Below are 142,278 nucleotides of genomic sequence, written 5' to 3' on the forward strand. Positions count from 1 at the left end.
ATTTCCTGGGACTTCCCTGGTGGCGCAGTGGTTAAGAGTCCACCTGCCAATGCAGGGGACACAGGTTCGAGACCTGGTCGGGGAAGATCCCACATGCCATGGAGCAACTGAGCCCGTGAGCCACAACTACTGAGCCTGTACTCTAGAGCCCGCAAGCCACAACTATTGAGCCCGTGCACCACAACTACTGAAGCTCGTGCGCCTAGAGCCCATGCTCTGCAACAAGAGAAGCCACCACAATGAGAAGCCTGCGCACCGCAACGAAGAGTAGCCCCCGCTTACTGCAAGTAGAGAAAGCCCACGCGCAATGACGAAGACCCAATGCAGTCAAAAATAAATAAATAAATGTATAAGAAAAAAATAAAAAAACCTATTTCTTGAGACTTGAATCACAACAACACACTACATCATGGTGAACACTTTTATGATTCCAGAATTCTTTTTCTTTTATTTTTCTGTCTTTTTTTTTTTAAAAATCGCTTGTACCCCAAAATGAGTTCTCCAAATGACTCATCAATTGCTTTTCCTTCCATCAACTGCTATACCTAATGACAGGGCACTTGTTAGATCTGTCACCTGCCGTCTCATACAGATCGAGTGCCCAGCTTTTTAGCATCTCATGCTTTTCTTTTTTTTAATTGAGAGATAATTGACATATGACATTATATTGGTTTCAAGTGTACAACATAATGATTGGATATTTACATGTATTGTGAAATAAACAATAAGTCTAGTTAATATCCATCACCACCCATGGTGTTTTTGATCCCAAATGATACAATAGTAATACTTGTGTTTTTTTATCCCCCCAAAAAACTAGTGTTTATTGGGTAGCTACCCCACTCCAGGCACTGTCCTACCAGCGTCACAAGAACTGAGGCTGCTCTCCTCCGTGACACTCTGAGGCTGCCCCGTCATGGTCTTTATTGTACAGAGGAGGGAATGAGGGGTGAACACAGGCAGGGGGCTCCAGAGGCTGCAGCACTAACCACAATGCTCACACGGCCCTTTCTAAATACTTCTAAATCTTTCCAGGCAGCCCGCAAAGTGCCCTTGCTCCCAGAGGTAACTGACCAGGAGACGGAGTGAGTGTTTGAGCATAAACTCATTGTCACACCTTGAAAGGCAACTCAGAGTCCTTCTTCTGGGAGATAACAGCACCCAGGTCCCTCCCTTCTCAGCAACTTTACCACCAGCTCCAGGGAGTCATATGATTATTTTATAACCTACAGGATATAGATGGTTAACCATCTGTATTTGGGCAAATAGGCGTTCCTTTTACATAGGAAGTGGTAATTCAGCGATTTGCTTTTGGTTAATTCTGGTCTCTCACTGCTTTTTTCTTAATGACCATTAGAAAGTGCATCTGGTTAAGAGAATCACACTGGTGCTGTGCGTTCCTGGGGTGTCATGAGGGGCGTGTAACCGAACTGGGCACTTTGGATCACGGCGTTTCTCAAGGTGAGCCCCGCTAAGCCCCCTCGACTCCTTTTAAAAGTGTCTTTTCTTCTCTGATACCCACGTCTGAGGAATATTAGACATGCAAGTGCTTTACTCTTAAGAATTCCGGAATGCTGGCATGCTGTCTGTGTTTACACTTAGTGAAACATTCTCACTTTCACACATACAGTGTCCTAATAGTTTTAGGAATCGTACTGTGTGTTCGAGAAGCTCGCTTTCCCTCTAAATGTACAGGAAGCGATTTCACTCTAATTGCCTCGAACTGGAGCTTGGGCGATGGTTCGGGCATTGCTTCATAGGGGAAAAGTCCAGGGGGCACCTGTCTGGAGAGCAATTCTTTATTTAAATAAGTACGTAAAGAGTTTGCAGCGCTAACACCTGAGCTAGAATAATGTTTTGGCGGCCACGCAATAGGTGATTTATGCACCGAAAGATGACGAGTGAGGGTCTCGAATAGCTGGAGATGGACTGGGAAGGAGCTTTTCAGGCAGTCATTTAAGAGAAATTGATTGGGTGGAAATTTTTATGAGACTCAGTGAAATACAGGAAAAGCTCTGATAATGGCTGCAAATGCCACAGTGATTGTGGAGTGAGTGTCTCATGACCATAGAAGAATGCGCAGTGGTCTTTAAAAGAGTCTGCCGTAGGTTCCATCCAAAGCCTGTGGAGTTGCAGAAAATAGCTATTGCAGAGATCAGTAAAGAAACAAATGCAAGGTCTGAATTAATGAATCACTAATTCTGGAAATGATTAGAGATATGAAATATAATTTCTGTAATGAAAAAGAAAATGTAAAAGTGAGCTTTTAAAGAAGCAAAGGGAACCAAAAGAAAAAAAATGCAAACTTATATACCAATCACTGGAAAAAACCCTCTGGCTTCTTTCTTAACCACTCTTATTCAAAAGCAGAAGGAAGCCAGACTAGGGTTTCAGCTCCACTGATGTTCATCTAAAAAAGGCTAAAACACCCATGGTTCAAATGAATTAAGAGAACCTACATTTATTGAGTACTTACTTCTGTAGTTTGTGAGATTCTGATATACATATCGTTTAAAAATAAACATATTATTTAAGATCTTGTGGGAATTTTATAGTCCTTCAGTAAGACCTGCTGGAGACAAGGTGAATTAGGTCTCTAATTCACTGCCCTAGAGGAACTGCAGTCTTCCCATCTATAAATGGGTATAAGTCTACCTTAGAGGGTTTTTGTGAGGCTATAAGGGATGATAGATGTAAAGCAGTGATCCCAATGCCCAGTGTGTAGTTAGAACTTAATTTCAAGCGTGCACACCCGCTTTCCACACACTCAACAAACATACACACGCATACACGCATGCAATGCATACACCCGTATATAATATACCTACATATGACTGACTATACGTGTGCACACAACATATATACATGCACACACATCACACACACGTCACACGCACGCAATGCATAACACGACATACATACGTACACCCATACACACAATGCGACACACATACATGCACACACACATGTATGCATGTGCATACATGTACTCAACATATGTACACACACATTTAGTTCTTGTTCCTTGTCTTGTGGGCCGTCACTATTTATGAAAATAAACACAGATTTAAAATCTTCTGCTTTAACTTTAACAAACTATTAAACTTGTTATTAACTTTGTTTAAATCAAAAATTTAACAGTTTCCTTGCTGATAATATTTTGTGAAAATTATTCATGTTTTCCCTGTATTTAATTTTGTGGGTAGATTCTGCCCTTGGCCAAATGCACAAAGAGGTTGAAGTTGGTCTGTTACCCACCCCCTTCTGCTTTTTCAGCCACCTCTTCTCTTCTCTTCTCTTGGGGATCTTACTTCCTTTTTGCTGCCACCCACTCCTGGTCCGAACAGAGAGCAGACCAGTAATTGACAGACAGACCCTGCGAGGCTGTCCTTGGTCAACTGATACCAGTGAAGACGCTGGCTGCTAATGACCTAAACTGTTTTCTGCCTGTCCCTGGTCCTCTGCATGTGACCAGAGGGCTTCCAAAGCCCTCAAAGACCAGAGCAGAAGAGTAGCTCCTGTGAAGTGGAGACCCGGGGGGCGGCCTCTGGTGGATTTGAGAGCAGCTGAGTAGGGAGAAGGGGCACTGCCTGGAGTTTTTTTTTTTTAATTTTTTTTTGTTTTAATTAATTTATTTTATTTATTTATTTTTGGCTGCGTTGGGTCTTCGTTGCTGCACACGGGCTTTCTCTATTTGCAGTGAGCGGAGGCTACTCTTCCTTGTGGTGCAGGGGCTTCTCATTGTGGTGGCTTCTCTTGTGGAGCATGGGATCCAAGCACATGGGCTTCAGTAGTTGTGGCACACGGGCTCCAGTAGTTGTGGCTCTCAGGCTCAGTAGTTGTGGCTCGTGGGCTCAGTAGTTTTGGCTTGTGGGCTCTAGAGCACAGGCTCAGTAGTTGTGGCTCACGGGCTTAGCTGCTCTGCGGCATGTGGGATCTTCCTGGACTAGGGCTCGAACCCATGTCCCCTGCATCGGCAGGCGGACTCTCAACCACTGCGCCACCAGGGAAGCCCTATTCTTTTCATTTTTGAATGAAGTAGTCAATTAGCTGTTAGTTTCTGAGATGCCTTCTTTTGCATATTGTACCTAATGAAAATGGTACTAGGAAGCCACAGTGTTTAACTGCAAAAAAAAAAAGTAAATTAGCATTTAAAACACTATGTTAAGAATGTTCATCTAATTAAGTAACATTAAGTTTTCCTTGAAGTAACACTTTTTTTTTTCCTGGGTCGTAACAAAATCTTTGAAATGTGACAGTTGGGAGGCAGACGCTCTCACCACGTGCATACGTTGAATCTTGGGGCTTCAGCACGTTTACTTTTCATTTAAAACAGTAATATATTTGTGGTTTCAAATCTTAAATGCAAATGTCATATGAAGGTTCAACTTATCACTGTGTGTCTCTATAAACGGACGAAAAGCCATTCAAAGATATATCTTTTAGGGGCTTCCCTGGTGGTGCAGTGGTTGGGAGTCTGCCTGCCGATGCAGGGGACGCGGGTTCGTGCCCCGGTCCGGGAGGGTCCCACGTGCCGCGGAGCGGCTGGGCCCGTGAACCATGGCCGCTGGGCCTGTGCGTCCAGAGCCTGTGCTCCGCGGCGGGAGGGGCCGCAGCAGTGAGGGGCCCGCGTACCACCAAAAAAAAAAAAAAAAAAAAAAAAGATATATCTTTTAATAATAGATGAATTCTAAGTATGTCCACGATGAGAAAAGAATCCGTCAGGAGTTAGCGCAAGGCCTGTGCACTTTTCCTTTCATGCAATCTGAGTGGTGGATACACTCCTAGTTGGAGGCCGGCGTGGAGACCAGCTTCCTGCCTAAAGATAGGGGATCTGTTCGCCTTAGTGATATCCCTCACCACCAGGCAGTGCCAGCGCTGGACAGAGCCTGGAGCTGCTGGCCACCGGCCGGCATGTGGGCCTGGCGTTTATACTTGTCTTGGAAGGAAGCAAGGAAGGAAGGAAGGAAGGAAGGGATAGCTCCTCTAGGTCAGCTTTTTCCAAAGTGTTTTCCAAAGAACACCAACTCTAAACTTCCTGTGGGTGGGCAGGTTGGGAAGGTGTGGTTACTCAGCAAGGCTCCGAGCCATGGTAATAAACCGTGACATAAATACCCAAGAGGAGGATGCAGGTGGTAGCGTTGCCCAATCTCACTCAACCCCAGAGCAATCTTTCCCCTGCTCTTCCTTTCTCCCTCTCTCCCGCTGTTCTTTGTACCCAGAGCATCTCCCAGGAACTCACTTTTAAATGCTGATCTAAATTCCAATGATCTAAGTTGCTGGACGCTGGAATTCCAGGTGAAGCCCCAGTTCTCACCCACAAACGTGCATTAGAGTAACCCGGAGACAGTGTGAAAGGAGATGGTCCATGATCACAGCGGACATGCACAGGCCTCCAGAGCTTACCTCACCCCCAACTTTACTGATGACTCAGAAGACACAGGCAAGCACAGGCACAGGGTGACATCGCTTTCCTGGAGGGGCCCCGAACCATCAGATACAGCTTACTAAACGTGGGTTTTGGTTTCAGATCAGTATGAAGTGTTATGAGCAGCACACGTGAAAACGCTGCTCTCAGGACTCTGCAGGTTTGACTGCTCATCGCACAGTTGGAGGCTGCCTCTTTCCTGTGCCCCGCACCCTCCCGTGGACGGGGCTCCAGTGGCCCCCATGCTCCACATGGTGTTGTCTGCCTCAAAGCTTCTCCGTCAGGGCCTCCACAGGCAAATGCACTTAGCTTGGTTCCAAGGAGGCCGGTCAAGGTTAGTCCTGCCCCCGTGTCTCCAGCTGGAAGGGAGAGCTGCACCTGTTCAACCCTTTCCTCACCAGAGAGCTCATCACCAAAGGCTCTGATTCAGCAGGTCTGACCCACGTCACACCCACCTCGTGCTCTGTAAGGACTCACCACTGTGCCTGCCAGAGAGTTTGCCGTCCCCCAAGGCAGCTCGTGTCATTCTTACTAAACGGTTCAAGTGTTCTTTCTAATGTTTGGTCAAATCTGTGGATACCGTCTCCACTCACTGGGCACATTCTGACCCTGTGCGGGGACGGGTAAGCCTAGACCCTCTTTCAAATGACAACCTTGCGGGTAGTTGATGACCTCATTCCTCCCTGGCCCTCCCTCCGTTCAGGTGGAACATCTCCAGTTCTGGCACATGGGGGTCTGTCTTCACCATCATAGCCACTTGGCTTCAGTTGATTCCAGCTGGTCATTTTTTCCATAGCTCAACTCAAAATTACTATGTAAGTCTGATCAGCGTAGACTTGATGAAACTATCACGTACCTCATTCTAAGCCTTGCAATAATTTGGCCTAAAAATAAAACATCCATTACTTTTAACAGGCTACATTTATTGAGCATTATTTTAGTTTTCTATTGCTTCCATAACAAATTACCACACATATATTTAACTCTCAGTTCATTAGAGAAGGTACGAAATATCTATTTTTACAATGTCTTAATATCACAATTTTCATAACAGAAAGTCCGCAGATTCTTTCTCCAAAAAGTTGACTATTGCTGCTGGAGATTTGAGGTAAGTTACTTGAGGAAAAAAGAAAGGTTCTTTCCATGTTGTGGTGCCCCTGATGCCAATCTGTCACCAGCACAATTTCCTCCGAACGACTCACATGATTTTTGTAATGAACATGGTGGTCTGGGGCAGGGTGAGTTACTTGCAGTGACTGCGAGTGCCTTGAGTACGTGTCAGCCTGAGAGCAGGCTCTTTTGAGAACACTGATTCTCAACCACAGAAGCATTATGTTCGTCATCATGCAGATTTCTAGATGGTTGACACCCAACAGTTATGTAACACTATCCCCGAAAGATGCAGAACTTACAAATTTGGGTTATGGTGATTTATTCTGCCATTCTAATCAGAAATAAGAGTAAATCAAAGGAGATTAAAATCATGTCTCAGGAATAGACATAATTCAGACCGAACTTCTAAGGTCTCTGCTTGGAGCGCACCCCCCGGCGGCATGGCCTGAATATCTGGTTTCTTGTGGTACCAGCTTAGACCCTCCTGCCGACACTCAGGACAAAGACTTTCCTGACCCTGGCCTTCTCCTCACCAGAGGGAGCCCCTTGTTTTTCTGTGCACCCCACTATTGTTGCTAGTATTGCACGTTTTATAATGATTTGCTTACCTGACAGCTTCTTGAAGCTGGAGCTGACGTTCAGTGCATCTCTGCATCCTCTGTTTCTCCTCAGTAGATACTCATGAACATCGGTTGAACTGGATTCAATTTGAATTCAGAAAACATTATCTACCACAGTGTGGTTAAAAAGTATCTCCCCTAAGTGGGGTTCCAGCTGGGCCAAGCATGCTGGGTCATCCCCTACCGCATTATAACTGGGCTGCCATTCCCACCGTTGCCAACCCCACCTCCATATGGTATGAAGGCCTGACACCCCAGCACCCCGCAGCTGCGTCTCACCAGCACCCATGTTGCCTCCCCAGGTCTGGACTCCGTCTGGGCTCGGTCCCTGCACAGCTCCCCAGCAGCGTGGTCTCCATGGCAGCCCTGTGTCCCCGCTTCCGTGGTATCCCCTCCTGCTCTGCTCCCAGCCCCCTTCCCACGCACCTGTAGCCCACCCCTCCCTCAGTCTGTACCTTTTCCTCCTTCTGGAGTCCTTGAAAGTCCTTCTTCCCACGCACCTTCCACAACCTGCTCAGTCCCAAGTGAGGACAAGTCCCCCGCATCAGCGCATTTGTGTGAAGCTGTGTGCACGTTATTTTTATTAGCTTTTTCAGGCATAATTTATAAGAATAAACGTCACCAATTTGAAGTACACCCTTCAGTGGGTTTTGACAACAGTCACCGTCCTGACAGGGAGCATCTCCCGCACCACAAAAAGTCCCCGAGCCTGGCCCAGCCTGTCTCTTCTTCCGACCCCTCACCCACGGCCCAGCCGGTCTCTTCTTCCGACCCCTCACCCACGGCAATCACTGACTTGGTTCCTGCCACTATTGTTTTGCCTTTTCTAGAATTTCATATAAATGGAATAATGCAGTACATGGGTCTTATATGTTTGAATGCTTTACCCAGAAAAATGCTTTTGTAATTCACGTGTGTGGAGCGGGCGTCAGTAGCCAGTCTTCATCTTCCGGCTGCGTTCTAGTGTGTGGAGGGGGAGCAATCTACATATCTGTTCCCCAGCTGATGGGCACTGGGGTTCTTTCCAGTTCGGGGCTGTTAAGAATAAACCTTTGAGTACAAGTCTTTCATTTTCATTCTCCTGGGTGAACACGCAGGGGTCACTTGTGGTTCACATGGTAAGTGTGTGTTTAACTTATGAGAGACTTTGACTTGTTTTCTCAGAGCGGGTCTCTGTGCTGCGTCCCCACCACTTTGGTGAGCACGCGAGGCTCCACGTCGTCTTCCACAGTCTTGTGTGCCTTTCTGATTTTAGCCAGTCTGGTGAGCATGAAACGACTTCTCATTGCAGTTTTAATTTGCATTTTCCTAATAATTAACGACATGGAGTGCCTTATCTTGTGCTTCTAAATACACCTATGTATTTTCTTTGGGGAATCGACTTAAAATTTTTGCCTGATTCTTCTTGAGTTGTTTGTCTTCTTGACACTGAATTGTAAGGGTTCTTTGAATATGCTGGCCACAATGATCAGATATAAATTTACAATTTTTTCCCCATGCAATGGTCTTTTTCATTTTCTGAAGCCTTTCGAAGGGCAGAAGTCTTAAATTCTGATCAGTTACAATTTATCACTTTTTTAACAGTTCATGCCTTGAGCAATTTCTACAAGAAAATCTCTTTCATTCCCAAGGGTGTGAAGATTTTCTCCTATGTCTTCTTCTAGATGTTTTATGGTTTTAGCTCTCACATACAGCTCTATAACCTATTCTGAATTATTTTTTTGCCTACGGTGTGATATAGGGGTTTGGATCAACTTTTATACATGAATATCCAGTTGTTCGGGCACCATTTACTGAAAAGACCGTTTTTCCCACTAAACCTTGGTAGTTTAGTTAAAAATCTGTATTTATTCTGTTCTGTTGATTTATGAATCTATCCTCTTGCCAATACCACAGTGTCATAATTGCTGTAGCTTACAGTAAGTCTTGAAATCAGGTATTGTGAGTCCTACAATTTTGTTCTCTTTTTCAAAGTTGTTTTGGCTATTCTAAATCCCTTGAATTTCTTAATAAACTTTAGATTTACCTTGTCAGTTTCTACAAAAACCCTTGCCACAATTTTGATTTGGGTTTTGTTGTATCTGTAGATCAGTTTGGAGAGAACTGACATTTTAACAATATTGAATTGTTTAATCTACATATGACATATCTTTCCACTAAGTTAGATGATTTAATTTCTCTCAGCAGTGTTTTGTAGTTTTCAGGATATGTATACATCTTGGTGGATGTATTCATAAGTATTTCATTTCATGTTTTCTGATGCTATTACGATTTTTTTTTTCAGTTTCAATTTCCAAATGTTGCCGGGGCATAGAATTACAATTGATTTGTGTCCATCATTGGTGTCCAGTCTGATGTTAATCCTAATCAGTGTATTATTATTATTATGATTATTTTTTTTTTTTTGCTGCACCGTGAGGCGTGTGGGATCTTAGTTCCCCAAGCAGGGATCGAACCCATGCCCCCTGCAGTGGAAGTGCGGATTCTTAACCACTGGACTGCCAGGGAAGTGCCCCAATCGATGTATTTTCATTTTACGTATTGTGTATTTCATCTATAGGCCCTTTCTTAGGTCTTTTTGTGTCTTTCATGACACTCCGCGTCACGTTTACGCCTTCCTCTACCTTCTCGATCACATGGAGTATATTTACAGTAGCTGTTGGCGCAAATTTTTGTGCTAATTCTATCATCTCTGTCATTTTTCCGTTTCACACTCTTCTGTTATTTTAAATGTCTGTGCTTTAGTCAGTTTGAGCTACTCTAACAAATTACCACAAATTGTTGTTTGTTGCGGAAACAACAAACATTTTAGTTCTCACGTTCTAGGGGTTGGGAAATCCAAGATCAAGGCCCCAGAGGATCCAGGTCTGGTGAAACCTTGCTTCCTGGTCTGCAGTCTTCTCACTGTGTCCCCACGGGGTGCCGAGCAGAGAAGGGACGCAAGCCCTGTGGTGTCTCTTCTTGTAAGGGCACGAATCCCATTGTGGGGGGAGGCCCCATCTCTACCTGCCATCACACTGGGGGTTCAGCTTCAGCATACACATTTTGGGGAGCTGCATTCAATCTACTGTGCTTTGGAAATTTTTGTTTGGGTGCCTGACATTATGAGTTTTACATGTTGAAGGCTGAATTTTGTTTATTTCTTTAAATAATTTTGGGCTTTATTCTGGAAGGTGGTTGTATTATTGGAATCAGATGGATCATTTGAGACTTCCTCTCAGGCTTTGCTCTGGACGGCAGGTCCAGAGCAGCATTTAGGTCAGATTATTTTAACCCCGTTACTCCTAAGATGGCGCCCTCCCGAGGACGCTCCCAGGGCCCTGGGATGGGGAAGGTCATGGTTGCCACTGATGCCGAAACCCCGCCTGTCTTTACTGGTGCCGAGTAGAAATGCGGAGACAGAGTTTTGGGTGAAGTAGAAAAGAGTGCTTTTATTGCTTTGCCGGGCAAAGGGGGCCACAGCGGGCTAGTGCCCTCCCTTGAGAGGAGGGAAGGCTCTGTACTCTCGGGTGGGAGATCGGGCGGCAGACGAGGGTCGAGCGGCACATCCTTCTTCACTTCAGCGAAGTCTCAGAACCATCAAAGCTGGCGTCAGGGGGTCCCGGGATGGGCTCTGGTGGTCCTTGAGGCTATCGTGCCATGACCTTCCTTCTGGAATGAAGAAGGCTCACAAAGGGAGGGGTTGTTAGGGAGTGTTTTCTCCAAGAAGTAAACACCAGGTGCATAGTTCAATTCTAACCAGAAAACGATCATTTTCAAATGGCAGTTAAGCAAGAAGAAAAAGAAAAAAAAAATATATATATATATATGTGGGGGAGAGTGGCTGGATGGGCTAAAAGAATAAAGTTTAACGTGAGGGAGGCTATCGACTGATTTCTGTTGCAACAGCGATCTGGCCATGGGAGAGCTATTTCCAGCCTGGGAGGACACTGTGAGCCCCGCTGCCCATCCTTTCTGGTGGTTCTTCCCCCAGTCGCGTGTCGCTTCCCGTTAGGGACACCACTCTGCTGGTCTCCTCGTTTTTCTGTGTGAAGGGCCTCCTCTCCCAGCCGCCCGTTCTCCCTGAATTCTGGTCCCAGTCTCCTCAACTCAGCAAGAGGGCCATTCTCTGGGTTACCCCCCTGCTCTGCACTTGGGAACTGCTCCCCTTGAGAGCTGGGGGCTTCGCAGAGCTCAGACCATTGCCCACTTCACTGGTCTCCTGTCGGGGACCATAGTCCTGTGATGTCTGTAAACTGTGATTTACTGCATTTTACAGGCTTTCTTGGTTGTTTAATGCGTAAGGTGCATTTGGTCTCTGTTAATCCATCATGGCTGGAAGCACAAGTCTTGAGTTTTGATTGATACGTTTAATCGGATAATCTGATCGACGGATCCACTTCCTCAATATGCTTTCGCAGCACAGAAGCTCTGTATTATGCATCTTCTGCATGCTCTGAAGTGCCCATTAGAACTCTACACTTGCAGGCAATTGCAAAAGTGCAGAGGGGAGCCCAGCCTCCCTGCAGTCCTGTGTGCACAGCAGGGACCAGAGCGGCAGCGAACACTCAGTGTCCAGGCATCCGGGAAGGAGTGGGTTCAGGCCACCTGATCTGTGATTGGGAAGCAACAGCGGGAGAATCAAATGATACAAGAAGTATGTTCAGAAAATCCTTCAGGGTGACCTCTGTGATCCACCGAATCCTTCCCCCAGATGTCAGTGTTGACTCTGGAGGTGGGGACTGACTTGGCGCAGGTAGATGGGTTATGGGACACATTTCTCCTTCCTGTCTGAGCCTCTGAGGCCCGCATTTCTGCTGTTCCTTCGTCTTCTTGACGTTGCTGGGCCACATGGCACGGGGGGAGCTGAAGGAGGAGAGTGAGTGTGCATTTCACAGGAGTATCAGGATTCCAGGACAGGGATTTTGCCGGGGGTGCGGCTGGATAATAAAGCAGGATGATGAACAACACCAAGCAAAGAAGGATGAGTGAGTATGGGGAGAGCAAAGAATCCTTCCTTCCTTCCTGTTTGTTTCAAATGATAGATTTCAGAGTCCTGCGTGCTGAGACTCCAGCTCCATCCTTTCTTAGTCTCCTGGTGAATTTCTTGAGCCTGGACCCCGTGTCACCCCTCTTGGCGTTCCCAGCATGTCACATGGTCCATCAAGGTTGTTTGGACTGTAGTCAGGCTGACCCGGCCAGGCTGGTCACACCGTTTCACAAACACGCAGCGCTCAGTATTCCTTTTCAACCAGAGCGGTCACCTGCAGGTGACCTGTTCTCCAAGGACCCAGAGTGGGCCTGTCCACAGAGCCTTCCCTAACCACGCCGACCTGAACCTTCCTTCCCAAACTCTGGTTTCTGAGGAGTATGATGTGTTTGCCCCAGTAGATTAGTGGTCGTTAGCTAGACTGTCCATGGGACGCATCTGTGGCTTTTCAGGATTATATATATAAAACCATAAATATATACCCAGCCTTTAATATTACATATAATATTTTCAGGCTAGGACTATAAATTATAAGTATCCTAGCAACATCTACACTTCTATAGGTTTTGTTCAGTGGACTCCTGTGAATGTAATTAATTTGAATTTTGCAGAAGGTTTTTCTGCAGATCAGATCTGTGGTTTTGCTGATATCGCCCTTTTTTATGCTCTAGATCAGGGATGGGCAAATCACAGCCCACGGTACCATGTCTGGTCCGCCCACTCATTTGTGTAGCTGTCTGTAGCTGCCTTCACACTGCACCCGCAGATCTGAGTAGCTGTGTCAGAGACGACAGGACCTGAAGATCCTAAAATACTTACCATCTGGCCTTTTACAGAAGGAGGTTGCTGACACCAGCTCTAAATGAATATTTCTGTGTAAAATAGTGCGCTGTGCACTCTTGGTGTTGAAATGGGAAGAAATCTATTTCCTTAATTCTCTGGCTCTCTGAGAATACTTAGCTGTAATGCATTTTGCTTTCTTTCCTCCTTAGATTCACTTCTCTCCTATTCTCTCCGCTGTGAGCCAGAGGAGTTGAAAATCCACTCCCCTTCTAGTCCAGGCCCGGACACTCTGCCCAGATCAAGCACCACCATGAGAGAGGTGAGCATCTTTTTTTTTTTTTTTTTTCAGAGTGGCTAAACCATTTTATTTTCCCACCAGTGACATGATATAATTTTTCTACGTACTCGCCAGCATTTGATGTTGTCACTATACTTTTTTTTTTAACATCTCTATTGAGGTATAATTTGAGCATCTTTTTTATTTTGGTTGGGAGTATAATTTCGGTCAATCGTGCTCCTTGAAAATGACACTACTGCTAACTCTATCTTTGTTCACTTTCCAGGAACCCATGAATTCCACCAACATCTACGATGCCAATGAGGATTATTTTGGGTTGGCTAATAGTTCAGATTACTCACTCGATGTTGATAGCTTTCTATGTTCCTTGCAGGAGGTCAGAAAGTTCTCTGGGCTATTTGTGCCACTCGCTTACTCCTTGATATGTGTCTCTGGCCTCCTGGGCAATATTTTGGTGGTGGTCACCTTTGCTTTTTATAAGAAAGCCAAGTCTATGACAGACGTTTATCTCCTGAACATGGCCGTCGCAGACATCCTCTTCGTCCTTACCCTCCCGTTCTGGGCCGTCAACCACGCTACTGGCGAGTGGATATTCAGCAACGTCATGTGCAAACTGACCCGGGGCATCTACGCCATCAACTTTAACTGTGGGATGCTGCTCCTGACCTGCATCAGCCTGGACCGCTACATCGCCATCGTGCAGGCCACCAAGTCCTTCCGGCTCCGGTCCAGAGCCTTGGCCCACCACAGGATGATCTGTTTGGTCGTGTGGGTGGTGTCGATCTTCATCTCCAGCTCGACCTTCATGTTCAACCAGAAATACAAGCTGCAAGGCAGCGACGTCTGCGAGCCCAGGTACCACACCGTCTCCGAGCCAATCCGGTGGAAGCTGCTGGTGCTGGGACTGCAGCTCCTGTTCGGCTTCTTCATCCCGCTGGTGTTTATGATATTTTGCTACATGTTTATTGTCAAGACCTTAATTCAAGCTCAGAATTCCAAAAGGCACAGAGCCATCCGCGTGATCATAGCCGTGGTCCTTGTCTTTCTGGCTTGCCAGATCCCACATAACATGGTGCTTCTCGTGACCGCCGTCAACCTGGGCAGGACGGACCGCTCGTGCAGCAGCGAGAGGCTGCTGGGCTACACCAGGAACGTCACCGAGGTCCTGGCTTTCCTGCACTGCTGCCTCAACCCGGTGCTCTATGCCTTCGTCGGTCAGAAGTTTAGAAGCTACTTTCTGAAGATCACGAAGGACCTGTGGTGCGTGAAGAGGAGGCAGAAGTCGCTGGGCTTCTCGTGCTCCCGGCTGCACTCGGACACCCTCACCTCCCGGCAGAACAGCGAGACCGCGGACAACGACAGCCCGTCCTCCTTCACCATGTGACGCCCTCCAGGCTCGGCGCGGACGGGCTAACAGGCGGGACAAAAACGCATGGGGCGTGTGGACATGAAGCCAAAGCGAGGGGGGTCTTTCCTGCAAGGTCAGGGCTGCACACGCTCGGGGTGCCAGCAGGCACCGACGGGCAGCATCCCCCAAACTCATTTGACGGGGATGCTCTGTGCCCCCGTCCCTGCTGGCTGGCATTCTGCAAAACAGGCTTTGGGAAATGCTGAATGAAAATGAATTGCTGACAAACGTGAACACTTTCAGGAATATTCACGAAGCAGCCCTAGACCACAATTTCTTCTGGTCGTCGCAAAACATCCCACGGCTTAAAAACCCAAAACGGATGGGCTTCCCTGGTGGCGCAGCGGTTGAGCGTCCGCCTGCCGATGCAGGGGACGCGGGTTCGTGCCCCGGTCCGGGAAGATCCCACATGCCGCGGAGCGGCTGGGCCCGTGAGCCATGGCCGCTGAGCCTGCGCGTCCGGAGCCTGTGCTCCGCAACGGGAGAGGCCACAACAGTGAGAGGCCCGCGTACCGCAAAAAAAAAAAAAAAAAAAAAAGGAAAAAACAAACGAATGCCCTCGTGTAACTCATTTCAGGCAGAAGGTTAAACGTCTTTCCATCGCGATGGTTACTGTTGGTGTCATAATAGCAAATGGGCTGGCGTGAGCTTTATCTCATTTCCCTGTGAAAAAGTGTGAGTTTTTTCTCATTTCTCAAGCATGAGCTCATAAAAAAGCAGAAGAAAAACAAGCTCAGAGACAGAAGAGGTGGCTGCATGAGCACTAGAGACACTTGTCACGGTGGATAAGGCAGTTGAGGTTGTAACCGGCCGTCAGGAAGTGTAAGTTTGCTTCATTTCCCTCTGTGACTGGAAATTCTCCTCTAAAAATCCATTAGACTGCATGCACTTAGCATACAGAAGGGGCTTAATAATTATTTGTTTAACAGAACACAATAAAATTGGAGCTTATAGTGCAGTTTAAGAGTTAGTCGTTTAAATTTTTTTTTTTAATAAATAGAGTACTTTTTAAAAAAGAACCAGGAAACTTTACTGAGACAATAATGTAAGAACTTTTGTTCATTTCCATCATGGAGTTGAAGAAAGCTGTGTGGAGGGGACTCTGGCAGTGACGAGCTTCAAATTAGCTTCTCAGAGAGCTTGGATCACATTGGCTTCTGCTGCAGTAAAGTGGTTTTACCTAAAGTCTGAGCTTAACTATGGAATCAGTTTTTAACAAATCTCTTTGCGTTAAAAGTTCATAGAACTCAAGTTTTGAAAGTGCTTTGTAAATATATGAACCTAAGTGGAAAAGCATCAACCCATCTTACAAAAACACAAACACGGGAATTCCCTGGCTGTCCAGTGGTTAGCACTCTGTGCTTTCACTGCTGAGGAACCAGACTCGATCCCTGGTAGGGAAACTAAGATCCCACAAGCCTTGAGGTGTGACCAAACCAAACCAAACCAAACAAAACAAGCAAACAAAAAAACCCACCGATGCTTATTAGAAAAGTCCTGACATGAGCTGCAAAGATACTGACGTGTATTTAACGTGTTATCTGAAACTTGCTCTTGTTCTTACATGCTTCAGCTACAGCTCTACACGAAATTCAACATGATCTCTTAAGATCCAAAGCCTGTATTTTTAACACATGGTTTTGGCTTTGCAAAATACAACTGTTCTGTGGGTGAAGTAGGAGTTGTCTTCCAGTCTCAGGGCTCCGACTGGGAGACCCTGTGTTCAGGGGTCCCACGTCCTTCAAATCTGTTAGCGTGTGACTTCAGAAATCAAAGCAGAGGAGGCGTTACTCAGATGCTTCTTTCGGTTTGACCAGAGCACTGATGAGATGTGTGAAAGCGTGTTTCAAAACTGGCACAGAAACCTCATGCTGACTCGGCGAAGCTGGAATCAAGGTCTGCTGCATCTCCGTCTCCAGAGGAGTGAAACTTGCTTCTTTATGCAATAACCCTTTGCAGATTTCAGCCATAGTGAATAAAGGTGTTTCTAAAATGGGCTACCTATTTCATTTCATTAATGGCATCCTTTCTTCGTGCTGCCTTGGGCATCAGAACAGGTGCATCGACAACCGTTTGGTGCTGCAGAGGCTGACGCCCCCGGGGACCCGGGGCTGCCGGGGTCTCTGCTCCTACACTAAAGGGCTCCGGACTGTTCCTTAACGGTTCCCGGGTCTCCTTTTCATCTATTTCTCGTATCTTCTCTCACTGTCAGGCTCTGGCTGGACCTTAAGTGTGTGCCTTTCGTCCCTCCTCTGACTCTTTGCAAACATCGTTCCACTGTGTTTGGGGATCATCTGTCTACACTTGTCATGACTGTGTATTAATAGGGACAATGGGTTCGTGCCTGCCAGGCTGTTATTAATACATTAATCATATGCACATGTGTGATTTATTGCATATGCATGTGTGTGTGTTTATGTGTGACCACATCTGTGTGCTGACCAGAGGATAATTTTTCTTGGTCCCTGTTACAAAGCAGTAGAGGCGCGGTCTCGATCAATTATTTCTGGATAACTGAGATTTTACTGTATGTACATCTCAGCAAAGGTGAAAATTCAGGCACGGAGGTATTATCTTGCAAATTGTATGTTGATTTGCTTCTGAGGACAGATAGCCTAGCTTTTAAGTGAAGCCGGGAAAGTACAATATTTTTAAATCCTTTTAAGATTTCTGATAGTGTGTGCAAATTCCAGGCGTTCGGGAGGTATGAGAACACAGAATCTGGTCTAGATGAATACAGTGTGTATGCTTAGAGCCTACTGGTGTATCACTTTGGGAGGGCTGCCGTAACAAAATATCACAGACCAGGCTGCTCAAACAACTGACGTTTCTATCTCCCCGTCTGAGATCCAGGTGTGGGCAGGGCTGGTTTCGCCCCAGCCCTCTCCCCTTGGCTTGCAGACGGCCGTCTTCTCCCTGTGTCCTCACACAGTCGTCCCTCTGTGGGGGAAGTGTGTGACCTCCCCTTCTTACAGGGACACCAGTCACATGGGATTAGAGCTCACCCTGATGGTATTGTTTTAACTTATCAACTGTTTAAGGCCCTCTCTCCAAATACAGTCCCGTTCTGAAGAATAAGGGTCAGGACACCAACGTGTTAATTTGGGGGGACACAAGTCCAACTAGCCCATAACAACTAGGTTTCTAGAGGCAGAGCAGCTTTTCATATTCGAGTTAATTTCAAACACGTGATAATTCATTTCCGGGTGGTGTCCCCCTTTCTGGTAAGGTGGGTTCCCGGTAGTCATTCCCAGTTCAGGCTTTCAGTTTTCAGGTGCATATCCCCATAAAGTGAGGATGACGACGGACACTGTGGTGCTGGTCAGCCACACCTGCCTGGTCAGCCCGCACAGTAACTGAGCGCTGACGCTCCCACCGCGGATGGCCCTCCTCTGAGGATCTCTGCTGGCCGGTCTGCCACCCTCCATGCCCCCTTGGGGTCGGGGGTTCTCCCGCCTCCCTGCTTCACCCTCCAGCTCTTCAGTGCAGTGGGAATTTCCCCAAACTTGGGCCGCTTCTGTACTTGATGTCGAGAGCACCCTCTTCTCTCGGGGGCCTCAGGGTGGCGGGCAGCAGCTGTGGCCGCAGAAGGCAGCTGTGACGGTGCCGGGGGGGTGGGACCCCCTTCGCCCACCCATTTGTATGAACAGGGCACTCCTGGCTCGAGACTTCCGAGGCCTCTGTTATCTCATCCGATTCCTAGAGCAGCCCGTATCCTCCCTCACAACTGCGGGAAGACCGTTCGAATCGCTGCAGCCCTCACGGAGTTCAGGTCCTCGGATGTGGAGCTCACTGCCCTGTGGGAGCCAGAGGTACCTATGCTGTCTTTGTGCTCAGGGACTTTACGCGCGGGGAGGCTGCGGAAGCAGAGCTCAGAACGAGCAGCTGTGACTTATTTTCACGTTTTATGGTTCAGTATATGAACACCCGCCACACTCACTGCGAATTGCCAGATGCTGTCTTACGTTCTTGCTTGAGTTGCATTTGCTAATATACTAATTTTCCTGATGTTTTATTTAGGAAAATCTACAGGAGAGCTAGCAGTAGGAGCTGTATCTTTTCTAATCCCTTGGTTTATTTCTCTCTTGTATTAGAGTCCAGGTAGACAATCCAGGACACTAGCGGGATGCCGTTGTCCTCAACTTCAGTCTGTCTTCATGGTGCAAGGGGGCTGCTGTAACTCCCTCTTTCACATTTTCACCCCAGGCTACAGAAAGAGGAAAAGGGGGAGGCAGGTGGCCTTTCCTTTAAGGGCACAATCTGAAAGCTGTGGGAATCACTTCTCCCAACCTATTGGCCTCAACTTAGTTGTGTGGTTACAACAAGGTGAAAGAAAGTTGGAGAAATGTCTCCCGCTGGGCGGCCACGTGTCCACACACGTGTAATAACAGTGAATACACCACAGTTCTGTCACCATGGACTGTTACTCTGTAGGAGGGGAGGGGAGATGGTGGGAAAATGAACTTCAAGGGAAGGAAGGGCAGCTGTACCACTCACTTCAAAAAAAAGAGCAAAGGTTGCAAATTTTAAAGAAACGTTCAAGTTGCAGTAGAAAGAACAGAGCACAAGAAGCGGGGATGGTCTTGGCCAGGGTCTCTGAGAAGAGGGATCGGTCCAGCCCCCTCTGCCCAGGAGTGGCCTCCCTCCCCACCTTCGTGATAACCTGGTCAGTCTGAATTGCCCAAGTACCGTGTTTGGAATCAGGGTTAATATTTTAATGAGAAAGTTTTATTTCTCTGCCTCATTTTGAAAGGTTAACTGGCTCCTTGAATTTAAGAATTTGAATTTACAAAGGACATCTGGGGGTCCTTTTTCTGAACCGAGCATGTAGGCGATGGCCCAGCACATCTCTCCACGCTAGTAGTGAACAAGTGCATCTATGAGACGCTGTAAAGGGGTCCTTACAAGGGTCCTTACTTCACCGGAGATGTGCTGCCCACTGGCCTCCTGGACGGGGCGCTGCCGCCCCCTGCTGGACGCAGGCTGCAGTCATGGGGCTCCAGGTGAGATGCCCCTGCATCTGGTCTGCCGGTGTGAGTGATGGGCGAGGAGGGGTGGCTGCACTGGAGACCCCCATCAAAGGCTGCTGACAGCCTCGCCTTTGGGGAAGGCTTTCCCAACGAGCTGTCCTCGGTCACCCGCAGACCTGACTTCCAAGGTCAGGTCTCTGCCACCACGCAGAGACCCTCCACTGACCCACCGCATCTGGGGAGCAGGGGCTGCGGGGTGGCGTTTCTGGAGACGTTCATGACCTTGGTGGCCATCTCCTCAGACCCAGGGGCCACCTGCCTCTCAGCAGCATCTCCAAACGTGTCCTGGCCGGGGGCGTTCTCTCCCGGGGCTCATCCTCTGTGCTGCAGTGGCGGCCCCTCCTGCTCTACCCGCCCCCGCGACGCGGAGCTGCTCCGACTGGACTCTCTCCCTCCCCACGTGCCCCCCACCCAGGCCGCCTCCCATCCCTGGATTTCCGCCCCCCACCCTCGCCCGCCACTTGCTGATGACAAGTCTGGAACTTTCCCCAAGGTTCTGGGCTCGCAGACAGACCTGTCTCTTGGATGTGCCCGCCAGATACCTCCACCGGGCCTCGAATTCCACACTGAACTTGACAAGTGCTCTGTCTTTCCCAGAGAGCTGATTTGCCCCGGCCTTTCTCTTCTTGATGACTGTTGCCTCTGCCCACCGTGTTTACCAAGCCCATTCCCTGGAAAGCCCCCGTTCCAGGCTATCTCCAGGCCCGCCGGCTCTGTCTCCCAGCACATCTCTGAATAGCGGGGCCCACTGCCCCTCAACCCACCACATCTTCTTTCACACAGACCATTGCAGTAGCACCATGGCCTGTCTTCTCACCCTCCCTTCTGCCTTCACACTGCAGCCCGAGTGGATTTGTAAACCCAAAGTGCATCGTCTCCGTTCCCTGCTTAACCCCTTTCGGTCACTGACCTTGCAGTTAGAAGACAATCCTGACTGCCCCCCCGCTGGGCCTGACATCCTGGACCCCATTGCCCCTACCCACCGCAGGCCCCTCTCACGCCCAGGGTCCCAGCCAGAGCTTGGCCCCCTTCCGCCCAAGGCCATGCCTTCCCTCCTTGGCACGGTCCTCTCCACCTGGATGGTCCTCTTTGGGCACAGATCACACTTGCTCATCCCGCCAGGTTTCCTTGAAAGGTGCCCTTCTTGGTGAGGCCTTCCTGACGTCTCTCCCTGACCCGGGTGGGTCCCCATGCATCCTCTTGGTGGCCTCCTAGCCTCTCACACTTTCCTTCCTCCATCTGTCCTATGTATTTCACTTCTTAGGGTCTGTGCCCAACTCTAGACGAGCCGGCGTTAGGGCAGGATCGTATCCGTCTCACCAGTGACGGCCAGTGTCTAGCACGTGGTTCCACACCCAAAGCGTGTTTGTCTAGTTAACACACAGAGGAAGACACAGACCTTAACACTTTCATACTCAAGTACCTTTTCTGCCCGACTCTCCCTGACCTCTGGGGCAGGGCTGCAGCTCTGATTCCACCGTGCTGTGTGAAAAGCACACATTCTTCTATTCAAACGGCAGGAGGTCCCCAGGGGCGGCCCTGTGGTCAGGGGGCCATTTTTCAAGTCCGTACCCTGTGCCTAGAAAGCCTGGCCTGTCGTCGGCACTTGGTTCCTAGCTTTGCTCTCCATAAATACTTTGGTCCCGCTTGAAATGCCAGCATTGCTGTTCCGATTTGTCTGGGCAAGAGGGTGCAAGTCGCAGGCCCCGTGAGACCCAAGCTGAGTGTGGAGGTGGGACAGCAGACCCAGAGGAGCAGACGCAGAGCCCTCTGTGTGGGAATTATGACGACCCTCCTGTTAAGTCACAGCTGGGCTGCCTGCACCCTCACCTGCTGACTTTCATACCCTGTGCGCCCACCCTCGGGGCTGAAGGAATCTGTCGATGTCTCACACCTGAGGAAGAGACACCGGCCGGACACTCGCCAGGAACTTCGGCCCAGAGGTCTCTCCAGGCTGGTGACGGCCACCATGGCGACCAGGCAGCTGGGCAGGACCAGGAGGGGAGCATCTGCCTGTCACCAGCGCCCAGGAAGCCCTTTCCCATCTGCAGACACTCAAGCTGCTGTCCAGTGTGAAAGGGCAAAGAGCCTGTGAGTCCTCTGGTCAGAATTCACTGGACGCCCCTTCCATCACTTGCCCACTGAGGACGCAGAGTCCCTTTGTCTGCCTCTCTGCTGGTGAATCTGTTCACTTTTCTCAGTCTCCTCCCATCACACACACACATCCACACCCCTTAAATGTCAGGTTGGGAATTTAATTTTCAAGTATTGCGACTGCTAAGTTACCATGGTCTCTAGGTAACTATGGTAACTTTCCAGGTAATTTTGCTACTGTGTTTTTATTGTTTTCTTCCTTTATCTTAACGGTGTTTACCTTTGTATTGGCAAAAGTAACAGCTAATGCATTTTTCTAGGCAGCCAGCTCTTAACATTTTAGGATGCTGCTGTTGGGAATCAAACTAAATGTTTTAGCCGTAGATTAAAGCTGTAATGCTTTTAATGTGTTGTGGGTAAAATGATATAATCACAGGAGAGTCCCAGGCTTGTTACTAAGAATAACAGGCTTGTTATTATGCAGCTGGACTGGAGTCTCAGAATCATAGAAGTATGATTGCATCAGAGTTCTAGTAAAAATGAGAAAAGTGAGTCATTAAAGACTTCGGGAACGTCTCCCACTCGACGTAGAAATTCACGTTTAGAAACAAAAACAATGCGTCTGAGTCTCCCCGAGCCGAGCTCGTGGCTGCCTGGAGGAATTATTTCCCTGAAACACATTTATTTTCTCTAGAACGGCCAGTGTGTTCACACCCCAGTTTCCTGTTCAGGATTAAAGAAGCTTTCTTTTGCCTGTAGTTTTAATTTGGGAATAATTGCTATTATGAAATATACCTTTGTTGAGTTTTAATTGACAAAAACCTGCAGTTCAGAACTGGTGATTGCATTTCATGCAGGTGCTGGATGGGGTTAGGATTTTGGTGAGACCTGGCCGCTTTTTTCTTGCTAAATGAAAAAAGGTGTCATACGAATGTATAGGTAACAGAGCAGTTCGAGCTTTTGTCCAGAGGTCAGAAACAAACCTACCTTCTGCGCTGAACATTCATGTTGAACAGGGCTGCACAAACATACAGCCGGATCCGATATAGGCTGAATCTAACCGAGAACCGTTCAGGTTCATGTTGAACAGAAACCAAATGCACGAGCTCTGGGGACTCTGGACTGTCTCCAGCACAGGCACAAGAAGATTGTAGAGAAAAGCCAGAGGCAGAGGGGTCTGAAGCGTGTCGGGGGAGAAATGAGGGCGTCGTAGGACAGGAGGACGCTCTGGATGAGAAGGGGACAGAGGCCCAGGTGAAGCCTGCAATTAAGAGCATGAAGAGATGTGAGTGAGAGAGACTGGGGGTGATGGAAACAGAAATAAAGTGATAAAAGCAAATCTTTTGAAGATCTGCACGGGCAGCCACCACTGAAATCGCTGCGTCTGCTAAATGGGAAGGCGGAGGAGAGCCCTCCTTCCCGAGGGACCGAGCAGGTGTGTGCGCAGATACAGGGATGTTTTAGAGGAATCGACTCCGATGTCTGTGAGGGTGACAAGCCTGCAGCTCACAGGGCTGCAAGCTCCGGCAGGCTTCTGTGTTCGGTCTGGGGGCAGAATTCCTCCTTCTCTGGGAAACCTCGGGGCTCTGTCTCTAAGGCCTTCTCCTGATTGGACGAGGCCCACCATGTTATGTGGGGGGGTCTCCTTTGCTCACGACACTGACCTCGTCCACAGGCACCTTCTCGCAACAGCTGGGCTTGTGTCTGATGAGTCGCTGGGCACCACTGTCTGGCCAAGCGGACGCAGACAATTAAACATCACACTTACCCAGGAGGGGAAACTGAAAACCGCGTTTGAAACTCCGTGAGGTGTAGCTCAGGGTCTACGATGGCGTAAACGCTCGCTGGGACCAGGAAGGACACACACCGGCCGAGACGCAGGGACTGGTAGGTGAAACCCACCCGAGGAGTGGGGCTCCAGCCCCACCGATGCCGGGGGAGTGTGCGCCCAGGGCTGGCGGATCCGCCACTTTTCAAGAAGAGCTGAAAATCTGAACTTTTAAAAAGGTAGAGTCTTGGGGTTTTTTTTAACTACGTATAATATAAAGTCAGTAAAAATAACTTGTGAGTCAATCAAAAGCCTTCTGTGGGCTGAACGCAGCCCTTGGGCAGCTGTTAAAGAATTCTGAGATGGAGAATGATTTAACCATCCAGACGCAGCAGCAGGCTGGAGAGCCACCTCCCAGGACCGTCAGATTGCTGCAGTGATGGCGCAGTGCACAGCCGGGTGACCGGGGCAGCGGCTGTGCAGGGCCCCTGAGGTCTGGGCCCGAAACCCCGTCCCTTCCTCCCTCTCTCTCCCCCCGTCCACTGCACACAGATCTGTGTCCTCCCCTCTCTGAATCTCCGTCTGCCAGGGCTGCCTGGGCGTCTAGGATCAACAGGAATCCTCTGGAACACAATCTCCTGCCGTGATCTCCCTTTACAGGATCAAGAAACTGCTGAGGATGTCACGTAAAATGTCACAGAACGAAGACAGTTGTCTGGTCTGTGCAAAGTGGCCCATTGGGCAAACCGTCCCATTTGAATGAAAATGTGGAAAGCATCCTGTGCTGCTTGTCAGGGGCTGGACCTCGGGTAGAAGATTCCATTGTGTTCCCTGACAGCCCAGCCTGGGGCCAGGAGCGGCCCTGGGAGGAGGGGGGGTCTGGGGGGTCGGGGGTCTCAGCTCCACCCAGCCCTTTGGCACACTCAGGTGCCTGTTCCCGCATGACTTCTGGTGACACCTCCGCGTCCGGGGAGCAGGCGCTGTCTGGAAGTGCGGCCCTCAGGGCTCACCAGGACGGACACTAGAGCACCCCGAGGTGTAGAAAGGAAGGCGGGGCCCTAAGGAGGTCGGCGCCCTCTGTTATTCTTTTTTTTTTTAACATCTTTATTGGAGTATAATTGCTTTACAGTGGTGTGTTAGTTTCTGCTTTATAACAAAGTGAATCAGTTATCCATATACATATGTTCCCATATCTCTTCCCTCTTGCATCTCCCTCCCTCCCCACTTCCCTATCCCACCCCTCCAGGTGGTCACAAAGCACCGAGCTGATCTCCCTGTGCCACGCAGCTGCTTCCCACTAGTTATCTACCTTACGTTTGGTAGTGTATATATGTCCATGCCACTCTCTCACTTCATCCCATCTGATGCTGTTCTTGATTAGAACATTTAAGAAAAAAGTTCCATGTTATTATATACTTTTCCAGTAAAATACGTGAAAGGGAGATCTTGTAGCAGTTTTGGTGACTATCACGTGCATTTGTAAGTTTTCATTTAAGATATTCTCCAAAAATCATCTTAGTTCCCTCTGTCTGTAGATGTGATGCTGTTTTATTCACTCTTTAGGGAAAGGAGGACTGAGCCTGACCCAACCAGGACCCCGAGCTCAGTGTGTCCAGACGTGTGGGACCAGGAGGTTTTATCACGCTGAGCATCTCAGCGGACCCCGCAATCTCACTGGGCACACACTTGCATCACCTCCTCGCTGCAGACGTGCGAACAGCGTGGCCATGCGGCTCTAGGGGGCAGTTGGAAGCCGTAAGTGGAGAAGCTGGAATTCCGGCCTGAGAATACCCGAGCTCTTCACGCACCATCTGCCGAAGCACATTACTTCCTGTTGGTTCTTCGGAAATCCGAGGTCTTGCCTTCCGTTATCCTCTGCTTACTACAGCTCACACTTCCAAGCATCCCACTAGGTTTCTTCTGGGTGCCTGGGTTTGACTGGCCTTTTGGTGGCCTTTAAGACAAGCTCTCTTTGCAGGATGTTTCCAGAAGTTTCCACAAGGGGCATGTGATACTTTTGGTTGACAACGAGCAGGGCTGACGGGGTTAAATGCTGGCATGGGATCACGGGTGCCTCACACCCTCCCGCACATCCCCCTTGCCAACCCTTAGTGGGAACTTCTTCCCCCGCCCCGAGGTCCGCGGGAGATTCTTCTCTTCTTAGCGCATTTCATTTTGTCCTTGTCTTCTTGTCGGGTGACCTGAGGTGCGGGAGTGAGATGCACATCATTCCCGGGGACTGATGGCCAGGACAGGGGGAGGGAGGGGGCCACAGCTGCAGACTCCTCGGGGAGCCCTCGGGAAGCCGCTGTGAGTCGGTCACAGCTTCGAGTCAGCCACGTGGGAGGGTTGACACCTCTCGACTGCTGCAAGTCAGGGCTGTCGTCTCTTCCCAGACAGCCTGGTACCAGCACACGGCTGCATAGAAGTGGGTCCAGTACTGGCCGGCAAAACTCGGCTCAGCACGCCCTGTGTGTGCGAGTGTAGACCATCTACACCCTCAGACCACCTGCCCGATTAGTGGAAAGCCTGTCGGATTACAGAGGAAGAGAAGATAAGAGCCCGGACCACGGAGGAGCGTCTGTAACCCCGCATGAGAGGGAGAGGCCACGGGGCCGGGCTGGCGTGTGCGGCAGAGAGAGGCGGGCAGAGACTGGGCTGTGCGTGCCGGGTGGAGGAGGGGAAGGGTGTGAAGTGGGACGGCGCCTCGCACGTCCCCGTTCTCCTTTTTTCTGATCACGGCCCACAGACTGCTGTCCTGCAGGGGCCGTTTCACTGAAGACCCCATGATATCGAGCGTGGATGGGTCAGGACATGGCCCTGGGTGGTCAGCCGTCCTCCCAGCCATCCTTCCAGGACAGGGTCGTCGCCCTCACTTTTCAGATGAAGATGTAACCTCCACAAGGTGATGTGCCTGAGGTCCCTTGGCCAAAGAGCAGCAGGGCTGAGCTCCAGCCGAGGCCGAAGGACTCCCAGCTGGACGGCAGCCTGTCTGGTCCTGACTTCAGAGCCGAGGGCACGCCCGGCGTCTGTGGCTGGGATTTGGGAGAGGAGTGGCGCGACTCTGCAACCAGGGGACGGCTTCTCTGATCATCCCCGGTGCACTTGTCCTCAGGCCTATGGTTTCAGTGAAAAAGAGCCTTAGAGACAGACACTGTGTGAGATCTCGGTGGGTTAGAGAACAGTGCGGCCACAAACGAACTCATGGTGGGCCTGGGTCTGGTGCTCCGGGATCCGGGCACAGGGATGTCTTCTTCTTAGTCTCTGACGTTATCAAGCATTTCCCGATTTTCAAAGAAGCATTTCTCTACTTCACGTCCATTAGGATGACTACTCTAAAAAACAAACAAACAAACAAAGAAAAAACAAACCCAGAAAACAACAAGGGTTGACGAGGGTGTGGAGAAATTGGAGCCCTTGCACTGTTGGTGGGAGTGGAACCCGGTGCAGCCGCTGTGGAGGCAGTGTGGAGGGTCCTCAAACAACTAAAGCTAGAATTAGCATATGACCCAGTATTCCTCTTCTGCGTATAGACTCAAGAGAACTGAAACCAGGGTCTTGAAGAGATATTTGCACACCCATGTTCATAGCAGCGTTAGCCACGAGAGCCAAGAAGAGGAAGAAACCCACGTGTCCACTGACACCCATGGATAAATGGAACGCAGTGCACTTGTGCAGTGGATGATTATTCAGCCTTCAAAAGGAAGGAAAGACTGACACAGGCTGCAGCATAGACGAAATCCGAGGACGTCATGTGCAGTGAAATAATCATTAAGAAAAAAGCCAAGTACTGTCTGCTTCTACGTATGTGAAGTTTCTGGAGGAGTCAAATCCATAGGGACAGGAAGGAGGGGGTGAGGGAGGAGCTGGGGGAGGGGCAGGGGAGCTAGTGTTTAATGGGGACAGAGTGTCAGTTTGGGCCGATAAAAACGTTCTGGAGATGGACGGTGTCGGTGTTGCACAATGGTGTGAAGGTACTTAGTGCCGCTGAACTGTACGCTTAAAAACGGGTAAGATCGTACATTTTACCCCAGTTTTATAAAAGAGACATTTTGGGGGTGACTGTTGTTTGTGGAGGGGGTGTTCCCGTGAGCACGGGCGGTGTGCTCGGGAAGCCTCTGAGAGGCATGTGATGCATTTCCCAGTTCCCGCCAAGGCCACGGCCAAACACGGTATCCATTCACCATCCCGACCCTTAGATAAATCAAAATCGTTGCCTGAATTCTTGGCAGAAGTTATTACGAAAATATAGAGGAAAAACTTTTCTCCATTAAATGTGCAAATTATATTTTCCTTTGTATTGTGTTTCCCTAGAAGATTCTTTACGATACAATTTTAAGTTTGCCTCTGGATCTAGTGTTTCAAAGTGAATTTTCTTTTTAAAAAACCTATTAAATAGTGGATAAAGTGAACTTTTTAGCTTTAAATCTGGTCGATTTGTTTATGTGTTTATTCCACAGTTATTAAGCGTCTACTGTGTGCCGGGCCCCGTGCAAGGAGCTGACTGGGTGGGGAGAGCAGACGTGAGGCCCACGGGAGGCCTTTGGGCTGGGTTGAGTCAGGCGCTATGCTGGGGTCTGGCTGGGGCATGTCAGAGGTAGGTCCCGGAGGCTGGACCTGAGTGGCGGGTAGGGATTCCCAGGACAGAGACTGGAGTGTCCCAGACAGCACACAGGCACCTGCAGGGTGTGTGCAGGGAGGGCTCAGTGGCCTCTGCTGGATTTTGGAAAGAAAAAGACGTAGATGACCAGGATTTTGAAACAGGGACGGCATTACCTGAATAGGGAGAGAAATGCACCACTCACACGAAGATCTGGGCTCCTGAATACGTCGGGATTAAGACAGTTCTGAGATTTGCAAGCCTGGCAGCCAGGGTTGGGTACCTGCTGTCTTACAAGAAGCGAGTCACACGGGAAAAGAAACCAAAATCTGCTACTGGGAGCACATAGCTGTGGTTCTGAGGCCCATCGTGTACTCTTTAATCACACTTTCATTTTGAGTCTTTTCCTTTTCTCAGAGAAAATAATTTGGAGAAGTCGAGAACCTTGTCACTCTACGTCTTTAAAGAAGACAACTGTCTGAGTGCAGAGCTGGTGTCTTTGACGGGAGTGACAGGACAGGGTGACCAAAACATCCTCAGAGATGGGTGTTCAGAGGGTCCTGAAGCTTCCACTACAAAGCATCGTCCTTTCCACAGAATCCTTGGAAAATATGCAGAAAAGAATTACTAGGAAGAAAGAATAGTAATAAAGCTTTGACCTAGCAGAACTGCTTGACACCCAGTCCACGAGTCTCTGTGTTGAGGGTGCACTGGCGAAAAACTGTGTCTGCAAAGGGCCCACAGACTGTTGGAGACATAAACAAAGATCAGGGAATAAACCTATCGCTTGGAAACAGCAAAGTAACACCCACTGAATATGGTCGTGTACAGGCTCTGTGCCCAACAGAGTTTTATGTATTATTTGGTCTCCACAATAATCCCGTACGGTCTGTTGTTATTATCCCCATTTTATGGAAGAGGAAAGCTCAGAGTGGTTCGGTGAATTGTCCCGGGTCACAAAGCAGGGAAGTGACCAAGCAGGATACTGACCCAAAGGCCCTGACCGTGGCCAGTAACCCAGGGACTCTCAGCCCTGGCTGCACAGTAATGGGATTAATGAGGGGCCTTTGAACCTACCCATGTCTCCCAGATCAACCGAGTCAGGCCACCCCGGGGTTAGCCGAGACATGGGGGGTTTCAGGAGCTCCTGGACCCCACAGCGAGTCCAGAAGAAGGTCAGTAAGAGCCCGAGAGGCAGTAATGCTGTGAGGAGACCTCCCCGTTTCACCAGGCAGAGCCGCTGGCCGTAGCATCGTGGAGGGAGCCAGGCAGGACCGACCGTGCGTGGGAAGCATTCGTGTCCAGTGTTCGCCAGCAGGCCTGTCTAGACAACCACATGAGCTGGCTTTGCCCCACCTAAGGGCGCCTGATGTCTGTAAATGGGTACATGCTTTCAGGGTGTGGAATTCACTTGTGTAGGGAGTAAAGAATCTAAATGTCATCAGCAGGAAAATGGTTAAGAAACAGCTTCTGGGAAGATGATTAGGTCATCAGTAATGCTTACGGGGAATTTATCATAATATGGAAAATATTTATATTAAATGTTGGATTTTTTTAAAAGGATCATTAAAAATTGTATATGCAGTAAGATCAAAGGAAGAAAAATGGAGACATTTCTTTTCTTTGAAAGGGAAGAAACACAGCCTAGAATGTTCCCATCAGAGAATTTTATTCGACCTCTTTGCATCTCATCTGGTCACGTTTCCCTTCTAAGCCCTTTGAAATTCTGTTCACTAAGGAGGAAATAAAACCCGAGAAAATAGCACAATGCTGCTGATGGGACCCTCACTCCCCTGGGGACACTGGGCACATTATACTGGTGTCAACAGGGTCTACATCCTTCAGAAGCACAATAGTGGGGGTCACACCGCATTTCAAGTCTGGTTCTGGTAAAAGGAACCTACCCGGGAGGCAAACAGCTCCGGGAGAGGGTGAGGATTTGCCCTTTTCTATTGCCTAATGCCAGCAGTTTTAACCTTAACTATTACAGCTATCGTAGGACTACCTCCTGGGAAAAGCAGAGGTCTCTCCCTGGGGGCAGTACAGGTGCAGCTCCAGGTGAGGCTGCCTGGTGTGGGCTGCATGGGACCCTGTATTACATGAGTCCCTTTGGGGGAGAGCACAACCGCCTTGAACAGAGAGTGAGAGAGAAGGCAGACAGGAAGCGGACTTTCTAAATCCTTTGTCACCAGCATGAGCTACAAATTCGGGACATAATTTAAGAAGAGTGAGAGGAAAAGATGCAGCCCTTGTTGGTGTCCAGGGGCTGCGCCCACCCTCCCTGCAGTGGCCTTGAACCCGGGCTGGTCCCTAGCTGCTGTCCTCAGGAGTTGCCATTGGGTGGAAATCACCATTTCACATGCAAATTGGTATCTCATACTGTGTGTTTCTCCCAGGAGGCTTAAAGTACAGTGATTTTTTTTAGAGCAGGGGAAGCAGATTGAGTTCCAAAAGTATTCAGACATTCAAACTTAAAAAAAAGTACTAGAAGCAATTTTGAGACGTTTAGTAGGCAAGTATTCCTTATAATAAACGAGGGCACTGACTGTGTTGTCTTGGAGGTGATGTGTAAAACCTGTGCAGGTGAAGCTCAAGTTTACCATCAGTTGTGAGCTAAGAAGAACCGAGCTCAGGACTTACACCCTGCGGAACCTGTTTTTAGACCCAAAGCCCCACTTCCCCATGTCAGTTGCCACAAGTCTGTGCAGTAGGTAGAAAAAGAGCATAGAGTTTTTGCATTTTTTGCATTCAAGCATAGAAGGATAAAGTGACTTGCCGACACCAGAGTCAGGACCGCGTCTGCCACGCCGCCTTCCACCACCTTCCGCGTCACCGGTCCACCACCTTCCACGTCACCGGTCTACCACAGCATCTTTTTCCAGCTATGACTGTGTCGTAGTCATTTAGTGATTGAACCTGCATGGGAATTGTGTAAAGGCTCTGCTCGCTCATTTTGCTGAACTGCTCTGCAACACAAAATAGCTGAAGGAAATCCTGGTAAACAGCAGTGACACGTGCTGAAGTTGCGTTCAAGCGTGTAGTGCAGAATCTTAACTAACCATCATGACTGCTCAGCGCCCCCCGGGTAGCTGTCGTGGATGTGAGGTGGGGAGCTGGCCATCCTCAGGAGTAAGAATCTCTGAGCTCACAGCCGGGAGCCTCTGCTTCCTGCTTTCGGGCCCTGAGGGTGAGGGTGTAGAAGAGCTTGCGGTAGGAGCGTCTGAAGGCGGGGTTCGAGAAGCAGTACACCACGGGGTTCAGCACGCCCTGCAGGTAGGTGAGGCTGCCGGTCACGTCGGCGGCGTGGACCATGGAGCTCAGGACCCCGCAGCTGAGCGCCCCTCGGAAGATGGCCAGCAGGATGCGGGCCAGGAAGCTGGGCAGAAAGCACAGCGTGAACAGCACCCCGACCGTGGCCACCAGCGCCTGGGCCCTCTGCAGCTTGGGCTGCTTGTGTGGGTCCCGGAGCCGCTTCTGGAGAGTCCTGATGACGCCGGCGCTGCAGAACAGGATGAGGCCGAAGGCGAGGGTAAACTGGAGGAAGGAGAGGGCTTCCTGCCAGACGAGGCTGAAGGAGGACTCCGTCCTGGGCTCAGAACTGGGGCACTCGGCCTCAGAGAGGAACACGCTTTGGTGAGTGAGGGCTGCCGTCACGAGCCAGACCAGGACCGAGATCCCCCAGGCCGCCCGCACGGACAGAAGGTTGACTTTGAGCCGCGAGTGGACCACCCGGAGGTAGCGGTCCAGGGCCACGGCGGTGAGGAAGGCGACACCCGCCCCACGGCACAGGGACCGCAGGAAGAGCATCCCTTGGCAAGACGCACGTCCCAAGCCCCAGGTCTTCTGCCGCAGGTAGAAGGCGGCGTGAAAGGGCAGGCAGGCAGCCAGCAGGAGGTCTGCTAGGACCAGGTTGAACAAGTAGACGGCGTAGGGCTTCCACACCTTCAGACGGAAGAAGAAGGTCCAGAGCGCCACGGCGTTGCCCAGCGTGCCCAGGCTACACTCCAGCAGCAGCAGCAAGGCCGTGCTCACCTCCGCCGCGTAGCTGTGCGCCACCGAGCAGTTGGGTGGCAGCATGTGGCCAAGTCCCCGCCGCGGCCGAGCCTGACGCAGCGGAGCACAGGGACGCAGGCCCGAGTTCGTTCTCTTTCCCGCAGACGGACAGAAAGCACACTGACCAGCATCGAATAAAGTCAAAGGCAAACTAAAATTTGTCTGTGGAAAGAGGATTGGGGCAGAGGGAAAAAACCTCTTGCAGTTTTGTTTTGCCCTGAAAGCAGGGAAATTGTGTTTCACTTCCCACGTCTGGCATTAAACTGAAGCCCTAGTGTCCTGAGAGTGTCCGCGTGAGCATGGCTCTCCATCCACAGCTGTCACTGAAGGGGCTTGAGAAGTTTGGGAAGACTTGCTGTCTATAAAGTTAAAATAATGATGGAAACAAACAGATGGTTCTCAAGTCTGCATTGTTTTCCGGTAGATCTGGTCCCGCATTCCCCTCGAAGAGGGTATGGGGTGGGGGGGGGCCTGGCCATTTTGTAGTTGCCCATTTTCACCTGTCCTTTCGTTTTGTTAGATTTGATTTTCTGCTGAGGAGGCTTCCCTGACCAGGGATGGAGCCCGTGCGCCCTGCAGTGGAAGCTCGGAGTCCTAACCGCTGGACTCCCAGGGAAGTCCCTGCTCAGCCTGGTTCGGGCTTTGGAATCAAACGGACTCTGGTTCTACCTGGTCTCTCCACTTAGCAGCAATGTGGGGTGAATATGACAATAGCTGCCTGTGGGGTCCTTGTAGCTGAGGTTCTCTTACAGGTACAGCACTGTGCCCTGTATCTGGGGCATCTCGGCTGCCAGATACATTTGCTGCAGTAATTACTAACCTCTGTCTGATGCTTAGACTTTTAACAAAACGATGCTTAGACTTTTTTTTTTTTTTTTGCGGTACGCGGGCCTCTCACTGCTGTGGCCTCTCCCGTTGTGGAGCACAGGTTCCAGACGCGCAGGCTCAGCGGCCGCTGCTCACGGGCCCAGCCACTCCGAGGCATGTGGGATCTTCCCGGCCCGGGGCATGAACCCGCGTCCCCTGCATCGGCAGGCGGACTCTCAACCGCTGCGCCACCAGGGAAGCCTGATGCTTAGACTTTTAACGAAACTTTTTTTCCCCAATGTAGTAATACAATTTCGCACCCAGCTGCAGTTCCACGGTGCTTCGATGCCTTTGTTTCTGAGACCTAACTTGGAAGCTTTAAGGGGTCTCAACAGCAAGAATTACTATTTCGCTGCATGTTTTCCACGTGTCATGTGCTCTCCTGTGTTATTGCAACGAACCGAGCAACACGAGGTGCAGTAGGTACAATTTTAAGCTCTATTTTTTTTAAATAAATGCATTTATTTATTTTTGGCTGCGTTGGGAAAGCCCTATTTTATGGATGAAGGCGTGGCAGCTCAGAGAGGTTAGGTCGCTTGCTCCAGGTCACAGGGCAGTCAGCGGCAGGAGCAAGGTCCCCCCAGCCCAGCTTGCACCAGAGCCCAGGGTCTTGACCACGCTGCCCACCGCTTCTCTGCTGGCAGCAGCCTCACTCCTGTGTTCATGAGAAGTCCATGTCTCAGGAAGCCCACCACGACTATTGATTTACATGACATTTTGGGTCACTTGACATGTAGTCCTTCTTGCTTTAATTTTATCAGGGTTTTCCTTTCCAACTGGGCCACCAGCCCACACGTCCCCCCATCTCTGCGTCACGCAGGTTCACCTGCCTCGTGTTTCCTAAGGAGGTGCACTTGGAGAGTCGTCCAAGCGTCCAGAGCTGCAGAAATGTCCCGACTGGTACCTCTAGGGACACCTCCCATGAACTGCATGCCTGTTATAAAGGGTTCCTTGGGGGCACAAAAGGATGTGTTTGTTCCAGGTGAGGGCTGGCTGGGGACCACGTGTCTCACCTCCAGGGATGCCGTGGCACACGCACGGTAACACCAGAAAAGCTGGCACTCACTCGTCTTTTCAGGGACGGGAGTTACACAAACGCAGGGAAGAAACGGATTAAATCCTTTCTCTCAACACAATGATAACTTGAGAGACGTTAAAAGCTACCCCTTAATTGCAGATTTCTGTCCACAGTACACCAAAGACTTTCTAAATTATAAATATTCTAGCTCAATAGGTAACATAAACATTAATAGTTACACATTTTCCTTTTTAAAGATAGAAAATCAAAGTTACAGAATTTTTGAAAATTCTGCTTGTCTTTATCAGCACCTGGTGTATTGCCCTTACTTCTGAAAGACTGAATTGTCCTTTACTTCCTCTCTTTTAAAGTTATAATATTCGAGCTTTTCCCTTAGGGTTCTTGTTCAATCTTTTTAACCTTAGAAACTCCATTTTCAAAAACCATTCTATTTCTTCAATACTCTTCCTATTAAGGAAACTTCTCTGTTCTCACTCCAGTTGGTTTCACTTTTTGTTCAAAGTCAATAAATGAAGAATACTTGGTCAGTAAACTGTGATTCTCTTTCAAAGTTTCCCTCCCCTTCAAGCCCTGTGGGAATCTACCACCCACTCGCCCACGAGGGGGCTGCCCGTCCAGTGTCACAGCTTGGGGAGCGGCCGGCTCTTCGTAACCACAAGCCTAAGAAACAGGAAAAGGAGGGCCTGTCCCTGAAACTCACACTTTGGTGGGCCGAGTACAAGTTCCCAGAGCTGAAGAGACCTGGGGCGAGCCCAGCGAAACCAGGTCACTGACAGAACAACAGAGCTGCAGCTCTGCCGGGACGCGACACGGTCCCAGGGCTGCAAGTCTGGGGCAGGGGGTAGGGCCTGGTGTCTGTGGACGCAGGGTCCCGTCCTTGGAGAATCCACTCTCAGTGCCTCCTCGGCAGGTCCCCTCAAATTATTTTTCTTCCCCAGATTCCTGGCCTGATAGATCTAGAAAGAACACCGAAGGAACGTAAGATCTTCTTTGTCAACTTTACACCCATTTACTAAAAACAAACAGCAAAAATTAAAATCAAACACACGCAAAGCCCTCCTGTACCTTGGACACAAGTTCCATGTCTTAGAGTCTTTCATAAAGTGATAGCTAGTGACATAAGCAAAGACTGAGCGACAGGAGATCCCTGTGACGTGTCTATGATGCCGATGTTCTAAATATTTCAAAACACAATGACATGAGAAGTTGTTTAAGGTTACAGATTAGATGGATAAAAAAATCCACATTGTCAACTGTGCAGAGCAGCACCTAATCTTGCTTGTTTATAGAAAGTACTGGGAGGAAATTTACCAAATTTTTAGCAAGTAGCTATCTCCAAGTAATGGGATTACAAACGATTTTTTTTTTTTTTACTTTAGAGCTTCCTATATATTCTATAACAGAATAGATCACTTTAATAATCAGGAAATAACTGTAAATTTTAAAAATAAGTTTTTAAACTGTGAGTTTACACATGAGAGGGAACCATTTTCTTTGGAAGCATCAGTCTGAGACTAAGGCTGGCAGCGTACGCTGTGTGGTAGCCACAGCCTCGCAATGTGGTTAATTATGTCCAGGTGGGCATCACACCCTCTGGGTGAAAGAGAGACACACACAGAGACAGAGATAGAGAGAAAGAGACAGGGAGAGAGAGGGAGAGAGAGAGAGAATACGTGTGATTAAGATGTTGTGACTGATCTCATGAAAACAAGGGTTTAAAGTCCACTAAATGCCTTTCCGACAGCTCTCACAGCCAGAGAAATGATGTTGGCCCATCTCAATGTCTGGGGAAAGAAGAGCTGAGAAAGAGAGGAAGAGAGAAGAAACTGCAGACAGTGCTGACCAGGGGAGGCTGAGGAGGGGGTGGGCAGGGGGCAGTCCCACCACCCGCCAGGGAACCCACCCTGCAGCATCGTGTCTTCTGATCTGGGAAAATGATCACATAAGCCACAAAAAATAGTTGTTGTGTGACACAGTTTATGCTTAAAAATATATGTGTAGGGCTTCCCTGGTGGTGCAGTGGTTGAGAGTCCGCCTGCCGATGCAGGGGACACGGGTTCATGCCCCGGTCTGGGAAGATCCCACATGCCGCGGAGCGGCTGGGCCCGTGAGCCATGGCCGCTGATCCTGCGCGTCCGGAGCCTGTGCTCTGCAACGGGAGAGGCCACAGCAGTGAGAGGCCCGAGTACCGCAAAAAAAAAAAAAAAAAAAAAAAAAAAAAGTATTTTACTGAAGTATTGAAGTAAATCAACTGATTTACAATGTTGTGTTATTTTCTGCTCTACAGCAAAGGGATTCAGTCATACATACATGTGTTCTTTCTCATATTCTTTCCCATTGCGCTTTATCACAGGATATTGCCCTGTACTGTACAGTAAGACCGTGTTTATCCATTCTATGTATACTAGTTTGCATCTGCTGACCCCACACTCCCAATCCATCCCCCCGCCCCACTTGGCAACCACAAGTCTGTTCTCTACATCTGTGAGTCTGTTTCTGTTTCACAGATAAGTTCATTTGGATCGTGTTTTAGAGCCCACATATAAGTCATATCGCGAGGTACTCGTCCTTCTCGGTCTGGTGGACTTCACTTAGTGTGAGCATCTCCAGGTCCACGACGTTGCTGCATAAATAAGGACTAAGGTTCCACTGCTTCCCAAACGTGGTCAAGGCAGGAGGCTACTGGCCACCTCATAAACCGTTAGCAGCTACGTCCTGCTTGCCTGTCTTCCAGATTTCGAGCTCCCGCGTGTATCCTCCGTCTGAAGGGAGAAAGGGGGCCCGCGTCCTGGGGTTGCTCATGCCTGTTTCCCTGGTGAAGACACTTTCGGTGAGTTTCCCCCGAGACGTGAGGTCTCCTCCAGCAAGTGCAGAGCCCTGGAGGTGACGTCCCTTCTCCCTGCCTTTCCCCGACGTGGCATGGCTTCCAGTGACCATCGTCTCATTTACGGCATGGAAATTTCAACAGCGGCATGAAGGTCACTGCTGAAACCTGCCTCCTGCAGGGTTCCTGGCCGGGACAGCGGGGGGCACTCAGCTGGCCACACCCCATGCCGACCCCGCCCGCTGGGAGCCTGTACCCTACGGACCGTCTCTACTCACTGGTGCTAGCTCCTCAGAAGGGCGTCTGTGATTTCCTGTGATGCGACAGAAGGAAAATTTTTAAACAAAAGTACAAAATATTCAAAAGCAAATTGATCACATTCTACATATTTGACTTTATTTCTTTACTACTTATTCCCTTCCACTGAACTTTCAACTTTCTAATTCTGCATCAAGATGAGATTGTTTTAATTTTTGTAACCTGAGAGTACGTGGTAGTATCTAATTTAGAAAAGGCTCTTGGATACTTTTACTTATTCTTGCAAGAGAAAGTCACAGAAACTTCTTCAACCTCTAGGCGCCGTCGTGCCTGTCTCCGCGTCACACACAGATGCTCCTGCGCTCACTTCCCTTCAAGAACTCGCTTCAACTGTCACTTGTCAAGAGGGCCTTCGGGGACCAGCCTTCGAAAATAGCACTGCCCTCATCACCGCTCACTCACCACCACTGGGTGACCCAGGTGTGTCACCCAGTGGATCAGACGCAGCTCCACCCTTAGGGGCAGAGAGGGACTGCGTGTGTGGCAGTGATCCACTGATTTCTTTTTTGTTAATTAATTAATTTTTGGCTACATTGGGTCTTCGTTGCTGCTTGCGGGCTTTTTCTAGTTGCGGCGAGTGGGGGCTACTCTTTGTTGCGGCGCACAGGCTTCTCATTGCGGTGGCTTCTCTTGTTGCGGAGCACGGGCTGTAGGTGCGCGGGCTCAGTAGTTGTGGCACGTGGGCTCAGCAGTTGTGGCTCACGGGCTCTAGAGTGCAGGCTCAGTAGTTGTGGCGCATGGGTTTAGCTGCTCCGTGGCATCTGGGATCTTCCCGGACCAGGGCTCGAACCCGTGTCCCCTGCATTGGCAGGCAGATTCTCAACCACTGCACCACCAGGGAAGTCCCCACTGATTTCTTGAATAAACAACTGAATGAATAAATAATTACAAATTCTCAGTTTCACAAAAAATACAAGGAATGCCATATTTTGATATAAGTTGATTTCTCCAGGAGCAATGAAACTAAAAAGAACACCTTTGAAAACAAGTCCTGTGCCGTCACCTTAACTTCTGTCCTCATCTTCCTCTTGTGTATCCACTCAGGAAGGTCTATGTAGGGGATTTTCATCATTTTGAGTTTGAAACTCCGTTCATTTACACCTGTCCTGAAAAAAAAATGAAGAAAAACATTAAAGAGCTTTTTTGTTTTAACTAGGAAGTGCATTTGCACACCGTGTTGCAGTTTAAGTACAATTACTCAACTTCTGCTGAAATTTTACTTTTGTAAGATTAAAAATTTTTCCGCAACAATAAATGATGCTCAAGGTGATTTCTTAGGCATGAAACACGTGCTATTCACATCCTAGGAACATTCTGAGGTTGCTAAATTTCCTTGACATGAACCGTAAACTCAGACTGGTGCCCAGGACCCTCGCACACTGCCCCAGGCGGGGACTTCCAACCTCTGAGACTGCTTCCAGCGTCTTCTCTGAAATGACCTCTTTTCCTGGAAATGACATAGCTCCTTTCTATAAGGTCCCCCTCCCAGGCCGGAGGTGAAAATCAGATGAGAGAGTGAAGAGTCAGCAAGTCTCCTGGAGAGTCAGCCCACGTGGGATAGAGCAGAGGCCCCTCGGGAAGGGGAAGGGCAGGACTCTGGCCGGGGCCGTTGCCTGGCTCCGGGGACTTCTGAGAATCTGTGGGGAAGTCACTCACCGAGGCTGAGAGAGGTGGGCGGCCCTCCCAGCATGGGACCGGTGGGCGGTCCACAGCTGTGCCTGAGCTGCGGCTCCACATCCCTGGCTGCCCTTCCCAGGCGCTGGGCCTCTCCCTGCGCCTGGCCGCCTTGCTTGGGATGTTTCTCCTTCTTCCCTGACCCCGCTGCCGCTCAAGTACACATTGTATTGAATTATATATCACGTCGCTCTTTACAGATGCGTGTCCTCATTGGTCCTCCTCACTGGTATATAACTCGCTTAAAGCTGGGAAGTATTGTAAGAATTATAAGTATTTGTAGTCTCAGCACAGAATGAGTAACACAATACGTTCTGGATTTTTCTGAATAAAAAAGCATTTAATTTTGCCCAAAAGATGTCTGCCCCACGGCTCTCAAAGCCCACTTACTTGCCCTTTGTCCCTTCCCACCGGCAGGATTCTGCCCCCTCCTCTGGGCCCACGCCACCTCAGACTTGCTTTGTGGAGCACGTTACAGCCATTTGTGTCCCTGGAGACCCTCTTGGTCAGTCTCATGGCCCTGGCGTCCCTCCGCCTGGAGACCCTCTTGGTCAGTCTCATGGCCCTGGCGTCCCTCCGCCTGGAGACCCTCTTGGTCAGTCTCATGGCCCTGGCGTCCCTCCGCCTGGAGACCCTCTTGGTCAGTCTCATGGCCCTGGCGTCCCTCCGCCTGGAGACCCTCTTGGTCAGTCTCATGGCCCTGGCGTCCCTCCGCCTGGAGACCCTCTTGGTCAGTCTCATGGCCTTGGCATCCCTCCGCCTGGAGTGATGGAGGCCCTCGGCTCTTCGACGTTTGGTTTGCATTCAGTCGGATGTCTCCCACCAGCTACGGGGTGCACCAGGGTTAAGCTTTCTCCCTTTGGTAACGTTTGTCACGGACATTGTTTACCCTATTTACCCTGTGTGGTGATCACCCAGCACACAGTAGGCCTCTGCCTATTTTCTGGATTGGCAGTGGCTGGGAGTAGGAAACTCAGCTGCAGAGCTGGAGGGGCAGGTGGGACAGCGAGGGGGCTGAGGAGACAGCAGCAGAGGGGAGGGGCTGGGGGCAAAGACCTTCAAACGGTGGCTCTGGGGTTCCTCACGTCCCTGGAACCTCCCACAGACCTACATTAAATGTGAACCCTCCCAAGCCTGGTTTTCTTTAAGGACGTTTCCCTCGCCTCAGAATTTCATCGATGGAATGCGTGTTTCCCTGTGCGTGTCCACCAGTGAATCCTTGTGGATCTCATGGCCACAGGTTAAAATCTCCACTCGGGTCCCTGATCACATTCCAGGGCGGTAGGTGGAGGGAAACAGAAACCCCACAGAACTGGAGATTGGAAGGAAAGAACTAGTCTCTAATTAAGGGCTGCTTCATGCAGTATGAAAACATCCTGAGGGCGGACATGGACGGAGCCTCGTAGGAGAATGACCTGCTTTTGAATTCCTAGATAAGAGGCTTTCCCTCCCAAAGCAGCCTGGTGGGGAGGCTTGTGGTTTTTTGTTTTATTTTTGTAGGGAACTGGGGGAGAAGAGGTGAAGGAGCGTTGCACTGAGAGTCGGACTGATGTTCTAACAGAAATAACAAGCGGGCCACTGAACCAGAGGAAGGTGGGCCAGGAGCATCACCTGTGGCTGGAGCATGGCCCGGGGAACTCAGGTGAATGACCGGCCCAGGACCGCCCGCCCGCGCGCCCTGTTCCGCCCGCCCCACCCGCCAGGGGGCGCCGTACACCCGTCGTGCCAGGTCCCGCTGCCCGGGTGATGCGGCGCCGCCCGCCCGGTCCCCACGGCCCCGGACACGCACTCCTCTCCCACCTGCTGCCCCTCCAGGGTGCTGAGCCCCGGCGGGAGGAAAGGACAAACTAACCGACTGCTGCTCCAGACCCAGGTTCCTCCAGCTGTGGGATCTGCCCACGTTCCCACTCTCACGCTGGGGAGGGGACAGACAAGGGGACAGATTGTTATCCCGGGAGGAGCCTCAAGGGCCGGCGAGGAATAAAGGGCAGAACCCTCTGGGGAAGCCATGGAAGGGCACCTGAGCCAGCCAGGCTGCTGCCTGGGGGAGGTTAGGGCAGTTTTAAAAGACTTCCCCTAAGGAAAGACATCTAAGGGGAATTTTGAGCACTAATGTGGGCCAGCAGTGGAGGAAGAAAGGCATTTTAGTAAAGCCAGCAGTACCCGCTTAGACGCACAGATGATTATAAGTAATACACACATAGACTTGTATTGGGGGAAGTGTGTATTATATCTCGGGGAGAAAAGGGATGGCGGGGGACAAGGACGAGAGAGGACCGAATCCTGGAGGGTCCTGTAAACCAGGCTAAGCCGCTGGACTTCACCCTGAAAGAAAAGGACCATGGCTGGTGGTGTGTGGGCAGGGGAAGCAGCATATGACTCCGGCACTTTGGAAGATTGTTGTTGGCTCGTGAAGCACCAGAGACCAAGGAGAGAGGGGCTGGAAGCTTTCGCAGAAGCAAAGCCCACAGGGGCTGGCGACCGAGGGAGGTGATGCTGGAAGCAGAGGAGTGTCTGGGGCCTGGCGGGAGAGAGCCGAGAGCCGAGGCCCAGACCCCCCGGAGCTCACGAGTGTTGTCTGCCCGTGGCTGAGTTGGGGGGCAGAGATCCGCAGGGGAGGCCTGGCCCCCAGAGTGGGTGGCTGGAGGCCGGGGGGAGCACGCTGCTGCAGCAGCAGAGAAATAACATGATTTTAAAACCAGGGGAGCCTCACACTGGCTACACTTTCAAACACTCGGGGAGCTTTTAGAAATGCTGATGCCCGGGCTCCACGCCAGGCTGGACCCCTGGGTCAGAGGTCAGGAGAGACAAACTCAAACTGCCCCCAACCGTGAGGATGAAATGAGCTAACACACGCAGAAGGCTCATGGCTGGTCAAGGGCTCAGCAAGGTGGTGGTGACGGCCCTGTGGGGGGCCACCGCGTCGCCTGGGCTGGGGGCGCCCCTGCAGCTCACGAGACGCGCCCCCCCCAGCAGGCTGCTTTACCCAGACGCTTAGCCGAGCATCTGGAGGCCAGCAGACGAAGCACCACCGTGAATGTGTCCCAGCTGGTCTGCCAGCAGAGCCTCACCTCCCCACGGCACGGGAGGGGGGAGACTTGCCCTTGAGCGGAGACGAAGCCCTGGAGACATACTTGGCAATCAGATTGATACGTCAAATATTTAATTCTGGTATTTGAAAGAGAAAACCAGGAAGCTTGGGCCCCGTGAGCCGGAGTGGAGGTAATTTGATGGGGCAGTTGGAAGCGCGTGGGGAGGTGGGAAATGGGAGATGAACACAGGTGATGGGCAGGAGGGAGGCCTGGAGAGGGCCGTGCGGCTGGGGGAGGGGGAGGTTCCGAGAGCAGGTCTGGAGGGGGCTGGAGGGGGCTCAGGGATGCGGAGGAGAGCTGCGACCCGGGTCTGGAAAGGGACTCGGGAAGAAACACCATCCTCGTCTTTGATGTGAGCGTGAAACTGGAAAGGAGTGCCAAACACCTTAGTCCTTTTTTTTTTTTTTTTTTCCCCCCCCCGGTACGCGGGCCTCTCACTGTTGTGGCCTCTTCCGTTGCGGAGTACAGGCTCCGGACGCACAGGCTCAGCGGCCATGGCTCATGGGCCCAGCCGCTCCGCGGCATGTGGGATCGTCCCGGACCGGGGCACGAACCCGTGTCCCCTGCATCGGCAGGCAGACTCTCAACTACTGCGCCACCAGGGAAGCCCCCTTAGTCCTTTTTAACCCTCACATTCTATGTGATTTATTTTGTCTTCCTCTCCGACTAGTAAAATGGCTTGTGTACTTTACTCCCTGACTACGTAAACCCCGTTGGAGCGGTGCTAGTACGTTCTGGGTGAGGCTGAGGCTGTGGGTCACCTGGGCCCAAAGCCTGGCCTTGAGTAGAACTTTCCAGGCTCCTGGAGGGCTCAGTGGGAAGTGATTGACCTTATTCACTGAAAGCCGCCCTCCTGGCCCTGCAGCACCCCTGGCCCTACCTGTCCACGGAATCACCGTCTGGCAGAAGTCCCTGAGCTGCTGTCAGTGGTCACCAGGACCAACCAGCCAGAACATAGCCAGCATCCAGGGGCTCGTCCACATTCCTCACCTGCGACCCACGTGAATACTCCTTTACATCTTAGGACCTCGGAAACTATTCTCTCAGGACCCAGAAAATTATTCTCTTTTGAAACACTGGCAAGCCTCCTGGTATCAGATAATGATTGTTAGGCCATCTGTGTTCTTTTTTATCGCCTGGGCTGCCAGTAAGCTCAGCACTCGTTTTAGACAATGACCGTGAGTCCGGCAGCATAAGCCTAGATGACTGCCATGCTCACTTTCTCCTTATTATTATATGCTTTTAACTTTGCTATTTCTACATTTAACATTTTATTTTACATATACCTTTAATTTTTAGGAAATTTTTGACAATATATTGTGATATACTTTCATACATTATATTTTTAACAACCTGGCCCTCATTAATTACTCTGAGCAAGTAGCAAGATTATGCCTTTGTTCTTGAGCCCTGGGAGGTGGGTCAAGAGATTTATGATTGTTGGATCCAATCCAGTCGAGGCTTGTACTAACTCCACCCGCGTTCAGAGATAGACGAAACCATTGCATTTTAACCTTGGTCTGGGGCGTTCATTCTCTTCACTCCACTGTGTACAGCCCTTCACAGTGTTTTATAATAACACACTGTCTTTTTAAAAAAAATTCGAAGCATTTTATTTTTTTACATATACATATTCCCTCTCTCTCTCTTTCTCTCTCTCTCTCTCTCCTCTTTTTCAGATTCTTTTCCCTTATAGCTTATTATAAAATATTGAGTATATTTCCCTGTGCTCTACAATAGGTCCTTGTTGTTTATTTTATATATAGTAGTCTATGTTAATCCCTAACTCCTAATTTATCTCCCCTGCCCCTTTCCCCTTTTAATAACACACTGTCTTACTTTTTTTTTTTTCTTGCGGTACGCGGGCCTCTCACTGTTGCGGCCTCTCCCGTTGCGGAGCACAGGCTCCGGACGCGCAGGCTCAGCGGCCATGGCTCACGGGCCCAGCTGCTCCGCGGCATGTGGGATCCTCCCAGACCGGGGCACGAACCCACGTCCCCTGCATTGGCAGGCGAACTCTCAACCACTGCGCCACCAGGGAAGCCCACACACTGTCTTAATGATTCCTTATGAAGCAGGAAGAGTCCCATTTTGCAAATGGAACAGTAAGAGCAAGATTAAATCACTTGCTTTCTGCCACCATTCAGCCTTCCCAGAGCAACGCTGACATGATGCAGGGGCCCCACCGTTCACCCTCCCCACCCGCTCCTGCCCAGGTGGAGACAAGAGCCCCGAGGACTCTGCCTCTCGGCCCCGTCGTTCCAGGGCACCTGGGCACACGCCCAAGTTCAAAGGATGAAGAGGAAAGAAACGGCCCGAATGCCGTAGGCAACCTTCCAGGAGGGCTAGCGTGCCGGCCCCGCAGCCGGTTGGCAGGGGGGAAAGTGTTATCCAGCTGGGAGGCTTCGGCAGCCCTGGCGGCGGTCCTCCAGACGCCCAGGCCTGCGTCCAGCTGGACCTGACGCCCTCCCGTCCCCAGAGGGGCTTGGGCTCCTGGCAGAGTTTTCTTTGGGCAGCAGCAGCAGCAGCAGCAATCAGAACAAGGTGCTCAGCCATCTGTTCAGAGCCTGGTGACGCCTCGGCCTCAAGTGCGCTCTTCAGGCAGCGGGATCTGCCTCAGGGCCACGCGGAGATGCCCTCCGCTTGGCTTCTCTGCCTGGAACTGGGAGACGGGGCAGCCTTGGGCCGGACATTCAAGTCCGGGCCTCTCTGCCCACATCCCCCTCATTGCTGGGTGTCTGCTGGATCTCTGCAGGCAGAGTGCCCCCAGCACCAGCACCCAGGCTCAGGAGGACTGAGCACTCCCAGCAAGGGTACCGAGCGTCTCGCTGCTGCCTTCTAAGCCAGGTCAGCCCATCCTCGGGGCGCAGGCCGGTGCTCAACGGCACGCAGCCCTGCGTCAGGTCCCACCAGGGCTGTCAGTCGCCAAGGGCGCCTCCCCGGCCTCCGAAACGTTAAAATAAATCAAGGAAAGCCAGGACTGCCTGGGGGGCCTGTCTCCGGGCTCTGACGCTGGGACACTGTTGGACACTGTGCATCCCTCAGCCCAGGGCATACTCCTGGCACCACTGTGTCTCGGGGCCAAGGTCTGAGGGATTCCTGCGTAAGGCAGGGCACCTCAGGTTCAGATGCTCTGAGCTGAGCGAGCACCCACAGCCCAGCTCCGAACCAGGCCGTGGTCAGCCCGATCTGCAGGCAGGGCCCACGTGGCTTATGTACAGAGCCGCAGCGCTGCAGGTCGGCGGGTGGTCCGTGCTATCCAGCCCTCGTCGAGGGCCTTCTGCAGAGATGCTCACTGAGCTTTGACTCGCTGTGAAATGACTTGAGCTCCGCATTGGGGGAATGCAAAGGGGTCAGGCCTCCTGCAAACAGACACAGCGCAAGGTGGCCAGCAAGACTGGCAGAAAAGGGGAAACGGTGCTATGAGATTTCGAGAACGTAAAGCCTCAGTGGTGTTAAGAAGACTATAGTCGTGGTCCGTTCAGACCGTGAACTTGAGAGCCCTCAGAAGGAGCTGGGCTGTGGGATGGAGGGGGTCGGTCCTGGGCGGAGGGGAGGGTCTGGCGCCGGCAGAAAGGACTGGAAGTTGGGAGCCGTGAAAGGCAGGCAGGATGTGAGGGGGAGCGGCTGTGTGTGTTTGTGGCCTTGAGGAGACCGGCCGGAGGACGGAGGGGAAGCACAGCATCTGAGCTGTCTGACGGACGGGTGGGGCAAGAGGGTGCCACACGGACAGGACGGCCCTGCCTGGACGGCGGGGTGTGCAGAGCGTGGCCAGTCCCGGAGCTGGGGGTCCTGGGCGAATCCCAGCGGGGGCAGGTGGCATCTGAGAGGCCTCACGGGTCTACTCACAGCAGCCGAAATGTTTGTTTATTTGATTAACACCTGTCTTCTCACTTGGCTGAAGCTGCAGGAAGGAAGGACAGCGTGTGGACTGGCTCAGCTTGGTATCCGGGGCATCTGGGGCTCGGGTGGTACTGAGTGAGTGAGTGAACGAACGACTGAGGAAGGGCCAGGCTTTGGCTGGAAGCTCGTGGACAGGCCAAGGATGGGTTCATCCTTCTTTGAATTATTGCTACATTTTCTTCACTCAACAAACCTCCATTAGGCACCCACTAGTATTACGTAGTGGACACTGGGAGGCTTGAGGTCCAGCAGGGGGAGATGCTCATACAAAAGACCGAGGTCAGAAAGTGTGTGTTCATGGGCCACGAGCATAGCCCAGACAAGCTCGATGGGTAGGGGCTGAGGGCAGGAGAGCGTTCAAGGTCGGCGAGGCAGGTGAGCAAAGCCCCAGAGGCAAGAGTGCCGCTGAGAGCGGCCAGGTGGCCTCCTGGAGGGCGCTGGGTTGGGCTGAAGGACGCACCTCGGAAACACTGGCCACAGGGGGGTGGTGTTTAAACAGCGGTCTAACTGACAGGTCCATGAAAGGAGAAAAGAGGAAACACGGGGAACACTGTCCAAGAGGTGCCAGAGGGTTGGGATGCCTCAGAAAGAAAGCGGGGCTCAAAGAAGGGCCGTGACCGCATTACCAGGTGTTCCCGAGCCGTCAAAGATGGTGAGGAAGGAGCAAGACAGAGGGACGTAGGTACTGCTGGTGAGGGGGCAGAAGGCATGCGACCGGCATGCCCCACCTCCAGGCTCATCGTGTTATCAGCCTCACATGTCGTATCCTTTTGGAGATTACTTCTATACAATCTTTTTTTAAAAAAATTTATTTTAGCCAGGACATGGAAGCAACCTAAGTGTCCATCAACAGATGAATAGATAAAGAAGATGTGGCACATATATACAATGGAATATTACTCGGCCATAAAAAGAAACGAAATGGAGCTGTTTGTAGTCAGGTGGATGGACCTAGAGTCTGTCATACAGAGTGAAGTAAGTCAGAGAGAGAAAAACAAATACCGTATACTAACACATATATATGGAATTTAAGAAGAAAAAAAAAGGTCATGAAGAACCTAAGGGTAAGACGGGAATAAAGACACAGACCTACTAGAGCATGGACTTGAGGATATGGGGAGGGGGAAGGGTAAGCTGGGACAAAGTGAGAGAGTGGCACGGACATATATACACTACCAAACGTAAAATAGAGAGCTAGTGGGAAGCAGCCGCATAGCACAGGGAGATCAGCTCGGTGCTTTGTGACCACCTAGAGGGGTGGGATAGGGAGGATGGGAGGGAGGGAGATGCAAGAGGGAAGAGATATGGGAACTTATGTATATGTATAACTGATTCACTTTGTTATAAAGCAGAAACTAACACACCATTGTAAAGCAAGTATACTCCAATAAAGATGTTAAAAAATTTATTTATCTATCATTTATTTTTACTTGCATTGGGTCTTTGTTGCTGTGTGCAGGCTTTCTCTAGCTGTGGCGAGTGTGGGCTACTCTTCGTTGCGGTGCGCAGGCTTCTCATTGCGGTGGCTTCTCTTGTTGCAGAGCACGGGCTCTGGACACGCGAACTTCAGTAGTTATGGCACGCAGGCTCAGTAGTGGTGGCTCGCGGGCTCTAGAGCACAGGCTCAGTAGTTGTGGCACATGGGCTTAGTTGCTCCGCGGCATGTGAGATCTTCCCAGACCAGGGCTCGAGCCCATGCCCCTTGCATTGGAAGGCGGATTCTTAACCACTGTGCCACCAGGGAGGCCCTGGAAATTACTTTTGTCTGTTGTCTCCAATGGTCTACAACAGGGTAATGTGATGACGTGTGTGTGTGTGTGTGTCCAAAGTATGTGGACAAGAGTCAAGTCCATAATGTAATTGCATTTACTTAGAAACTCATACTCTATAAGTTTCAAGAGACATAAACCCTAGTCTGGCTTTGTCACTTACTGACTCTCAGAGGTAGTCACTGACTTGTCTGGACCTCAGTTTACCTGTTTGTAAAATGATGGTGTTGGGCTGCATTTTTTTTTTTTTTTTTGCGGTACGCGGGCCTCTCGCTGCTGTGGCCTCTCCCGTTGCGGAGCACAGGCTCTGGACGTGCAGGCTCAGTGGCCATGGCTCACGGGCCCAGCCGCTCTGCGGCGTGTGGGATCTTCCCGGACCGGGGCACGAACCCGTGTCCCCTGCATTGGCAGGCGGACTCTCAACCACTGCGCCACCAGCGAAGCCCTGGGCTGCATTTTTTAAGCAGCGTTCCAATTCTTAACAACAACAACAAAAACAAGCATCAGCTGTTACCCCCATGATTCTAGGCAAGTTCCGAGTGGCTGATTGTACCCTGAGTTTATATCTTTCACATATACTCTGGATCTCTATGGATGAGAGGGTGGACTGAAAAATTTGATAAAATAGAAAAAAAAAATCACGTAAAAAATGAAATGTTGAAGTAGTCGTAAAGAATCAACTATAAACTCTGAGGCATCTTCCGCTGATACGCTCTGGGTTCATCCACCGTGGGGTTAGTTGCTTCACATTTCTGTGTTACTCCTTCCTCAGCTGGTTTTGTCTGCTCTTCGGTGTGCAGCCTGGCCACCTTCTTGGACCCCAGATACTCGACAGTTCCATATGCCGCCATGGCCAGACTCAGGACGCCCAGGAGGACGTAGAGTTTGACGCTGACACACAGGAACATGCTGTATCCGAACGCGATGACGAAGCCCAGGGCTTCCCACAGGCGGTAACTGGCAAAGGCGGCCTCCTTGTTCTTCTCAAACAGGACCCCGAAAAGAGCTGCAGGGGGAGACGGGTGAAAATGTGGCTGTAAAACCGCAAACGGGCTTTCTGATCATAACCAGAAATATGCAACTTCCCCACGGCCCAGTGTTCCCAATAAAACCAGGACCTTCCTTTGTAAAAACTGGAATTATTTCACGCTGTGGATGATAGCAAGTCAGGTGATGTTCTCTAGCAGTGAAGAGCCACCGTAGATACAAGAAGCAGAACGGATGAAAGTTAGCACCGTAGGGCGCGCGGCCCAAGCCCGAGCTTTGCAGGTAAGAAAAGCAAGGCTGACAGGTGGGACCCGCGTAGGTGAAGGCGAGAAGGGGGAAGGCCATTCATTCCTGCACTTAGGGGAAGTGCACAGTACATAAGTTATTCAACCGTGGGGTTTTTGGTGCCTGCCGCAGGGCAAGGGGATCACCACTGTGTGGGCCTTTCCTTCCCCTCCTGGAGACTTTAGGGGTAAGAGCGTTCAGCCAGGTGAAGCCTCCGAGTGAGACCGCCCCACACCGAGTTCTTGATGAAGGGACTCAAACCCCCTTGGGTGGTTTTTTTTTTAACATCTTCATTGGAGTATAATTGCTTTACAAAGGTGTGTTAGTTTCTGCTTTATAATAAAGTGAATCAGTTATCCATATACATATGTTCCCATATCTCTTCCCTCTTGCGTCTCCCTCCCACTCTCCCTATCCCACCCCTCTAGGTGGTCAAAGCACCGAGCTCATCTCCCTGTGCTATGCGGCTGCTTCCCACTAGCTCTCTATTTTATGTTTGGTAGTGTATATATGTCCGTGCCACTCTCTTTGTCCCAGCTTACCCTTCCCCCTCCCCATATCCTCAAGTCCATTCTCTAGTAGGTCTGTGTCTTTATTCCTGTCTTACCCCTAGGTACTTCATGACATTTTTTTTTTCTTAGATTCCATATATATGTGTTAGCATACGGTCTTTGTCTTTCTCTTTCTGCCCTTGGGTGGTTGTGTGAAGGTTTGGGAGAGAAATGACCTGAGTCTGTGATAGGGGCTGAACTGTGTCCCTCAAATCCACATGTGCTAGTTCTGGCCCCCAGGACCTCAGAGTGTGACTGTATTTGCAGTTGGGCCTGTAGAGAGGTGATCAAGTTAAAGGAGATCATCAGGGTGGGTCCTAATCCCGTGTGACTATATAAGAGGTGTCCATATAAGAAGAGGAGGTCAGGACACAGACATGCACAGAGGGACGGCCACATGAGGACACGGGGAGAAGATGGCCGAGTACACGCCCAGGAGAGGGGCCTCAGGGGAACAGTCCTGCCGCACCTGGATCTCAGACCTCAAGCCTCCATTTCTGCTGTATTTTGTCGTGGCAGCCTTCGCAAACTAGTACAGCCTGATAATGCTTCTAGGTGAAGGGAAATGATTTTCTGTTCCTGCTTGCAGTGTGGTAAAGTTTCGCCGAACGGGAATCAACCCCATCCCCAGGACGTGAGCGAGGCCGCAGTGTGTCTGGAAGGTGGACACTTAGGAAGGGAAAGTTTTCAACAGGGGGACCTGCCTGAGCATCCCGGCCGACGTCCTGCTGCACTGCCCGGAGCTGCCTGGTCACCACGCCTACCACTTTGGCTGATGGACTTGCCCTGCGTCCCCCTGTCCTCTGCTAGGGCGTGGGTTCCCTGAGGCAGGAACCCATCTTATCTGGAATGATAATTCCAGCGCAACCCAGTGTCAGCGAAAATCCTTATTGAATGACTGAGTGGACGCATGGGTGGATGGTGACTCATGAAGTGGCAAAACGCTGAGCCCGGTCCTGCAGTGTCAGCACGTCCTGCAGTGTCAGCACATCCTGCGGGTCAGCACACCCCTGTGGGGCAGCACACCTCTCAGAGGATAAACAGTAACCCAAGTAAACGGTGGGCAGTCCTGAGGGGAGAGCTGCTCCTTCCTTTTCTCCCCTTCCCCTTACAACCCAAAAGCCCACGCTGGTGAGGCAGTCCAGGTAACAAAGGACACGTGACCACACACAGCACGGCACGGGCCAAGGCACCCCCTTTGCATGTGGGTCAGATAATGCGTGAACCAAAATGTCAAGCGTGGACTCCAGAGCGGGGGGGATGGGCAGACAGCCCCGAGCCCAGCGGGACCAGACGGCATCTGCACCCGGAGTCCTTCATTCCCAGAGGCAGCGCAGTCCGCAGGGCGGTGGGCGTGTCCTCAGAGCTGTCCCGCCTACAGGGCGGGCAGCTGTGGTGGGGGGAGAGCGGACGGCGGAGCTTTCATGCACATATTCATTTTTCATTCTGTTCCTTTAACTTTGCCCCTTTCCTTCTACCCCTCCCCTTCTCCCCCGCGTTTAGAACAGGAGAGGGGAGGCTTGTAGGGGGGAGGGGCCCCTCCAGCACTGGGGGGAAAGGTCTGAGGGCAGCAGCAAGGTCTCCTGCAGCCCTGCCTGGAAATGTCAGCGCCCAGGAGACGCCCCTCGGCATTTGGTTACTCAGATGTCCATCTGCGCAGGAACCGCTCAGGGCGGGGTCCATCAGGCAGATATAAGATATGACATAAGATACACATTTTAAACGACACATGCCGATTTGGGAAAACTGGAGGCTGTCTGGAACATTCAGAAGGAGGTGTGCTTCTTGTGTGGAGTCTGCAAAGCGCCCTCTCTAATGGAAGTGAATGCACAAAGAGAACCTAATAACCACACCCTGGGACTTAACTTCTGAGGTTACTTAAAGGTCTCTTGTCTTTCTTCTGAGGGGGGACTCTAAAATAGGACCTAAAAACAAGATGCTAGAGAAGAAAATCCAAGGTGAGACACCGTGGCTACAAGTGGTGGATTATGTCCTGTTCTCCGGCAAAAAGGTCCAGCTGCTTCCTTAGTGGGTTGTGGTTCCTGACAAATGCACCCTGACGTTTTGAAAATCCAGTAACACAGCCAACTCTAGCTTTAAGTCAACGTTTTTGGTCTATAGGTTGGTGTCTTTAGGCGACTTCAAGGTTAAGTTTAGGTCGTAACAATTATAGACCACTGTGCTCCAGGATAAGGGGACCCACTGCCCACTCTCTCCTGGGCAAGTTCTGGTTCAAGTCCAGTTCAGCCTTTTAAGTGGCTGTGGGATCCTCAGCTTCCTGAGGTTTTCCCATAAACTTAAACTTTCTGGGCCCCCAGGGCCTTAAATGCCAAATGAAGAACTCGCCATTCTGTGAGTCTGATTCTGAACTGTGACCCTGGTGAGGGGATCCACCCGCAGGGAAGAGAGGTCGAGTGGCTGTGAGCTCACAGCCTTGCGTGCAGAACAGCTCAGCAGTTTGGGAGGCAGGAGGGGCCCTCACCGGGAGGACCTGGAACCCAGAAGTCTGTGGGAAGCTGGCTGTGATTCTGGATGAACGACAGAGACGGAAGAAGACGTGTGACAGCTGGACAAGAGGGAAGGACCCCTCCCTTGCCCCCTCCTCAGATGGCTGTGTCCAGGAGAGGCTGGATCACAGCCGGCAGAAGGCTGATGTCAGTAGCCGGAATTGCCGTCTAAGAAAACGCAGAGAAAGGGAGTCTGGGGGACTCCATTTGCCCCCATTTGGGAAATGGCCCAGCCTGAGGAGGAGAGGGCAGAACTAGTCATAATTAAAGTCAGGCTTTTGGGGAAATTACTAATGATCTGTTTCCTATTTTAATCCAAACGTAAAGAAGGCAGCACATTAATTGTGTCAAATTCCAACCGTTAAGGACACGGAGGGCAGAAGGGAAAGACATGAAAAAGAGTAGTCTCAAAGCAATAGTTCAACAATTCTGAAATTACATGTGAGCTAGGACTGAACAAATAAGCAATGTGGTATACAGAGTGGAAACTGGGTTTCTCACGGTCAGAGAAAGAAGTTACAGAACAGCAGTGGGATGGGGGTGAGAAGGGGGTGCTAGAATGAGCCTGTGTGCTGGGACGTCAGTGTGAGTTCAGCCTTATTTTATAGATAGATATAGATAGATAGATATGCAGATACAGAAATAAATAGATGTGTGTGTATATATATGGGCCAGTAAGCCTATGCCCATCTCCTCACTCTGTCCACTGAGAGTGCCTAGAAACGGCGTCGTCTCAGTAGCAATGAGCACACCCAGCACTCAGATCTTACTTCCTAATACCATTCTCCAATAAAACACACCCAGGCTTCTTGGAGAAATGGCTAACCCAGGGCTGGCACAGGAGTTACCAGATGAGCCTAGACTATTCTGGAGTGCCTAACAGTGAGGAGGTACTAAAAAAACCCAAAATAGGTAGTGGTGGGGGGGGGCGAGTCGAAAGGACACAGGTGCCAACGGGAAAGACCCCAGTCGCCAAAGTTGGAACAATTAGAGCAAAGGAGTAAGTAACATAGCATTGGATTGTAACCCAAAGGATACCATAAATACATGAGCCCATACTGATGTAGACAAACTTTTGAGTAAATAGCTAAATAAACGGGGGAGAAGGGACAAATGTTCATCCTAGAAGAACTATACCTAATGCATGTACACACGCCTCTCCCAGGAGGTGAGGGGTAATTACTTCCCCCTGAATTGTAGCCTTGGTGACTGGCTTCCAAAGAACTGACAGTGGAAGGGAAGAGCAGCCCTCTGCGTGGGAGGAGCCAGACCCTGGCTTGACCAGCGATCGAGGTCCACAGCATCCATGACCAGTCCTGTGCTGTCCTGTAACCCTACCAATGTGACGAGAAAGGCGCTTCACTCTGGGGTCTTCCTCCCCCAGACCCTTAGCTCTATAGCCTAATTATGAGAAAACATCAGATGAACCCAAATTAAGGGACAGTCTACAAAACACCTGATCAGTATTCTCCAAAAGTCAAGGTCATCAAAAACAAAGAAAAATGAGAAACTGGCACAGACCAGACAAAGGAGATGGCTGGCTACGTGTAACGCGGTGCCTGCCTGGGATCCGGGAGCACACAGAGGATGGAGCGGGGGAAACCTGGAGAAATTTGAGTGAAGTCTGAAGCTTCGTTATGTACCAATATTAATTTCTTGGTTTTGACAAATGTACTGCAGTTCTGTAAGATGTTCGAGTAAAGGGAAACAGAGTGAACAGTATATGGGAGCTCTGTACCGTCTTGGCAACTTTCCTGTGGATCTAAGATTATTCCAAAAGAAAAAGGAAGAGAAAAGCCTGCTTGCAGCCTGACCTGGGAAAGGCACCAGGTGGAAGTGACCGGATGCTGACCCCTGTCGTCGGATGACAGGATGTGAATGAGTATTGTTTGTTTGGAAAAGACAGGATACATGAACTGGACATGTAGAGAAGACAGGCTTTTTGAGTTTATCAACCTGAAAACAGCCCCTTTGGTGGCTGACAGGGCAAAAGAGTATTTTTAGGCCAGACATTCTGAATCTCAAGTGCAGGCATTGGCGCGTGCAATGGTTGCCATGGCAACGGTGCCCACCTTTCGTGAACTGTCAGGGCGGATAAACAGAAAGCCGCCCAGATCACCGGCTCCAACGGCCGGAGGGATCCCCGGAGCCCAGTGGGAACATGGGCAGCGAGAAGCACGGTTCTGCCCCAGGACGGGGGGGCTTGGATGCTTCCCACCCCTGATTTGCCTCTAAACTGGAGAACTGTAACAATGTTTGTAAACTGAGAGGTGATGACTGAAAAGGAGGGTTGAATTGTACTGACTTGTATCCAGTCTCATTAACTAGGAAAGTATGTGGCTCACGGATCTTCTTAGAAGAGAGACACGTTCAGGGAGACTAGGATTAGAAATCCAACTCGCTATTGAAAAAGCAAAAATGAGAGAGAGCTGATCTTGGGAGGTGGCGAAAGCTACACAAAATTTCCAGTTTTTGAAAATACAGAGACGGTATGGATGGACCACGCTGCAGGGTGGTGAGCCCGAGAGAGCCTGGTGGAGCCAGCCTGCAGGGAACTCAGTCATTAAAGCATCCCTCCTATAGCCAAGACGATCACCAGTATAGACGCCGAAAGAAATTCTCAAGTCATACACGAAAACAACAGTCTTCCCCAGCAACTGATTTTTCCTTGAAACAAATTACTTTTGATCTGAACAAAAAGACAGAAATAATTCATTTTAAATTAGCATTCCTTATTCAAGGAGGTCTTTATCCAAGTTATTCACTGGACCTCATGTAACTCTGCACAATTTTGACAGGCTCTGCCTGACGGTCTCTCATGTCCGTGGAAAGAAAAGGAGAGTTAAAGCAATTACTCCTATATCTCAGGGAGAAAGAAAACCAAACATTTTATTTGCAATCATTTGAAACGCCTAAGGAATTATTGTATGGACTATTGCGTGGCTGCTGACTTCTAATGTGTAAATACTGTAAAAAATTCAAGTGAACTCAGAGATGTCAGCTAATTAGAAAGCAAGACGGCAGAAGCATTTGGACCGTTCAGTAAAACAGTGGGCGTCTTTCACACCTCCTCTGGGATGTTGAAAGCAGTTCTCTCCTGATGCTCCCTGGGGAAAATGCCTAAGATTCCTACGGGGGAAGTTGTGACCTGCACTCGTTTAGAAGTCTGCACGGCCAAGAAAAGCTAGTGCGGTGTCTGTGCACCTTTCCCCTACCGATTAAGTATTTCTTCTGTTGAGCAACATCGCAGCCCAGCCTGAGACTAGTTTGTCATTGCTTCCACCAACTGACCTTTGTCCAAACACACCAGATTACGGCACTGAGCCTCACACACCTTTGTCACCTGGTTCAGAACTTCAGGAGAGCCTCCTGCCAAGATTGTGAAACCCAAACCCCTTGGTTCCAACAGCACGGGGTTTGTTCAGTGATGTTTTCAGCTGTTTCATAAGCCAGCAACAGATAAGATAGTAAGGAGAGGCCGTCCTGGAGTACTGAGTCCACCGTGGGTGAGGTCACGTGTACCTGTTCTCTTTGGGTGTAGGGACAGCGGCCAGGCCTCCTGCCCCTGGAAACGCTGGCCTGTGGCTTGTTTGTGGACTGGCCTGACCCAGTTTCCAGTCCCGGGTGTTTCCCCGATAAGGGCTGAATGGTGGGTGGTGTTTCCAAAGGAAGAGGCTCTCTTCTGAGCCAGATTCACCTCTGGGGCCCTGGGCTCACGCATCTGCAGGATGCCGGCTGTGTAGACAGCTCACCTCCTGGGGTCTCCGACACCCTCCCGCCCGGGGCCAGGGCCGTAGGTGGTTCGGGAAACTCAGGGCCAAGGGTTCCCGCCCTCAGCCCTCGTCCCGTTAGGTCACACAGAACTCAAGCCGCCCTCCGTGTCCTCCATGGGCCGCCCGCCAGCCCCCTTCTCCCCTCTCTCCCGTGGCCTCCCCCCCAGACCCAGTCAGCTACGGCTCATCCCCTGGCAGGACACGCCGCCAACCCGCCAACCCAGGGCGCCTCCTGACACGCGGGGAGCCTGCGTCCACAGGAGGCCTCCCTGGGCCTCGGCTGGACGTCTCCTCCTGGGCTGCGGCCACTCCCTTCCCACCCGCCGTGGGCGGCCCGGACTCCCACCCACTGCAGCCCAGGGAAGAGCTCCCTGCACCACAGTCTGAACCCTGGGCCTCCAGCCCAGGCCTGGCTCCGGCCGTCCAGCTCCCCACGCACTCGGGGCTGCCGGGACCTCTTCCCCTGATGCCCCCCGCCTGCCTCTCCCGTGTCCCTCACGTCCACAGCCTGGCCTCCGAGGCCTTTGTCGAACGTCTGGTGGCCGCCGTGTCGGGGTGCAGGGCCCCCGAGGGTGCCGGACAGCACTGGCCACGCACACCGCTCTCGGCGGACTGAGGGCAGCTCTCCAGTTCCCCTGCGCTGGCGGGGGCACCCCTGCCCTCAGCGGCTCTGCCCGCCTCGCCTCTCACCCGCCCTCTTTGCAGCGTCAGCCAAGGCTGCGGCTGGACCTCCGGGCCCGAGTCCCGCTCCGCCCCAGGCCCAGGCCGGTGGCCGCGCTTCTGCAGGGGGCGGTGCGCTGAGGGTGATGCCGCCCGGCTGGCCTACGTCGGTGAACGAATCCTCGCAGGACTGACGGCCGGCTCGCGGTGAAGACCGTCTGTTAGGTCGTCGCCAGCTGTGGCTTCTCTAGGAAGCCACATGTCTCAGGCGTGAATTAACTCCTTTCCCCGTGGTGACAAAGGGGCCGTATCCTTCCTTCTGACTGCCTTCCCCCGCGTTCCAAAGAAGGGGCACCCCTCCCCTCCCGGCCAGGCGCCTCCTTTTCTGGCCCCTCCCCTCACAGCCCTTCAGTCTGAATCTAAAATCCTACGAGAGGGACTTCCCTGGGGGTCCAGTGGTGAGGACTCAGCACTCTCACTATGGCGGCCCAGGTTCAATCCCTGGCCGGGGAGCTAAGATCCCGCGTGCCGTGTGGCGCAGCCTGAAATAATCATAAGTGATACGCGCCCCAAACAGCCCCTTTTCAGTGCTGGGTCCCCCCGCCGGAGTCCTCTCTGTGTCGTGTTCAAGCTCAAGCCAAGCCCCTCAGCTGATGCGTCCAGGTCTGTGGGCTCGTCTGCCGCCTTCAGCCTGGGGATCCCGACGCCCAGCCTGGTCCGGGGACCACTGAGTCCCTGAGTCCAGAAGCTCCGCCCCTCGGCCTCCTTCCCAGCCCCGCCCCTGCCCTCCACCTCCCGGTGGGTCCGCACGGTCCCCTGAGTCACGGCAGCAGTGACCCTGCCAGCCCCCGCCCTAAACCCTTGCTGCTGCGTCCACCAGTGCTGAGTGAAAGTGGACCCTTCAGCGGTACGTCGGCCCTACGTCGGGCCAGCCAGCCTCTCCTCTCAGTGTCTGAAACCCCAAGGCGACGGCCTCTGGGAGGGGCGAGGTCGTGGGGTGTGGCCCTCAGGGAGGGGTCAGTGCCCTTGCGAAGGGGCCCCAGATCGGCCCCTCGCCCCTGCCTCTACGTGAGGACACGGCAAGAGAGAGCCTCTGTGAACCAGGCCTCCAGACGCCGAATCCGCGATGCCTTCCCCCGGACGTCCAGCCCCAGAGCTCTGAGCAGTAAATGTCTGCTGTTTACAAGCCCCAGCCTGTGGAGTCCTGTTGCGGCGCTAAAGCGACAGAGACGGCTCCCTCCCCCCACCCCCCGGCCTCCCCAACTCCCTGCCTCCCCCAGGCTCCCCGCTGCTTGGAGGACTATCCGCCAGGAGCCCACGAGGGCGTGGCCCCACGGTGAAGCCTCTGCTGACCCTCCCGCCCTTAACTCCGTTCTCCCGAAAACTGACACCCACCCCCCACCCCAAGCCCTAGAGCCACTGCAGGGACGTTGTCCCGGTAACCTGTAAGCGCTTCCGCCTGTCCCCAACCTCAGCTGAGAGCGGCTGTTCTGTTCAGACCAGCTCTTCCAAGGGGAGCCACGAAGGAACCATCATCTCAGGAAAGAAAGTCGCACACTTCATGGACATCATGGATGTGAGTAGACGCTCAGAGAAAGCACTGCAAATCCCCAGTGTGGAACTGCAGCCCTCCCGCCTGTGTGGTCCCCGCTCCACTGCCCTTACTGCACATGTCACCACGCCCCCCTGGGGGGCCCTCCACCCACCACGTGTCCCCCCATGACTGGCCAAGGTGGGGCCACCTGAGCAGGAATGGCTCTGTGCCGGGCACTCACCATTGTTCTGTGTCTGCCAGACGGCGTCGGCCGCGCCCCAGAGGCCCGGAAATACGAAGAACAAAGGCAACTGGCGGGGGTTAGGCTTCCACAGCAGGAGGGCGATGATGCAAGACAGGTGGGTCACGGCACCTGTGAGCGGGGAAAGGGGCTTCTCTCAGACACTGTGCTACAGGACGAGTCTTCTGACCATTTGCTTCCAGGCGGGAATGACGTTCCTGAAATAATCCAGACTGATTTCTGCAGGTGGGTGTTGGCGTGGCTCACGGAGGCTGAGGTGGAATGCAGGGCGCCTGGCAGGGGTGCGATTCCGTCCACCTCTGGCCTGCACATCATCGGGGGGGGCCCGGGGGGACACACCTCTGTGTCTTAGAGGAAAGTGTCGCCTTGCTGGGCAGAGGGGTCCCCAGATCATGGGGCTTCAGAATGGGAGAGAGAAGGGCTTCTTCATTAGGAGCGAGTGGTGGGACCCCTGCTTCTCACTGAGTAGGGGGCATGAGGAGGGGACGGGAAGGGGCGCCCCAGCCGGGGAGCTGGGGCTTCCAAACAGGACGAGGAGGGAGAAGCTGGGGGAGAACGTCCTCATTCGTCCTGACTTTATCATGATGAGCCCTAAGCCCTGGCCTCGTGATTCTGCAGATGCTGTGATGTCCCTCGAGTGTGGGAACAGAGCAGCTTATGACCCTCAGGGACTGCCAAGGAGCAGAAACAGCAGGTGCATCCTGGGTTCTCCGAGGCTGTGTGACCTTGGGCGAGTTACTCTGCTTCTCTGTTCTCTCCTCGATATAAAGCAAATTACTTGGCCCCATGTGTTCCCTCCCTCTTGCTGCATCACCACAGACCCTTTGGGCCTTGACTGGGCTACCAGGTAGCTGTCTCCTTAACACCCTCATTTCTCCTTATCCACGCTGTCTCCAATCCTTCTCGTTCCCTCAAGAAAAATAGCAGGTGATGCCCGTTTAGAAGACCAGCTTCATCTACCACGTGAACACAGATCTCCTCCTTCTGGAAGGCTCCCTGTCTCCTGCCTGACCCCATGGCCCCCACTGCGGGTGTGGGCCCCGTTTCTGTACCTGCACCAAACCCCGTCCTTACCCCAACCCTGGCCCTCATCACACACGCTCTAATCGCCCGCAGTGGAGCCAGACCTGCCCCAGGAGTGCGTCCACTGTGCGTCCACGGTCCACCTACCTAGCGCGAAGAGAGCAGTCCTGCCTGTGTACTGGGCCAGCTTCCCATACAGCACGGAGCACAGTGCGTTGACGGCTGCGAAGCAGATCATCACGTAGCCCACGAACTGGATCCCCAGGGCGCAGGTGATGTAGGACTGGGGGAGAAGCACAGGCCAGTCACCTGCGCTGCCTCAGGCCTGCTCCAGGGCTGAGCTCGGAAGTTGCGGTTTGGGGGTTCACTTTGATCCGGGAATACAGCCCATGCTAAAACGCTCTCTGCCCTGTGACCGCTGGCCCGCGAAGCTGGCCCGCGAAGCTGGCCTCCAGCTCCCAGGGTGGAGAACGCCTGTGCTTGTAAGGAAAACCCTCCTCTGAGTAAGAACTAACAGGGAACGCTCTGCATGGCTGCCTGGCAGACTTCTCCCCGCGTATCTGTACCGTATGTTATTTATACAGGGGCGAATCTGAACTCTTCTTGCTGGTGTGGGTCATTTCCCATCCTGCCTATAAGACAGCTGGGTGAGGACAGAGCCGGGGAATGAACAGGCAGAACTCAGGGGATTTTTAGGGCCTTGAAACTCCTCTGAACGACACCATAATGATGGCTTCATGTCATTATGCACCTGTCCAAACCCTGAGAATGTAGAGCACCAAGAACGAGCCCTCAGGTAGGCTGTGGGCTCGGGGTGATGACGATGTATCCAGGTAGGTTCCTCAGTTGTAACAAACGGACCCTCTGGAGGCAGGCAGCGGGCAAGGGTGTGCCCGTGTGGGGGCAGAGGGTGTGCGGGAACTCTCTGTCCTTTCCGCTCAGTTTTGCTGTGAACCTAAAACTGCTCTAAGAAAATAAAGTCTTAATAAAAAAGAAGAAGATGGAAGGAACAGGAAGGGAATCTCCATAGAGATGAGAAGAAGCGCTCCTGCCGTGACTTGGGGGCAGGGTTGGGGACAGACAGGAGACAGGCTAGGAGGCCCCTTGCATCTGGATAGCGGGGGGACTGTTTGTCATTCTGTCTTCATTCTTTGAAACTCCAAGACCCCAACAGGACTGTCCTAAGAGTAGGGCTGCCAAAGAAACTCTTGGGTGTCCAAATACTCAGGACCATACTTATACTGAGAGATATTGGTGGTTTATCTGAAATTCAGATTTTTACCCTGCCTTTTATCTGGCCCATTTGGCAAGCCTTCCCGGGAGGGAGCTGGGGTGGCGATGGAACATGGAAGCAACCTGCTGATGTCCATCAACAGAGGAATGGATAAAGAAGATGTGTTGCATATATACAATGGAATATTACTCGGCCATTAAAAAGAATGAAATAATGCCATTTGCAGCAACATGGATGGACCTAGAGATTATCATACTAAGTGAAGTAAGTCAGACAGAGAAAGACAAATATCATATGATATTGCTTATATGTGGAATTTAAAAAAAAGATACCTCTGAACTTATTTACAAAACGAACTCAAAGACTTAGAAAAAAAATGGTTACCAAAGGGAAAAGGTGGGGGGATAAACTAGGAGTCTGGGATCGATACGTACACACGGCTATATGTAAAATAGAAAACCCTCAAGGACCTACTGTATAGCACAGGCAACTCTGCTCAATATTCTGTAATAACCTAAATGGGAAACGAATTTGAAAAAGAATAGATACGTGTATATGTATAACTGAATCACTTTGCTGTACACCTGAAACTAACACAACATTGTAAATCAACTATATTCCAATATAAAATAAAAATTTTTTAAAAACTAGGTCATAAGGAATTTCAGTGTTATTCGTGGATTTCACGGTTTCCCCTATTTTTCACTCTAAAATGAGGACACAGGGTGAGATGCAGGCAAGTAAGTGTCCCTGCGATGACTCCGGAGCAGCTTTGGTCCTTTCCCTGAAAACACATCTCAAGTGAGGGGTGTTCCCAGGTGGGCTGATGTCCTAACCACACGGCGGCTCTCCTGAGGCCGGGAAGGACCCAGCGCAGCCCCAGACCCCGTGCCGGCCCCGCCGGCCTCGTCGCCTACCCGCGTGTAGTCGCCGGCCAGGAAGGCTTGCTGGAACCCGCTGTACAGCGGCAGCAGGACCAGGAGGCAGAGGCGCTTGTCTCTGTACAGCTTGGCCGTCGACAGCAAAGTGGACCAGAACGGTGACGGTTGCTTCTCTCCCTCACTTTCCTGCTGAGCGTCTTTTATGGGTTCCAGAAACACGGCGATGAGCAGGACCGCCAGGAAGCCGCTCCCTGAAAGGACAGGGGAGGGGGGGACAGGCTGCTGTGACGGGCTCCAGCCGCACCGCGCTCGCGCAGACTCATCTCCTCACTTCCTCCTCCTCTCGAAACGGAGGGTCGGTTTCAGATCCACATTTCAGGTGACGGAGGCAGGCTGAGCCCCTGACCCCTGTTGTGGACTCGGACGCCACACACGTTGCCTCGATCCTCGTGTGCTGGTTCTGTGACTGTCGGGCTGTCTCACCCACAGAGCAGGTGATGGGAAACACAGACACCTGGGGAGAGACCCCCGAGGTCCTCAGGGCCCTTAACCATGCGCCATTTCTCTCGTCAGAATCCTCAAAGTAATTTCTACCAACAGCTAGGCTCCCTTCTCAGGGTTATGGGTCCCGCCAGGAAAGTTACCATTGGCTTCTCTTCATGTTCATCCCAAATCTCTTCATCCAAACGTCCTGTGGTAGGAGCTGCACGTATTAGGGTATCTCCCAACCCCAGTGGGATGATGCGTTTGGAGAAAGGAAAGGAGCTCTTTGCATACTGAGATGGGAAGTTTCCCCCCAAGACAAATGGCTGAAAGGAAAACCCAGGTGCAGAGCTGGGAGTCTACTGTGCTCCCATTTGATTTGGATAAGGAGGGGCATAAAGACATTTGTTTAGACGTGCGGTAGGTGTGTCTAAGAATTAAAGACTGTGGGCTGTCTACGGCTGCGGGAAAGCTGGGTGGCGGTGAGAGGGGGATTTTCCCTTTTACAATATTTGTATTTGGGACCATGTGAACAGGGGATCTATCAAAAAATGACTCAAGACAACTATTCCTTTCACCCTTGAGGGGATATCCTGTACTTTCATGATTCCAGAAGGTAATGACGAGATCTTTTTCTCTGCCATGAACCCACCTTCCTGTCTCTCGAGGGAGAACAAATGTCTGTTTAATCTTCCTGTTCTTTACGTGGACATCTTTTCGCTCCCTCACGGAGGCTGAGGGCCCTTTGTCATTTCTTATGTCTCTACTGTTCTTCCATCTACCATGATAATGATACACGTGGTTTGGGATCTACAGATGAACTCAGGACCAGTGGTGGTCTTTCCTCTCCCTGGTGGGATCGGGGATACTTCAGGACAGTTTTTATCGCTCATTGCTGGCTTTGACCCATCACCCTTTAGAGAGGATTTGAGCCACTCTGTGTCTTTACTGGTCCCCAACCTTGTCTGCTATTCTTCCATCTCTTGTAGCCCCAGACGCCCAAGGCAGCAGGCTCGCCCCTCACTGTGGCGTAGCTGCCTGAGCCGTACTGAAACGGTGAGGCTCACCAAGTCAGCCCTCCTCCAAATTGCCCGAGAAATGGTAAAACCAGTCCCCCCACGCGTCCCAGAGAAGTCCGTAGTTAATCACTGCATTTCCACGCTGAGGAGCACCACTTTACAGCTAAGCTTCATCTCTGTAATTCAGCTGCTTTTCCTCCTGGCTAAGCATTGGTTCCCTCCCCCATTTCATGCTAACTCAACCTGGTGACCAAGTTTATGAGGCCGGACTCTTGTCCGCAGACGTTTCACAATGGCACTGACGTCCTCTGGGGTCATGATTCCCACTTAACTGTCAAAGCAAGTCAGCACACGCAGGCGCTCCTCCAAACCGGCACATCAGCTGGCTGTGAACACCCACCACCTGCCACAGCTCCTTCCCCGGCCTGAGCTCGGAGCAGCCCCAGGACACAGCTTCCCCGGGACAGGGGCTGAGATGCAGCGGCGGTGGCCGGGGGTAGGACTAGAAGCCACATGTTCACCAGGACACAGACGCGTGTCCAGAGGGTCCCTTGGTCCAGGGCCATCTGCAGGGGCGTGGACTGGGCGATTGCTGGTGGTAAGGCTAATACGCTGCCTCGTGAGGGCAGAGCTCAGGAGTCCTAGAAAATTACTCCAGGGAGATGGTGCTCTCTTTGCTTTGGTCTGTTTTTCTCCTTTCTTATTTTAGTTCTGTTTTTTATAATTTTCTTTTGTCTTTGTGGTAACATGGCCTTGCTTGAAGGAAGAAGGGTGTGAAGCCCTGCGAACCAGGATCCAGATACTAAGAGAGTTTCCCCGTATGACGTCTGCAAGGTCCCTGCTTTACATAAACGTCTGGACTTAGGCGGCTGAATTCTCTGTGAACCAGGACCTCTGTGGAAGGTCCCTAACTGCCCAGGGGACACACTGTTCTGCCCTCACGTCAGGCTGAACGTTTCCCAAACAGAATGTCGGCCCATCGCTCCCACATCCCGTGTCCAGTCTTGCTAGTTGTCACTCTAACTGTCTTGAGCCGCCCCTCCCTCGCTCTGCACACCGTCCTCACTCCCCTTCGTCTTCTGGGTCACTGTATCGCCCCTGCACTGGTTTCTCTGTCCGTAGTTTTTCTCACGCTCACACTAAACTAACACGGGAATCTGTCTACAAGACAAATAAGTGCACGTCCAGACTCAAGGCCACCGCTGGTCACGCCCGTCTCTGGCTCCTCTGCTCCCTCCAGACCCCTGTCCTCCAGCCACTCTGGCTCCCTCTGGGGCTTCTCTGCCTTCAGTGTTGTTCACGTCCCCTTCTCTGCCTGGTAAACTCCTACTCACCCTTCAACACCTGGCTTGGGTACCACCTCCCCATCAAAGCTGCCCTAGAACGCAACTTCCCCAGAAGATGTAACTACATGTCAACTGGGAACTTTGTTCAAAACACGCGTCCTATCAAATCTTGGTTAGTTGAAGACACATCTGGACTCTAAGGTCACTGAAAGTCAGGGTCTTGTCTGGCTGGTTTCTGGGCCACAGAAGTTCGAGCACATTGCTTGGCGTCTGCCAGCGCTCGCTCTGCCTTGTAGCATAAAAGGCTCACTTGGCACCTCTGATTTGGAAGCAACCTTGAAAGAGACCGGCGTGTTGGTGGCAACTTATCTCACAGGCGAGACCAACTGACCATGCACGTGGCCTCTGGACCTTTGATTCCCAGTGGAGTCCTGCACTCAGTCCCACCAAATCCGATACCTACCAGACTCTTGACCTTTAAGAAGGACACGGTCCAAGACCTTTACAGATTCTAGAATTCAAGAATGACAGGGCTTCCCTGGTGGCGCAGTGGTTGAGAGTCCGCCTGCCGATGCAGGGGACACGGGTTCGTGCCCCGGTCCGGGAGGATCCCACATGCCGCAGAGCGGCTGGGCCCGTGAGCCATGGCCGCTGAGCCTGCGCGTCTAGAGCCTGTGCTCCGCAACGGGAGAGGCCACAGCAGTGAGAGGCCCGCGTACCGCCAAAAAAAAAAAAAAAAAAAAAAAAGAATGACAAAGAATACCCTTAAATTTTCTTCAAATGGTAACAACAACAAAACTAGTCTAAGGGTACGCCCGTCAAAGTGGTGATACATCTGTAAGAGCAAAGTCATTTAGAAAGCTATTAACATAAACATTTTCCATTCAAATGAGCGTCTAAGGATAAGAACCATAGGGGTTCACTCCCTCGGGCAACCATCTTTCATGAACTTCCAACGTCCTGTGCCTTCCGCTGCCCTGTGACCAGCAGGGGGAGCCCCAAGGCCTCGCCGATGCCCGAGGGCGGGTGCTGGGGAGACCCGTTCCCAAACCCAGCCTCTCAGCAGAAGCCGTTCAAATGTACTCCTCGGAAAAGGTGATAACACCGGGATTTGGGACTTCCCAAATCCACCTGGACGTACTTAGAACACGAGTAGCCACAACCCACCAAGGCCGTGGTCCACTTGCTGGGGCTGCCATCGCTCCGCGTGGCCATTCAGCACTTGGAACGTGGCTGCTGTGAGCTCAGAACGGTAATTTTACTTTCGTTAATTAGAATTTAAGTAAGTGCGCGTAATGGCTACCGGCCTGGATGGTGCAGACGCGAAGTGCTTCTATCACCACAGGAGACCTCGGTCAGCAGAGGCTGCTGCGTTCGGTTTCATGTGGAAAAGGCTGAGTACAGCCCAGCTGGACGCGTCTTGTGGGGCTTTTGCAGGTGAAGAGACTATTCATACCTTGAGCAGGTGGTCTTTTCAACCCAGGAAGGCGATGGACTTGCTTTGCCTGGGTTCCTGGTGCCCAGCACGTACCTGTGTAGATGCCCAGCAGGGTGTAGATCAGCTCCTGGGAGGGACGGTTGGTGCTGTTGGTGGACGCCGTGGTCATGAGGCAGTCACTGGCCCCGCAGGACAGGAGCTGCTCCTCCGGGATGGCCCCTGTGAAGGAGGAAGCAAAGAGGTGCTTTGAGGACACGGGTAACTTGACAGGAGATGGTACACAAGGAAGAAAACGCCCAGGGAAAAGGAGCCTGGACACGCAGAGGACAAGACATCACCATAGGTCAGAGTCACGAGACAAGGGCTCGTTTGACCCAGTGTCCCAGAATGCTTTTCCCATTGGGCACGTGTCTGGGTACTTGATTTTAAGACACTCTGGACCAATGTGCAATAAATGTCGGTGACTTGCTATATTACATTCTTGACGTAATTGAACCTTGTCCCCTTTTCGGAATCAATTAAGAACTAGAGTACATCAGACTGGGTGTCAGGCCCACTGGGTTCTCTCTCAGATTCACCTGGAACCAGTCCCATGACCTCCGGCAGGTTATTGCATACCTTCTCTGAATGTTACTTTCTTCTCCATTAAAAGAATAAAATTGGAACGATCAGTGACCCTCAGTAGACCTACATCAGAATCTCGGGAGAGAGACGATGGATGTCATGGAGGAAAGAACACTCAGTGTTTCATTGTTTCCATCAAACAGATTCTATCACATAAAATGCTGCAAAATCCCCTTGGCCGGTGAGATACGCAGCTCGTCGTGTGGAGGCTGGAAGCCTAGAAAGGCTGAGAGAACTTGCAGTGCTCTCAGTGCCTTCCAGCCCTCACATTCTGCGTCCTGTGATCGGCAGAGACTGAAGCTCACTTGTCTGTATGTCTTTAAAAGTAAACCCGTTCGCTCCTTCACCACAGTCATGTCAGAGACTGAACCTTCACCCCAGCTTCTGTTGGCTGATTGCTGACGGTTTCTCCAATACTGAGTAACGATTGGTGTCTGTCCACCGTAAAGGTTCCCTTCTGTGGATGCACTTAGCAAGGGATGACATCACATGAGCAAAAAGGGGAGACGGATTTTTTATTACAGTTTCCCAAACGTGGGACTTTACATGGGTTAACAGGATCAGGGCAGAGAGAGAGAGACATGATCCTGATAAGAGCAGGAGAGTTAGAACGTTTTTCCCCATTAATACATTTCCTGTGAGAATGGAAGGTATTTATTTCCTCTGTCCTTGGTCTAAGTCCTCAGACATCAAAGGGTGCAGGCATAGGGCAGAGCCACACTTTGCAGCCCTGTCTGTGGTCAGGCAGACAGATGAATTAAAGCATCAGTCACCAAACGTTCAAATCTGTTAAGTGATAAGTGGTCCTTTGTGTAACAAGGAAAACGCTGGTGAATGGACCAATTCAGGGGCAAAATAAATCCATGGGACCCGTTCTTAGTCTAGAAGGATAGTAAAGGACTCCGTGAACCCGAGTTCCACAGTTGAGCGGTGGCCCTAAGTTTCCCCAGGGCACCTCAGGCTCCCCTGTGCTCAGGGGAGGCCAGGGTTGGAATTGCTGGGGCACCCGTGGACCAGACGGACCCTCAGACCCGACCAGACTGCCTGGGGAAGAGCCGGGGGCCAGCTGACCCTGAGGCACAGGCAGCCTGGGAGCCACGCCTTGTGACCTCACGGGACCACCTGCTCAAGTCCTGAATGAGGACGTGTGTAGAGGGACCAGGGGCCCTCCATGGTCACCACTTCCTTCCTGTTACCTTGAGTGGGCGTCTGGCCGAACACCAGAGACGAGGTCAGGTTGCCAAACACACCAGCTGTCTGGTATAAGAGGAAGAAGATGCCAAAATACTGGCTGACCACGTCTTTGCCAAGCTTTCCTGTCTTCTCTGCGTGCGTGCTTCCCATGGTGGTGAGGTAGGTGCCCTGCGCGGACCACAGCGGGGCCGCTCCGAGTCCCAGCAGGATGGAAGTGGGGATCAGCGTGTACCTGAGAAACGAAACGCGGGCATGGGCTGCCTCGGGCCCTCCACTCTTCCCTCCGTTCGGGGAGGAGGAAGCTCCTTGCCCGGCCCAGGGAAGCACTGCCGTGTCATTGGTGGTGCTCTGCTTGACAGAGTCGCCCCTTAGCCTCAGATGAACGCAAAAATCTGTGTCTTTTCTCGTTCAGCATCATTTGTAAGAGTGAAATTCGGTGCCAGTGCAGTTTCTTTGTGTTTGGACGTAGCTACAATGAGCTGGGGTTACAAATAAGGCTGGGCGGGTTCTAGGTATTTCTAATGGCAGTACGTTAAAAACGATTTATTATCTATCAATCTATCTATCCATCTACTTATCTATCTGTCTACCTATCCGTCTAGCTGTCGCTCTCCTCCATGAGGATTCTGTATGAGAACTCTACGGTAACAAGAAAAAGAATGACGTGAAGCCATCCTATCAATACATCCTGGATGGCAGCGGGGTGTCCCTCAAAGAGATGTTTGATAAGTGTACGCCTGGCAACGAGGGCACGTGGCCCTTGCCCTCAGAGCTTGGTCCCCGAGGGTCCCTTTCCCAGGGCGCAGGTAGAGCTCAGGCCCGGCCTGGGGCACTGGCTCCAGCCCTGCTGCGTCCACTCCCTGTGATGGGGTGAGGGTGTGGGGTTTGGTCCGCAGGTCACATTCTGCTCAGTCCCCCTGAAATTCACCCTCCGCATCTTAGGCAGATTCTCCCCTCGTTGCTGGGCCATAAAAGTGCCCTGGCCCAGGAGGGAAGCTGGAAGCCTCAGGAGAGGCCAGGATGGTCAGTCGGGGGAGCATGGGCCCAGCAGAGGGGACAGAGACATCTCGGTGGGAAAACATGGGAAGAAGGCCACGCTACCGTCCTGACCCAGAAGCCGAGAGGGGAATGTCGGGAAGCATCCGAACGTGGGCGTACCAGCTGGCGTAGAAGTTGCCCAGGGTGAAGGTCACGTAGCAGCACATGGCGATGACGATGGTCCACTTGCAGCCGAGCTTCTTAATGAGGATGGGTGGCAGGAACATGGAGGACAGCAGCATCCCGCCATAGAGTGTGCTGAGCGCCGCCACCCCCAGGCCCTCCTCGCTGTACAGGCTGCTCTGCGGGGACAAGGCCAGCCCAGTCAGGGGCCCCGCTGCCAGGGCTAGGTGGTCTGGGTCATCTCCAGGTCCTGGAGACCCCCAGCAACAGGCTGCCTGGGCAGGCGGCCTGTCCTCCAGCCGAGGGATGGGAGGGGAGGAGACTGCGGTGAACTCTGGTCAAGGGGAATCAGCAAGTGGAGACGCGGGGCAAGCAGCCAGTGTGCCCCGCCTGGGGCAGAGGGGCCCTCACGCCTCCTGCCTCCTGCAGCCCCTGCCTCATCCCTGAGAAGGCGGGGGCCAGGGCAGCCAGGTGCCTCCTTGGAGACCAAGGTTCCCGCTAGGCCCGAGGCAGAGCCAGCAGCCCCAGCTTAACGCTGTGCGGACACAGTGCACACTTTTCTTGTTTTTGTCATTCCTCACTTGGTGCCTAGCATAGCGTGGTGTGAAGCGAACAAAAGGTCAAATGGGTAACCAGAGCCAGCTCAGGCCAAGGCAATGGCAGCCGTGACTTCCGGCTTTTGCTGCGAAAGAAAAACCTATTAGCATAATTGCTTCCTCCATTTATTTCACTTGTAAAGGGAAAGGAGGGGGAGGGGGAGGGGGTGGAGGGGGAGGGGAGGGAGTGGAGGGAGAGAGAGGAGGGGGAGGAGGGAGGGGGAGGGGAGGAGGAGGGGGAGGGGAGGAGGAGGGGGAGGGGAGGGGAGGAGGAGGGGAGGGGATGGGGAGGGGAGGGGGATGGGGAGGAGTGGAGGGAGAGAGAGGAGGGGGAGGGGAGGGGAGGGGAAGGGGAGGGGAGGGGAGGGGGAGTAGAGGCTGGGGAGGGGAGGAGAGAAGGGGCAGAGGAGGGGGCGGGGAAGAAGACTAGCGCTTCCCTTCGCAGCCAGACCTTCCTTCACAAGGGTCCGTCCGTGTGTTTCCTTCGCTTCGGCATCCAGCTCAGCCCGACCCTGTGGTCACTGTGCAGGGGGTCCCCGCTGTGCCCCACACAACTGACCAGACACCAGAGAAGAAAACTTCGCACACAGGGTCTCTTCCCTTGCAGACGCCAGAGCCCCAAACTCAGCAAACCAGCACCTTAGAGCGTCGGCAAAGTGCAAACACCGGAATGCGAGCTGTCATGCTCCTCCTTTATGGCTGAGACAGGCGTTACTACCTCCACGGGGGAAAGAAACGCGCGGCGTAGGATCATACACTCAGCTAATTAGTCCAGATGACCCCAAAGCCAGGACTGTAACGCCTGGACTATTACCATTCCTTCCTGCCTGGTCCCCCAGCAAGACGACAGAAGATCCCACCCATCAGTGGGGGGCCTCTCTGAAGCCCTCCCCGCCCATCCCTTTCCTGTTCTCCTGGAGACTCCAAACCCCATAGGCTGTGTTCTCACCCCAGGATTTCCTCTCCCTTTCCTCAACACACTCTGACTGCCTTCATCCTCTTTCCAGATGGTGCCCTTCCTTCAAGTGCATGCCAAGGGTCTCCAAGGGTCTTGAGCGCACGGAACGTTCTGCTTTTTCTGAATCTCTCCCAGTGCCTTGCCCCAAACAGGTGCTTAGCCATGTTTGCTGATTAATTGAAACAGAACAAGAACATCTGGTCCCATGAAAATTCTAAAGTCTGGTTGGAAGACAAAAGTTGAACAGTCTGCCTGAAGTGGGGTTATCTGGAAATCTCTGCTCCTAACTCCAGTTGCTAGGAGTGTGGAATGTGGGGACTGCTTCGCCGGGGCCCTCTGTTTTCTTAATACTCACGTATTAAGGTCTCACGTATTAGTGACCTTGCCTCTTTGTGTGCTAATGAGAGGCTGGCAGCACTGCTCTGTTCTGGAATTTCCTTTCCACCCACAGCCCTGCTGCCAGTCGGCGGCGAGGTACATTTGTTACTTATGATGGAGTTCCGCTGCCCACCGCTGGAAAGGAAGGCGGGTTTCAAGCTCCAAAGTGGGAACCAAATTTCGAAACCAAATGTCTTTTTTTTTTAAGTGAATGACCATGTTCGAATCCCTGTCTCTCCATGTGTTAGGAGAGCCAGCCTGCAAAATCCACGCCCGAGGAGAAGCCCACGGGAGTGACCTGTATGTAAGCAACGAGGACGGTCACTCAGCTCACTCGGCAAGTCGATCGACGGATCGGCCGTAAGCACTGACCAGCAGAGGCTTACGTGTGGCTCCTGGGATACGAAAGGGAAAGATATCAGCCACCAGCCACCACCCAGGAGCGGGCGATGGACAGGACTGCCAGGGCCAGGGATGCCTCCAACAGGCCACTTGCAGTGGGACAGTGAGTCCTGCAGGGGGAAGCTCAGGGGCCGAGCTCCTGGGGGGGCACGAAGTCCAGTCCAGAGGCGTCAGAAGACTTTCTGGAAGGAGTCAAGGCCTCGCGAGACCTGCAGGGTGCGGAGGTGACCGGGGAAAGGTCGGGAGGTGTGGGTGAGGAGGGACGTTTAGGGGATGTGTTTGCAGAGGCCCCGTCCTGAGAGGAAAGGCCCCAAGGAGGTCTTTGGGGTCTTTGGCCGCAGCTGTTGAGCTCTTCCGGTGAGGTGAGGCTGGACAGCCGGCCAGACTAGACCAACAGGAGCCCCAGACGCCATACTGGGGAATGGACTGGATCCACTGGATCCAGTGCTGAGCGCTGTCTGAGGCAGGGGATACAGCGATGGACGGGGCGGCGAGGGCCTGGCCCCATGGAGCTCACAGGCACCGTGTGGTGTGTGCCAGCGGACCTGGCGTGCACACAGGGGCGCCTCACCCAGACTTGGGACCCAGGGCACAGGGCAGGGGGAGAAGGAAGTGTGACGTGTACACTGAGATCTGAATAATAAATAAGAGATCGTCTGCTGTGGGGAAGGCGGTGTAGATGCGTGTCTGCGTCCTGGGCAAGTGCACGACCGAATCCAGACCGGGACTGGCACTCTGGGGATGCCTACGACCACCTTTGCTGCCTCACGGGGGCCTGAGAAAGAAGCCAAGCAGATGAAAGCAGAAGGAAGTGATGGAGGCCGCAGGCCCCTTCAACGCGGCTGGGATCCAGCCATCCCTAGGGCCACATCCATCCCTGTCCTTACCTGCTGTTTCCAAAGCCAGTCCTGACCGACAGAGTTAAACCATGTTTACATGTCCTGGAGCAGCGGGCAAGGAAATAGGGCCAGATAAGGGCGGGGACGGAGCAGCGGTGAGTGGCGGGTGGGATAGTTCCATGGCTGGGCGGGAGGGCTGGGAGGAAGAGGCCACACCAGTGACAGCAGTGCCCAGCCCAGGAGCCCTGCGGAAGGCGTGGATTCCAGCGTGGCTCCCCCTCAGCTGCGCTGCTCTCTCCACACAGACGCCACTCCGAGAGTTCCTGACTGAGGCTTCCACGTGTGTGTGGCCTCAGCGTCCCACAGCCATAGCCCGAGAGAAGGGACTCCTGGCAGCTCCTAGGGTCCCCCCACTCCCTCCCCTGGCTTCCAAGGGGGCCAGTTTGCCGTCATTCAGCTGCAGCTGTCAGATCACAACTGCTTCCTGAGAATTCGGATCCCATCAGTCACGCCCGAACCCAGGGAAGCTGCCCCACCTGCTGACAGCAGGACCTCCTCCGGTGGGGCAAGCTTCTGTAGGGACAGTGTCACTGATGGGTCCATGGTCTCGCTACGTTCTCCTTCCAGAAAGCACACACTGCATTCAGCGTGAGCTCAAGGCCGCATGACACAACGGGTGTTTCACACACATTAGCATTTTACAACATCACAACGTTCTGAGCAATGTCTACAAAGTCATGGAGTATCCTGGCAAGAAAGAGGGCTGTGCTTCCCCTTCAACTTGATTCTGGGAATCACCATGGGCTATAATTTCATTCTCTGTGACCCTAGTCAGAAAAAAGACTGAATAGGGGTTCATGGAGGAAAACATGCACTTGGAATTCAGGGCTGAATCTGAGCTACCTCGCCAACCTACAAGTCCAAAGGGTTTGTACTGTAAAAATGAAGACAGAAAATTTGAATCTCTCCTCTCTTGTCCTGCACCTCCGATTCTGAGCCCCCTGCACATGCTTTTCTTGTTCAGCTCTGTGCACACAGTAGGCGCCTACTTCTTGTCGCTGACTGACAGACCTTCCAGGACCACACTAACTCGTCATCAGAAACCTTGCAGATGCTCCACTGTGCGGCAGCCCCCAGGCCACAGAGCACGAAGCTGGCGAAGAAAGCACAAGGGCGTGATGACAGGCTGCTTCCTGACCAGCCCTGGGGCTTCCTTGCGGTTTCATTCACAGTTAAAGATCAGACTTAAAATGGAACTACCCGGGGGAAGATCTAGCAGGAATCTACGTGGTATCAGGACCTCTGATGAATTCTCATTCCTGCCCCTGGCCACAAATTCACAGTGATTCGTCTTGTGTCTCCTTTTACCCACGCAAAGGCAAAGTGGATTTTATCACTAACCCAAGACCAGCTCTCCTTGTCTGAGGGTCAAACACCCGCAGTTGTACCATCCTGCTGAGCTGGGAGTTGGGGCTGCACATAAAAACCTCTGTTTGTTTTAGAGGATTTTGGAGGGTGAAGCCCCACGTTCCTCGCTGTCTGTGCCACGGGAATTCTTGGAGTCCCAGCGACATTCAGAAGGTAAGATCACATGACGACTGTATACACCTACCTGCAGACTCTGCAGACCTCCGTAGGCAATAAAAAGCAGTAGAAATCCAAAGGAAAGCACCAGAACGTTCTTCAGGCTGCTTTCCATCGCGCTGCCTAAAAGCTTCAAGCACCAGGAGATTTGTAGTTCCCTAAAAGAAACCAATCAGGGCCCAGGAAAAGCAGTCAGTACCCAGAAGTCACATTCGGTCTTGGAGTCTGAGTTAGACGTGTATCAGTCACTAAGGCTGCTGAGCGTTAATGAACTTGACAGTCACTGAAGCACCCGGGGCTGTTACTCATTCACCTTTTCTGGAACCCACAGTAATCACTTTCTAACTGGGCAAAAATTAGGACTCTTATCAGCTCATATGGACTGGAACATTTTTCTACTAATTTCTGATAGATATGGTCCTTATAGGAAAGTGGTGATTTTCATATTATATATATTATATAATCGCATATATTATATAATTATATATATTACATAGTATTACATGTATATACACACACACACATACATACATATAAATGGTACCATCCTCATTAAGAGAAATTATCAGTGGTGCAGAACTTGGAATGTACTTCAGTCTTAAAGAACAAAGTATAAATGTCAGCTTCAAGATCTATAGTTCATCTTCTGAAAAAGAGTTAACATGATTAGAAGATCCAAGGGCCAAAGTATTAGTACGTCCAAGACTATGATTTTACAACACTGCAATAATTAAAAAAATTATATAACACTTTATAATTTGCAAAGCACTTTTACATGCTGTCCTCCGACAGTGCTGTGATACTTATCATTAGAATTTAGACCCATTATCAGACAGGAAACAGCTTCAGAAGACTTCGGAGGTTTCGGATTGCAGGTTTAGAGCGGTGCTGTCCAAGAGAACTTTCTGCACTACGCAATACAGTAGCCACTAGTTACACGTGGCTTTTGAGCGCTTGAAACGTGGCTAATGCAACTGACGAACTGAATGCGTAATTGCACTTAATTTTAATTGATTAAAATTTAAATTTAAATAGCTACCTGTGGCCAGTGGCTATCGTATTGGACAGGACCAGTCTAGAGTTTAAACATACCCCACATCTCACAGCCAATAAGCAAGCGAAATCATTTGTCTTTCCAATTGTTAGTTCAGTTGCTTTATTCCATTGTTGGTAAAATTTGGAGTTTGGGGATTGTTTCCAAAGTTCTGTGAAATCAGTTATTTTCATCTAGTGGGGATCAATAAGGCAAACCTTACAGTGTAGGTAAATGTCACACGGGGTGGTGACGCAGCTCAGGGAAGCAAACCTTTTACCATTTGAATAGCACGATACAGTTCTTACCCTTGCAGCTTAACTTATTCCTATGAGACATTTTGGGGAAAATAAGAGTTTTGGGGATTGACTAAACATGTATTTTCACACTTAACAAAGACATGGGAGCAGCACAGTCTAGGAAAAGGGATGATAACCCCGGACACGAATGAGATCTGGAAGTTCTAACCCTAATCCTGTAACATCTTAGCTGGACCATCTCAGGTGGATCGCGTGACTTTCCAAACCTCAGTCTCCTCTTGAAAAAGGAGGGTTGCAAAATTTCAAGAAGCTAACCTTTGGGAAAGCCCTTGGAAGAGCTCTGGCACATAGAAATCACCAGTGAATGTAAATCAGCTAAGATGACGTTAACTCTCAGTGAAATTATCAGTGGGGGCAATATTTAAAGAAATGTCATATTAGCATAGCATATGCACTTTTCTCACCAGTCTTGTTATCAGTTATCTGAGTTCCTTTTTGTTTTTCAGCGGCACTCCAGCTTACTTCAATTTTGACCTGTCTTTACCTACAGATGACTTACATTTTGATATCAGAAGACCTTCCTGAGGTTTTCTTCTGCTACTCACTGTTCAAAGTTACCAGACGATCTTCTGGATTTTCTAACTGGTTCCAGTGTGCAGCTCCCAGTAGCCACTGATCCAGCCCTTTCCACAGTCAACCAGTATCTCCTGAGGAGCTCTGAGCTTGTGCAAAGGAACGTCGGAGGTCTGCATCCGGTCTCTTCCACCCCTGTCCCGTCCCTCTAACTGTCCTTCTTCTAATCAGGAATCAATCACTAAAATAATTGCTTTAGTCATGTTTGGTTTTTCAGTCTCCCTCTCTGTTTTTCCCCTTTATTTTAAGAGGGATATTTTAGATGAACAAGTGGTTTTCAGTTGACCTCGCTCTCTAGCAAGACAAAATGTTTCTTTTCTCCCCTCCAGTTTTATTGAGAGATAATTGACATACACCACTGTATATGCTTAAGGCATACGGTTTGATTTACCTGTGCAGTGTTGTGGGGTGATCCACCACAATAGGTTCAGCTAACATCCATCTTCTCTTAGAGATCCAATAAAAAGAAAAGAAAAGAGAAAAGAAAAAAGGAGAAAAAGTTTCCTTGTGATGAGAACTCTTAGGATTTACCCCCTTAATAACATTCCTGCATATTAAAGGGAAGCGCCAACTGTAGTCATGTCATGCACTATGTAACTAGTACTTATTTATCTTATAAATGGACGCTTGTACCTTTAGACCACCTTCCTCCAATCCCCCCTCCCTCCTCCCTCTACCTCTGGTAACCATAAGTTTGATCTCTTTATCTATGAGTTTGTTTTTAAAGATTCCCAATGTAAGTGAGCTCATACAGTATTTCTCTTTCTCTGCCTGACTTAACTTCATTTAGTATAATGCCCTCAAGGTCCATCCATGTGGTCGCAAAGCACAGGATTTCCTCGTTTTTTACAATAATAAAAAACGGAATAATATTATGTTGTGTGTATATATATATATGTATACCACAACTTTATTCATTCATCTGTTGATAAACACTTATGTTGTTTCCATGTCTTGGCTATTGTAAATAACGCTGCTATGAGCCTGGGGGGTGCAGATCTCTTTTTATCTTTATTTTAATTAATTAGTTAATAATTACTTTTTTGGCTGCGTCGGGTCTTCCTAGCTGCACGGGCTTTCTCTAGTTGCGGCGAAGGGGGGCTACTCTTCGTTGCGGTGCGTGTGGATGGCTCATCGTGGTGGCTTCTCTTGTTGCAGAGCGCGGGCTCTAGGCGCGCGGGCTTCAGTAGTTTTGGCACACGGGCTTAGTTGCTCCGCGGCATGTGAGATCTTCCCGGACCGGGGATCGAACCCGTGTCCCCTGCATTGGCAGGTGGATTCTTAATCACTGCACCACCAGGGAAGCCCCCCAGATATCTTTTTAAGTTAGTATTTTCATTTTCTTTGTATAAATACCCAGAAGTGGAATTGCTAGACCAAATGGTAGTTCTGTTTTTAATTTTTTGAGAAGCCCCCATACTGTTTTCCATAGTGGCTGCACCAATCTACATACCCACGGACAGTGTGTGAAGGTTCCCTTTTCTCTATATTCTCGCCAGCATCTCCTGTCTTTCTGATGATGGCAGTTCTAACAGGTGTGAGGTGATACCACACTGTGGTTTTAATTTGCATTTCCTTAACAATTAGCAATGTTGAACATCTTCCATGTACCTGTTGGTCTTTCATATATCTTCTCTGAAGAAATGTTCAGGTCCTTTGCCCATTTTTTAATTGGGTTATTTTATTTATTTTTTGCTATTGAGTTATATGAGTTCTTTATATATTTTGAATATTATCCCCTTATCAGATATATCATTTGCAAATATGTTTTTCCCATTCTGTAAGCTGTCTTTTCACTTTGTTGATGATTTCTTTTCCTGTGAAGAAGCTTTTTAGTTTAATGTAGTCCCACTTGTTTATTTTTTATTTTATTGCTTGTGCTTTAGGTGGCATATCCAAAAAATCATTGCCAAGGTCCACGTCTGTGAGAATGTTCCTATGTTTTCTTCTAGAAGTCCTGTAGCTTCAGAACTTACATTAAAGTTTTCAATCCATTTTGAGTTAATTTTTGTGAGTGGTGTAAAGTATAGGTCCTGTTTCATTCTTTTACATGTGAATATCCAATGGTCCCAGCACCAACGATGGAGAATTCTTGATTCCTTTGTCAAGTATTAGTTGACTGTATATGATTAGGTTTATTCCTGGGCTCTTGATTCTGTTCCCTTGTCTAATTTTCTGTTATTATGTCAGTACCACACTATTTTGATGACTATAGCTTTATAATATAGCTTGAAATCAGGAAGTGTGATGTCTCTTGCTTTGTTCTTCTTTCTCAGGGTTTCTTTGGCTATTTAGGGTCTTTTGTGGTTCCATATAAATTTTAGGAGTGTTTCTTCTACTTCTATAAAAAATGTCATTGGAATCTTGATGGAGATTGCGTTGAAGCTACAGGCAGCTTTTGATAGTATTGACATTTTAACAATGTTAATTCTTCCAATCCATGAACACAGAACACCTTTCCATTTATTGGTGTCTTTAATTTCTTTCATCAGTGTCTTGTAGTTGTCAGAGTAGAAATCCTTCGCCTTCTTAGTTAAATTTGTTCCCAAGTATTTTATTGTTTTTGATGCTATTGTGAGATCAATTTCTTTATTTCTTTTTCAGAAAATTTGTTTTTACTGTATAGAAACACTACTGATTTTTATATGTTATATGTTTGTATCCTGCAACTTCACTTAATTCATTAATTTGACTTTTTGGTTGAGTCTTTAGAATTTTCTATATATAAAATCATGTCACCTGCAAATAGGGACAATTTTACTTTTCTCTTTACAATTTTGATGCCTTTTATTTCTTTTTCTCGCCTGATTGACCTGGCTAGGACTTCCAGTACTATGTTGAATAAGAATGGTAAGAGTAGTCTTGTCTTGTTCCTGATCTTAGAGGAAAAGCTTTCAACCTTTCACCATTGAGTATGATGTTAGCTGTGAGCTTGTCATATATGGTCTTTATTATGTTGGGATATGTTCCTTCTATGCCTAATGTGTTAAGAGTTTTTATCATGAATGGATGTTCAACTTCGTCAAATGCTTTTTCCGCACCTATTAAGATGACCATATGATTCTTCTCTTGCATTCTTTGAATGTGATGTGTCACACTGATTTGGGTATATTGATCCATCCTTGCGTCCTAGGGATAAATCCCAGCTGATCATGGTGAATGGTCCTTTTAAGTGTTGCTGAATTTGGCTTGATATTATTTTATTGAGAACTTTTGCATCTATGCTCATCAGGGATATTGGCTTATGGTTTTCTTTTCTAGTAGTCTTCTTTTCTGGTATAGGTATCAGGATAATGCTGGTCTTGTAAAATGAGTTTAGGAGTGTTTCCTCCTCTTTGACTTTTTGAAAGAGTTTGAGGAAAGTCCTGCTCTTATGGTCTATTTCTGGACATGGTCTATTTCTGGACATCTGTTCGAGCTCTGAGGATGGGGATTGTGGGTGTGGTGTCACTGGCTGAGAACAGTGGGATAGGACTTGTGTTTCCTCCCCAAGTGAGGTCGTAGAGCGGGCTCCACAGTTGCCTGGATTTCCTGGTCAGAATTGGATACTGTATCCATTAGTAGATGGGGCCATGAAAAACCTTCCCTCCCTGGCAGGGTGGCAGGACAAGACCCAGGGTCTGTATAGCATGTTGTTTGGGGACCCAAGTTAGGTCTGAGTGTGCACTGAAGTTTCTGGTCTGGGAGGCCACTGGCTCTGCTCTTCAGACAGGGGAAGCCACAGGCTGTGCTCTGTGTCCAAGTCCCACTGTACGTGGGGCTTTTGAATGGGTTTTGCGGCTCCCGTGTGCTCCGGGTGTGTTCTCTGGTCAGACAGGCTGAAGGCTGTATTCAGTGATGAACAGGGCTATGGGTTAGATTTCCTGCCCAGGCACGGTGGGAGAAGCAGCTCTACGGCCAGGGAAGCTCTGTGTTTCCTTAACTGAAGCTGACCTGCATCCCAAGCTATTGAAGCTGACCTGCATCCCAAGCTCTCTGATCAAACAGTCACTGGCTTTGCTATGCAAACCATGAGCTCCCCCTACCTCTCAGCTCAAGCACAGCTGGGCCACACAGCTTCCAGGAGTCCTCGCCAGCCCTTCTGGTCAGATGCGGCTGGAAATCAGTCTGCACAGAGGGCAGGGCTGTGACTCATCTCCTTGCCTGGACCTGAGCAAATAGAGCTCTTAGGTCAGTAAAACTCCTGTTTGAGGATCTAAAGCAGGCAGATCTGCACCCAGCAAAGTGACCCACAATGCTGGGGGCAGGGGGAGGTTGCTCTGCCCACCATGGGTTCTCTTTTCCCACTGGGGATCGGGGGGCTCGGGGGCTCGGGGAGGCCTCTCCCCGTGGTGCTGTGCCGGCCTGGGGGAGGGTAATGCGGTCAGCCTGTGGCCGCTTTCTTAGCCGGCAACGCGATCTCTCTTGGTCCCTGGGGTTGGGGCGCTGCGGGCTCAGCCCAGAGTTCTAGGGTTCCCTCAGAGCTGTCTTGTGCTCGAATGTTGTTAGTTGCCCTTCCTGTGAGGGGAGTGAAGTCGGGAACGACCTACGTCAAACCATCTTGGCGACATCACTCTCCCAAAATACTTCTTAGAAGAAACGTCCACCAGGACTGCTCCCAAATGGTTACTGTGATGAGGACGGTAATGTAATACTTTCCTCATAATCAAAGGGACCCAGTGGGGACGAGGGTGTCCCCACTGACTCACACTCCTGCAAACACGTGGTTGGGATGGGAAGATCATGGGAATTTCCAGGACCCTGGAAGGTGTCTTGACCTTTCAGTCAATTTCTGCACCATCTGTGATGTGTCCCCAGAGCCGTGAACCCCAGGCCAGGGCAACCCTCAAGTGGCCAAAGAGATGAGGATGAATGACTCAAAAGACACCAATAATCATTTCACTCTCAATATTAACGTCAATACCATATCACTTTGAGGACAAAAGATGATTTTGTAGACCTGCTTAAATTTTCATGATCACTTATTGGATAGCCAAGTGATGGAATGTTCTAGAGAACAGGGGACAGCTGACGTGGGGCGTGATTCTACCAGCCACTAGGTGTCACTGTTCTGTTACCCGAGGTCACCAGAAGCCGCGTCTCATGGGTTTGAGAGCTAAAGAATCCCGTTTAGAATCAGCAAACTTCCTGCTAAGAAGCTAAAATTACTCCTCATTTAAGGGAGTCCCGTCAACGGGTTGCTCTTTTAAAGAAATTACTTATGTGAGAAAATTAATATCCCCTTTCCTGACATTTAAATCTGACATCTTTCTTAGTACAAGCAGTGCCGAATGAATTCAGATTTGTCCTGTACGTTAATTAAACTCACCTACATAAAGATGAAAAGGTAGGGCATGGAACACATTACTGCCTCAGTTAGGAATTCTTACACTTTGGAAATAAAGGTACTCAGTGCTTTGTTTTTAAGGAAAAGAAAAAGAAAAGCGATTTACGTTAGCATGACTCTGGCTTGAGAAGGCGTCTTCTCATAGCCAGTCTTCCAAAGCGCCTAAAGCCGTGGGGCTGCGGCCTTGCCTGCTGTCCTCTGCGTTGAGACGGGGCGGGGACGAAGACGCTGGAGCTGGGCGGGGGCTCTTCTGGGCCGAGCCCTCCCTCTGTCAGCACCCTTTAGTTCATTCCCATCACTTATCAGAGACAGCAGAGACCCTGAGGGAAACGCAGCTGAGGCAGGGCCACAAAAAGACATGAAACAGTCCAGCTATCATACTTCCACCCTCACAACACTCACACGTGGTATCAGCCCCCAGCCCGCTCAAGATTCTGGGTCTTCTCTGCCCTTGGGGTCCTGAGCCATTTCCACCTGGGACATTTGAGGGGCTTAACTGTGCAGCCAGAACCTTCCAGGGGAAGCTGCAGAGCCCCCTGCCCTGCGGCATCTGGTGAGGTCGCACGCCCTCTGTTGAACTGAGACAGGAGGGGAAGGGGCAGAGCACAACCTTAAAAGAATGACATAGCCGTTGAGGACGACATAAACTGGTTAGAACTAAGTACGCCCAAGATGGCAGAAGATTCAACTTCCGGTGGAGCCTCAGCAGACGCTCATGGTAACACATCAGCTAAATGACGCGCCCACAGGTCCATCACAGTTCCCAGGCCGACCACAGGAGGCCAAAAAGTGGGCGGTGGCCCAGTTCCTGGAAAGCCCCGCCCCTCCCGCAAAGAGTTGGAGTAACCCTCCCACTCATTACCCGTGAAATTGCTCAGCTCGTGGAAACTAAGCACCCCACACCTCGGGGCGCTCTAGCCTCTTCAGAGGGACCACATGCCGTCTACGGAGCGGGTGTCTCTCTCGGTAAACCTGCTTCCACTTGACTATGGCTCGATCTTGAGTTCTTTCCTGCTTGAAGCCAAGGACCCTCGCTTGGCGGCCCGTCCCAGGGACTCCCCTGAGACCTGGGACGTGACCGTCCTCTCGTGCCCCATTTTCCTGCAACATCTTTGCAAAGGAAGAGGAAGCAGGTGGTCTTCTCTCCCTCCCCACTTTTCCTTTGGTTACAAAAAGTAGCTCACTAAGTTCTCGGGGCACAGCCCTCTCGCCTACCCGTTGATGTCCCTCGCAAGCGTCCTGTGTTAATAAACCTATTTCTGGCCCATCACTTTGCCTCTCGCTGAGTTCCTTCTGTGCTGGGACATGAAGAACCTGAGCTTCATGTAGAGCCTGAGATGAGTTGTGTGGTTTCGGTTAGAAGATTGTGGGTTCGAGTCCCAGCTGAGGTGCGACCGGGTTCAAGGACCCTCCTACCTAAGGCAGAGACTGTGGGTTTGAGTCCATCTGAAGGAGTGCGGTTTCAGAACGCGGTGGAGGCGGCCAGCAGGCCACAGCGACCGCGCCTTTCACTCGCCCCGTCAGCCGTGCAAAGTGGAATGAGTCGGAGGGGACGATCTTCACCGCCCCCCACCCCGTGGTACTCAGAGGGGTGATGGCGGCTCCTGGGGTAGAACACACTCGTGCGTGCACAGACGCACACACACGTGCTGTGCACACAGGTGCACACACGCATGCACACCTTTCCTTCCCCGAAGGCATAACCTTCTCCCTTTCCAATGGACCCTCTGCTGCCTTAGACAGAGAACTGCTCCCACAGTCATTGCATGCGGCCTGTTGGGTGCCCACCTATGCCAGGTACCACTCCCGGTGCTGGGGCTCCGCACGGATGGGATGGCGAGGGCTCCTGTACTAGCGGACGAACAGGAAATAGCGAAGCAAAGAGAAGAATCAAACGAATTTAGGGGAGGTATGTGTCATCCCCCAAATAAAGCAGGTCATCTGATAGAAAGTCTGGGGAGGCGGTCCTATTCGGTTCCCAGCCCCACACCTCCACAGAGTGGCAGAATAACCTCAAGCCACTGATACAGCTGCTCAGCTCCCCAGATGAAAACCTAGACAGATTTCTCTCCACGGCAACTGAAAGTTCCGGTTCTGCAGCTCACAGCCCGGCGCGGTGAGCCCAGCGCACCAGAGCAGGCAGCTCCAACGAGGCCCGGCAGAGCGCTGAGTAGCTAAGGAGTCTGAGGCCATAATTTGGACAGCCGAGGGCCAAATGCGCATGCGCCCACGACGCCCGATGGGGGCAGAAGTGATGACTATGCTGTAGTTTTTGATCGATTATATTTTCTGTACAGGCAAAGGCACAGCGATGTAGCGTTACATTGGTAAATTGCCAAAGACAATTTTGTGCCTTTCTGTCCACCACACACAAACATCTATAAAACTTGAATTTTGTCCCCAAACCAAATAATGCCATCCTCTGTCAATTTGACCTAGTTCTGTGACCTCCTGAAGTCCCAGTCACCATCCTAGCGCGCGGCTTCTCAGTCTTGGAGAGCTTCGGAACGCTGAGATGTTTCCCTGGTTTGCTTTTGGTTGCGGGGAAATAACTCCTTCCGATAGGATGTTGGGGAATCACGTGGTCACACCTATTGTCGCTCCAGCAAGTGGCAGCAGCTGTTTGTAAATTACAGGCGCACTGGCGGCTGCTGACCTGGGAACTACTTTGGAAAAGTAGTTGGCAAGAGGTAGAGAGAGAGAGACTGGAAGAGGACTCGGTGTGATTAAATGAGAACATTTTGTAAAGACCTCTATTGAAAACGATGGCGTGGGTTCTGAACAAAAATGGTAGGAAATCATTTTAATGAAAAGGATCGTCTACATCTGTGTGTATGCATGTAAGAATATGTGCATATGGACACGCATCTATACAGGCGCGTGCATACCTACATGCAATGAGTCTGTAAGTAGGTTCACATCAAACCCTTCTCTGGAGAACAGAACCTGTGGAGCTGGAGAAGCTCCAAGGGGCTGGGAGAAGACAGAGCAGTAGCATCCTCTCTCTCTCTCCTTCCCTCGGCCCACTAATTTATTGATAGATTCAGCTCAGGATACTTGGTTCTGGGAAGGGTACCGTCAGCCAGGCTGCCATCGGAGACACCGCCAGCAGTGGGCAACGGAAGCCAGACCGACCCCCGGAAATTCGGGAGTCCCTGTGCAGGTCTGGGTTTAGAAGTGGTTTTCAGACAATGGATGGGCACCACCTCATTTCAAAAGAGGGCTCATCCTTCATAGCTCTTCTCTCAAGTGAAGTAAATTCTGGCGATGTTTGATTGATTTTGCGACACAGGGCGTTTTGTGCTTTATTCAGAGATCAATTAGATACTGATTTCACAAGGAACTGGATTTACATTTAGGTCAGTGAAGCTTCCAAACAAGACCCCGCCCTGTTCCAGGATAGAATTCCCAACATTCCTAGTCCCAGATGTGCAGACCTGGGTCAGCATCCTGGCTTCAGAAGATAAGAACTGAAGTATGATTTTATTTTTCTTGGAATTTTATTTTATTTAATTTTTAAACAGCAGGTTCTTATTAGTTACCCATTTTATACATATTAGTGTATATATGAAGTATGATTTTTTTTAAAAGTGAAAAAGAACACAGAATGGGAGAAAATACTTGTAAATGATATCTCTAATAAGGTTCTAGTATCAAGAATATATAAAGACTCTTACAACTCAACAATAAAAAGACAATAAAACTAAAAACTAGACATTTATTTTAAAAAGACATTTATCCAAACGGCCAATGGGCAGGGCTTCCCTGGTGGCGCAGTGGTTGGGAGTCCGCCTGCCGATGCAGGGGACACGGGTTCGTGCCCTGGTCCGGGAGTATCCCGCGTGCCGCGGAGCGGCTGGGCCCGTGAGCCATGGCCGCTGAGCCTGCGCGTCCGGAGCCTGTGCTCCGCGGCGGGAGAGGCCACAGCGGTGAGGGACCCGTGTACCGCAAAAAAAAAAAAAAAAAGATGGGCAAGGTCATTGGTCACTAGGGTAAATGCAAATCAAAACCACAGGTGCTTAAGAAACAATGTGTATACTTTTTAGTACAGAGTGGTATCTATATATATATATTTTTTCTCTATTAGATAAAGCTAGTTTAGTGCACTTCTCAAAATATCTGTTTTTGATTATTTTTTGTCTTCTTGACCTGTTAGTAATTGAGAGAAATAAGACTGAATCTCACACTATGATGGTGAATTTACCTGTTACTCCCTTGGTGAGCCATCAGTTTTGCTTTAAACATTCTAAAGCCTATTTTATTTCTTTTTTTCCTTTTTTTTTCAAAACGGTTTGTACTTTTTGACTGCTTTCATTTAATTCCCCCTTCCTCCCATCCTTTACCCCTGGTAACAGCAAATCTGATCTCTTTTTCTACGATTTTGTTTGTTTGTTTTTTGAAGTATACTTGACCTACAACCCTTTGTTAATTCCTGGTGCACAACATAGCAATTCGATATTTCTATATATTACAAAATAATCAGCATTATAAGTCTGTTACCATCTGTCACCAATCAAAGATATTACATAATTATTGACTATACTCCCCACACTGTACATTCCATACACGATTCATTTATTTTAATACCTGGAAGTTTTGTCCCTCTTAATCTCTCTCACCTATTATTATTATTATTATTATTATTATTATTGGCCGTACCATGGCTTGCAGGATCTTAGTTCCCTGACCAGGGATTGAACCCGGGCTCCCCACAGTGGAAGTGCTGAGTCCTAACCACTGGACCGCCAGGGAACTCCCTCTCTCACCTATTTTTTTCCCTCCCCCAATCTCTCTGCCCTGTTTGTTCTCTGTATCTATGACTGTTCCTGTTATGTTTATTTGTTTTGTTTTTAGATTCCACGTATAAGTAAAATCATGTGGTATTTGTCTTTCTCTGCCTGACTTATTTTACTTAATAAAGCCTATTTCTTTATAAGTTTAGATTTGTTATATCTGCTTATTGAGTTGACTCTTTTTTAAAAAAGATTTTTTATTTTATTTTTGGCTGCATTGGGTCTTCGTTACTATGCACGGGCTTTCTCTAGTTGCTGCGAGTGGAGGCTAGTCTTCCTTGTGGTGCGCGGGCTTCTCATTGCGGTGGCTTTCTCTTATTGCGGAGCACAGGCTCTAGGCGCACGAGCTTCAGTAGTTGCGGCATGCAGGCTCAACAGTTGTGGTTCGCGGGCTCTAGAGTGCAGGCTCAGTAGTTGTGGCTTAGTTGTTCCACGGCATGTGAGATCTTCCTGGACCAGGGCTCAAACCCGTGTCCCCTGCACTGGCAGGCGGATTCTTAACTACTGTGCCACCAGGGAAGTCCCTGAGTTGAATCTTTTTAATTATTTAGTGACCCTATTTATTCAATAATGCTCTTACTTGTCCTAAAGAATTTTTGTTACAGATATAATAATGATAAATTTCTAAAGATTGCTATTTGCTTAACATATACTTTTCCATACTTTTATTTGCAACTTTTTCATATTCTTATAATTTAGGTGTGTCTCAAGATAGAGCTGAATTTTTAAAGAATCTAATCTGAAAAATTCACTGATTCACTTGAAATTTAGTTCAATAATATTGTGACTATTGAAATATTTAAACTTATTTTTGTCAATATTATTTGTGTTTTCTCTTTGTCCTAATTTTTTACTCTTTTTGTTCTCCTATACAGTTTCTTTTTATTCGGTTGACTTTATACTTGTTTTCGTGCTCCATTTTCTCTCTATTTTAGAGATTAAGTACTCTTTTTCTACTCCTTTAATGGCGATCCTTGACTTTTAACTACACATGTGTAACTAACCTTAAGTGAATTAATGTCTTAACCCTTCCATTTGAATAATAAGAATTTAAGAGCATCCTTCCCAATTTATATGTTGCTGTTTTGTAGTATATTAGCTATTTTAAATTTAATCTCCCAAATTAAACTTCAATTTCTATGGACAATATTAATTTACATTTATTTGTATGCTCAACAATGTCTTTACTCATTATTCCTTCTTATGTGTCAGACCGTTCTACTGGATAACTTTCCCTTTTTTGAAGTTTATTATATAGAATTTCCTTTAGTGAGTTCTTCTTGGATGGTAAAACCTCCCAGTTTTTTGTTTGTTTGTTTTAATCTTAAACTGTAATTACGGCACTGTTATTTTTAAAAGATGGTTAATTCTGGGCATATGATTCTAGGTCAACACTTTGAACTTTGAAGATCTTCTAGATGCCTGCGGTTCAGAAGTTCACATCAGTCTAGTGCCATTCATTCGGGGGTGATCTGAGTTTTCTCTCTGGCTGCTTTCAAGAGCTTCTTTTGATCTCCTCTCTTCTGTCTTGCATTAAGCCAGGATTTCTAAGCAGTGTAACGCAGCTCCAGATGTGGAATGCCTCTAGATCGCTCTGAGAGCAAATGCAAATCCTATCATCTCTCATGTAGTTTCCTAGAGGCCCATTATTTTTTCAAAATGTCACTGACTTTTCCATAAGTGCCCTTCCCTCCCTATAAAGTTGGGTCTGGAGACCTCAGGTTCCAACCACTGCTGTGAGTTACTCATCTCCAGGTGCTCCCACGTGTAAGTGCAATGCACACCTTAAACTTTAAACTTCTGTCATTTGTCTCTTGTTAATCTGCCTTTTGTGAGCCTAATTTACAGGGCCCCTGCAGACAACCTAAGAAGGTATTTTTCTTCTCTACACTGCTCTCTTGTCCCCACTTTGCTCTCTGTAAAGCCCATACTCTGAACTAGCTGGCTGCCCTTCCTTTCTCCTTGTCTTTATTGAGCACATGTCGTGCCTTCCTACCTGCCTTCCCTCCTACCCACCTCTTTCTGCCTGGTGAATTTTCCTTTAGAATTTAAGTCCTTGCAGAAAAATTACCTCATCTCAAAGTCTTCTCCAATCCTTCCAGCCAGAGTAGGTACTATGCGTTCTGTTCTCCCAGCATATTTGTTATAATGGTGTGTCTGTTATGCTATTCAGTGAACTGTAATTGAGTTTTTCATTGAACATTGCCCTCTCCCTTCACTGAACACTTAGCACACGCCATCCTCTGTAATAAAAACTCTACATACGTGAATTCATTTAACAGTCACAGTCTGTCATCACTCTCGTTTGTGCAGCACTTTATGTTTTGCCAAACACTTTATACTATTCATTTTGTAAGAATGATACTGTGATGGACACAGGTAGTGCTGTGCCCTTAAATTTAAGGTAGAGGAACTGACTCTGCCCCGCACATCAAAGCCATGCCTTTCCCAGCATATCACATAGTCTGTACAGTTTCTGAGTTTCTTTTATTGGCCTTCAGATACTCTTGGAGTTTCAACTTTCAAATCACAGACTGGCTTCTAATTAACTACACAAGTGCAATCTGGTGCAAAATTAGAATTTAGTTTTCTTTTGTTAAAAGAGCACAATTTTCTTAGACTATTGTTCTGCTCTTGATAAGAGAGTGTGAAAAGTTTTTCTTTACCTTTTGGGTAATCTGCCTGGAAAATAAGATTTTGTGTCCTACCAAAATTTCCTGTGTTTCGTGTCTTTATCAGGTCTTTGCTTGGGAGAACTGAGTCTTCTCAATATTAAAAGAGCTAAATTTTATTCACAATTATGTAAACTTCTGTATTTGCCTTTAAAATCTCCCATTGTCACTTTGTTTCAATAGACGATTAAGCATTATTTCATAATGATCTGTGATCTTATTTGATCAAATGTTCAAATCTGTTGACATTTTTGACAACTTCCCCAAATCAAAGTTTGAATGGAATCTTTTTGACCTCAAACTAACTTTGAAATTTCCCAGAGGGACCCTGCTGAAAGATACGTGAAGTTAAACAAAACTAAAAGACAATCTACAGAATGGGAGAAAATATTTGCAAACGATGCCACCAACATGGATTAATCTCCAAAATATACAAGCAGCTCATGCAGCTCAATATCAAAAACCAAACAACCCAGTCAAAATGGGCGGAAGACCTAAATAGACATTTCTCCAAAGAAGACACACAGACAGCCAAAAAGCACATGAAAAGATGCTCACCACCGCTAATTATTAGAGAAACGCAAATCAAAACTACAATGAGGTACCACTTCATACCGGTCAGAATGACCATCGTCAAAAAGTCTACAAACAGTAAATGCTGGAGAGGGTGTGGAGAAAAGGGAACCCTCCTACACTGTTGGTGGGAATGTAAATTGGTACAGCCCCTATGGAGAACAGTATGGAGGTTCCTTAAAAAACTAAAAATAGAACTACCATACGACCCAGCAATCGACTCCTGGACATATATCCAGAGAAAAACATAATTTGAAAAGATACATGCACCCCAATGTTCATTGCAGCACTATTTACAATAGCCAGGACATGGAAGCAACCTAAATGCCCACAGACAGATGAATGGATAAAATATGGTATATATATATATACAGTGGAAAAGCCATAAAAAGAATGGAACAATGCCATTTGCAGGAACATGGATGTACCCTGAAATGATCATACTAAGGGAAATAAGCCAGACAGAAAAGACAAATATCATATGACATAGCTTATATATGGAATCTGAAAAATATTGGGTTGGCCAAAAAGTTCATTTGGGTTTTCCATATGTTATGGAAAAACCCGAAAGAACTTTTTGGCCAACACAATAGATACAAAGGAACTTATTTACAAAATAGAAATTGACTCACAGACATAGAAAACAAACTTATGGTTACAAAAGGGGATGGGGGGGAGGGATAAATTAGGAGTTTGGGGTTAACACACACACACGACTATATATGAAATAGATAATCAACAAGGACCTACTGTAGAGCACAGGGAACTCTACTCAATGTCTTGTAACAGCCTATAATGGAAGAGAATGTAAAAAAAGAATGTGTATATATATATATATTTATAACTGAATCACTTTGCTATACATCTGAAACTAACACAACATTGTAAATCAACTATATTTCAATAAAATTTTTTTTAAAAGATACATGAAGTTAATCTGGTATGTGAAATAGGAACTGATGATAAACCTTCTTAGTTTACATGTATATAGATATTTCTCAGTAATATGCGTATCCAGGAACCGTTTGAACTTCACAGAAATTTGTCAATACCCCCATCGTCCAGTTATTATCTGAAACTGTTGTATGGCACGGAAATAACTAACTTTTCTTATCAAATGCACTGTCATCAAATCTCTAACCATAGTGATTTTTTTTTTTTTTTTTTGCGGTACGCGGGCCTCTCACTGCTGTGGCCTCTCCCGTTGCGGAGTACAGGCTCCGGACGCGCAGGCTCAGCGGCCATGGCTCACGGGCCCAGCCGCTCCGCGGCATGTGGGATCTTCCCGGACCGGGGCACGAACCCGCGTTCCCTGCGTCGGCAGGCGGACTCTCACCCACTGCGCCACCAGGGAAGCCCCCATGGTGATGTTTGAAAAGTCTTTTTTTTGTCGTTTACAGACCAGAAGACAGTTATTGCTTTACTCTGATGCTTTTCCAAAAGTACCTCTCAGAGAGATTCGTGAAAAGGCCTCTGACAAGTACAGGTTTCTGATAACGTTCAGATTACATCACTGAACTGGAACAAGAACTGCCCTTGAATGTCCTTGGAAGGGACCATGCCAGGTCCTCCTCAGCACCCAGAGAGCAGACAGACATCAGGGACTTAAACCTTGGGTCCACTTCTCTCAATTAAACAGGGCGCCTTCAGACTCTCAGAATGGCATACCACTATCTGGAAATCTAAAATTAAAATTGAGCAGGGAGGTCCCCCAGAAGCAGAGGACATCTTGAGGTGGACAGCTCCCCCAAGATCATGGGTCAAGATCCTCGTCTCCAGAAGGAAACCTTTACTCCTCCAGCAGTTTTGCTACTTGGCTCTCCTCTCTGTTAGTACGCAGGGAGGGGATATTCCTTAACTCTGGTAACATTCGCGGAGTCTACCACTGAAGTCACAGCTGTGCAACAGAATCCCCTCGGCTTCCTCGCTAAGGTGACTTTAGGTCAGAGAATTGCTCTAGATTACTTGCTGGCTGTGATAGGGACAGAGTAAAGGGACAAAGCAGGTAATTAAATAGTTAACCCCACTAGACGATGGGAAGTAGAAAAAAAAAATGTGGGATACCCCCGTAAGTTAATGATCACTCATGAAAGCGGGTTTGCTTAACCACAAAACCAAGCAGGCTTGTTTAGCAACAAGACCACGCAACAGAAGCATGCGACATGCCCCCAAACAATACAACAATGGTGGCCTGAGACCCACATCCTGCCCAGTGAGCTCAGTAAGTTAATGCTTCCTAGGACATGCTCCTCTGGGCACATTAAAAACAAAAATATAAGGAAAGGCTGACATTATACTGAAACCTGAAATGATTTACTAGTTTTAGCATATGTCACCTTTTTGCTCATTTCCTTTGCACCATGACAGTCCCGGCTTGACCACGTAGGGACAAGAAAACTCCCCCAGCCACCATGAAGGAGGAGCTGATGGTGGAAGCTTGAAGTCTACTCAAGAATGAGGAAGAAGGTGGTCTTCTCCCCCTCCCCACTTTTTCTTTGACTATAAAGCTGTAGCCCACCAAGTTCTCAGGGCACAGCGCCCCCTTGCCCGTCTGCTGGTAAGCCTCACAAGCGTCCTATTCTAATAAAGTCACGTCTTATCTAGCACTTTGCCTCTCGCTGAATTCTTTCTGTGCTCAGACGTAAAGCACTGGAGCTCCTTGGAGCCCCCCGAGATGCCACCTAGAGGTTTCAGCTGAACAAGGAGGAATCTGCACCATAGTTGTTACCTCCTGCTGTACCTGGATCCGCACCTCCGCTATAGCAAATACAGGGAATTAACAAACAAGCCACTTGGTTAAAAGAGGTTGATGCCCTCTCAGGTGCATTCTTTGATTTATTTGATACCAATTCCTTTGGTCCATGGGGTCCTGGCTAAGGAGTATACTCCAGTCTCCTGGAATTATCCTCCTAATAACCATCACTGTAGTCTCCCGGGTGTACTATGTTCTCTCAAAGTTCTTAGATATTGGGTCCCCAGCCACCAACAGTGCATCAGATGGTCTCCCTGTGCTTGGAGAAACAGAAACCAGTTGAACAACCAAAACAATTCTTCCATGGACCTGACATCAAAACCTACGAGTTTCACAATGAGACAAGAACAACTTAACCCTGATCGTGACTGAGAGTGGCACTGATTCCAAAATGCTTCCCCCAAACCCTGGGGGAACTGTTAAATTTATTAAACAAGAAGTCCATTAGACTGGGGTGGTTTAGTACTTTTGCAGCCTACCCAAGCAAATCAAAACCAAAGCCTGAAACTGAAACTTCTGGGAGGTGTTTTGGGGGCTCCAAGGAGCTCCGTTTCTTTATGTCTCAGTGCAGAAAGAATTCAGTGAGAGGTGAAGTGACAGATAAGAAGTGATTTATTAGAATAGGATGCTTGTGAGCACACAAGCAGGTGCACAAGAGGGTGCCGTCCCTGAGAACTTAGTGGGCTAGTTTTACAATCAAAGGAAAAGTGCGGAGGGGAGAAAGACCACCTTCTTCCTCATTCTTTTTTTTTCAGCCGCTCCGCGGCATGTGGGATCCTCCCGGACCGGGGCACAGAACCCGCGTCCCCTGCATCGGCAGGCGGACTCTCAACCGCTGCGCCACCAAGGAAGCCCCATCTTCCTCATTCTTGAGTAGACATCAAGCTTCCGTCACCAGCCCCTCCTCCAGGTTGGGCAGGGGAGTTTTCTTGTCCCTATGTGGTCAAGCTGGGACTGTCAAGAAACAATGGGAATGAGCAAAAAGGTGGTAACAAAATACCTCAAAGTTTAGAAACCAGCAGCTAAGAGAAGCCAAACATAAACCGCCAACTAGGCTTTGAGCTGGAGCCAAGCGAGAAAGTCGTTCTCTGCTCCTGCCTCTTCTCTGCTCCTGCCTCTTCTCTGCTCCTGCCTCTTCTCTGCTCCTGCCTCTTCCCTGCTCCTGCCTCTTCTCTGCTCCTGCCTCTTCTCTGTCCCCGTCTTTCTCCAGCTCCTGTTGAGGGAGCGCTCCTCACTTCTGCTTCGTGCTCCCCTGCACTCCCAAGACTCAGAACAAGATGAAAGGAAGACTAATCAGACCAATGGTTTTCTTCCTTATGACAAACGCATAAAAAACAAAGAAAAAGAGTGACTCTCCACAAACCGAGAGTCATTTACCAAATTTCCCCAAAGTCACTGAGCCAAGGAATTAGCACAAGTATTTTCTCCTGCTAATATAATTTTAGAAAAGATATAAAGGGCACTTACCACTCTGTTTCTAACAGACCCTGCAGGCAGAGATCTGGGAGACTAACTGACAATAAAAATGCTTACCTCCTGCCTGCTTTTCTCAGGTGTCCCAGGCTCTCTGAGCTGCAGCAGCCTTGGGGCAAGGAGTGTTCAGCTGGTAAAGTTGAATCCAGTCACCTATGCCAACTGCTGGCAGGGAAGAAATTGTCCTCTACCCTTTTAGGTGCTTTTGGCGAATCTAAGAATTAAATTGACATGAGACAGATCAGCAGGAGAAAAATTACACAAAAGTTTAATGACATGTATACATGAGAGAGACCCAAGAAAACTAAGTAAGTCACCAAAATGGCCAAAGCCCTCACCTTGACACCATTTTCAGCTAAACACAGAAGAGGATGTTGGGGGTTTGGGACCTCAAAGGGGAGGAAAGCAATTCATGTGGGGATGGAAAAGCAAATGTTGGGTAAATTAATGTTTGCTGAGCCAGCAGAGACAGTGGGACACAGAGAGGAATTTTAACAAAAACATCCTGGCCAGCCCACCTGTGAATGACTACAGGGAAGAAGAAATGAACACATCCCCTCTGGAGGCTGCCCAGAACCAGGAAGTGTTTGACTTTACTCCCTCCCCTTTTAGTATAAAAAGAGCCTGAATTCTAACTCAGGCAAGATGGTTCTTTGGGGCACGAGCCCACCATCTTCTTCGTCTGCTGGCTTCCTGAATAAAGCCACTATTCTTTGCCCCAACAAAAACCTGTAGACAGGTTCCTCCGTGTCTATACACCTTCATACTATAGTGAACTATGGAAATCTCTTCCAAGAACTGGCCCTTTAATCTAAATTCTTTAGGTAGCTAAAGGGGGAGGTAAAAAGAGAAACTTCTTGAGTCTTCTGTTTCTTAAAAATAAGGTGCTAGGACTTCCCTGGTTGCGCAGTGGTTAAAAGTCCGCCTTCCAAGGCAGGGGACACGGGTTCGAGCCCTGGTCCGGGAAGATCCCATGTGCCACGGAGCAACTAAGCCCGTGCACCGCAACTACTGAGTCTGCGCTCTAGAGCCTGCGAGCCACAACTACTGAAGCCCGTGCGCCTGGAGCCCATGCTCCGCAACGAGAGAAGCCACCCCAAGGAGAAGCCCACGCACCTCAATGATGAGTAGCCCCTGCTCGCTGCAACTAGAGAAAGCCCGTGCGTAGCAACGTAGACCCAACGTAGCCAAAAATAAAAAATAAATAAGGTGCCTAAAATAATTGTCGTTGCACAGAGACACATTCTGGGGTGGTAAATTTTCCTCCCCTACACCCTGCAAATTCCAGCCTTGGCTCTAGTCCTGAGTCCACGAGGGCACAGGAAGGCCCTGCCAGCCCATCCATCTGCTGCCTGGGAGCTGGGCCTGGGAGAGGGTCCAGGTCCCCTGGTCCTCAGAGCCCTGCACTGTCCCTCTGGAGCCGGTGTGAGCCCAGCTGTGGGCTCCACAAGGGAGGTCGCTCAAGGTGTCCTAACTCAGCCTGCCTCAGGCTTTCTTTGAATCCCTTAAAGACTGGGATGTCAATAATGTTTTTTAATTTGTCATTTGAAACAGCAGGACCAAAACTGCCCCAAACTGCCCACATTCCTTGTTGAACACGTCAACTGAAAAAAAGCACAATGTAAGAGTCATGAGTTAAGTTTCATTTGGGGCAAAACACGGACTATGGCCCGGGAGACAGCATCTCAGATAGCTCTGAGGAACTGCTGCAAAGAGGCCAGGGGAAGGTCAGCGTTATGTACGATTTTAGAGAAGGGGGCACGTGTATCAGGCACACGTGGCGGCAGAGGCCGGCTGCCGGTCACGAGGAGCAGATGTCACGGCTCAGGATTTTACTGCTTTTCTAGATACCGGGAGATGCAAGAATTGGGCTCCTAAAATCTTCTCCTGAAAATATCTAACTACCCGAAGGCCTGTTCTGCCAGCTTTTCGCAGAGCACAGAGCGTCTCATCCCTGCTCTCCACCCTGAGCTCCTTTCAGGTTGCTGTAGGTCAGTGGCCGTAACAGTTTGCAACTTAGTCTTTATAGAGGCAGACGGCAAGAGCCAATTTTTAGCTGGCAAACACATGAAGCCCTTTGAAACAAAAACTCAGGCACAGGGTGCCTCCTGCCTTCTCTGAAGACAGAACTCGGGCTGTTGCAATGAAGCTAGGGTAGGGAGCAGAAGGGGTCACCCTGAAGTATGCCCCTTTGGAGTATTAATTATTTTAAGGCGATTATTTATAAGAAACAGCACACATGGAAAAAACTGAAACTGAGTAGGTTTGTGAGGGTGTCTCCCTTTCTATACCTGGAAGAGGAAGGTGACCATATCTCTAGAAACTCTTTATCAGTGGAGAAGGCAAGACTTAAATCTGCGTCACAATCATCCTTATCTACTGCATTTTTCCTGGTGACTTCCCATAACTGACTCTCCCCATCTCAACATCCTCTTTTATCTTTATGGTATTTAAGGTGAGGGTTTTGGCCATTGTGAAAAGTTACTCAGTTTTCCTGGGGGGTCTCCCACGTATACACATGATTAAACTTTTGTTTGATTTTCTCCTGTTAATCCGTCTCATGTCAGTTTAATTCTTAGACCAGCCAGAACCTAGAAGGGTAGAGGACGACTTTTTCCCCCTCAATATTAGCACTTCCCCCGTAAAGCACTTTCTTTTCCCCAGAAGCAAGGGCGCACCTATATCCCCCAGCCTCTACAGACCTCTGAAAGGGAACCCACCCGGGCTTACAGCAGCCCAGGCAGGGTTAGGTTGGGTGATGAGTCTGCTACACAAGGCGGGGATGGGGTTCCTTTTGCTGACTGTAGGACCTGGTTCTCGCTTTTGAACATCTCATTTACATATGAGTGGGCAGCTTGAAAGATGAGCTTGGGCCGTGAAACCTGCTGCTGACAGCTATCAATAAAGGTCAGTGATGTGAGCTGACGGTGAGCTGGGGGCTCTGCGATTCGTGGAAAGCAAACGTCTTCTTGAGCTCACCGTGGCAGCTGCTTTCCTGGATTTCCTTGAGAACGTATTTTATTACACTGTCTCACAGTAAATTATGGATCGCCTGGCATTGTCGTCTAGGTATTTCATATAGTCTTATTTTCCCAGATAATTCAGATTCGAATTCAACTGGCATCGTGTAACTGAGCCAAACTTGGGTCCCCTCGCCAGAGCAGTAAAGCCAAGCCACTGGCCCCGGGCTGTGGGGAAGGAAAGTGCAGCGTTCACGGCAGGCGCCGAGCAAGGAGTCCAGACAGCTGTGCTCAAAACACCCGAACTCCCCGATGCATTTCAGGAAAGCATTTTCAAAGGCCAGCTGAGGGAGCAGGGGGCTCCCAGGGTGTGTGATCAGCTCGTGCACAGTTCTCTGATTGGTTGATGGTGAGGTCACAGGGCGGGGTCACAGGGGTCCACATGATCAATCCTTAGGTGCCAGTAGGGCTGGGGGCTACGTGCCCATGGTCGTCAGGTAGTTAATTTCTTTCATTTGGTGGTGGTTTTAGCATCTGTAAAACAACTCGGGAAAGGTGCATCAGATACTATGATCTGGGTACTTCAGAGCGGAGCTGATGAAGAGGCCCTGGGGGAGGGGCCTGTTCCAGGAAGGCCCCATCGGGTCCTGCTCGGTCACATTACTTTGAACCACAGAGCAGGGTGTTCCAAGCCCTTCACACACTGCACGCTCTTTCACTCTCCAAGGACAAGGGTCTGGCTGCTTTGCTCTCTGGCACCTTGCAGAGCACACAATTGGTGCTCACTAAATTCTTTGACCCCCGATTTTCCTGTGGTAGTGCCCCGCCTGAGGCAAACTATACAAATATTTTCTGCAGAAGTGTTGTAAGTATTGGATCCTTCCTACGGTCATACTTGGAACAGAATCAAGGAGAAAGTATGCTTTCTGATTCCTGGAAGCCCAGAATCTAAAATGGTCACTCACATGTAATAGAACATTAACCATGGACCAAAAGTCTAAACAGTATAATGCTGTCCACTGAAAAAAATGCACAACCTAAAAGTTGAGAATTACGTTTTATTTGCTGGACTTTCTGAGGACTTTAGTCTGGAAGACAGCTTCTCCAATGGCTCTGAGGGACTGCTCCCAAGAGGTGAGGGGGGAGCCAGGATACGTGCAACAGAAGCCAGGTAGTCAGAACATCAAAAGAGTACTGCTAATTAAAGAAAATCAGACATCTCACGTTAATGAATTTAGCGCTTTTCTGTGTATGGGAAGATGCAAGTGTCTGGGTCATGGAAGTCAGTCTTTTTTTTTACATCTTTATTGGAGTATAATTGCTTTACAATGGTGTGTTAGTTTCTGCTTTATAACAAAGTGAATCAGTTATCCATATACATATGTTCCCATATCTCTTCCCTCTTGCGTCTCCCTCCCTCCCACCCTCCCTATCCCACCCCTCTAGGTGGTCACAAAGCACCGAGCTGATCTCCCTGTGCTATGCGGCTGCTTCCCACTAGCTATCTACCTTACATTGATATGTGCCTTAGCTCCCTGGGGCCGGCATTCTGTTCTTTCCCATCCTGAGTACCCTCAGGGTGCACCTTTGGGGACGGCTGATATGGCAGCAGCATTCTTCATTCACAATACATTCTGTGCACTGTGTCTGTATATTGCGTCTGAAAGAAAATCTTCAAAGAAAGGTAAAATCGCGATGTGTCGTGCAGAAAGAAAGTTTTCTCTGTCCTTCTAGAGAAAAGTAACAGGTGTGCCCCCTCCGTGGAGGGGCCCTGAGGAACTCCCTCTCTCTCTTAAGATGTCCCCACGTGAGCTTGTAGGAAATGCTGAGTCATAATGTTAGTGGAACCACTGACAGAAACCACCCACCCTGGCCAGGCACCGTAGTAACCAGTTGCATGGGTTATCTTACAACAGGAGGTAAGGAACTTGGAACTAACAAGCTACCACCAACTGGAAGAATTTGGGAAAGGTCAAAAGGAGAGAGGAGACTTCAGTCCGTATGTCCTATCAGCCTCCCAGAATCCTCCTGGCTGGAATCCATCTTGACTGAGTGATGTGCGTGCCACCAGGAAGCATCCTGAGTCAGAATGATCGGCCAGAGACAAGCTGGAAACTAATCCCATCACCATAAAACCTGAGACTGCTTACCCTGCTGCTCTCCACCAGGGTGCCCCTTCCCAATAAAGTCTCCTGCTTTGTCAGCACGTGTGTCTCCGTGGACAATTCATTTCCGGGTGTTAGACAAGAGCCCACTCTCGGGCCCTGGAAGGGGTCCCCCTTCCTGCAATAATAACATACTTAGCAGGTGAATTTATAAAAATCCAAACAAACCAGTGTATACAAAAGAATAATTACATTGTTTTCCAATTTTGCTGTATTGCTAAACCCAACATTTTTCAGAGTGCAACATCTACCTGAAAGGGGGATAAAGGTTGGGTCACAAAACCTCGAGCATTTCACCTCGAGAGTAATCGCTAGAGAATGGCTGGCAAAAGTTTTTAGGAAAAAGTTTTTATCTTCCTGCAGCGGATACTATTCTTAAATTCTAATCTCAATGGCCCGGAGCCCATCCTTGTTGCTTTTTCCCTAATTCCAGGGAATTCAGCTCAGATCCAAATCGAAGGAAAGACTCATTCTTGGGATACCAGAGCCTGTCCTTCGGGAGGAACAGGGCATCCGCTCCGAGTGGAACAGAAACAAAGGCAGAGAGATTGACCCAACGGCGATACGTCCCGTCTGGGCTCCGGGCTGTGGCAGAGGAGTGATTGAGGAGAAACCAGCCGGCCTGGGGGGCTTTGCCCGCTCAGGTGACTGACACAGGCTGGGACTCTGACCACATTTGTGCAGACGCACGGGAAAGTCACCTCATCCAGGTGGTGAAGAGCCAGGCCCCAGAGCCCCTTGGCTGCACTGCCCCTTGGGGCTGGCTTCTGGAGGGGCGGGGGGTTGTCACCCCAGATATGCCGCTCTAGCACAGGGAGGATTCTGAGCTGAAAGCATTGAGAAAAAGTAAATACAAGAAAAACTCTCCCCCACCCCCATCAGTAAGGGCCAGGCTATTCTTCATTATGAGATGACTCTAGACTCTTCTCAGCCCGGAGGTGGCACTGAGGAACCTGCGTGACAGCCTCCGCCCCTCCCTGAGACACCCTCACCTCCCGTCAGCGCCCCATGCATTTGCCGTCCCATCTTTCGCTGCGTCTGGAAGCTCGAGGTCCCTGTCCTCTGGCCTGTCCCTTCTCTCCAAGTCTGTTGTTCTTTTGCGGGGAGGCTGTGTGAGCTGTGGGTTCCCACCACCCTGAGTTCCTCATCCCTGAGTTCTCGGTGTAGACACGCCACGCATGCCTTAGTAACTTCTGTTTCTTTTTCTCCTGTTCCTCTCTCTCAAGTCAGCCTAATTTGCAGCCTCTGCAGTGACCCTAAGATGGGTGAGACCTGAGGTGCCCTGGGAGGTGGCGAGTGGCCACCAGGTGTCAGGAAAGTCCATGTCTGGGGGCTCGTACTTGGAGACTGACCTGCATTCTCTGGGCAACCTTGAGAACCGCCTGGAGAACGGAGGGATGTGAAGAGGCCACACCCCATTAGACAGACAGACAGGAAGACAGACAGAAAGCCAGCAGAGCCCAAGGTCCCTGAAGCAGCCAGCTGCCTCCACAGGGGCCGAGGCTCCCCCAGGCCGGCAGCTGTCCCAGGAGGCCGGGTAACAGGCTGACGCGGCCTAACGGGGGCGCCAGAGATGCCTCGCAGTGCTTCAGCAGGATCGCCAGCAGTGCAGTGAGAAGTGGGGAGAGAGACCCCAAGTGCCTCCAAGGGCAGCGTCGTGAACAAGGCAGGCTGTGCCCAGGGCCTGCCCCAAGGACCCCTGTGCCACGCTCTCAGCGTCCTCTGTGGTTGAGAACTGGGGCCTGGCCTATCGTGGACACCGTGCTGGGATCATCGGCTGGGTCTGGGGGCAGCGTGTACGGGGAACTCACTTCTCTCTCCACTGAGAGATGCTTCCTCCAGGTGCTAAGGGAAGGGTCCTGACCAAGCAATTTTCACTGACAGCATGAGCTTAGGGGGAGCGTACTTCACAGACGTTTCATCACGTCCTTACTGAGCGCAGCAAGGCCCTCTGCTTGGCGGTTTTGCTGTTGGGTTTGAGGATGAGAAACAAAGCCTGAGGCTGGAGAGGTGCCCGAAGCAGGGAGGGAGGTAACGGAGCCTGGATCCCAGCCCTTCTCTCGACGGTTGCAGCTCTGGTAAGACCATCATTTCAGGAAATATCAACTGTCACCCAAGGAGATTTTACAAGACGTGATGGGAATCATCATTTCCCACGTAGGCCTGTAGCTGACGTGTGACTGAGAAGGGAAGGGCCCCCGTGTGGGACGTGGGAACATGGGCAGTGGAAAGAAATCACCGCGCCTGCAGCCAGGGGACCCGCTGTCGCCACACACACGCGGATGCTTTGTCTGGGAGGATGGAGAGCCAATGGCTCTGATCTGTTAAAATACAAAAGTAGACCGAGTAATGCGAAGGTCCAATTGGCTTTCTTCAGTGATTCGCGTATCTGGCAGCAGCCCTTAGAGCAACGAGAAGGGAGCTCTGAGGAAGGACCCAAGAGAAAGGGTTTTCCAGGGGGGCAGGGTGAGGGGGCAGGAAGATGTCACAAGAGGAGGAAAGGGACTGTTCCAGGCCGGGCCACCTTCTTCTGGGGGAAGGGAAGGCAGGGGTCTAATCACACCAGTGACCTCACCGGTGCTGGTCAGGCGTTTTGGGCAGTCTCTTTAAAGGTCCCGTTTCTGGGAGAGCTTGAAACTGCAATGAACAGAAATCAGCAGAAGTTGCTGTCCTGGGGAGGACAAATGACTCCATTTCGGGCTTGTTATTTCTTTTTAATAGATCTTTCTATTAAAGATAGAAAGATGGTGGTGCCTGAGTCCGCGCCACCAGATCAAAGGAGGGTTTGCAAAGCGCATGTCTGAGTCTTTGAAACGTCAAGTCAGAAGAAATCTTTGTCCTGCATCACACTCCAAAGGTTCTGGTTGCACGTGGGTCCTTGCAGTCTCCAGAACCTGGTGCAAGATCAGAGCCAAAGCCACCCCAGCCAGCCTGGCAAGGAAGCATCTCCCGGTGTGGCCTCCTGCCTTCACACACCTGGACTAGGGAGCATCTCCAGGTGTGGCCTCCTGCCTTCACACACCTGGACGAGGGAGGGCTGCTCTGTGGCTTGGCAGCCAAGGGTCTGGACCACCGCTTTGTTCCTCACATGCCCGAAGGGGTCAGCCGTCACAGGTGACAATCCCTGACCCCTGAGGGCAGGAACTGCGAGAAGGGAAGGACACACACGTGCACACGTGCACATGCCGACTGAACATCGGTACTTGCCGTCTGCCTCTACAACGATTAAATCACAAGCTGCTGTGACCGCTGACCTTCAACACCCCCTGCAAGGAGTGACCAGCAGAAACCTTCTGCAAAATGTGCGCTTGGTTGCCTGCACCCCCCTTCACCAAAATCACGCATACGCTGACCTTCCCCGCTACCTCTTTGGAGCAGTTCCTCAGAGCTGTCTGAAGTGCTGTCTCCTGGGCTACAGTCCACATTTTGCCCCAAATAAACCTTAACTCACAACTCTCACGCTGTGTATTTTTTTTCATCGACGTGTACACACACATGCGTGCACACACACGTGCACATACATGTGTGTACACACTCACACACAGTTTCTCTTTGCAAACTGTGTAGCCGTCCTCAGTCCCATCTCTGCGTGGGGAAGCCCCAGACCCGCAACCTCCCTTCACTTTCTCCGCCAAACGCTGGTCCTGTCTCCCCCCACCCCTCGCCCTTGGCTGGCGGCCCCCCTTGGAAACCTCCCAAGTCTGCCATTTCTGGGAAGCAAGTCACCGGTATTCCGGTCTGCAGCCCACAAGACTCTCTTTCCCCTCATAGGAGAGATGAATTATTAGTGGGGTTTCTAAGGCCTCCAGGGCATGGCTTTTGCCCCACGAGGTGAGGAAGCCCGTGATCTGTCCGTCGTGGGGATGGATGGCCGGCAGACAGCCCTTCCCCTTGGCCGTCCTGTCTGAGATTTCAGGGCTGATGAGGGCCACAGGCCAGCGGTTGGGTCTGGGGACTGTGTGTTTTGAAATCACATTGATCGGGGAGAAGAAGTGGGGTTTTGTCCCGTGCCAGCTCCTCGGGTGAGTCATCACCTCCGATGGCAGATACAAAACAGCAACAGATGTGACTCCGCTGAGACGGTGTCAGGCCACTGGCCTCGGGGCTCCCCCCGCCCCTGTGCACGGAGGTCAGAGGTGTGAGTGTAAGGGTGTCATGTGAAGCAGACAGCCAGTGCCTGGTTCACTGCGGTGGCTTGTGGGAGAGCCTCGTGAGTGTGCATGTGTGTGCACGCGTGTGAGACACAGGTGGTGTGTAATGTACGAGCTGCATTTCCTATGGTCCATTTTGCCCCTGCTTCTGGGGACCCTAGTTGGGCCCGGTGGTGCCCTTGGTGAAGGAGCTTCCCGCCCAGACCCAGCCCTTTAATCACCTTCTTCTGACTCAGAGCATCTCAGAGTCCACTTGAAAGGGGCGCCTGCAGCTCCTTCTTTGCTCTGATCTCTGAAACAGGCCCCAGTTCCATCTGCTCTGAGCTCCGCATGTGAGGAATATTATCCAGCCATGACGAGGAAAGAACTCCTGTCGTCTGCACGGATGGACCAGAGGGTGTCTGGTGCAATGAGCCAGACACAGAAAGGACAACACTGCCTGTCTTACCTGTGTTGCATCAAAAGCAGTCCAGCTGCCGGGCCAGAGCAGGGCGGTTGTCACCAGCGGCTGGGCAGGGAATGGGGAGATGTCGGTCGAAGGGCGCAAACCTCCACTTAATAGGTAAGGACGTCCTGGGATCAGGTGCCGGCATGGGGCCTGTAGTTAGTAATAGGTTTCTGTGTACTTGAAATTTGCTCAGAGGGTAGATTTAAGTGTTCTCATCATCACCAGTGGCTATGTGGGATGTGGATGTGTCAGTGAACTTGGTGTGCTGGACAGTTCCCACGTATTCCTACTCAACACACCGCGTAGTACACCTTACATATGTAAGTTTCATTTGTCACTTACACCCCAATCAAGCTGGGCAAAAGAAATTAACGTTTTTAAAAAGGTGGGCCCTGCTCTGTGGGTGCCCCCAGGGCCGGGACTTAGGGACATGCTGGTGTCCGGCACCCAGAGACAGGCTGCGGGGCTGACCTCAGGACCAGGACTCCGCCGGCCCTGGCGGGGCCCCTGCTTCCTGCCTGGAGCCTGTGCTCGGCGCACTTCTGCCTGGGTGTGCAGCTGCCAGGCACATAATTGTGAGCTCTTAGGGAGTGATACCAGCCTGGTTCCTACTGGGAGCGACTCCATCATCCTGACAATTGTGGGACTGGAGCCCTCTTGGTATTAGGTGTCGGTGTGATAGACAGACACGTTTGTCCCGCTGTCCTGATTTTGATCCCCTTGGTGGACCAGATGAAGCTGGCGGGGTGGAGGGAATGTTACTTGGCAAGAATGACAACGGCAGATGGCAGAAGACAGGGCGTAGCCCGCTGCAGAGTCATGGCGCTGCCCTCACTGTGTATCATGGGCAGTTGTGAGGACTTCTCTGCCACACAAATGAGCAAAGGGATGGAGACGTTTCAGAGAAAGGCAGCGAAGATAATCAGAGAGGTGAGAGCCTGTCTGCCGAGGCCAGACAGATGCTTGATAAATATTTGGTTTGTCAAATATTTGGGGGTGGTCAAGGCACACCCCCAAATTTCATGTCCTGTCATCTTGGCGTGAACACAGCAAGGCAGGCAGTGTTATTTCTCACTCTGTGTAGACAAGAAAACCAGGGCTTGGAGGTGGGGTAACAGGCCTGTGTTTCTCAGAATAGTCCTAGCTGACCCGACACATAAACCCCCAATTCTGCAGCTTAATCTCAGAAAGTTAATTTTTGCTTAGAAAACATTGGGTGGGTGAGTGACCTTTTCCGTGGTTGCGCTGGATCCCTCCGTGTTCCCACCCTTCCGTCCCCGCAGTCCTCCCCATTCAGCCAGAGGAGGAGTAGGGAGAGAGGCCCCGCCTCGGTCAGAAGCATCCGGAGACAGGGCTCGTCTGCCCCCTCCCCACAGGCCAGAATCAGCCGCGTGGCCTCGCCTGCCAGGTGGGGAAGCTGGAAAGGTCCTGGGCTCAGAAAACCCTGCCAGGCCGTCAGGGCCGCCGCCAGCCTCACTCAGCGGAGTCCAAGCCGGGCTTTCTCTCACACTTTTCCAAACCCCAGGGCCTCCCAACAAAGTGGGGAGAATTCAGGAATGAAAAAGAAGATGCCCATGGAAGGGAAGGAAGGCAGGTGTCTCCTCCATCCTTAACTCTTAGTTAGGGACCAGGAACCTCACCAGACAAACCTGCCTCCTGTCTCTCCCCATCCGGCCCCTCCCGCAGGAGCGGGCATCCCATCGCACACTCATCAGGCCCTTTGGTGAGGCGTCATCTAAAAACCACCGGGGCCGAACAGGAGGTGGCAGTAAATGAAAAGATAGTTTTCCTAACTTAGCAGAAAAACCTGAAAGAGAAAAGAATATAAAGCCGCCTTCTGAAAGTGAGCAATAAGTAGCTGCAGCACATCTTCGAAGCGGCAGCTTTCAAAACACACAGCGGCGGCCGGGAAGGCCTTCCTTTGATCTTGGGATTCCCAGAGTGGCCAGGGTTCCCTTCACGCTGCACGTACAAGGGCTCAGAAGCATTCAGCTCTCCAAGAGGACCCTGGAAAGCTGCAGTTGTAGGTTGGAAAATGTCTGTTTCTCTTCCTTCCTTCAATTCTTTTCCTTTGCTTTTCTTGGAAAAGAAAAGGCAAGAATGGGAGCAATTGCGTGACTGACTAAAGCAAAGCGAGCCACTGCTTGGTGTTACTCTCCCGGTTAATTGGGAGGAAACAGGGTATTCGCCAGAGCCCCAGGGATGGTCTGTGTCTCCCGATTTTGTGGGCTGCAGAAGGAGGAGGCCATGCTTCCCTCCCTCTTTGCTGTGTCCCCGGGAAGCCGTGGGGGAGGAGGGGAGAGGGGTGTGAGCAGCTTCGGGACCCCCCAGGTCAACTTCAGCGTCTCCCTGGGGCTTGAATCCAGCACGAGGCTCCGCAGGGTCGCGCCAGCATGGAGACATCAGTGGTGGGAAGTGAAGGAGAATCCCCGCAGGCCACGTGCTAGCCTCTGAGTCCACTCCCTTAGCAGCGTGGACCCAGAGAAAGGAGACTCCAGAGGCAGGGCCCCTACCGCTGGCTGTGGTCCAGGGACAGCCAGGACGCCTCCGGCCTGAGGTTAGGGACACACAATTCCTTCCCCTGCCAAGGGCCTGAGCCTGGGGCGAGTCCCTCAGGGCCTGATGGTCACTGCTTTAATCCCATGCCTGGATCAAAATCATTATTTCAACTTAGTAAGTCTGGGCTCAGCTCATTAACATGGCATTTTTGTTGTGAAAGGCAGACTCCAGTAGCCATCTGTGAGCTGTAATTTCAGGGGCACCAGAAAATTCCCCACTTATTCCTGAATCTTTCTTTGTCATGTCTTCTGAAATCTCCCCACTAGACATAGATTATCTGAAGACCTTTAAGCACTTCAGTCTTCAAGAGCCTTGATGAAAAATGCCCACAGCCCGGGAACAGTAACCCCGAGAACCACTCTTCATAAGCGCAGTTTTATTTGATCAGACAGCACACATCCCCGCTGCAGCGAACACGTGTGATGCTCCTTTATGATCTGCAAATGGAATTCACAGATAGCACAGCCTTTATAAAAGGCAATATAAGGCCCTCACCTTTATATGAAGGAGGAGTAAAAAGAAAGCAATTGTGATGGTAAATTTTGTGTCACCTTGATTGGCACAGGGCGCCGGATGAGACAGGACTCTGGACGTGTGTGAGGGTGTTTCCGGGCGAGATGAGCGTTTGAATCTGTGGACTCAGTAAAGCAGGTCGCCCTGCCCAGTGTGGGTGGGCAGCGTCCAGTCTGCTGAGGCCCCAGTGGGACAAAAGGTGCAGGGAGGAGGATCCTCCTGTTTTTCCTGCCTCACTGATGCGCTGGACTGTCTCATTCATCTTCTCCTGCCCTCCGGCTGGGATTTACACCATCAGCTCTGCTGGTTCTCAAGCTTTCAGACCGAGACTGAATCCCACCACCTGCCCTCCTGGTCTCAGCTTGCAGACGGCACGTGTGGGGCTTCTCAGCCTCCATAACCTCGTGAACCAATTCCTTTCATAAATATATGTATTTTATGTATGTATATATATATAATTGGTTCTGTTCCTCTGCAGGACCCTGACGAATACAGTAATTTTATAACATAACACGTATTTTGGTATCTGAGTGCTTGGGTGCCGCAGCTGAGAAGATAACGATGGTGTCTGCTGCTGACCAACCGCTCACTAATGTTAGGATCCCCATGGACGCAGTGAAGATGCAGACTGACACCAAGAAACCTAGGATGAATCGATCAACACGAGTTATTGAGAATTTCAAGCAAAGCCAAGTGCGATCTGCCTGCAAGTCAGAGGGTTGTGTGTTCCAGGTAAGTTCAGTGCTTGCTGAGACTTGGCCTGAAGACTGGTGTTAACAGTAAAGCAGGCTTAGACTGTGTTCCTGTGATGAGAAGTAGGTTTTCCCCCTGCAGGAAGGTCCCCTTCCTTTCAGGGTGGTTAGCACCCTGCTGCCAGCCCCTGAGGGTCAGTTGTCTTGGTGATAACGTGTCGGGAATGTCCCCTAGGGGGCGATGTCACACAGGTTGAGAAGCGCTGTGATGCGTACCATATGATGATAGGATGGTTGTCAAGAGAAAAGAATGAGGGAGGAGCAGAGGTCAGCTTGGGAGGCTGGAGAGGGGAGACAGTGCTTCAGAGGAGGGTGGGCGGGCGCCTCAGGGGGACGTGGGGCTAAGGGTCCCATGCATCATGTTATGGAAGCTACGCCCTAGTTAGCACCTGACATCAAAGGGAGTGATTGCAGGACGATACCCGCTGCACACTGGAACCCGTGACTGAGATGGACCTGCGCGTACGCCCTCCTCTCTCCATCTGCCCACACAGCATCCAAATTGCCAACCAGGCACCTGGAAAACTCCTGATGAGGGGACTTTTCATGTTAAACAGTATTTTAAGGTTCAGGGAGAAACGGCAGGAGAGGTCTGTCCAGCCCTCTATTGGGAGATGTAAGGGACCTGGAATCATGTCCGGGGCAGGCTTGCGTTCAGACCCCTGAGGAGACCAATCCCTTTCCTTCAGTCTTCAGGATGAGGTTCTCTCTCAAACATCTGCAAGACCAAAAGCATTAATTAGCTTCATCTCTTCCAAAGACCCAAATAGAATGTTACAGCAGGCTATAGATGCCAGCTACTTTCAAATTCTAATTTCGAAAAACGAAAACTGAGACCATAAAGAGCAAAAGTAGGGAACTAGCAGTTTTAATAAAAATCTACTAAGCATCAGGTGCTTTCTATACACTTCTCTATCCCATTTAATCATCAGAATTTCCCTTCTGTAGGGACCAGGGGAGTTAAGTAACTTCTCCAGAGGTCACAGCTCAGGGAACTGCCCGCCGGTAGAAGAGCATATGCTAGACTGTTGACTTCTCAGCGCTGTTTATATTAGTTCCTATTTCCCCGAGTTAAAAGAGATATTTAACAAGAAATAAGAATGTATTTTCAGGCAGAGAATCTTACCTACTTTGCTATTGATATTTTGCCATAGAGTAGCAGTGAAGTTTGCTCTCCACTCATTACATTAAAACAAGTAAACTGTTGACTTGTCTTCACTGAGTTTTGCAACAAGCATAGAGGCAGCTTGGCAGAGGTGAGGTCTTGCTGAGGGCTTCCCCTTCCTCATCCAGGGGAGGGGGACCGAGCAGCAAGCCCACTCCCTGAGGCTGCCCCACTGCCAGGGCTGACATGCTCAGACAGGTCAGCAAGTAAGCTTCCCCAGGCTCAGTGTCCAGTGCAGAGACCCCTCCAATCACTACCACCTGTATGCTGATCTTTGAAGTGGGGTTTCAAGCTGTGTTCCAGAAAGCCAGATTTGACCTGAAAAAAAAAAAAAAGACTAATTCAGAAGCAGATTCTTATAACCAACCTGGGAGTCTACTGGGGTCATTGCTAAGAGAACAAGAAGAAAAGTGTTTGGATGATAAATGTTCTCATTGTTTGCAACTTGGTAGCATCAGAAGTAACTTCAAATGCTTGAGCTATGTTCTTGTTGAAAAGTAAAGTTGGATGGGAAAAGTGGGAGTCCCCTTTTTGGTAACAGAGCCTGTAGGGAAAGAGCTGCTTGGACAACACTGCCTTCTGGTGAAAGTGTATCTCTATTGCAGGCAAAATGTCCAGGTCATAAATAGTCCCTTGAGGGACAAACTTGTGAGTTTCTTGCTACACTAGAGAAAAATGACCATGCTGGTACTTTACTCAGACATAAACGTGAAATATTACTCAGGAATATTACTCGGGTGTAAAAAGTGAAATGTTGCCATTTGCAACAACGTGAGTGGATCTAGAGAGAATTATGCTCATTGAAATAAGTCAGAGAGAGAAAGACAGCTACCAGATGGTCTCACTTATATGTGGCATCTAAGAATCAAACAAACAAAACAAAAACAGACTCAAAGTTGCCGAGAACAAATGGGTGGCTGCCAGAGGGGTGGGTGGGGGGTGAAGGAGGTGAGGGAGACTAAGAGGAACAAACCTCCAATAACATTGTAATAACTTTGTATGGGGACAGAAGTTTACTAGATTTATTGTGGTGGGCATTTCAAAATGTGTGTGAATGTCAAATCGCTATGAACTATACCTGAAACTAACATAATATTGTATGCCAACTCTAACTCAATAATAAAAAATAGCACTCTATATCAGAACCCCAGAATATTAAAAAAAGGCACACTTCTATCATTATTGCTATAAAGCTTTTTTAGATAAATGTAAGTATTTGATAGTTATTTAAAACTCCTCAATAATCATGCCCTCTTTGGATGACTCTGAAGTGGATTACAAACTTAAATTTGAGAAATATTAAGGAAGAGAATTATTAACAGACAAAAAATCTTAACCTGATGGCTTTCATTATCTTCTAGTTAAAGGGTCTACTCCTGAAATTTTGGGCAAGATCTGAAGGAAGACACAGTGAGGAAGATGGGCATGCGGAAGGTGCTGAAATTGCCCGGTGCTTGTGTGTAATGTGGCAGCTCTGCCTGTTTACCCTAGTTCTGGCTCTCACTGTCCAATTCTGGAATTTCTAAAATAATACAAAGTGAAGAAGATTCACAGATGTATTAAGTAATACGTACCTACCCAAGGGAAAGAAACATCTTATTTTCTGGCCAATTTTCAAGCAACTAAAGTATCAGAAACCTGCATGTATTAGTTGACCCTCAGTCTTTTCCACACCCTCGTGCTCACCCGTGGGGTCAGGGAAGATGGGACGAGGCACACCTCTCCCCTTTCTGTATTAGTCACCTGCTGCTGCGTGACAAATTACCCCAAATTTTGCAGCTTAAATAAATCAATACTTACCGTCTCAGTGCTGGTGGGTGAGGAATTTGGAAGTGGCTTGGTGCGTGGCTCAGAGTCTCCCCTGAGGTTGCAGTCAAGGTGTCGGCCGGGGCCCCTTCACCCGAAGGTGCGACAGGGGCTGGAGGGTCCACTTCCAAGATGGTGCCTCACATGGCTTCCATTCCTCACACACGGGCCTCCCCACCGGGACGCTTGGGTATCTTCATGACATGGCACTGGCCTGCCCCCTAGTGAGTGTTGGGTATCTTCATGACATGGCACTGGCCTGTCCCCTAGTGAGTGTTCCCAGAAAGAGCGAGGAGGAAGCCACGTGCCTTTGTGATCAGTCAGGGGACAGATATGCAGTCACCTCCGCCTATTCCACATGTGAAACGCAAACCACCAAGTGCAGCTCACACCAAGAGGCGCGAACATGCTTTAAAACCAACACCTTTCTTGAAAACTCTGCTATAGAATTTCTGTTTTTTTTCATTCTTAGTGTGATTACTTCTTAGAGAAAATGAATGAGACCTGGCTCTACCACATGAATTTATGCACTTGGCTTCTTTCCATTTCATGAATAAGCCAGGTTAGGGGATTAGGAACTAGACCTTGAGGCTACAGGTCTCATGGCTAAGATTTCCCAGCCTTTGAAATGCCGAGAATTGTTTTCAGGAAAGGAATATCCCTAGAGTCCTTGTTGATCGATTTGGGGTATTTTGGGGTCTTTGTCTCATAGCATTCTCAATACTTACGGAAAGATTGGTTTGGTTACTTTGGAATAGAGGCCGATTCATTTTCCAAATATTTACAGTTCCTAAGTGTATCTGAATATCAAAGCTCACGCAGCCCACACCTATAAACTGTGGTTTACTTTAGGAAATGGGCCTGAGTAGTAGTATAGCTTGATTTCTAATTCCCAACCTTAAAACAGCTCTCATAACCATCAAAATGATACGATTGATTCTAGAAAGAGAAACAGCTGGACCTGAGGTTTACCCACTGCAGCCTCTGCCATCTGGGGAGGGGGTTCATTCTTGGAGTCACAATTGATCTGAGTCTATAATCATGCCCTATATATTAATCAATCATTTGATAACGTACGTAATTGTACAAATGCATTGAGGGGCCTTGGCAAAGAATGTGTCCTCGTAAGATGCCCTGTCTGCTCCACTTACATTTCCCACAATCCTATTCACATAGATAATTGCACACCTTCCAGCAAAAAATACAGTTATACCTCAGCACGTTTGCTAACCCAGCGAAGACAACATATGACTCTCCTTAAAATGATGAGACCAGGGCATAGCCACATCTGAAAGGCGAACGTAAAAGCCAATTGAGTTGGAATTTGAATAATTAAAGCTTTCTGGTTTCTTTAAACAACATAAAAATATAAGAAGCTAATTATTTCAAGTAATTAGCACATCCGAAGTCAAGTGCAAGGGCAGCTTGTACAGAGCCCAGAAGAAACTGTGTAATCAAGGAACCGAGAAAACGCCGTCATGTTCTGCGTTGGTCCGCTAACGCCACATAGGAAGTGATGCTGACGCATCTTCTCGGGCACCACACCTGCTCACTACCTTCACCCGCAGTTCACTGCTTCCAAAGTAACCTGGTCCCAACGTGCTTTAGGATGCGTTTTCAGTTTTTAAAGTTGTATTTTTGGCTTCCTCTCTGAAGCTGGAAATGTACCTGGTGAATGGATGGGTCAGATCTTACTATCAGCCGGAATGTATTTACACTTAAAGGCATGTTTAAGGTTGTTTACCATTAGCAGTGCAACAGAAAATGTCCTTGACATGTATGAGGAATTCAGCCGGAGAGACACAGGATGGAACGGCAGGAGAGGAGGGGAGGGGAAAGGGAGACCTGCAGGAGAGCTGCGTCATCACGCAGGCAGGGAGTGGGCACCCCATGTCCATAGTGTCCTCTGATCAGAGACCTGCGACCCTGTCTCTCAATCAAGAGAAAGGAGAACGCAGACAAAGGCGGAGTTCAGGGCTGGAAGCAGAGCATCAAATGGCAGAAACACCTTTCCCCCTTGGGGCTGGACACCAGGGTATCAGCATGGCCCTTGGGAGACAAACATGTTAATAACTTCCTCGAGGCTGCGTGTTTCAAGGTTAATGTCTCTTGATAGATGCCTCCATCCTTTCCTAAAGGATTATAGCAAGAAGAAGAGCAATGTGGGTATTAAGCCATCAGCACCTCAAACACCTTTTGTTGGCTTCCAGTTTGTACCTTTTAATGAAGGCGCACGTTGAAGTGTTTGGTTCTGTTTTTACTACCATCCTGCCCTGGGGATTTAGGTGGGTCTGTGGCATATGCAAACCCGTATTTCTACCCTGCGGTTCATGGCCCTGTGGCCCCCTCCTCTGAGATGCCTAGCAGTTAAGTGACTCACGAGATACATCAGGCAGGGTCCCGCGGGACCACAGATGGGAATAAGCCAGTGCTGTTGGCATGAGCTCTGTCAACCTGACTCGGCCTTCTAGAACCCATAAGCCTGGATAGGCTAGCCTGTTCGGAGTGAATGAAAGTGGCCCAGGTTACATAGCTGAAAGACTGCAATAACCAAAGAGCCCTGACCTAGGAGCCAAGAGGCCTGGTTGTCACAGGAATGATGATGTGAGCTTGAACAAACCACTCACCTCTGTGAGACTCAGTTTCCTCCTCTGTGAAATAGGGACATTATCACTTTTCCAGGTGTGGGAGGTTGGATAATTAGTCCCCATTCTTCTGTCACCCATAAAAGAGCTTTAGACCTCATGACTTTGCAGGGCCTCCCAGGAGGGTCTGACTATGTGTCCCGGCCCACTGGTATTGGGCATGGCCATGGGGCTTGCCTGCCAGGGATGTGGGCAGAGGTGTCAGTGTGCCGGCTTTAGGAGGAGGCTTCAGGGGTCCCCACTGTCTCGAGGTCTAGCATGAAAGGAACACACCCCGGTCAGCTGCTGTCCTTCAGCTGCAGCCCCAGAATAGCATGTGGGACAGAAAGAAGTTAAACCCACAGCTTGGAGCCAAGCTACCCAGACAACCAGCTGAGCCCAGTGTAGACCAATTGAGCCACTGGTGACCTAGACACTCATGAGAGTGAAAAACAATGTTTGTTCTCGGAAACCACTGAGTTTGGGGATGGCTTGTTACCCAGCGTTACTGTGACAATTGTTGACTAATATACCCACATATTTGCTGTTTCTCCTAAAGCCATGAAAGTAAAAATGCTTTGTAATCCGCTTTAAAAAAAGATACGCATCTGGAATGAATCGTCTATAAAGGCAGAAACTTTTGTTACTATGCCTAGAAGAGTTCCTGGTACAAAACAATAACTCAATAAATACAGTATTGGTTGAGCTGAAGAATGGATGGACTGTTTGATAGAAAATATGTGTATTAACCTTGGTGCTTCTCCCACAGGCACTGTTTCCTTGGGTTTAAGTAATTCATTTCTGTTAATATAAATACCCCTGAGAAAGGTAAATTGTTTTTCATAACACTTCAGTTTGAGGGTGTTCAATGCTAGTTACCTGTAGTGATTATCGAAACTGTAGAAAACCAGAGGTGAAGAGCCAGGGTGTGAAAATGGATTTCCTACTTTGACCCATGGATAACTTGTTTACTTTGACAAAACTTTGGGAGTTTTGCTAAAACTAGCATTCTGCCCCCAAAACATGTCTTTCATAAAGTACAGGCACACAGATACAGACCCAAACATGTACACTAATATTGTCCTATATACATTTATTGATACATAGGCTATATTTGTGAGTGTATGTCTATCCATCTGCCTGTCTATCCATCTGCCTATCCATCTGCCTATCTATCTATCTAGCCACCTGCCTATCTATCTATCCATCTGCCTATCTATCTATCTATCCATCTGCCTATCTATCTATTCATCTGCCTATCTATCTATCTATCCATCTGCCTATCTATCTATCCATCTGCCTATCTATCCACCTGCCTATCTATCTATCTATCCATCTGCCTATCTATCTATCCACCTGCCTATCTATCTATCTATCCATCTGCCTATCTATCTATCCATCTGCCTATCTATCTATCTATCCATCTGCCTATCTATCTATCCATCTGCCTGTCTATCCATCTGCCTATCTATCTATCTATCTATCCATCTGCCTATCTATCTATCTTCTATCTCTCTATGCAGAGATTTGTTGGAACCACCAGGGAACTCATGTGCTCTGGGAGGCTAGAAACAGAACTGCGAGGGGATTATTCCAATTGCTCTGAATCTAAGCACAAAATGTATGTGTTTCAAGGAGACGGGACCCAGAAATATGGGCTAGAAGCTTTGCTTCTCTCATTGGTGGTGGGACCTTGAGCAAAGCATAAAATAAGGTAGTTTGGATTAGATAAACCCCAGATTCTCTGAAATTTATTCTCTGGAGCTTTTAAAGGGAAAAGAAGGTATGTTTACCTGAATCACTTGGTGATGGCGCTGGGTTAGCGCACAGTTGCTGGAAAGAGTCGTCTGGAAATGTTTAATTTCCCAGTCTGCCGTCAGGATGGCTGTCACATCTACATCACTCCCTCATCCCACTGCCCTGGTGCCTGGGGTAGTGTTAACATGGTTTATTCAAACATATTTGCTAAGAAACCTGCAGTTCTCAGACAGCACGTTGTTTAAGTGATTAAGAGAGATTTGCACTCAGCATAAGAACCTGAGTAACGCACATGCAGACACAATACATCGCTTCTGGCTCTGGGTGTCTGTTTTGTTTTGTTTTTCCTGCTATTTTTTATGATGGTCAAAAGTTTCTCTAACTTTGGATGTTCCTGGGGCCAAATGCTGCCATTTGGATGTCTTTTGCAAACTCCCATTAACCTTTACCACATGACAAACGGTGTCTGCACTGACTCAGTCACTCTCCAAAGGCGGACAGGTGGAGGCCCAACTCCTCAGGGCTGTTTGTTCCCTCACCGGGCCAACAACGACTGTTTGGAGACCTCCCCAGTGGGGTTCCTGCCCTGCCTCAATCCCATCCCACCCCTGCAAGCCCATGTTTATGTATATTTCAGTGTGGAGCCCCGGGCCACTCATTCTAACTGTCCTCTTGCCGAGAATCCCTGTGTCACTGCTGTTGGTGGCAGATGGGACATCATGACCCAAGCGCAGGCCCAGGGTTTGTGATGAAGACTGGGCTGTAGGGTATCCTCTTGTACCAGAACTTGCCCCGAAACTGCGAGCTCCAGAGCCCTCCCTGCCCCGGCCTGGACACTGGCCCTCACCTGGGCAGCTGAGTCCGCCACGCCAGCTGCACTTTCTGAATTCTGGGAGCAGCTATTGTCTGTGTCACTGGCCAGACACTGTGTTTTGGGGGCACGAGAACTCATGGTTTGCATCCAAAAGCTCTGCTGAAGTGTGGTCACAGGAGAGACATTTGTTGTTCGGGTCTTGTTCTCATTCTGTGGGTCTCCAAACAATCCCCAGGGCATCGCCTCTCTCTGCAGATGGGGAAATGGAGGCCACGAGGTTAAGTGACCGACAGGAGGTACATGTGGCATCAGCACAGACCTGGGATGGACTGAGCTCTCCTCCCAGGCTCCGCTTCTGTGTCCCTGCTTCTCAGTAAAGACCTTTATTCTCTGAATATCGCTCAGAAGGTCCTCGGCCCAGAGCTGCTTGGCCCTATTGGTCTTCCAAGTTGGTGGGAGGATTGCAGAAAAGAGATGGCATTTTTTTCCAGGAAACATGGTCAGAGTTCCACCCAGTCCCGATTTCTACCAAACAGTCGTGGCTACGTGCGAGCTGCACTCAGGGTGTTGCTATGAACACGAATAGGATGGCCCATCACCCCATTGCGGTCTAAGGAGTGTTCCCAGGGATGTCTCTGGGCACTGTCATTGGCCTCACAAGACAGCTGTGGCCACGACCTTGTGCCCAGTGACACTCGGCACGGGGCGTGTCACCCACTCTCTCTGCAGAGAGTCTTGCCCGGTGGGAAGAGAGGCTGGCCCGAGCGGCCCCGACCCAAGGCCACGTGGGTGATGTGTGGGAAGAGGCCACGGCGGCCCGGCACCCGCGGTCCAGGACCAGTCCCGAGGGCGAGAAGCGTCTTTCCTGTGTCCTGCGTGAGACTCTCAGTGCAGAGAGCCTGAGCCGCAGCCGAGCCCACATTCCTTTACCTCCCGGGCAGTTTGCTGGGACGGCTGCTTGTGGGGGGACCGCTGAGTCTCCGCCAGCCTGGATCCCTCCCTTCCCCACTGCCTAGGGTTCAGGGAGTGGGGAGCCGGGGGAAGTGGCAGTGGGCTGGGAAGGAAGTGTTCTGGGAAGATGGACAGAGCCGGGCTCGCGTGGGGCTGCGACTGCTTCTAAGCCCTCCCTCCCCGGCTTCCCCCAGTGCACACAGCAGGCCCAGGAGTGACGCCCCTGACACACGGGAGCCCTTTCTTGTCTTGTTTTCCCGTTTAAAATGTCAAGCTTGTCATCGTCCAGCTGCATCTCCCGCTCTCCGCCCCTTCCTGCCGCTCATTGAAGAGCAAAGTGAATTCTGAGTCTTGCTGCGTCACAGTTAGAAAGAGCAAGTGATCTCATTATCTCCCAGGGACCTTGGGGAGCGCGGCCGCCCAAGGGGAGGGTGCTAAAGTGGGGGGGCCCGCCCGGGCTTCACACCCAGCTAGAGTTTGATGAATGTTTATGGAATGGGATACAGACAGGGAAGCGGATAAGGCTGTGCCCGGTCCATCGTTTCTGGTCTAACAGTGCCGGGCAAGGCCCCTGCCTCTGGGGCCCTGACGGCTACCCGGGCTCTCTTCTGTGGCTGCAGCCGGGAGCCGAGGGTGCGGGCTGGACACAAGCCTTGGGCTCTGGGCCGGCTCAGGGCCCTGCTAGACAGGGGTTTTCCCCAGGAAACTCCCCGCTGTGCCTCAGCTACGGAGCCCCTGTGCCGCTGTGAGCAGGTGATGGTAATAGCGTCTGCCCACGTGTTTGGAGGACAAAATGCATTAAAACACATGAGGGTGTTAGAACAGTGCTTGGGTCGTAGAGCTGCCAACCTCTCCGGCCCCGTACGAGCCTCTGATGTGGCGCTGCCTCTGTCTCTCTCCCTCTGGTCCCTCTGGTCCCAGCAGATGCCCCACAGATAAGGCTCTCCTTGCCACCCCCCTGCCATGCCTGCCCCAGCCCGGCCACCGGCCCATCAGACCTGAGCCCGGCCAGGCCTCAGTCTTAGCCCTACAAGTGGCCCTGAATTGCAGGAGCGGCGTAGGGGCGGCCAGACAGCCGTCACTGCAACAGCGAGACCGTCGTGTCCCTGGCGTGCAGGCCCTCACACAAGCGATGTTATTTATCTCCCAGGAGTGCCGTGCGTGGTATCATCACACCCATTTAGAGGTGAAAACTAGGACCCAGAGAGGCCGCACAGCACGCGGGATTTGAAGCCAGGCTCTCCCAGGCCCAAGGCCTGTGTTAGCCCCTGGCACCGTGACCGTGGCCTCCATGAGGGGCAAGCGTCCAGAGGGCTCCTGCGGACGGGACTCCATTCCCTGGCCCGATGCTCCTCGTGACTCTAAAACCTTTCCTTTCCGTCCAGGTCCATTCCGGCCCCCGGGCCCCAGGAATGACGCGTGTGCCCTCCAGGTCCATGCCGGCCCCCGGGCCCCAGGAGTGATGCGTGTGCCCTACTGCGCGCAGGTGTTTGCTGCACCGGCAGGAGAGAGTGAGGGCATATTTGGTGCCCAGATGTGCCCAAAAGCAAATTTCTCCCCACTTTTCTTCTGGCTGTCCATCAAAGCCTTTTTTTTTTTTTTTTTTTTTGCGGTACGCGGGCCTCTCACTGTTGTGGCCTCTCCCGTTGCGGAGCACAGGCTCCGGACGCGCAGGCTCAGCGGCCATGGCTCATGGCCCAGCCGCTCCGCGGCATATGGGATCTTCCCGGACCGGGGCACGAACCCGTGTCCCCTGCATTGGCAGGTGGACTCTCAACCACTGCGCCACCAGGGAAGCCCTTTTTTTAAAAAAATATTTGTGTATCTATTTGGCTGCTTCAGGTCTTGGTTGTGGCACTTGGGATCTTTTAGTTGCGGTGTCCAGGATCTAGTTCCCTGACCAGGATCCGAACCTGGGCCCCCTGCCTTGGGAGCACGCAGTCTTAGCCACTGGACCACCAGGGAAGTCCCCAAAGCCTTCTTTTACACTCAGATTTTCTCCCGTCAGGAAGAAACCGAAAATCTACACTCTGAGGGGTCTTCTAGAAGGCGTGATGCTCTCGGAGCCAGGCTCCTGCGTCTGCAGGGAGACGTCCTGCCGGACTGAGTTGTGTAGGGAGGGCATTGGGGGCAGGCGGACCGCGCCCGGCAAACAGCAGAGGGCAGTGCGGTCCCTACACTCGACGCGCGTCACAATCCGGGGAGTTGCTGTCCGCCCCTCCGCGGACCAGGTGAGATCTCCTCCACGGACGGTATTCAGTGCTGGTGCCCGGAAAGGCAGCGCTCTGCGCACCTGCCCCGTCCCTCCCTCGGCGCCGATGGACACGCAGCAGCCCCCGTGGACGCTTTCGCGCACTCAGGTGGGACGAGGGCAGAGCTGTCAGGGGACAGCCGGGAGGGACCTGTGTGCGGCGACTCCTGCATCGCACGGTGGACGCTGAACTTGTTCGCGTACAGGTGACCCGCAGGCTGACGGGGGAGCTCGCGTCCACGGCGCTTAGCGAGCTTGTGTCTGTACGGCACCTGCACCAGACACTCTTCTTCTTCTGCCTCTGCCCTGTGAGATGGAGCCCCAGGTACCGACGGGGCCTGGGCACCGGGAGTGACCGCCCAGCCGCATCAGGCCCGGCCCGGCCGGGAGTCGCCCAGCAGCACGTCTGGAGCCTGTGACCACGGGAGTCCCCAGCTCCACTGGGGATCCGATCGCTGTCCGGCCTGCAGCTTGGACATCTACACTGGCCCACAGCACCTCCGCACGATCCCCTGCAGGCCGCAGTCTTCCAGACGCCGAGGGACTCACCCTGCGGCCGCTGACCAGGCTCTGCCCTGAGTGGCATCTCAGCCCCGCACCGGGCATGTTCAGGGTGGAGGAGCTCGGGGCCCGGGTGGCGCTCAGGTGGCTGCCTGGTTAGTATAATCTGAGATAACTTGGAAAGCGCTCCTCCTTTAGAAATCCACCCTGATAATCCTGCTTCTGTGCCCCTCTCTGTTCAGATCTGAGTGTTAACTCTTCAGGGGACAGTTTGAGCCTTAGGCAGGGAGACCCCCTGCCGCCTCGCGCACGTGGGTTTATCAACTCACCGGGCGTGACACAGAGCAGAACCGGGCGCAGACGGATGTGGGCTTGCCAGCGAGGGGCCTGGGGAGACCCAGCGGTGTGTATTTAAAGTGGAGATTGGGGTGAAAATAAAATTTGCCTACTTTATAATTTTCCCACAGTGTGCAAAAGTCTGATTGGAGAGTTTCATGCGTCAGCTCCAGAAAGTTGTAGGATTTAGCTCTGTTCCTCTGCAAAAGAATCAGTTGGATTTCACTAAAATTATGGATGTGTGGTGTGTGTGTATGTGTATGGATGTGTGATGTGAGTGGTGTGTGTGTAGGTAAGTGTGTGGTGTGTGTGTGTGCAGTGTGTGTGTGCGTGCACGCCTGTGAGTGTGTGGCATGTATGGTGTACGTGAAGAACATGTAGCAGGGGATCTACATACTTGTATTCACACACTTTGAAAAGAGCACGGCACTGTGCTGTAAAGAACACAGCCAGCAGGTCTCTAGGACTTACCCTGCATGGTTGCAGCATCTCCCCCCAACCCCTCCCTCTCTGCTTCCGTGAGTCCCCTCCAAAGGAGAAGGAAGCAGAGGTGCATGTAGCATCCTAGGTGATGGGGACTCTGGCACCCTGGGGGCCGGGAAGAGTGCTGTGAAAGGGAAGGATGAAGGGCAGTGGCCGCACGTGGTCCCCAGGCAGCTGGAATAGCTTCAGTGGGAGGAGTTAAATGCGTCGGTGTCTCCCAGGTGCATTTTCTGCATGTGCTCGTGCTGAGTCAGCCTGGGCCTGAGATGGTCACAGTCCTCTCCATGCACGGTTCCTTCGTCTGAAAAGTTGCACCATCAGGACATCACGTCGCATCAGTTAGGTTACAAAGATGCGCCATTGACTACATGCGCTGAATGATGCTCTATCAGCGGAGAAATTTCATGAATCGTTTCTATCTATGTCTTGGTTCCAAACCTTAAATCAACAAGGGTAAAGGTTAAAAGGATGAGCTACCTTGCTGATGTACTTTTCCTTACATCCATTTATAAGCTATTGATACCATAGCTGTGCCCTGAATTCCATTAAACACCTAGCCTCACGCGTTTTAAAATAGTGAGAACATCACAGAGGCTGTCGTTAATCGGGTGGTCAAAGTGTTCCTCAATGAAGTAACCACCGCTAGTAACGCCTGGCTCATGACGAGAACTCAGAAATGTCAGCATCAGTGATTTATTCTTAACATTGAAGTTGCTTTACTGAATCTTCTTTACTCTTTATTCCTTTCCCACTCTTTATTTTGGGTGTGGCATGGGAGGCTTGCTTGGCAAGCTCCCTCCCTCTCTCCATCTCTCTGCCACGTGACCTGCAGTCTGAGAGTGGGGGGCGCCCCTCCAGCTCCCCCATGCTTGGCTTGCTTCTTCTGATGGGCTGCGAGGCATAGGACTCGTTTGGCCTTTGAGCCAAGTACACACCACGCAAACCCACGCCCCAGAGAACTACCGTCCCTTCCAAGAGACCTCAGCCGGCCTGGGATCCAGAGCCCAGCTGGCCGGCAGCCTGAGGCAGAGCTGTCCAGGGCACTCAGTGTGAGAAAGAAAGCGCTACTGTTGTCAGCCACTAAGATCTGGGGCTCTTTGTTACACAGTCAAATGACTGACCAGTGTATGTTGTAATGCATGGACTTTGTTCAAAATTTGAAAGTACCAAATTATTACAGTGACACATCTCCTCCAACCCCCTCCCTCATCTTCCCAGTTCCACTGTCCCAAGACAACTAGTATTATTATTATAACAATTCTTAATTGTTCTATAATTGCATAGAATTATAAGGAAAGGCGTTAGAAAAATAATGACACTAGTGCAGTCTCTACAAAGTGTTTTAAAATAATACGGTAAGAGATCAACTGTGGATCAAAACTCAGTATGTACTGTCTGAAAATTCCCTCTTCCCCACACCAGGCCAACCTGTCTTTGCCAGGAAGAAAAAGGAAGGAAGGAAGGAAAGGAGGAGTGCCCACCTCCTGCGCACCCCAAGGGGGATGTCCACAGGCCACACCAGGAGAGCCCACGAGGCCACCTAAACAGCACACACTCACTTCTCAGATCTCCTTTCTAGGATCACGCTGGCTCCTGGGGTGACCCGGAGGCTGGGCTCGGGGCTGTGGGGAGCGTCTCAGGACCCTCTAGAATCTACTACCTCCAGCCCCCTCCAGCTCCCCTGCCCAATCTCCTGGCGTACAGGATCCATCTACTCTTAGGTGGGTGGACATGGGCATGGGGGGTCAGGAAAACTGAGGTCTATTCAGTGTCCTAAATATTTCATCTTTGCCTAGGATCACGGTTTCTTCCAACTCAAGAGCCGATAATCGTCCTATTTTGTTGTCCGCCCTTTGCAGAATTATCTCCCTCCTGAAGCATAATCGACCAGGACAAGGGGCAGGCACTTTGGGAACAGGAAATCTGGGGACGCATATCAGTTAACGTTCACAGGTACCTTCCTGCTCGACCCGTATCTGACCTGTCGTGGACGCGAGGTAGACTGATGGTCCCAGAGCCCCACGGCTGGCCCACTGTGCTGGAGCCCAGGCCTGCCGAGCCCTGGCCCCGTCCTCTTTCCCAGACCGCATACAGCTTAGGGGTTCAGGGGGGCCTCGGGCACATGAGAAGCAGTGGGAAAATTTGCTCGGGCAGAAGGTCAGTTCACCCTAGAGGATTCCCTGCACTGGGGACCAGTCAGTTCTGGAAAGCAGGCTGCCTCTTCTTAGCTTTGCTTGAGGCAGATTGGGTTTAACTTTACAGGTGAAGGTAGCATCCAGCTGAGGCTGGTCTCCTTGAGCAAAGGAGGAACCAGTGGGCCCGCTGACTGGACTTCTGACCGAGGCGTAACCTGGCTCTTCGTTCCCAGGAGGACCAGAAACGCCAAGCTGGTCATCTCTGGGTTTGTTGTCTTTCGTCCTTTTGTGGAAAGTTCTAGATATGCCTATGTCTGAAATCAGCAACCCCTGTCACAGGCTGAAGTGTATCCCCAAAATTCACATGTTGGAGTCCTAGCCCCAGTACCTCAGAATGTGACTCTATTTGGGAAAAGGGCCTTTAAAGAGGTGATTATGAGGTCGTGTGGGTGGGCCCTAACCCAGTGAGACGGGTGGTCTCATAAGGAGAGGAGGTTGGGGCACAGACATGCAGAGCGGATGCCCAGGTGAGGATAGGGGGAGAAGACCTCAGGGAACCAGCCTTGGTCTTGGACTTCCAGCTTCCAGGACTGTGAGAAAATAAAATGTCTGTTGTTTAAGTGGCCTGGTCTGTGGTACTTCGTTGTGACAGCCCCAAGCAAACTCATACAACCACATAGAGACTCAACTAATATTTATGACTCCCCTGGTATATGTGAAGCATTGCACTAGGTGTTTTCAGAGCCCTTAACTTGCTAAACCAAAGGATCCTGCAATAATGTGACCAGACAGGGACGGCGCGGGGAGAAAAGAGCTCTGTCCCACCTTCCTGACCCTTGGGCTGCTCTAGGACCTACGAGAGAGAATCCAGAGATTCACTTTCAAGTCATGGGGTCTTTAAACAACGCAGCAAGCTTCCGTCCTGGGGTTGGGAGGCGAGGAGAGGGAACCAGGACCTTGGTTACGGAAAGTAGAGGCATTCCAGTTGCAAGAAGACGGCGAGCCCCGTCGGGGAATGGCGTCCTCTGAAGTGGAAGTGAGGGAAAGTGAAAACTGGGGTTTGAGATAAACCATCTTTAGAAGAGACCCACCCAAGCAATGAGAGGATAACGGGATGCTGATTCGCTCGAGGTCCTTCCAGAGTCCAAGTAAGGAACTGGAGTGCATGCTTGGGAGTATCTCACAACTTGATCGAGGAAAGCAGGCTCCAGTCTCCGATGTTATCACCCGACTGTCTGAGGAAACAGTGTTGGTGGCATCCTGACCGGCTTTAAAAGGCTTGGCGCAAACACCAGGGAAACCCCGGGAGGCGGAGCCCTGGGGGCTGGTGGGCTGCAGTGCCGCTGAGCAGGCAGAGGAGACCCTGGGTGCGAAAGGGCCGCAGGAGCTCCAGGGCTTTCAATCTCCTCCCGTGGTTCCAAACAACCCCCTCTTTAGAATCTGATTTCCAAGAACCCTGATCCTGATGCATGCTGGGTGAGGGAATCAAACATCACCATCGTGGCAGAGTTAAAAATCACCATCTGATTTGTGTCTCCCTCCAGCGTTTTCATGCAATGAACCATTTCTGCAGAGCCCGGACACCTGCAGTTCAAAATCAAAGTCACTACGCTGGTATAGGTAGCCCCACAAAGGAATCAGCTCCTCGAGTGGCCCGCTGGGCGCCGGAAATGTCTCAGAAACCCGAAAATGCTGAGAACCTCTAAATTTAGGGGCTGGAAACTGAGGGCTCTTACACAACAGCAAAAACAGCATAAAGATCAACCTTGGCATCGTGGCCTTTGCAGTGACCAAGGACTTTCTTCTTTAATCTCCCTTCTGGGCCTAGTTTACAAAAATCCAGGAAGGTAAACTAAGACTCTTGGGAAATGTCTGCGGGGAAGCGGGGAGACGCCAGTGGACGGAGATGTGAGGAGGGTAGCGGCTCACAGCCAACAGCGAACCGCTGCGCACACATCTGGAAACTGTGACGACAAGGTGGCGAACAGCTGGGGAGACGTGCTTCAGATCTGAGACGAGACGAGGGATTTAGCCTTTCAGGCAGTGAGCCGCACTGCGTGTCTACCTGCCAGGGGAGCGGACAGCCGAGCGTGGAAGAACGGAGCTGCCAGCCCCGTCAGCACCATCCGGGATCGGTACGGATCCCTTTTGACACATGATGGCAACTTTCTGACGTGTGATTGGAAACGGCCAGCAATCTGAGGCTCAGAACCTGTGCTCAGAGATGTGTGGCATTCGGATTTCCTGCTCACAAAGATGACTGATCCAAACCCAAATTGTTTCTGGGCCAGTTCTTTGCAGCCTTGAAAACTGTGAGACTGAAAATGTCACAGGAGTGGCTTTCCTCTGGAGCTCACAGCTGGCAGGGCCGAGAGCGCTGTGGTCTCTTTTCAGCAAAGAAAAATTCTCTCGTTAGGGAAAAAACATAACTTGAAAGCATTCCCTCTTTTGACATCGACAGAATATTTTACCTTAAGGATGTTGCGATTTGTCACAGATTTTCCCTGCATCTCCGTGCCTGCTACCCTTCTCCGTGTACATCCCATTTTTAAAAAATATATATAGCAGCAAGAGTGGTTTGTTAAAGTTTCAGGATTTGGGCAAACCTGCTGTTCAACACGACCATTATTAAACATGAAGTTACATAAACTTTCAAATATATAAGTTATATTTTTAAAAGGTAATAAATACTCGAAGCTCATCACTTGCTACCAGTTTTTCTACGCTCTACACTTTCTCTGCTTCTGAGTTTCCTCATCCCCTGTATCCGGGTGGTGGAGAAACTTTGTTATGATGAGCTGCCATGGTGACGGTCTATGTACGCTCGGTTCGAAACAAGCCATCACGGAAGGGTTGACACCCCAGGAATTGGCAAACACTACAAACCGGGGCTTGATTTATTATTTTGTTGATTGTCTAGACTGAAGAAAGTAAAGGAGAAAATGTTACCGATGCAGATACCGTGTGTTGTGTCTACCGCCGAAGCTGAAAGATGTTTCAGCTTAATGCCTATAATATATATTATTCTTACTATATTTTAGATGTGGGTGAAAATCGTTTGAGCAGATCACAAATCAGGTTAACGATAAATTTATAGGGCGAAGAGTTAACAGACTGGTATGTAATTTTATTTGTCAAATCATAGTCTAAAAACAATTGATAAAATCATCCTGTGAGAACCAGCTGGCCACGTGGGATTCGTGGTAGGATAGCACTGTGTAATTTATTATTGCGTGCGCTACACACCTCTACGTCAGTAAAACTCGTAATAAACGTAGGCGCGCACGTATATGCACACTTTCTGGGGGCGGGGAAGTTACCATTAACTGTACATTAGTCCATCACTATATACATAACTCCATAGACTGAAAATGCATATATAACGCAAACTCCTCGAACCCCAGACACAAATGCCCATGAAGACGTGGCACAGAAGACACAGAGAGGGCGGGACACTGCTGACCTTGGACCCGCTCTCCTGAGATCTTGCAGGTCTGTGACTCAGGGTGCACCCGGAGACTTTGACTTAGCACATCTGGGGGCCTTGGAGTCCCAGTGCTTAGGAATCACCAGGTATTCTGATGAGCGTCTAGCTTGGGAAACGCTGGTCCCAGCAGAGACATTACAAGATGCTTTCCTTTGCTAGCTTATGTGGAGGGAGGTCCTCCTTAGCAGAGGGCGTGCTGTAATCTCTGTCCTTGGTAGGACTGGTGGCTTCATCCCACCGTCTGAGGGTATCTAAGTGGAACAAAGCATCCCCCATCACAGGCTAGCCTTAGAGTGAACACGTTAGTCAGGGTTCTCCAGAGAAACAGAGCCAGCAGGAGATTACATACGTGAAAGGAGAATTATTACAGGAATGAGCTTCCGCGATTGCGGTGGCAGAGAAGCGCCACGATCTGCCGTCTGCAGGCTGAGACCCAGCCTGAGACCAGAGGCCTGAGGACCAGGGGAGCCCGAGGGCGGGAGAGGATTGAGATGGTCCGCCTATCACTGAGGCAGGAAACGGGAGGATCCCCCTCCCTGCGCCTTTTGTCCTACTGGGGCCTCGGCAGACGGGACGCTGACCACCCACACTGGGCAGGGCGACCTGCTTCCCTGAGTCCACAGATTCAAATGCCCATCTCTTCCGGAAACACCCTCACACACACAGCCGGAGTGCTGTCTAATCCGGCTCCTGGCGGCCAGTCATGTTGACCTGAAATTAACCACCGTGGGGAGTAATTGCCACAGTCAGGTTAAGCCATTAAGGTTTTCCAAGACGGAAAATAACATTTGGAAGGGGTGCAAACTAAGCCTTTGCCCGTGGCCAAGTTTCCACTTACATTAATGTAAAGCAAGTGATTGAACTCCAATTTGATGAACTTTCCCTTCTCCCAGTGATTAATTTTTTCTCCGTCGTTTCTCTGCATCCCAGTCCAGGGCTGGAATGGGAAATGAGGCCTTGCATTAAGCAGGTCTCAGAGCACCGGGCTATACCCCCCCCAGGGGGCTGAGCCCACAGCTGGTCCCCAAAAGATCTCGCGGTTAGCACAAGTCCCCACATCAAAATGTCCGAGTCCTGAGACTTTGGGTTTCCCAAGCCAAAAGCACTTTAATAGAATTGTATTTCAAAACTCACATTCTCTCTAAAGAACATCAAACTCAAAGTCAAAAATTAAAATATTTTTAAAAATCGGCTAAGAGAGAGGCAGGGTGTGTGAACAAAAATAAAACGCAATGAAAAGTAAAGTGGACACAGTCCCCGCAGTCTGCCCTCCCTCCTCTCCCTGCCTCTCTTCCTGTGTCCTGGGCTCTCAGGGGCTTGGTGACGGTGACGGTGACAGCTGGCTCCTGGGGGATGGGGTGCGCGGTGCTGGCTGAACCAGCGAGGCCGCCAGGGGTGCAGGGAACAAGCTGGATGTCATGGGGGTGGCATATTCTGATCCAAACTCCCCTCTTCTCCTCCTCCCTTTTGAGGGGAGCTTGTCCTTCTGAGACCGCAGAGGGGTGTGCCAGGCCATGGGGACAGCATAGCACATGAAATTCCTTTTGGGAGAAGCATCCTGGTCATTTTGTGTAGAGAAGGGGGTGGCATGGGCACCTCCTGCTGCATCCCCCGCCCCACTGCTGTCCTGTCCTGACAGGAGGCTGAGGGGGGGATTCAGAAAGCCCAAGGGAGCGTGTACCCGCCATGAGAGAGGCCAGGTCCTGCTTCCCGCTCCAGGCCTGTGCCTGGGACCCTGGGCACTCATAGCAAGGGGCAAAAGCACCATTGAGGGACGGCTACCAGCACAGCGTCCAGGCCGCTGGGAAAGTCTTAATGTTCCCTTTGCTTTTCTCTTTCTGAGACACCAGCTAGCTGCTCAGAGACACTGTCAGGACTTTTTCCCGAGGTCTCCTCTGCTGAATCCATGATCAGGAACGACCGAGAAGCAGCCTCGGGCCCGGAATCCTCTAAACCGGGGCCTTCATACAATTCCAGGAGCGAAGGAATTTGGAGGAACTTGGAAGAACTCCCCACGGGCAACGAGGGCTCGGGTACTGCCGGGGTGAATGAACCTGGACAAGACCAGCCTGAGGCTGGCTGGCCTCAGCTTCACACGACGGCTCGGTGCAGCGTAAACCTCACTCTCAATTGGTTTAGAAAGCGTATTCCCTCAGTGCGTCTATCCTTGCAGACTCTAGGCTGTGGGATCCAAACTGAGATTTCATTTCTTCGCCTGCTACTGAGCCCAGGCAGTGATTCTGTGGAATGTCCGTGCTTGACTCGTCCTGTGTCCAGAGCGCTCGGCCCACGTGATCCGTGGCTGCATCTTTCACGCCTGAGACCCACGGCAAAGCGCAGGGTCCTGTCTGAACCTTCCTAGTTATCGGAATTGCTTCGGCAGTGTGAGCGATGCTCTCGTGGTGAATTCACGTGTAAAGTGGCCTTACAGTGTGTCGCTAAGGATGCTCTCCCAGTGGCAGGAATGCCAGCTCCAGGATGGTGACGCTCGTGAAGTTCCATCTTTGTGTGAGCACAAGGGCGCCCCTCGTCAGAGGGAGACCGACAGCCACGCGGGTCCCAGGGGGCAGTGACCGTGCCAGCATCGGGCAGAGCAGGGCCTGGGAGGGGCCCCACCAACTCTCGCAGCAAGAATAAGGAGCCGGGATGGCCTGGAGGGGGAGGCCAGTGGGTCGCCCACGAACTCAGGAGTCTCATCAGTAGTGGGTTCTTCCCAGGGCGGTTATCTGCACATACTCACTTTCTCGATGGTTCCTTTCTGATTCCGAGTCCCCACCTCAGCCCTGGTGGTCTCCGCAGACGTGAGCAGCCAGCAGCTCCGGGGCCAGTGAGTGCAAAGGCTGGGCCATCCCATCCTGCCGTCTGCGGGTGGATGCAATCTGGGTTCCAGATGACAAAGTTTCTCCTTTTCCCTTTACTATTCTCTATGAACTCGCCTTGCATTCTCATGGGGGTGAGGGGAAGAAAGTCACTTTTTGGCATTTTTTTGGAGCCAGCACAGAGCTAGGTGGCGTCCTATGTAAGTGGACTTCGTAAACCACGGGAGGGAGATGCCCCGTAGCCTCTCTGCAGAGGAGTCCTTCCAAGGAGTTTGGACGACTCACTCATGCCTTTGGAGCTACAATCACATCGTCTTCTCAGTGTGACCTGGCTCTGCTCGCCTGCGCAGGGGGCCCTGAGGCACTGCCGCTGGGACCTGATGGATGCAGTGCAGGAAGCAAACTCACAATGTGCATTTCTCACAAAGGCCAGAGCATTTGTCGGTTTCCTCTGCTTGCCCCCTCTGAAGTTCTGCTAATGTAAATGTAACGTGTGCCACGACGGACCCTGGCAACTGTGGAGTAAGAATGGAAGCGTTCTGAGGCACAGGCAGATGGGAAACATGAGTTAGAGAGAGAAGAGAAATTCCACTCCTTTGTGGACTGCGATGCTTCTTGGGGAGCCTGGGACAGGAAAGGTCCCTTCCAGCTACATACTCAGTTTTTACAAGCATATTCCATTCTAGAAAGGGGGACAGGAAGAGAAAACCAGATGTTAAGATGATCAGAGGATCACTGTGGAAAATGATGGGCATGGACACTCTTAATCTTTCTTGAAAGAAGGCAACAGAATATTTTAAAGTTTCATGATCTTCAATCATAACAAGTAAAACTACATGGAAAATGTTCATTTTAGAGGTGTTCATAATAAAGAAAAAATTGGAGACTGCCTAAATACCAGAAAAGGAAGGTGGCTGTATGATTTCGAGCTCTTAGCGCATGTTCAGCCGCTATGGACCGCCTTACGCTGGCGGTGCTTCAGGGTGGGAACCGTTCTGATGTAAGAGGTGCTAAGATGTTGTGTATGTGGCCAATTATGATGTGAGGCTGTGTGGCCAGACGGCGTGGATGGGTTTTGGGAGCCCACACCTGGTCGGTACCCAGTGGGCTGTGAGCAGTGTGTGCCCGGTAGGGAGGGCGGAGGTGGGTTTTCCTTGAAGAAACGAATTTGTCCATCTGTCAGTCATCGTAGGAATTGGCCAACTCTGATGCTTACTGTTGAGAAGACGAAAAGGCCAGGAATGGCTTTTCTTGATCAAAGAGAAGCATTATTTCACGTGGGCAGGAAGGGGTGGTGACGGGAGTTCCCGTCACTCCCGACTACGCCATTCCTTCCAGAGTACCTGGCTTGTGCTGGACGGCGTGTGGCCTTCCCAGGCCGCTGAGAAGGGGCCCACGGGGAGCAGGGACCCTTCACACCTTGAACGTCTTCCCTCTGGTCCTGGAGCAGGAGGGTTGGGGGTGGGGAGGGCCGTACCCACACGGGGAGGTCAGGGGGGCACGTGGGGTGGAATCATGGCCCATCCTGCGCGGTGGTGCAGGTACCGCGAGCCGGGGACGGGGCGCGGGAGGTGTGGTGACGGGGGATATTTGCAAAGGACCGAGCGGTTCGAGCGGCTCCCTGCTTTAACCTGGAGCGACCTCGGCCGGCTCCGGCTGGGTCCCCAGCTCTACACCCAGTGGGCAGAGTCTGATTTTGCGGGTCGCCATTTGCATTTCTGGATTACCAGCGAAGTGAAACGATTCTCCCTGGTTTACAGGTTATTTTTGTTCCTGCTTTTACACTTAGAACCAGATTATTGAATTAGAAGACTGTCACATACAACTCACTTAGCAGTAAGACGGGCGGACGGAGAGAGCGAGTGGGAAGAGAGAGGAACTTTACAACATCCGGACAGCCGTACTCCACTTCTGCAGTTACCGTTCCAGCGCTTCCCCGTCCGTGCCCGCACCCATCCCCTCAGCCAGGGGACTCTGGACTTCCTCCACCAAAGGAAGAGCATATCTCCCTGTCCCGTTGGGGTTGATTTTGCCCAGGAGACTTGCTTTGCTCTGAACATCTTCTGTTGCCAGGAGAAGGACACGGTGCGATAGCTGGTCGCAGATGGAGAGGCACGTGAGCAGAGTTTCCCTCTGACCACAGCCCTGCAGCTGGAGGCCACACTGACCCGTGAGCAGTGCAGTGTGGGGAACGCGTGCTCATGGCTGAGTATGCAGTGGCTTGTCCCAAAGCATTAGCACGGCACTGACTGACTGCACAACTTGCGCCAGGCCTGGGAGGCCGTAACCAAGTGTGTGACACAGGAAAATTCCTGAGCCGCACCAAAGGGGCAGGAAAGCTACACATACGAATGCAATCTGGTCGGTGCTCCTAATTCCCTGTAGAAGAAAATGCTACCATTCCCATACGGAGGAAGGGGATTGATGGAGGAGAGAATCAGACCGACACCGAGGCCCTCACTGGGACACTAAACTTAAAAGGCAGTTAGTGTGTATAGGGATTTTGAGAGAAAGAATATTACAGTTTTGCCCTCAGCCAAACTGTTGTTTAACTTTGAGAGCAAAAGGCAGATATCTTACCACCCATGCACTCTTTCTGAAACAAAGAAATTACTCAATGAAATACACCACCCACACCAAAAACAAAAGAAAACTCCCCAAAGATCTAGAGTCTAAGCCCCAAAACCCTTACTTTTCCACTGAGCAGACTTTTCAAAAGTATGTTCCGAGAAACATCCGTCTCACAAGACGTTCATAAAACTAGGATTTATTGGCTTAATAAGTTTGGGAGACGTACGCTTTCATCGCGGTAACAGCTAACACTGTGTGTGCACACTTCCAGGTGGGCCCTGTATCAAGTCACTTAGTCCTCAGACTGCGCCCTGGTGCGGGCACTGTCCTTCCGGCCGTGCCACAGATGAGGACGAGAGTTACCAAGATGCTGAGTGAGTTGGCCAGTAAGGAAGGCAGGAGCTCCAGTGCCTCCTACACGACCTTCCCACAAACAGCCACAATCCTGCAGGCGTCCTCACAGCCCTGTGCGTCCACATCGCTGTGCTTTTGTCTGCAGGAGGGAAGCGTAAGTAGCCACAAACCAAAATGAAATGTCCACCTGTTGTCCGCATCTGCCCAGCGCCCACCTGGGGGTGGCTTGGGGGTGTCCTTCCCAGCTGCATGTATGATGCCGGAGTGTTGTCAGCCCAGGTCCCTGTTTGTGGGTCCAGGGATGAGGATGTGATGTTCTCTTGGCCTCAGCACCAGGCCAGGAGGGGGCAGTGACACCAGCGTGGTGATGAGTGAACTTTCCTGAGTGTCACTGTAAAGCCTCCTTCTTTTCTCCCTAAGACTGTGAACAAGGTGAGAACGTGTGTTCCCACCACTTCTATTCAACACTGCACAAGCCCGTGAAATAAGCCAAGAATGGAAATAGAAGACACACGTATTGGTCAGGCAGAATAAAATCTGTCTTTATTTGCAAATGACATGACTAAGTATGTAGAAAATTCTAAGGAATCGCCAAAAAAGCTTCCAGAGCGATCAAGTAATTTAACAAAATTGTAGGATACTAACAACATCAACAACAAAATCCATTATATTTCCGTGTACTAGCAATGCAAAAAATGGAAAATGAAAACATTTTAAAAACCTTGTATAAAAGTATAGAAAGCATGCTTCAGGAGAAATTTAACAAAATAAGTGTAAGATCTAAAAAAAAAAAAAAACCACGCTGGAAATAGGATACATTGCTGAGAGAAATGGTAGACGACCTGAATAAATGAAGAAATACGGATTAAGTACGTTAATGTTGCTAAAAGGTTAATTCTTCTCAGCTGATCTGTAGATTGGGTGCAGTCCACACCACACACGCCACATAAACAAGCGTGTGTGTGTCTGAGCTACAGAAGCCCCTGGGAACCCATCTGAGGACACGGGTCCACCAGGCTACTGGGAACCACAGGTGACTCTGAGGGACATGGAGAGTTTTAAATAAAACGAAAACAATCAGATATGGGGACAGCGTGTTCCCTGTACTGAATTCTTTTGTCTGTTTTTAATAAATTTTATTTATTTATTTACTTTTGGCTGAGTTGGGTCTTCGTTGCTGTGTGCAGGCTTTCTCTAGTCGCGGCGAGCGTGGGCTACTCTTCGTTGCGGTGCTCGGGCTTCTCTTGTTTATGGAGCATGGGCTCTAGTCACGCGGGCTTCAGTAGTTGTGGCACGTGGGCTCAGTAGTTGTGGTGCACGGGCTTAGTTGCTCCGCGGCATGTGGGATCTTCCTGGACCAGGGCTCGAACCCGTGTCCCCTGCATTAGCAGGTGGATTCTTAACCACTGTGCCACCAGGGAAGTCCTGAGTTCTTTTTTTTTTTTTTTTTCTTTTTGCGGTACGCGGGCCTCTCACTGCTGTGGCCTCTCCCGTTGCGGAGCACAGGCTCCGGACGCGCAGGCTCAGCGGCCATGGCTCACGGGCCCAGCCGCTCCGCGGCATGTGGGATCCTCCCGGACCAGGACACGAACCCACGTCCCCTGCATCGGCAGGCGGACTCTCAACCACTGCGCCACCAGGGAAGCCCCTCCCCTGAATTCTTAAAATGAGAAACATAAACAGCCTTGTCTTTACGTGATGTTAGAATTTCAAAACAGAGATTTCTTTTTTTAATTTCCTTTCTCCTGCTTCCCTTCACACTATCCTGCCCCGTTCTTTGAATTGCAGAGGTTGGAGGTGGTAACAGAAAAGCGACGACAGAACCAGCCAGAGCTCCGCTTAGTCCAGTCGGTGCCTCCAGGCACAGCTGAAGAAGGACTGAAAAGAACACGCCAGACTCAGCCCCTCAGCGGCGGGGTCTGCAGGACTGGGAATCACAGCTCCATCAGCGAGGCCTGCTGGCAGGAAACAGGGACAAAGCTGCCCTGTGAATCCCATGAGACAGCGTGACCCGAGCGGGACCCGGGGGCAAAGCGCTGATGCCTTCAGCACCTGCGCAAGAGGCAGGCTTATCCCACGTGGGCAGAGACGCCTGCGTTCCTGTCCACACGCGCAAAGGCTGCTGCAAGAGGTGAAGCGCCGCGAATTAAAAGCGCTACACTTGCACGTAGCTTGCTGTTCTGAGAGCTTAAATTCTTCCTTTCTCCCTTTCTTGACCATCTGAGGAATGTGAGCTCTGCCTTATGTAAATATTATGCACAACTGGGTATCCCTAATTGGACCAGCCTCTGTCTCTCCACCCCTCCTCTCCAGGGCCACCTTTTCTTTACGGGAAGCACAAAGCTCTGAATTATGCATGCATCCGCCGGGAGGTCCAGCCAGGCCTGGGCTCTCGGACAAAGGGGTGCAGCCCGGCTAGCGTCTCACTTTTGTCTGTGCCTTCCATCTTTTGTGAAGTGGCATGGGAAAAACCCTAACAAGGCTGCTTGACTGCTGCAGAAATTCTTGTCAGATACAGAGGCAGACGCCCTTCCACCTGGCGAGCTCCAGAGAGCACGCAGCCCCCAGCCCTCGGGCAGCCCCTGCTACGGCCTTATTTCATTTCCTAGGCAACGGAAAGCCAGAGGGAAACAAGGTACCACGGGAGATGAATCTGATGTAAGAAAAGACAGATTAGAAGAGTGGAATCGGAAGGCTGTCTGCCAGCCCGTCCTGTCTGGGAGGAGATTGAGGGAAGGGCCTCCCTCCTGCCAAGTCAGGAAGATGGGGCGGCAGCCAATGGACTGCCCTTCAAGGTCAAGGATGCTGCACCCCACCCCCTTTTCCTAAATGCTCCTTGAACGATGAGCTTAATGTTAACCCCTGAGTCATTGCAGTTTCTCTGGCTATGGTTGACTAAAGCAATACAATCATTGAAACTGATAGTGAGGCAGAATCCTTCAAAAACATGGAATCTGTCTGTGAGATAAATGCAGGAAGACATACCATTCAGTCACAGGGACCCACCACTAAATAATAATACGCACTTTGTACAAACACAAATTGAAATAAATGTTAAGCAAGTTAAGAAGCTCAGCCTTCACTGGGTGCTCCGTGCAGGTTAAGTGCTGAAATTCAGATAAGAATCCCTGTGCTGCTGTGTCTGTCAGCCCTGCCCCACCCCCTCCGTGGGTAGAAGGTCCCTTTGTCTACTTCCTGTGTCGTCACTTCACATTCTGACTCAGGATTCTGCCCTGATCGTCTGCGTTTCCTCCTGAGACAGCCTGTCTTTCAAAATGCACAGCAATTCCTGACAGGCAAGAGATAGATATTGAAAAACAAGTCGTGTTTTGGATTAGTGTGGCTTTGCAGTACCAGACGAATGGATTATTTCCTGCCTGGCCTGAAACCCTTGATGTCTGGGGTGGGAGTGTTTTCAGGGCAGGGAAATGATAGCAGATAAAGCCCCAGAGGAGGGGAGGACCGTGATGTCTGCTCCATGAAATGCGTCAGAAAGCAAGGCTAAGGGAGCCATTTTGCATGTGTGTCCTTTAGAAAATACACACGTATTATGTATTTTAAGGCACTTGGACATTTTTGTTACACGAGTGGATAATTGTTATAATCTGAAAGATGGCTTTCCATTGGGGAGGAAAAGGGTTTGAGTCCTTTCAACAACCCCTGGACCTCATGTCAATAGAAGGAACAAAGAAATAACAAACGTACACCAGCTCAAGCCTGCGGAAGGTTTTCACACCCTCCTTATAAACGTCTTATTAACTGCAAGCCCCATGAGGCCAAGGACTGTGTCTTTGTGTTGTCATTATGTAACAGGGAAGAACCTTTGTATTCTATGACAAGTTAATCGCTAAAGGGATAAGGGATGTTGCTTATAAGCTTAAATTATGCATAATGACCCATCTCTGGGAACCCTGCCTCCTAGGTAATGAGTGTTAGGTTAAAATACCTTTGTTCAGCCCACAGGAAACATCCTGACCAGCCTACCTGTGAATGGCTGCAGGAAGGAAGAAATTAGTACATCCCCTCTGGAGGCTGCCTGGAACCAGGACTTTACTTCCTCCCCCTTTAGTATAAAAGAAGTCTGAATGCTAATCCAGGTGAGATGGTTCTTTGGGACATGAGTCCACCCTCTTCTCCATCTGCTGGCTTTCCACATAAAGTCGCTATTTCTTGCCCTGACTGCTCATCTCTTGGTTGACTGGCCTGTCATGTGGTGAGCAAGAAGAGCTTGGACTTGGTAACAGTTACGTACCCAGCCTAGCATGGAGTAAACTCAGTATCGGTCATACAAAAAATGATGGCATCTCTGGTATTAATTTTCCAGACTTCGCTCTTCCCAGCTGCACTTTCACCTCTGGCCATTCAAAGGACACCAGATTCTGAAACGTGCTCTGCACTCCTGCCCTCCACAGCATAATGCTTGTCGAGTGATTGAATGTTCCTGTCCAGACGGATAAGCAGAGGGAGGTCCTGAGTCTCACCTGTGAGCGAGGAGAAGCGATGTCCGGTCCTACAGGGCTGCAGGCAGAATCAATCATCCTCTGAGGCCAGGAGTTCTGCTCTCAAAGTCCCCACAAGAAAGGACAAGCTTGGGTCCCATGACATCAATCTAAGGAGCTGAGGCACCTACCAGACTGTTTCCAGCATCATCAATAGCTTCTTATCAATCTGGAGATTGCGATTGACATATGTACACTAATATGTATAAAATGGATAACTAATAAGAACTTGCTGTATAAAAAAATAAATAAAATTAAATTTAAAAAAATTCTATTGATAATGAGTTCTTCTTAGTCTTTCCTGAACCTGTTTAAGGATTCAGCTCTTCAATTTCATGGGGTATCTCTCGAGAGCAAAAAGACAGTGTGGATGTCATAGTCTCTACATCTTACAGGAATTATCTTACATTTTTAAAAGGGGGGAGCCTGTCTACCTCAATCATACTTTGATAGTGTTCGTCTCCTTTTGTGAAAGTAAAATCTTACATTCATTCTATCTGCATATAGAGTTTTTGGTTACTATCTGCTCACTCCAGAGTTCAGTAATCCTGCTATTACCCCCTCCCCTCCCACTATCCCCTCCATCTGGAACTACTCTCTTCTCCAGATCTCAGGGGGGCATCACTTCTTCCACTGTGTGGATTCCTTTCCACGTGCGTTTTTCGAGAATCTCCTCCATGGGATCTAGGATACGACGCAGTTGCAGAGACCACACTGGCTCTGAAGATGGACTTAATGTCAGCACCTAGCACAGAGCCCAAAACATGAGAAATGCTGGCACATATGTGAAGGAAAAATTGCTGCAAATTTTCCTTCTGCACAGCTGGAGGGTAGATTTTTGGTTGGTTTTCTTGTTTGCAGCACATACCTCTAAAAAATTAGCTGGACCTTTGCTTGGTGTTTAGATGTATGGTGTCGCTTCCACTTGCTTTTAACAAAGTGTTTTAGATGGTCACAGGCTCCCTGGGAGCTTTTGGTTTTAAATATTTTACCGTGATTTTCCCCAACGATTAACTGAGATTCATTGTCTCTCACGTGCACCCTTACGAATTTTCCCTCGGCTTCCGTTCAACTTCTTTTTGAAGATGACAGCTCAGAGCACCTTAATTATCGGTGATTCTTTTTCTCCCTGTGCAGATTTCATCATTCTTTGGAAATATCAATTGTATGTCATGGGCAAGTCCGATATTTTCTTAATGCCTCAGCAATCCAGAGGCGCTCTAGCCCTGCTGTGTCGATGACGGTCCTCGTGCTGGTGCAGGAGAGGCGGGAACGGTGATCTGGAGGCACAGAAACACCAGTTTGGCCTTGAGAGAAGAATTCCCAACAAGTCAACACCCACTTATGTCATCCAGGTCTCGGCAGAAGGGCCGAGTGGGCCCAGGCCTCTCCCACGGCCCAGCACACCGAGCCTGAGACCCCAACGGGGAAGGCAAGCAGGGTGGCTGGTCGGCAGGTTTCCATCATGTTCTGTACTGAGCTGCACTTTGCGGAGGAGGGCGGGCACAGGGCGTGGGGCGATGAGGAAAGAGGTAGGAGTTCTACGGGGATAAGCTGGGAGCTCTGAGTCAGTGTGAAAGCCGACTGTGGACATAGCTGACTAAGCACTGTGCTTTGGGAAGCAGGGCTGTGCGGACCCAAAGCTTGCCCTGAGGGGGCTGCGGAAAGAGTCCCCGACCAATTCCTGGGTAGCCTGAGCTTTCTCATCTCTCGAAACACTGCGATGTTCTGGAGTGGTCTGCACCTCTGACATCTGACCAATGGAATCGCACCTGAAAGAATGAATGGTCCTACTTACATGTATATTACATCTAAACTAGATTATATAATGAAAGTACTCATTATTGACAAGAGGCGATTTAAAGTTTGTACAAGAAAAAAGTGGTAAGTGGTACAGCTGAGTAAAGCAAATGTGTGTGTTCACATATATATACATGTGTATATATGCACACACACACGCACACACACACACGCACACACACACATGCACACATGCACGCACACACGCACGCACACACACGCACGCACACACGCGCACACACGCACACGCACGCACACACACGCACACACACACACACACGCACACACACACACGCACACACACATGCATCTGTTAATATATATCCGCAGCAGAAAAGAGCATAGCGTAACGTGAGGCTCTAAGAACTGCTAACTTCACAGCACAGATGGGAAATCCACAATCCCACGTTCTCACTGTGTTATATTAGAAGCACAGTCATGGCTCTGTGGCTGCTAATATCATATAATCTGCTTAGCTCACAAGTATTTCTGTGGGCGTCAGGAAAATGCCCTTCCGGACCAGCCTGCACGGAGTAGGAGCCCGTCTCCGCTGGGGTTACTTTGTGGGATCACTGTACGTTGAGCCTTCCGTCTGAAGATGGATGGTAGGGAATGTAATCTACAAAGGTCTTGTGTTACAGGAATTCATTGGTTCTTCGGAAATAAATCCACCCAGCTTCTGGTCCCAACACTATTATTTCTGTGGAAATTTAAGCAAGTCTTTGATATCTATTTACTAAAGTAAAGATACTACCAGCTCTACCTAACTCATTGTTGTTGAGAATTAGCTGGGAAACTATAAGGGAAAGCCCTTTGGGAAAAGTATAGACACATCCCCACAAATTTGTTATGGGTGATGGTGGCAGTGGGTACGGTCAGAGAGTGCTGACACCTGCAGAAAAGGAAGCCACGCTCCTCAGAGACCCGAAGCACAGTGAAGCTCGGCCAGACCCTGTGACTCTCCCATGACTGGGCATGCTGGGCCACTGGTCCACTAGGAATGGGTGTCTCATTATCTGAACTGGAGAAGTGGGGAATCTAGGCAGAAGGGCTCTCGAGCTCAGCGCTCTTCCCCAGTGCCATCTGGCGGTGCGAGCGCCTGTGTGAATTGAGTGCCTTATACTCTATGGTGTGGTCGCTCACCCTCGGCGCCCCTCACCATCCCTGGCTGGTGGCAGAGACTCTGCCTGTGTTGAATCGAGTCGTGTCCTGCTCATGAAGACAAGAGGCCTCCACGGAGGAGAAGACATGGATGAACACGAGGCCAAGGGCTGCGTCCCAGACCCTCCTCTCGAGAGCAGCCCTCCAAACCCCATGCGGTGGCAGCAGAAGGAAGAGTTCCAAGGCGGGGCCTGTGTCCATGCCTCTGGAGCCTATGTCCCTGTAAGACCCACGTGTCCTCGGGGTGAGTTCCAGTCGCTGGTAATGTTTAGAACACAAGGCACTTCTTCCCATGAAAGCCTCAGGCAGGAACCCCGAATGGAGTCCTTGCTCCATGCAAGGAGCCAATGCTGGGAGGAAGGGGGTGGAAAAGAGGGAACAGTCAAGAAGCACGAGGGGACACCTCTGCGGGAGACATACCGAGAGTCCATACCTCCCAGACACAGGCTCCCGGGACTCCAGCTGTGGCCCTGCGGCCGTGGGAGCAGCCATGTCCCCAGGGTCACTGGTCCTCCCCCACCTGCCACAGGTAGGCCACTCCCCCATTCAGAGGAGTCTCACCCCGAGACCCTGGGTGCCCACTGTGAGCCTGCTAGCAGCACCGGGGACTCAGGATTCATGGCCAGAGCCCTGAGGACACTGCATTGGGATGCACGGACTCTGACGACTTTCCTCATTGTCTGAGTCACTGGGGGTCTCTCACCGGTTCCTCTTCCTCAGCCCCAGGCACTTGTAACAGGTTGGCTTATGTTCCCCCAAAAGATGGGCCCAAGTCCTAACCCCTAGTACATGTGGCTTTGACCTCATTTGGAAAGAGTGTCTCCGCAGAGGTTGTTAAGTTGAAGATGTCAAGTTGAAGTCCTCCCAGATTTGGGGTGGGCTCTTAATCCAGCAGCCGGTGTCCTTCTAAGAGAAAGGAGAGGCAGATTCGAGGCAGAGACATGGGAAGAAGGCCCTGTGGAGACGCAGACAGACATTGGAGTGATGCTGTCCCAGGCCAGGGATGGCGGCCACTGCCAGGAACTGGATGAGGCAGTGGGCTCCTCCCCTGGAGCCTCTGGAAGGAGCTTGGCCCCGCTGACACCCTGACTTCAGACTCCTGGCCTCCAGAACCGTGATGGGTACGATTCTGTGGCAGCCCACAAAGGTTGTGGTCATTTCGACGGCCGCCCTGGACGGGAGCTGGGAAGGCCTGCAGTCACACGGCGGGTGTCCAGCCCACACCCTCCTCTTCCTCCCCTTATGCTTTCCTCACTAACGTGGACGAGCTTGCACTCGCATGTGTACACATACAACACGCGAGTACACACAGACATTTAACATCCAGGAGTTGGTACCTGGAAACCTCAGGTGGTCCTGGGAAGGGCTCTGTCCAGCAGAACCGCGACTTTACCCCTCACTCGAAGTGGCTGTTCCGGCCGTCCTTTTCCTGTAAGTTTCTGGATGGGATCAGGCACAAGCCCTCTGTGACCCGTGAATGTCAAGGAACACACGGTGCTTCCTAAGGCCGTCCTTGACCTGCAGCAAAGGGGGCGCACCCTCCCCCTGACTCTGGGCCATTTCACTTGTCTTCTCCGTGGCCTGTCATCTCACTTTGGAATGCAGCATCTGTTCAATCTTGGCGACGTACAAAATTCCTATTTTAGCCTTTTAGTGCTCATTAAATAGGGGAAGGCTGGTTGCTCACGGCAAAATGTTTGCTCTTCCAAATACGAGGGACTTGATACCCAGAAGACGAAGTCCAAAGATGCGACTCAGATGCGGAGACGAGGCTTTCCTCGCTCTGTGTTTGTCGCCAGAATTGCCGATCGACATCCCTGAACCTCTGGCGCTGCATTGCCCTGATTGGAAACCCCGGGCTCAGTTAAGGGGTCAAAGCCACGGGAGGAAGGCTGAAGTTCAAAGGCAAAGTGTGGGGAGAGGGAGGAAGCGGCTAACTGGGCAGAAAGGAAGGACGGCTGGCTTGTCCCCTCCCCGAGGAGCCGGTTCTTCATGCGTGAGGGGTCCCGAAGTGGAAAGCCGGGTTCAGACTCTTCCTGCTGTGAAAATAGCAGTTCTTACAGGTATTAGGGAAAATCTGTGCAGAGCCGTGATGTGTGTTTAGAGCCCCCAGAGGAGGAACAATGCAGTTTGGGGAGGACGGCCAGGGTTTGGGGAATGTAGTTCAGGGAAGAATTCCATGAGCAAATCTGGCTAAGTTACCAAGTCCACAGAAAGGTGACTGGAGCCAATTCAATAATATTCCAGAGTAACAGACACGCAAGTCACTGAAAAACGTAGATCTTCTCTGCCTAAAGTTTAATTCAGAGCCTGGGCTGTAATAAACAGAGCTGGAATGAATGAAAACCTGTTTTCAGATATATTTTCAAAACAGGAGTGGGTGACAATGAACAAATCACTGTCAGCCACACTGGGTCTTCATAACAATGAAGGGAGCAATGGATTTTTAGGCCAGTTCACAGGAAAGCGGCTAAGCTTCTGACTAATTGATGGCTTTTTCAGCATTCGACCTGCCCAATGACCTCTGAAGCAGTGACTTAGCTGAAAAAGGAGGCCAACCAGAGAAGGCAGTTAAAAATAGAGTGTCAAGCTCAATTAACTCAGCCTGGAGGAGATGGGAATTATAGTTTGGGAACTCGAGATTGAAGGAGGACTTATGGAGGGCTGGAAACGTCCAATTCAGAGAAAAAGGAACGCTTCCTGGCATGGGATGAAGTTCCTAGCAACACAGGCTGTGCTCACTCGCCCAAGGGCACCACTCAGAGATGCGGCCGGTCCTGACCTCCCCCTGGGCGTCTGGTTCAGTCTGAACAGGGGCTGACAGGAGGGGAAGAGAGGGGCAAAGACCACCGGCAGCTGTGACTCTAAATTGGGATGAAGAGGGTCTGGGCTCTGCGTCTTAGAGCGTGGCCAGAAGCAGGGGCAGGCGCCCAGAGACGGCCACCAGGGCTGGAGCAGAGCCTCAGCCTGGCTCTCGGTGCCCCTTTCCCCCCAGGCTCCAGCACCTTCCTCCAGGCCTCAAGAAATAACCCGAGATTGTCGGAGTGAGACGAGCTGGGGCCTGGAGAGGCAGACCCGGCTCAGATCTGCACGAGACACTTGCTACCTGTGTGGCCTCGGACATAGTCTCTGAACTGCAGGGATGTCACCCATGAAAGGAGATTACCTTCAGCCTGTGTCACTGGGCATTGGCTGGGAATTCACACCACGAGCCCTAAAGCCCCGCACAGATTCTAACCACAGGAATTTCACTGTGGCACGAATGTGTATCAGTCAGCTCAGGCTGTCGCTGCCGTAACAAAATACCACGGACGGAGGCGGGAGTTGCCGGGGGCGGGGGCGGGGAGGGCTCAAACAACAGAAACTTACTTCCTCACAGCCTGGAGGCTGGACGTCCAAGAGCCAGGTGTCGGCAAGACGCTCTTCTCCCGGTGTCGTCACATCCTCCTCCCTCTGTGTCCAAATGTCCCCTTTTTAAAGGGCCATCAGCCTTACTGGCTCAGGGCTGCCCGATCACCTCGCTTAGCCTGACTACTGTGTAAAGACCCTCCCTCCAGATAAGGTCACCTTCTGAGGCTCTGGGGGTTAGGATTTCAACACAGGGACTTTGGAGGGTACAAATCAACCCATAGCAAGAATAAATGTGCCTCAAATTCGTGATAATATTTTTTACTGAAGAGCCGGAAACATTGTCCAGCTTTACAGTAACAGGTCGCAGTCTTGGTTACTGTTAGAATAACTGGGGGAGAGTTTATCACCTTGAGGCCCAGGCGACACCCCAGATCAGGTAGGTCAGAGCCCTGAGGGGTGGGATCTGGGCACTGGTGTGTTTTAACGCTTGCTGGTGCCAAGGTGGAGAACTACTGCCTTAAACAGGCTGGAGGGCTGGGGCTGATTCCATTTCGACGGGGCAGACCTTGCTCCCCTGAGGGTTTCTGTTCTCCGTTGGACGTTTAGGAGGCGCCCGATTCTTGAGCAGGCTTTAGGTGAGTCGAAAACTTGGAGTAGAAGCTAGGAAGTAGTCTCTGTGGTTCAAAGAAGAGAACAAGTGCTCAGCAGAGCACAGCCCTCAGAGGAGATGCTCACTCCAGGGCCCACGAGCACGGAAGGGGCCGTCCACGCAGAGAAGACGCAGGAGCAGGACGGGGTCCGGATGCCTGTGGGCTGTGCCGGCCTCTGGGGCCAGAGCGAGGCCACCCCGGGAGGGTTCCTGGAAAAGGCAGGCTGTTCATCACGGCAGAAGCCGGAGTTTTGAAAACCCAGATGCTGAGATATTTTCCAGTTTCTGGGCTCCTTAGCCCTACCTTGATTTTTAGTAATTCTTTTTGAAAGTTTCAGTGATGTCAAGGGGAGCAAAGAGGCCCTTCTGCTCACCCTTGGACCTGGCAAGT

The 142,278-nt window shown here is 50.5% G+C and overlaps 3 protein-coding genes across 3 annotated transcripts; 1 reads left to right on the forward strand and 2 right to left on the reverse strand.

Moving 5' to 3' along the window:
- Positions 1 to 1,338: 1,338 nt before the first annotated feature.
- Positions 1,339 to 15,103, forward strand: CCR6 (C-C motif chemokine receptor 6). Its single transcript, XM_030852954.2, has 3 exons — positions 1,339 to 1,461; positions 13,123 to 13,232; positions 13,477 to 15,103. Exons 1-3 carry the CDS (start codon positions 1,347 to 1,349, stop codon positions 14,593 to 14,595), a joined length of 1,344 nt encoding a protein of 447 aa, XP_030708814.2. The 5' UTR covers positions 1,339 to 1,346; the 3' UTR covers positions 14,596 to 15,103.
- Positions 15,104 to 29,697: 14,594 nt separating this feature from the next.
- Positions 29,698 to 32,370, reverse strand: GPR31 (G protein-coupled receptor 31). The gene is made up of 2 exons (XM_060283662.1): positions 31,171 to 32,370; positions 29,698 to 31,093 (listed from the first exon to the last, which is right to left on the reverse strand). Exon 1 carries the CDS (start codon positions 32,186 to 32,188, stop codon positions 31,235 to 31,237), a length of 954 nt encoding a protein of 317 aa, XP_060139645.1. The 5' UTR covers positions 32,189 to 32,370; the 3' UTR covers positions 29,698 to 31,093; positions 31,171 to 31,234.
- Positions 32,371 to 45,331: 12,961 nt separating this feature from the next.
- UNC93A (unc-93 homolog A) lies at positions 45,332 to 73,424 on the reverse strand. Its single transcript, XM_030852832.2, has 9 exons — positions 73,338 to 73,424; positions 68,550 to 68,731; positions 67,394 to 67,623; positions 65,667 to 65,792; positions 61,384 to 61,598; positions 59,380 to 59,515; positions 58,189 to 58,320; positions 48,412 to 48,656; positions 45,332 to 45,340 (listed from the first exon to the last, which is right to left on the reverse strand). The coding sequence occupies exons 1-9, from the start codon at positions 73,422 to 73,424 to the stop codon at positions 45,332 to 45,334; spliced, it is 1,362 nt and encodes a 453-aa protein (XP_030708692.2).
- Between the last annotated feature and the right edge of the window lie 68,854 nt (positions 73,425 to 142,278).

The sequence above is a fragment of the Globicephala melas genome, chromosome 14 (assembly GCF_963455315.2).
Source record: "Globicephala melas chromosome 14, mGloMel1.2, whole genome shotgun sequence".
Classification (NCBI taxonomy): Eukaryota; Metazoa; Chordata; class Mammalia; order Artiodactyla; family Delphinidae; genus Globicephala; species Globicephala melas.

Bases quoted from the DNA above. Each gene is read 5' to 3' on its own strand.
- CCR6 (XM_030852954.2), top strand. From the start codon at position 1,347: ATGACCATTAGAAAGTGCATCTGGTTAAGAGAATCACACTGGTGCTGT. The intron at 1,462-13,122 runs GTGAGCCCCGCT...TTTCCTCCTTAG, and splicing joins GGATCACGGCGTTTCTCAAG to ATTCACTTCTCTCCTATTCT. The intron at 13,233-13,476 runs GTGAGCATCTTT...TTCACTTTCCAG, and splicing joins CAAGCACCACCATGAGAGAG to GAACCCATGAATTCCACCAA.
- GPR31 (XM_060283662.1), bottom strand. From the start codon at position 32,188: ATGCTGCCACCCAACTGCTCGGTGGCGCACAGCTACGCGGCGGAGGTG.
- UNC93A (XM_030852832.2), bottom strand. From the start codon at position 73,424: ATGGAAAGCAGCCTGAAGAACGTTCTGGTGCTTTCCTTTGGATTTCTA. The intron at 68,732-73,337 runs GTAGGTGTATAC...TTGTCCCCGCAG, and splicing joins GAGGTCTGCAGAGTCTGCAG to AGCAGCCTGTACAGCGAGGA. The intron at 65,793-67,393 runs GTAACAGGAAGG...CCTCCTTCACAG, and splicing joins CGGCCAGACGCCCACTCAAG to GGGCCATCCCGGAGGAGCAG.